Genomic DNA, 144,179 nt, shown 5'->3' on the forward strand with positions numbered 1-144,179 from the left:
CAATCACCACATCTGAAAACCACAACAGAAAGCCTGAGTTACCTTGATTTACAGAAGAAAGTAGGTCATTGAGCTCTGCTTTGAGGTTATTTTTTAAAAATTAAATAGAACACACATTATCTTGACTCAGTCTTTTTGTATTACTTAGGTTTGTCGGGATTCTGAGGTGAGGTGGCCAAAACCTATCAGAGTGAGGGTTTCTCGTACATCTGAGCAGATGTGACACCTTTATTCACAGTATGTCACACTACTTTATTGTGCTTGCATTACTTTCCCCCCACCGTGCCTTTGCTGTGAAATGTTTCCCTTTCAGTAAAAAAAACTTAAGGCAAATTTTCTTGTTATCTTTTGCTTAAGGGTGGAGGCACTCTTTTCAGGGAAAACAATTAAAAGTAATCTAAACTCTACAGTGTCAAAGTATGATGATCTTTTTATGCAAATACTACATTGCAGTTTTTAACCATCTGTTCTTAATTGAGCTTGCAGGAGATTATCCTCATCTTCTAAGAGATGTACTGTGAATGCTTAGGTACCTGTTGGAGAGCTCAAGAAAGGAGGGATATGCATCACATATGTCAAAAGAAATTAGTCAAAGGAAAATTTTTACTTGTGTTTGTGCATGAAAAATAGAACTGAACTGAAAAGGAGCTATTCCTAATTTCAGTGGTGGAAATAGTTAAAGGTAAACCAAGGTAACTCTGTTTAGGGACCTACATATATTCACATAGAAAGTCATAATTGGTTCCATGGCAATAAACTATTTTATTTATTTTTATTTATTATGAATTAGGTTTTGTTGTCCTCTAAGATATGCAGAGATTTTGAAGGGATATGGTACCAAAAAGGATAAAGTGTATCTTTTATATCATTTCTACCTGGGGAATTCAATACATTTTTGATGGAGAAGATTGGTTGTAGCTTGGTGATAAAGACACTGGGGCTTGCAACAGAAGAGACTCCTCGAAAATTCACAGAGTGAGTTTTGAATGTTGGTGGGTTGGCTAGGGTGAGACACCAAGGGAATTGTTAGTAACAGCATCCATGACGCACAGAACAAGTGCAGAACAGGAAGGAGTCTGTGGTACTAGCTCTTATCTTGGGACACTTATGTATAGGCTGACAGATTTATAGAATGACAGAAATATCAGTTGGATTGCTGACTGTAGAGAAGCAATAAATGGACCTCTGTTCAAGTGGAATTTTTTTCTGCTTTTTTTCCTCAGGAAAATCACATGAAAACTATAGAGCTAGAAATGGTGTGAAAATCCATATCTGTATTTCAAAAATCAAGAAATGATGCTCAGAGAGGTTAATTCGTTGGCCTACAGAACTCCGCTAGCGAGTGTTTATTCAAGATGGGAAACAAATATGTAGTATGATTCTCATCTTACTGTACTGTACAGAGTTTTATATCTTGTTGGTTGTGAAAATAGCAATTCATTTTACAGTGCATAACTAACTTTTTCAAAGTGCAATACTATGTTTTAAGGATTGTAGTGTTTTATCTGTTTTCCATCGGTTAGCCTTGACCGTTCTTTTTTACATGATAGAGAATTAGCGACAGGGTCATCTTTCTCTGTGTTTTGAAAAATGACTGGAAGTTATAAATGAACATATTGTAGGACCCATAGCTTGCTTTGTGCCAGGTAAAAGGAAGACATATGCTTGTGTATTTGCTGTTTGTTGGTAATGACCCAAGACTATGAGCTGAAACATCTGGAATATAGTCCCATTTCTGCATTAATTAGCTCCACTTGTGGGTCTTAATTTTCTCATTGGACCAAAGAAAGTTTCAGTTAAATAACCTCCACGGTCTCCACAAGATGAATTGTGATAATTTTCTGAATCAAAAAACAATTAAAGAAACTTAACCTACATTTGTTACCAGGCTGTATGTAATAGGCTAAAAAATTTAAAGCCTGAGTCTACCTCGTCCCAGTTCACTAAACAATTGTGTGATTCTTCATTTCACACTGGCTTTTAGGTTTTGTAAAATTTATTTAATTTGGACTTTCAGACAGTAAGAACTGAATACATCTAACTCGAATATAATCACATTGAACTCACTGAACTCTTGCCTCCTCTTACGACAGTGCTGGGACTCCCATCCATATCTGCTTTCCATGTGTCATCTTCCTTGACTCAGATCCCTTCTACCTGGTCTTAGCCTGTTAAACTCCTACTCATTCTTTAAAGTTCAACTCAAACATGTCCACTGCAAGCCATTCATAACTATCTCAGCTGTCAGTCAAACCATTTATTGATCACATAATCTTATTGTTTATATCTAAATGTTCCCCCAAGAGCCTCATGTGTTCATAAGCAGAGTTTAGGGAAGGGAATTTAATTACGGGGCACTACAGCTGACTTGCTGTTAGGAGGTAATGCCTAATTGGAGGTGGGTTGCTGGAGGTATGACCTGGAAGTGTATATCTCCTTCTTTAGCACATCCCTTTTCTTTCTGCTTCCCAGGCTCCATGACATGATCAGCTTTTCCTCTACCATGTGCCTCTGCCATGTTGTTTCTTCTTTGGAGCTGGCCAACAATGGACTGAAACATGAGACAAACTAGACCTCTCCTCCTTTAAGAGACAGGTGTTGGATATGATGTCCCAATGATAAGAGAGTGACTAAGACAGATTTTGGCACTGAGAGGTTAGGGATCAGAAGAGCAGAACACTGATACAGAGGCAAATGGTGAAGACTAGGCTTAGGAGGTTTTAGATGGGAAGAAGGAACCCATGGGGAGCTGGACTCCAGGCAAAATATGTTCTGCTCTGGAAGAAAGTTTGTGTACATTTTGTCCATGTCCTGAGACTTTGCCAGAAAATGAGATGAAGGTGAGTGGACTAATTAATCTGGATGAGGAAATTTCAAGACAGCCCAGTGTTCAGGTTATGGTATGAGTACTGCTTGTCACGTTTAGTAAGATTTACACTGAGAAACAGGAGCAAAAATCCCACTTAAAAAGTTTTCAGTTTTTCCCAGAAAAAACCCTATAAAATTAAAATAGAAGAGAGATGAGCAGCTGAAAATATTAGTAGTAAAAAGAAGCCAAGTACTTTGCATCAGATCATTCAAATCATTGTTGGAATTAGCAAGACACCACCCTGTGCAGGCTTATTCAGGGACAGTTAAGCAAAACTTTCCCAAGGTTTGACCATCCAGTCACTAAGAGGCCCTTGGAACCATTATTCAAGGGGGCCCAGCTACTGCTTAAGCTTGTGGTAGGCCATGGTGTGATCTATGTTGTCCTGGTTTTATGGACATGCAGAATGCAAGAGTTGTGGCACAAGGAGGTTTCCACCCAAATTTTACAAGTCCTGGAAGGCCAGGCAGTGTGCCCCTGAGAGGATAGTGTGTGAAGCTGAAAGTAGATTGGAGACCCCACAAAGTGGGAGAGCTACTAAGGAAAACCACAGGCAGTAAACACAGCAAACCTAAGAGAGAGGTCATGTGGGCTGCTGTGGGTAAGGCCATAAGGCAGGACTGCCCAAGCTCACCCCCACCTGACATGTGGTGCACCTGAAGCTACAAGGTTTAGTGTTTGACCTGCTGGCTTTCAGTCTTGCTTTGGTCCCATTGCTTTCTATCCCCCATTCCTGCCTTTTGGGACAGGAATGTTTACCCTGTGCCCTTGTATATTTGAACTATTTAACTTTCTTTTTGACTTCTACAAAGGCTCATAGCTAAAAGTTTGACTTCTACAAAGGCTCAGAGGAGACTTTGTTCTTGGAATTTTCATTTCTGTTGGAACTGTTAAGACTTCAGTAACTCTTAGAAATAGACTAAGTGAATTTTGCACAATAGGATGAACATAAACCTTTTGGAGCTCAGAGGCAAAGTGTCGTGGTGTAGACCTAAATTATCCTCCCAGAGTCTCATGTGCTCATAGGAAGAGTTTGTGAAGGAGATTGGAATATGGATGCTATATCTAATTCTCTGTTAGCAGGTGGGAACTGTTTAGAGACAAGTTATTTGGGGGGTGACCTGAAAGTTTATATCTCCATTTCTAGGTCCTCCCTTCACTCCTGGCTGCTGTGATATATGAGCAATTTTTTCTCTGCCATATTTTTTGGTTCATGGATTGAAATGTGATTCAAAATAAACCTCTCCTCTAGGCTGTGGGTGTTGAGTATTTTGTTCCAGAAATGAGAAAGTATCTAAGACACATCACAAGATATACAAAGCATCCTGTCAGTGGTTGAGGATGGTCACAATTCCAGCTCTCATAGCTGACTAAAGAAGGCTGATACTAACTAATTATAAAAATACAAAAATAATAAGAATGCAAAGTGTTATAAGGGAAAAACCCTGAGTGCTATTGGTCTAGTAGAGAGAATTGAGCTTAGTTAGATTTAGTGTTTCTCTTCTCTGGGTTTCCATAGCCTTTATTATTATTATTGCATGTCTTTACCAAAGAATTGATTATATTGCATTCTTTCTAGTATTAGTATTATTGGTCTAGATAGCTATCTCTTGCTTTAGACCTGTATGGTTCCATATGGTAGTTACTAGTCACATGGGATCGCTTAAATTTAAAATAATTAAAATAAAATGGTAATTCGATTCTTATTTCATACTACCCAAACTTCATGTGCTCAGTAGGCACATGTTGCTTGTGGCTACTATGTCAGATAGAACAAATAGATAACAATTCCATTACTGCAAAGAGTTTTCTTGAACAATGCTTTCTGTGAGTTTATCAATGTCATATTATTTTTCATTCATCTTGGTATCCCTAGGCCTTTGGACAATAATTTTATTATTTAATGTATTCTTATATACATGCCTATTAAATGCCAGATACAGTTCTAGATCCTGGGATATATTTTTAAAAGGAGGAAGAGAGGTTTATTTTGGCTCATGATGTCAGAAGTTTTAGTCCATGGTCACTTGGCTCCATTTATTTGGGCCCATGGTAAGACAAAACATGATGAGGAACATGTCGGGGAGCAAAGCTGCTCACTTCATTGTGGTTAAAAAGCAAGAAGGAGGAATACAGAAGGGAGGACTTGAGGGAGAGAAAATGGGTCAGAGTCCCAATGCACCCTTCCAGGACACATCCCCGGTGGCCTTCTCCCCACAGTAGGTCTAGTTTCCATGACTTCCCAGCAGTCCATTAGGCTACGAGTTCATCAGCAGGTTAATCCACTGATGAAGTGGGAGCACTCATAATACACAGTCCACTTACCTAGACCCTACATCTGGACACTGGTGTCCTGTGGTCAAGCCTTCAGCACATGAGTTTTTGGGAGACATTTCAGATATACAACAAGCATGAGGATAAAACAATGAACAAAGCATAGTTCTTGCTTTCATGGAACTTTACTTTATGGATATTGAAGGACAATAGATAGCAACAAGTCAACGAGTAGATATATACTATGTCAAATGGCTTTGAGAAAGATTAGGAGGCTAAGGAAGTAATAGGAAAGGATGAGGAGTGGATGGATTTTTCTCTTTTTTGCGGGTTGGTTAGGAAAAGCCTCACTGAAGGAATGAATCTTAAATCATCATCAGCAAGCCAAATCCCTCTGAAGCAGAAGATGTTTTCTTATTCCAGGAACAGTGAGGCTGGTGTTCCTGGAGCTGAGGGAGTTGAGTAGAGTCATGGAAAAGGGTAGTAAGACAGAGGGGGTGAGGACAGGGCCTTTACTCTGAATGAGACAGAAAAAGTTGGGAAATGTGGAGTAGAGGGGTGATGAGGTCATACTTATGTTTTAAATATGATCAGTGTGCTGCTGTGCTGAGAATGGGTTGAAGAGTGAAGCCAGAGACTAATTAGAGGCCCTTAGGTGAGCAAACACAGTGGCTTGAATGGGGAAGTGACAGTGAAGTGTTGAGAAGTGTATGCATTTTGAATAGAAAAGAGGCGGACTTGCTGATGGACTGGGTGTGAAGGGCGGAGGAAAGAGAAGAGGAGAGGGTAAACTCTAAGGACGTGGAGTTGAACAGCAACAGTGAACTTTGCCTCAACTGAAATAAAGTCTTTAGGCACTGCAGGTGGGGTAAGCAGATCAGAAGCGTAGTTTGGGCCATGTTACGTAGATGGGTCTGTGGAGCATATTAGTGACTGTACTATGTGTAGGTAGATATTTGTGTCTGTAACTCAGGGGAGAGTCCTGACTAGAAGTGTAAGTGCTTGCTGACTAAGGATGTGAACAGACACACTATTATCCTAAAAATAGCAGTTCTGAATTCAAAGCTGAGCGATTTAGTCCCAGGGTGGAACAGGTACACTGAAAAGAGGAAAATCAAAAAAGAGGCACAAAAATCTGACCAGGTCATTAAATTATTCTGAACAGGGGTTCTAGGACTTTAAGTCCAAACTTCCCTCCAATTTGGATGATAGGAGAGGGTGTATTAGTTTTCTATGGTTGCTCTAACAAATTACCAAAAGTTTTAATGGATTACAACACATATTTACTGTCTTGCTGCTCTGGAGATGAGAATCAGAAGTGAGTCTCAGAGGGTTAAAATCAAAGTTTTGGCAGGACTGTGTTCCTTCCTGGAGGCTTTGTGCAGAATCCATTTCTCCTGTATAGCATCACTGACTCTGAATCTTCTGCCTCTCTGTTTTGGTGATGAATTACATTGTGATTACACGGGGCCCAACTGGATAATCCAGGATAATCTCCACATCTCAAGGTAGTTGATTAGCAGCTTTAATTTCTGGGACCTCAATTCCTCTTTGCCATGTAATATAATATATTCACAAGTTCCAGGGATTAGGATGTGAATACCTTTGGGGGAAATGATGTCTTGAATTTGTTCACTATTTTTGTGCCACAGGATCAATATGTAATAATAAAAGTGATTGAAAGGATGTCCAGAGTATACACAAGCCCCAATTAGACATTCTCTCAATCACTTTTATTTTTGTATATTGATATTTTGGTTCTAAGAGCTAAAAAAGGATGAAAAATGCTAAGAAAGAGGAACTTCAAGAGAAGCTTACATTTATACAAAGTTGTATACACATTTTTTTTCATTTAATCTTAAAATATTTATGGTATATATAAAAACAAACTCAGGTTTAAGAATATTGTGCTAGAGGGTGAATGCATATGAGCACACATATGTGTGGCTGTGATTATTCCATATAAATATTTTACTGGTTATAAATCTTATATAAATCATACAAAATGAATATTGGAATTTGTTCTACATGACCCTCAGGATCTTTCATTTTACAAATATCTCGTATTTATAAGGATCATATTTTGTGAAATTATGATTTGTAGAATACAAATACCCTGTGGATCATAGGATAGATCATTAAAAGTTGAGATTATCCTGGAGCAACTGTTATGCTTAATTGGTCCAAGAACTGTTACACTGAAATGTCTTTTCCAGCTTTTCTCATGAACACTTTTCCAGGATGTGCCAGCACCTCTGTGGCAATTTCCTGATGGCCCTTACTAAGTAACCATAGGAGGCAGGAGAGTATAGTGGTTAAAACAATGGGCTCAGAATCAGATTACTAGAAATGAGCCTTATTTTGACCACTTACTAGATAGATGGCTATAGACAAGTTACTTTTGCTCTGCAAACCTCAGTTTACTGTAGGTGGAGGCTAGCCTGATCACATAGAGCTGATGAGAAGTTTCTGTTGAATTAAGGACTATATGAACTTGTCATGTTCAGGGAAGAGAAAGGTCAATGGCTGGAACATGATAAGTGAACAGTGTGGATAATGTCTGAAAGGCTGGCAAGAGCAAGGCCGTGTGGGGCTTGAAAGGCCTCGCTAAAGAGTCAGGACATTTTCTGAGAAAGCAAGATTTGAGGCAAGGTAAAACTAAAGGGACATGATTAAGGCTACGAATGTGAAAAAGTGGTGCTGTGCCTCAGGAAAATGCAAAGGTAATATCTATAAGACCTGGTAATTTTTTGGTTGCTATGGGGAAGGAAAGGAGAATGAGCAAAAAGAGAAGTTTAGGATAACTTTTATGTTTCTGCTCTGGGGGCGGGGGGATGTGTTATCTTCTTTGAGACATGGAATGTAGGAATAGAAGCAGGTTTAGGGGAATTTAAAGATCCCATGACATATTCAAGCATAGATGTACATATGAAAGTGGGTGTACATCATATAATGGGTTATTGACAGAGACAAGTGTACTGAGAATTTTGAGATAGAGGAAGGAAATCATGAAACTTAATGACAAAGCAGTAGATTAATCTGGCATTTTCACAGTCTTCAGCTCCTGTTCATAATTATTTCCCTGCTTAAAACATGTGGAAATGGCTGTAGGAAATTCACCTAAAGACTCAGAGAAGAAACTAGGATTCTATCCAAGGTTCTGGAAGGTATAAAAGAAAATTTCCGTGACAACTCAATTCACAAGCCTGTGTGACATACTGATTTTGTTACAAAAAACAGACCAGACATGGGAAGAAACATCATGGAGAAGGTTTAGGAGGCAATTTATCACACTGGTGGCCCTGACTGGGATCACTCCTGAAGAGTCAGAGCCCCACCTGGTGGGGTTTTGGGACTTTTATAGGGAAGACAAGCAGGGAGGTACAAAAGCAGATTTGGTGCATTGTGATTGGAGGATGGGTGACATCATGGGTTGGTAAGAGAGTTGAAACATCTCAAGTTACACTGCAAGGCCATCAGTTAAACAAGCATGTGTTACATGAAAGAAGAAATGTCCCATTACATTTGAAGTTACATTGCAATGCCATTAGTTAAACAAGTATGGGTTACACAAAGAAAGACATGTCTCATTATCAGTCTTTTCCAGACATGTCTGTCCAGTTTTGAGAGGCATTCTTGGCAGGCTATGCCTTTCAATTTGAGGTCCATGTTATTCTACTTATACTGTGTGGAAACCCTAAGCCAGTGAAGATTTAGAGATGACCAGAAGAACCCCTGAGAACTGGAAGACATAGGTATAAGAGTGCCCTAAATGGACACTTAACTCTAATGAAATGTTCATGAAAAACCAATTCTTCGTGCGAAGATGAATGAAAAAATAAAATGTTTCAAATAATAAGAGAAAGGCACCCATCACAAGAGAAAGTCAGTTGCTCCAATAACTTTATACTTCTTGGTTGTAAATCTATCCCTGTTGCCCTAATAAAAACTAGGCTTTGGAACTGGGCTATTTGCCAGCAGATACCATATTAGGTTTTGACAATAAAGGGTGCTGGAGGGGCTTTATAAGGTATAGTAGAGGAGGTGACTTCTTGAGTCTTTTTTCCCCTCAGATTCAGCTATCAGTGTCTTGTGGGAGATCGAGGAGAGCTCACCTCTAGTCAGTTTCTTTGGTGCGTCAGTGGGCATTTTTCCATGTGCCAGCTCTAACTAACCTGTTCCCTGATCAGCTTCAGCCCGCAGGACCTTAACAAATGGCGCTGGCACCACCATGGGCAGCTCCTATAGAACAGTTTCGACCAGTGGCATCTAGAAAACTACTATTCTGTGGGTTGTAATGACATGCTTTTTGAAGAGGTGTGGATCTCAGCCTTGGTGAGGGTGGGGCCACTGTCTCATACGTTTCTTACTTAGGTACATTTCCTCAGCCATAAATGTAATAGTTGTTCGCTATACTTGGTATTCTTAGGATCTTTAGAGGCCTTGTCTTTCACCTGTCTTTGTTCTTAACCATCTTTTATTAGTTCATAAGTCTTGGTATTAACGTGTTTCTATCCAAATTACTGACATGGTTTTTGTTTCTTAAGTGGGTCCCAACTAATATCAGCAGCAGCTGTAACAAGCAGAAGAATTAGCAACCCAAGAACATAAGTAATCTTAAAGTGATTATAAAATAAATATGCTTAAAATGAACAAAATATTGCTAGAAATAAAGATCTAAAGAAATAGAGTTCTATGAAAAATTCATTGGCAAGTTGAAAAAGTGTTTAGAAATTACAAAAAGCCATTACTCCAGAATTAAGTGGGGAAGTCAAGTATTAGATTAAGATTCTACTTAAGAGAAAATTTGTGGCCTCAACAGTAGCCTGAGGAATCTACCTAAGATGCAGCAGAAATAAGAAATGAAAAATTAAAAAGAACAGAAGTATAGGGTTACAGTGGTTGATTCATTGTGGCAACTTAAGAAGTTTACAAGTTTAACTAAGTAATGCAACAGGGGGCCAGGGTCCTCCCTTTGCAAACATCCTCATCCTGTGCAAGAGGGCACAGAGATGGTGTGAGTGCAACATCTCTCCCGGGGGAGTAGTCTGCTTACAGTATAAGGGAGGAAAAGAGGCTTGTTTTCCCCCATTTGCTCTTGTTGCTTTTGCTGTCTTCCACTGCCATGAACTGTTGCCCTTCTGAGATGCCACCCTGCCTGGGAGCCAGCTGATTATGGCCTGAAACCTCCACAGACTGTGAGCTAAACAAACATTTCCCTCTTTAATTTTGGGCACTGAGTATTTTGTCCCAGCAATGAGAGAAAAGTAACTAAGACAGAATTTGGTAGCAGAGAAGTGGGATTGTTGCTGTGACTATACCTGACCGTGTTGTTCAAGAGCCTTTGGGAATGACTTGTGGGAAGAGATTGGAAAGGCTTGGAGATGTTGCCTGAAAAAGTAGAGCTGGAACGCCTTAGGCTGTTCTGTATGGGAGATTCTGATAAGAGCCCAGAAAACCAAAAACCTGATAGAAATCCTCCTGGCAAAGACCAGGCTGAGGAGGTTTCTGGTGGGAAGGACTGCATTGGTAGTTGGACTCCAGGTGATGTATGCTATTGCTTGGCAGAAAATTTGTCTGCATTTTGCTCTTGTCCAGAGACTGCCTGAAAGTGAGATTAAGGGCGGTGGAATAATTAATCTGGCAGAAGAAATTTCAAGGCAGTCTAATATATATATATATTTTTTCTGGTACCGGGAATGGAACTCACGACCTCGTGCTTGCCAGGCAGGTGCTGTGCTGTTGAGCTAAATCCCTAGCCACAAGACAGTCTAATACTGAGGTGGTGGTATGGTTATTGTTGGGGGCTTTAGCCAAATTTGTGTTGAAAATCAAGAACAAGGATCCCAGCAGAGGGGGCTGGGGATTTAGCTCAGTGACACAGCACCTGCCTGGCAAGTGCAAGGTCATGAGTTCAATTCCTGGTACTGGAAAAAAAAAAAAAAAAAGGATCCCAGCAGAATGATTTAAAATGTTGTGCTTGGCCAGAAAGGAAATACCAGCAAAGCTGTGGACTGCAAAGATAGAGCTGAGGAGATTTCCATTGCTGAGAAGGAGCAGGAGAATATAAGAGATGGCCTGAGGGCATCACAAGTAGCAACAAGTCTCCATTCTTTGCAGCCTCAAAACTGCAAAAGTGAAAGACTTTGCTTTGAGGAGAAAGCTGGAGAGTACCATGCTTCAGAGTGGTGGTAGCCTCACCAAGTTCCAGAATGGTGGCAGCATGGAAAATTTGTTCTATAGAATTGGATTCAGAATACCGAGTGACCTAGACACATGACCTCTCCAGCCAACAGAGAGGAAAGTCTGACTACTACTCCAGTTGGTAGCAGATCTTGGCATCATCCACGTGGTGCTGGTTTTAAGTGCATGCAGAATGCAAGAGTTTGTGGTTAAGAAGGCTTCTTCCCCAATTTCAGAAGGCCTGGGAGTCCAGGTAGTGTGCCCCTGAGAGGGCACTGTGACAGGGAGGCAGTATGAGCTGTGAGGGTGAAGCCAAATGGAGTCCCCAGAAGTTTGGAAAAGCCAAAAAGTGGAGGTCTGAAGAAACTTATAAAGAGGAGCAAAACCAGCCCAAGAGAGAAGCTGTGGGAGCTACAACCACTGGAAGTGTGGGAGGGGTGGAGCCATCCAAGCCCTTTGGAGCTCAGAATGTGCCATAGATTGCCTTGGATGCTGCGCATGGAACTACGGGGCTTAATGTTTGTCCTGATGGATTTTAGACTTGCTTTGGTCCTGATTCTTTAAATCCCCCTGTTTGTAACTTTTGGAATGAAAATGGCTACCTTGTGCCATTGAATGTTGGAAGTGTTTAACTTTTTGCTTGTATAGGGGCTTGCAGCTAAGTTTGCCTTAAATCTCAGAGAAGACTTGGGACTTGGACTTTTAAGCAATGTTGAAGCTGTTAGGACTTTGGTAACTCTTGCAGATGGACTAAATGCCTTTTACATAGAGGAATGTGCATGTGTCTTTGTGGGGTCAAGTGCAGAATGTTATGGTTCTATTGTCATATAATGTTGATAGATTTAATACTGGTTCTTAAGGATTGTTAGGCCTGTGTTAAAATGCTCAAATTGTGAAATGATAAGAATAAGCATGTCTTTGTATCTGGAAACTAGTTTAAAGAAATGTGTTTGATTGCCAAGTTGACCAGAGGTGGATTGTAAGTGCTGATACATTGTGTCAACTTGAGAAGTTTAACTAAGTGACTCAGCAGGGGGCTAGGGTCCTCACTTTGTAAACAACCTCATCCTGTGCAAGAGGAGGGCATGGGGATGGTGTAAGTGCTACACCCACCTGAGGGAGTGTAGCCTGCATAAAATATAAGGGAGGAAAAAAGGCTGTTTTCCCACTTTTGCTCCTGTTGCTTTTGCTGTCTTCTGCCAGCTTGAGCTGTTGCCCCTCTGACATGCTACCCTACCTCAAGCCAGCTGATTATGGACTGAAACTTCCACAAACTTCTCCCTCTTCAATTTTGAGCATCAAGTATTTTGTCTCAATAATGAGGGAAAAGTAACCAACACAAGTGTAATGCATTAGGTAGGTGAAATAGACTGAGATTAAAACACAGCTTTTAGGAATTATCTTTGTTCTCTTATCTATATCTGTAGTTAGACATGTTAACATATATATTTATTTCCACAAAGAGAAAATAGGAAGGAGCAAAGGCCAATACTTGTACTTAAATACAGACCAGATGAGAATTTTTCAGAACTGAAGAAATGCCAGTTAATAGAGTTTATGGTAAGGATTATAGGGATGATTTAACTTTGTAGAATCTAATGTAACTTGCTATATTATTGTAAAGAGAAAAATAAATCCATTATAGTAGATATACTAGATCCAATAAACATTCATGTTAACAAGCTTAAAAAACTGAATAGGAAGAAAATTTCTTATTCAAAAGGGATGTCTATCTAAAGCATTGTAGACTTCACATATAATGATGACACATTATATACATATTCTTAAAGTCAGGAATAATTTGAAAATGTCTATTACCACTTCTATTTAGTATTTTTTTTTTTTTTTTGGTTTTTTTCCGGTAGCGAGAATCTAACTCACAACCTTGTGCTTGCCAGGCAGGCGCTGTGCCGCTGAGCTAAATCCCCAGCCCCTCTATTTAGTATTATTCTAGAGGTTGTAGGCAATTCAATAAGATATGGAAACTAGATAAGAAACAAGGGAATGGGAAAATAAAAAAAACATATTGTTACTATTACAGATGATGTGATTGCATATGAAATTCAAGAGAATCTACTTTAAACTAGTAGAAGTTACTGAAAGATTTAAGAACTATATACAAAAATTAATTGTACTTGCATACATTGGATAAAATTTGTTTTAAATATACTGAGGATTGAACCCACTACCTCCTGCATACTAGGACTATACTGCTGAGCTGTATTTCCAACCCTTTTTACTTTGAGACAGTGTCTTACTAAGTTGCTCTGATTAGACTCAAATTTGTGATCTTCCTGCCTCAGCTTCCTGAATAGTGAGGATTACAGGCATATACTACCATACCTGGCTTAAAAATACAAGTTAAAACATTTATCATAGCCACAAAACCACAATGTATCTGAGATTAAATTTAACATAGCGTAATGGTTGATTGATTGTGTCAACTTGAGAAATTTAGAAGCTTAACTAAGTCAGCTTTGAAATTCTATATCCTAGGGTATATGGGACTGACCCTAAGGCAGCTGTCTACATCCTAGGGTGTAGAAGACCCACCCTAGGGTGGCTTGTTGCCTGCACAGTATAAAAGAGAAATGAGGGATGACTGACTGCTTCTGTTCTTGAGAGGAGCTACAGTCTTTGCTGTCAGCTTGGATATCATCTGGCATCTAGCACAGACTCTTCAGCTTCTACCTTGGATCCTTCGGCTTTCTGGCATAGATCCTTCAGCCTTCCAGTGTAGATTCTTCAGCCTTCTGGCACAGACCCATTGGCTTCCTGATATGGGCTTGCATAGAACACTGAAGTGAGCTCTAGACCTTGGATTGAGCCCTTCAGTCCCCGGTGTGCAGACACCCTCTGTATGCTTCCTCGTCCAACTCTGTGGCTGACCATCATATGCCAATCTTGTAATTTCTTATAGATTTGAATATCTTGTGTTATATCTGTTTCTCAAGTATACCCTGACTGATACACATAGTATGTAGGTTTTGAGAAATATTAGTAAATTTCTGCTGAAGAACGCAGACAAAGACATAATAATGAAGAGTTATACTATATATTTGGATGGGGAGGCTCAGTATTTTCAAATTTTGATTCTCTCAAAATAATCTATAAAATCAAAGTCAGTTTAATACAAATCTTATATTTTCTCTGACTTGACAAGCTGTTTCTAAAATTAACATAAATGATTAAAAGCCAAGAACAGTCAAAGGAAAAAACTGAAGAAAGATGAGAGGGAATGAACTTACTCTATCATTTGTTAAGGCTTATTATAGGGTATAGTAATTAAAACATATTGTACTGGCAGGGGGATGTACATACATACCAATGTAACAGAGCAGGGAGCCCAGCAGTTGTGTGTATGCGAGAAATTAACCTATGAGAAAAATGGTTTTCATGTCATTGTAGCAAATAAAAGGTGGTGAGACAATTGACTACTTTTATGGGAAAAATAAAATTTTAAATCTACCTCACACCATGCACAAAAATGAATCCTAAAAGATTAAAATGTAAAGATAAATTGAAAAATGCAAGAATAAAATGGCTTTATGATCTTCACAGTGGGGAAATAATTCTTATGCAAGATTCAAGCTTGAAAAGAGTTGATAACTGCAATTATTTAAAATAGAAAAAATATGCTAAGAAGACTACCTGTTGCTGACTGGGAAGGGAAAGAGAGAAAGAGAAAGGGCTGGTATCTCACTGTCCTCTTCAAAGCATGTCCAGTGACCTAACTGCCTCCAAATAAGCTCTGAGTTTAAAGGCATAACCACCTTCCAATAGCAGCACAGGTTGATGATCAAGTCTTTCTTTAATACATGGACATTTGGGGGATACTTATCTCAATCACAACAAGAATCTAGGAGAAAAATAACATTGGAAGAGTAAGAGCCAATGTTGTGTTTCCCAAGCACATGGTTAGAGCTGTTTCAAAAGTGACCTGGAAATTCCTATATACAGTATTAGAATTGAAAGAGTCATAATTGCTGAAGATGTTTTAAAAAGGAAATTCTACTGTACTCAGATCTCATGTCAAGGTTTCTCATATTTATATACACACATACATATGTACATATATGTGTATTTATGCATATAAGTACATATATTTAAATATGCAAGAATGCATTTGTTTTAATAGATACTAAGATATGAAAATCATACTTGATAATATCAGTGATATCATTTTTTAGAACTATGATGGAAAATACATAATTATATCTCATTTATCTTTGATATCTAGGTAAATTCTGAAGGTGCAGGTAAAGCATAGTCTATGAAGGGTTGGTTGGGAAAGGATAAGACTTTGCTTTTCCCACTCAGAACCTGGTATCTTTACACTCTCATCATTCAAGTTAAAATCTGAAAGCTTAGTTGGACATTTATGCTTCATAGAGAAGTAGGCAGCTAACCATGGTTAATGGCACTGTTCAATGATTCACTCTTTTGAAGGTATTTACTTCGAATAACTTCTGATGCAAAAGGCAACATCTTTAAGGAAAATTGGGTGGAACTGTCTTTTAGAGTGTGTGAACCCTTCTAGTTTTCCTATTCTTATCTCTCCAAAGCAGCAATGAAAAGAAGGATGTCGGAAGGAAGAGAGATCTTTCCCTTCTCCAAGCCGGTGCTGTGGTGCTTTGTTATCTGTTGAGGCTAGTTTCAGGAGTGTCCCGGCAATTCTCCTATATTAGTACTGGAATTGTCATAGTTGTTGAGAATGTTCAGAAAAGGAAATTCCATTGTACTCAGATTTCATGAAAAGGGAACTCACGGTTGGGAAGGGAGAACTCTAAACATATCTGACTGCATTAAACCATAGAATTATAAAATCTTATACTATTAAAGTTGGAAAAAAACCTTAGAAGTTTCTAGTTTAACCTTTTCATTTTTCTTCTATGGCAGGGATATTTAAAGCTGTGTTTAAAGGCACAGCTGGCTCAGTGCTTTTCTAATTTATCTTGACAGTCATAACAGTCAAACCAATTGTGTGTAGAAAGAGACAGAGACAATTTCAAGTGGGATATTAACCTCTTGATACATTATTTTAAATATTAGTCATAAAAAGCCAAAGTGTAGAAGCCTAGCTTATGTCTTATGTCATCCTGCATATTTTAAATGCACTATAGATGAAATTTAAATGCCAAATTGTCTAGGTATCACATACTGCCAAATATGTCTTAAATAGACAAGAACTATGCTATTTATAACCTACAGAAAACCATGAAAAACCTCATTTTCCTAAGTCAAAGTGTGGAAGCTAGGATGAAAGAGGGTGTTTTTTTGATTTGTAAGCTTTAAAGTATTAAAAATAAGGCATCCCCAACCAATACCTGCCTCCCAACTTTTGATGAGTGTTTATCTAACTGCATGAACTATCTCATTATGGTTAGACTGCTTTTTCAAGGTACTCTGAAAAATTGTTGTCCAGGTAAATGCAAGTAGTTCACCAGGAGAGGAAATTTACTAAGATAAATTTTTAAAAGTCCACGCAGGTTTTCAGGAAAACAATGGAGAGAAGTCTCTGGAGGCTGCATACATGAGGCAGCATAAGGCTTGCAGGAAACAGAGAAATATTTCCAGGCGTCTAGGCCCCTTATACACTTTCTTGTGGCACAGAGCAGGATGGAATTGAATGTGCAAGGGTTTTATTAGAGGAAATGCCTGCACAAGGAAATGGAGAGGGAGACTGGTATGACTGGCAGAATAATCAGACCATGAGACAAGCCTGAGAGAGTCCGAGGGACAGCTTGTGTGATGGTCACTGCCGAGCAATCTAAGGCCTTTGAGGAATTGTGGAACCCAAGCTGGACAACACAGGTCTCCCAGGAACAGGAATCCATCTGCCTTAGTGCGCAGTTCACGGCAGGCAGCTGCCTGTGGGGAGTGGAGCTCAAAGGTGAAGGCGGAGGAAGATTTCGTAGAGCAGCAGCTGGAGTTGGGGATCAGTTTCACTCCCTGTAATAGGATGTTTGCAATGTGCGTCTTCTGGCTGCTATTCTAGCCATGGGCAAAGTTAGGAAATAGGCATCTCCGCATTCTCTCCACCTTTGACTCTCCACCACCTCTTTAGCTGGTTATTTTCCCCTACTCCTCTCAGGATTTTAGTCAGAGCATTTCAAATACCTTTCAGTCTTTTTGAGATTTTAAATTAGAAATTATTAGTTGTACATACAAATGCATACCACATTTATATGTACAATTAATAATTGTTAGTTAAAATTAGTGTAATGTTCAAATCAGGGTAGTTAGAATTTCCATCTCCTTAAAACTTAAAAATTTTCACGAACATGTCATTGTATATATTTATGAAGTAACAGGCTATTTCAATATATGAATACAATTTGTACTGATCAAATCTAGGTAAGTAATGTTTCTGTTTCTTTGAAATTGTTCATGCCTGGAAAAGATTTGATATTCAGAGTAGGAAGAAATTCATGTTTTGTTTTGTTTTTGTACTTCCTAAAAAAGTTTTAAAAAATAGTGCATACACTCAAAAACCTTTGTTTGGGGTAAGTTATTTTCAATATTTTGAGACTTATAAACCCAGCGAAACACCTTGTTTTATACCAGCTTCCACATTTGACATCTAGGAACATGAATTTTTTCAGGGTGTTCTTTAGGTTATAAATAGAATAGTTCTTGTCTATTTAAGACATATTTCACAGTGTGGTAATACCTAAACAATTTGGCATTTAAATTTCAGCTGCATCACATCTGAAACATTCAGGATAGCATATTTTTTGAAAAATGATGTACTAATTCACAAATAGATATCTACACATGCTCCCACATGGTCTGTGTGGGTCTTGGTAGCAAAGTTCTTTTCTAAAGTTCAATTGAGGAGTGAGCTTTTATAGTTCACTATATGGTACCAGAAATCCAAGGAGGCTGCATATTCTGGGGGAAGATCCAGATAGCAGGGATGCCGTGGATTAAGGTCCATGTCAGGGTTGAAGGGGCTCCCATTCATGGGGGCTCACCATGTTCTGTGGTCCCTCTTACCCCACATTTCTCATAAAGACCTACTGAGGATGGAGACATAGAGGGGACCTAAGGCTTAAATTACTGATTCTGGGAGCTGGTGAGGCAGGTGTTACCTAGCTGGCCACCCCTCAGTTGTCAGGATATATAGGGCACCATAAAAGTTTGCTGAATAGTAATCAATGCAGACTTTAAGCAGTTGCTCTCCCCCTCAGATAATACCCTCTTGCAACTATTTTTAAATATTTTTAAAATTTTATAAAAAAATAAAATAAAATCTCATATAAAATAAGAGAATAACAATAGTTAATGCACTAGCGTTGTCTTCGAAGTAGTTACTCAGCACATGACAGAGAAATGACTCTTAAAAAGAAGAAACAGATAATAGCATAAAACTTTCTTTTCAATGAACTATAAGTAGTATAGTACTATAAATGAAACAAATTAACATGTATATTAAAATATTTTTGAAACAATGGAATAGGTAATTTTGAGGAATTATTTGAATTTCTCTCTATTTTCTATTTATCTCTCTTCAAAAAACTAAAAATAGAAATCCCATTTCACCCACATATCCCTCTTCTAGGTGACTTCCTTAAAGTGTTAGTGTTATCATATTACAAGCGTATGCTTATACCCATGTTTACAGCAGCATAATTTGTAATAGTTAGGTCTTAGAAACAGTGTAGGTACTCATCAACAGATAAATGGATTAAGTGTTATATTTATACACAATGGATTACTACTCTGCCATGAAAAAGATAATCTTGCAATTCTTGAAATCTACTTCTGCCTTAAGAATTTTATTTTCTGCAAATTAACTGCATCTTATCAAACTTCATCTGATTCTTCACCCCAAAGAAAGACTATTATACTTTTCATAAGCTAATATTGTCTGTCCTCTACTGTGATCCAGGGAACAGTTATTTTTTCTAATATGCTTAACATATCCAAATCTCCTTAAAGTGAGAGTCCACATGCAACTTTGTAGCTAAATACTGATGGAGAAATACATTACTGACCATGATGGAAATTTGAACTTTGTGGCCAATTGTGGATTCAAAGCAGGGAGAAAACCCCCACAGAAAAACTGCACCCTCTCTTCAGATGCCCTTGTCCAAATTTTTATGCATATTTTTTCTTGCTGCTACCCCCAACAGAATACAATTCATTGATTTTTCTCTCATCCGTGGTTCAAGGATATCTTGGCATTTTCTCCTATTTTTGACTAATACAGCATATTGCTATTACTACGTTTATAGAGTAAGCTTTTGTTTGGGAAAATGATCTGATTTTTCAATAGAGTAGGGTGTAGTAGCACTAATATACTTTAAAATAACATCTTAAAATTGCTTTTTCCCTTTACTTAGACATTTAGTTGCTTTTCCAACATACAATTTTTATGGATGAGATTTCCATTTAACACCACAATTTAGATTAAATTACTTTCTTAAAATCAAATTGCTCCCATAGACTACTTAGTTTTCTAATTCCCATATGCTCCACTATGCAGAGAAACTTCATCTGTATAAGGTTTGAAGAGGCAGCCTTCATTCACAACACAGTACAATCTGTTAAAGTGGTAAATATTACCCATTTCTATTATTAGAGCTGAAATGGAATTTTCTCTTGCTGCATTTTCAAGATGTGACATAATTAGATAGCAAGCATGCAAAAGTCAGAAATAGTAGGAGCTAACGGTTGTCATCAGTACCAGGAAAGCCCAAATTCAGCCTGCCTTGCCTGGCTGCTGGCGTTTGCACAATGCCCCCAGGCCATCTCATTCTCTGTTTGAATTATAGGGTGCTATGTGAGCTTCGCAGGTACTTGGGTAAGGAAGCGTGAAGATAGGTTTCCAATGCTATATTGGTTTTCAGACTGAATGAAAACAGAGAAATTCTTGCTTGATGTTTCAATTCTCTTACCCTCCTGAAGACGCACCTTCTCAGGTCTCAGAACTAGCTGAGTAGTTAGTTGTTCACTCTACAGAGAGAGGTTCCTGACTTCTCCCTTTGACTACAAAACAAAAATGTGTGCGTGTTTGTGTGTGTGTGTATACAACTCCTATCACTGTAGAAGTGCTATTGGAATTAGAACAGTATACAATTCTTGGCAGTAACATGGGTATAATATATGTGTGCCTGTGGGTGCTCTTGTATGTACATGCGTGCGTATGTAGCTCTTACAAGAATGATTGAAGAAAGAACTGGGACTAACTAGAGAAAACCTCGAATAACACTTTTTACAAAAAATGTCCAAACATGCACGTAACATTTTGGTCATATCCTTTTCCTCTGTTACCCTCCTTTATAAATTTTTAAAACAGAAAATGCTACCTTAAGATTTTTATAGCTAAAAGTTAAATTCATTTTGACACTATCAAACAGTTAAAGTAAAACCCTCACTATTTACTAGGACTATTAAAATTGTAGTTTACTAGCTAATGCCTTTATTGAGGATATCAGCAGAATTCAGCTCGGATTTCCCTATATTCAAATTGTGCATTAATCACTGATGTTGGATGCTCATGTTCTGGCTTTTTTCATAGCTTAAATAGTTTCCTACTCTTTTTATGTTATTATTATATGAAATAAAATGAAGGTTCCAGACAAAGTTGGCCGGGAATCATGGCTTGGTTTGCTTTTAATAAACATGTAATAAAATTGCTGGTTTCACTAGAGGAGTTTGATTTGCAACTTCCAGGGGGAACCTTTCCTTCGAGTCATGAGTTTTTGAATTAGACGGGATGCAAAACTCTTGGCTTCCTTATAAGCCATATGAGGATGATGGAAAGAGGACTGGAGGGGAAGTACCAGGGGCCCTGTCTTTAATGCCTGCTCTGCAGGTAATGAGGCTTCTGATCTCAGATGAACTGCCCCATTTCTCTGGGGCCTATTTCCTCACATGTGAAATTATAGGGGATAGGCTATGCATTCATCCTTTATGAAATATTATTTATTTATTTACATCTTCTTGAGACAGGGTCTCACTATTCAGTTCAGGCTGACCATGAACTCACTGTATAGTCCAGGCTGGCCTCGGGTTCATGACAGCTCTCCTGCTCAGCCTCTCAAACCCTGGGATTACAGGCATGTGTTACCACATCCAGCTTCCTTTATGATTTATGCATGCTTGAAAATCTATAAGCTATGAATAAGAAATTTTAGTGGAATTCTTCATGTTTGAAATTACTCAGAGAACAAATAAGAGGAATTGCAAAGATTTTTTTTAATTTAAAAAAATTTAAATTTATTTTTTATTAGTCCATGTTTGCACTGCATGCAGTTTACAGCTGTTATGGTTTGTGTCTGGGTGTCCCCCAAAGCCTCATGCGGCCATGGGGTAGGCTTTTAGAGTTTGATTGATTATGGGTGTGAGAGTTGCACCCGCCCTGGGGTGGATAGTTTGCATATGTAAGGGAGAGCAAGAGGCGCTTGTGGCCATTTTCTGGTTTTTGTGCTTGTTGCTTTGCTGTGTTCTGTCACCATGACCTGTAGCTCTCTGCCATGTGCCACTCTGCCTTGTAATCTGCCAAGTATGGACTGAAACTCCACAAAGTGTAAGCGAAATAAACCTTTCCTTCCTTAATTTTGGGCATCAGGTATTTTGTCCCAGCAATGAGAGAAAAGTAACTGAGACAATAGTCATCTTGAGGAGTGGGTACCTGTACATCATACAGCTCCATTCTTTTTTTTTTCCTCTTTCCTCTTACCTCCCTCCTTCCTCTAAACCCACTTTCTCCATTTTTATTCTTGTTGATATTATTAGTCTTACCTTAATTTTATGAAATGTAATGTTTATACTCATTAGATTATAGTGCTCCTGTACATGCCATATCCTTATTCTACTTATTTCTCTTCTCCTTCCCCTCTCCTCTTACCCACATTCTCTTAAGAGCCTCCCCATTTGCAAGAGATCCATCCCCTTGTCTCTTTCTGTGTTGGATTTGGGCTTATTTTGCAACAATATAACACAGGACACATACTTTATAGGATTATTTATAATAGTCACCCAAAGAACGATATACAAAAGAGTGCAGGAAACCTGTCCACACACTAAGACCAAGGAATCCAGCTGAGGGCCTGGATCTCACAACAATGTCCTACATGAGTGCAGCTGAATACCTAGAACTCATAACAATGCCTCCCAGGAATCCAACAGTGAGGTCCCACGCTCCTCAGGATGGCCGAGTTCCCATCATGGAAGCCAACGCAGCAAGCTTTTCCAGGAGGCCGGCAGTGCACCATCTTCCTCTCCGGAATCAGGAAGTGAAGCCATACCAGCATTTGTTATTTTTCCATTTCTTGATGATTGCCATGATTGCCAGGTTTTTTGCGTACTAACTACGCTCTATGTCAGGTACCATGATTTATATATGCATTACCATTTATAAGCATTTTAAATTTTAATACTATTAACAATTTTATAAAGGAGATAATATTATTTTGCCCATTTTGCTGATAATGTAACTGAGGCCCAGAGGGATTGACTTCTCCAGCTTCAAGATAACTCGAGTGTTTGAACTGCAGTTTAAGTCCATGCCAGTCTTACGCAAAGCTTTGTTTTCACTAACATCACACACTTCTATCTGGCTGGATCATCTCTGTTTTCTTCCCAGGTACTGACTTCCTTACCTCAATCCTTAAACATTGCTCATCCCTATGGAATTATGGTGATGTCATGGGTGCAAAGATGCTTTTTTAAAAAATGGGAATACTTTGAAGGACACATGCTTCTGCTTTCTTAACTGAGTGTTCTGAAACTTTCTTTCCAGTGTAGAGCCACTGGAACATAGCCAGGAAATCACATACTCCTGTTTTCATGGAGAGATTGCTATTTCCTAAATTTAAGACTTCTCAACCTCTTTCTTCCCATTGAAAACAAAAGTGCCTCTCAGCCAACAAATGAGCAGAATATTTCCCCAATAGGTCCTTTAATTTGCAGATGCTTGAAAATGAGTGAAGATCAAAAGGTTTCTCATAGACCACTTTTCCCCTCTGGGAGAAATTTGAGCATGTTAAGAATAAGCATCATTAAAAAAATTAATAAAACAAGTTGAATATGTTAAAAATATGTTCGCACAAATTTTATGCCACTTTTCACTCTTCTTTGCCTTTTAGATACCCAGTGAAACATTTTTCCTACATTTAATTCATGTTGTTAGTACATATAGGCTTTTGCAGTACAGAACATCTTAATTTAACCAGAAAGATCATTACCATGAGACACATCTGTGTATTGCAGAAAGCTCAACAAAAAAGGTATCTGTGTCTTTGCAGATAAGGATGTTCCTGTTTAGATTAACTGAAAGAAAAACAAGTCTGACAATGGATGTTGTCTTTAAAAATAAATAATCTGATTTCCAAATAACCTCCCAAAGCCACTATGGGAATAGCTGTCATTCTGTCAAATAGAGTTGACCTAGTTTGTTCTGGACCATCTTACATGGCAAGGGCCAAATGTGTAGTTTTGATTCCTAGCTGAGTTGTGGCTTCTGGAGGCATGGGGACGGTTTGACCGTCTCTTTTTTTCCTAGGGTAGGGTTAGCATTATCTGTCGTATTTACTGGAGTTTGCTTAAACTCAGTTGGGACAACCCATAGACAAAGCTTTGATGAAGACGAGGCTTTTTAAAAGTATTCTCTTAACTTCTTCTGGGAACTGTATGTATACCCCACTTCTGATAAGGTCACTTAGTTTATTTCCTGTCACTCTGGCTGCTGACTCCAGGACACTGTTTAATCACACCACTCTCTCCACTCCCCACACATGGTCTGGACCATCCCTTTCACCTTGGTTTTATTAGTGCTTACCCAACCAAGTTCCATTTTTCCAGGGTGACTGAGGCTAATGTGATAAACTAATGACTGATATTGGGTGAGTAAAACATTAGCATTTAAATAGGGGCCTTCTGAAGGAGACACACTGAGCAGAGATGAGGTCTTTAGAGGGAGCAATTCCAGACAAGATGATGGGACCAGGTCAGAGATAATTTTGTCAGATGGACCTTGAGGTTGTGGACAGGGTCAGCCCCAGTTTCTGGCCTTTCTCTCAATCAGAATTTCAACTGTTTATGTCAGGATCCCAACAGCTTTCTGAGTTCTTCTGACGTAAGTACTTTGACCCAAGACCATTTCCTCCTGCTTCTTGACGGGGTCCACCTTTCCTCCTTCAGAGGAATATACTGTTCTTGAAATGACTGAGAATGGAACCCCCTAAGCGTCAGGAAGGAAACATGATTAAACATGTGGCAAATGGACATTTCCAAAAGGTCCTAAACCCAGGGACACTGCCTTGCTCATCCCCAGGGGGGTTATTCACATAAGAATCCCAATGAACACTGCCTCCTGGAAACTAGGCAGGAGAAGGCTCTGCAAAAGCCCGAATCTGCTCTGGATATCCGGAACAAAAGTGAATTCCATTCAGCCCACCAGACCAACATATAAGTGTTCCCTTTACTGTTTTGTTTAGGTAAAATGGAAGTATTCTGATGCAGGGCTTGAGGCTTAACTTGTCATCATCTTTTTACCTCCTGAAATATACAGAAAGCAAAGGTTGCTATGGGAAGCAAAGACTGCCGCTAGTGCTGCAGGGTCATTTATCCAGCCTGCCTAAATAATTCCTATATAAAAGCAGCCTTGACTTAAGCTTGGTGCTTTATTATCTTCATTAATAGATTCAATGCCCCCACCCTGGTGCTTGGGATAAAAATGATGGGAGAGACATCTATTCCAAAGCTGTTTCACTGAATGGCGATTTCAATGACTTAATGCCTTTTCAGAATTTGGTGCCACCACCATTCTTTGGTTTTGATTTTAAAGCAGCTGAATGGAATTGTTAAACCATCCATTATGCTGCCTCCTCCTCCTCCTCTTCCTCCTCCTCCTCCTCCTTCTTCTTCTTCTTTTAATTCAGAAGAAATAATTTAGAACACGTCAAGGACAAGTGCTCGAGTTAGAGGAACTTTAAAAAATTACTATTATTATCACACAGCAACCCCAAAGATCTTTTAATTTCTTTGATTGCTGAAAGTAGCTGTTTAGAAACATGATGTCTTAGATGTGGAGAGAGTTTATAATTAGCACAAAGTTTGAACGCTGGGACAATGCAGTCTGTGGCGGGGATTCCCAGGGACTCTGGAAAGTGAAAAGGGTCAAGAAAAGTTTATTGGAACTTGATAGTAGCCTCTGTACAAACACCCTGATGAAACTGCAGCCAGTTACTCTGTGTGGTTTATTGTGCCTGTTCCTCCCCTCCCCAGTCTCCAAATTCTGTGAAGATTTAAATCTTTTGTGCAGAACAAAGATTTGTAGCATAATGACCTGATTTAGCTACAAAGAAGAAATAAATCTGACAGCAGGGACCAGAAGATGTATTAATCTCCAAGGTTCACGTGAGCCGTTGTTTCCCCTGGCTTGTGTTTTTCTTTTTTTATGCTATAGGTGCAAAAAAAGGGAGCTCAGTAACACTGTTTGTGTTTTAACTCAAATTACATTGCTTGGGAGAAAAGGGACAGGAGAGGGGGAGTAGGTGTTAGACGGAGATGAAAGAAAGATTTCCCGTTTTTTAGAGAGAGCAGCTGGTAGGAAAGAAGGGGGATGGAGCTGAGCTTCCTTCTCTGGCCTGTCTGGCCTTAGGGAGGCATTCAGCACAAGGAGTGCTGGGGGTACTTGGAAATTGTTTCTGATCCCCCAGAGATAATTTAGGAGGACACTTCACGATGTGGTGGTGGCTATGGATTAGATAATTATTCCATTTTTCAGTTTTCGGTTTAACCTGTGGTACACGCTGACCCCAGGTGAAAACAAAGCTGACCCTGTAGTCCACCAAAGGATGGGCTCTGATCTAAGCCTCAGAAGCACCCCTGGCCTCTGGACATATGACCTTTTCAATTAGGTGTCTTTACGTTTCATATGGATGGAAAGCTTTGGGCTCATTTCCCCACTTCTGCCTCTGCTGGATGTGAAAGCACATTACAAAATACAGTCATATCATGGTCATTCTAACAGTTCTTCCTAACTGGCTGGCTGTTCTGCAGGAGAAAAATAATATAGTTCTAAAGAACCTTAACTTTTGAAAATGAAGTGAGAGCTACATGCTGCAAAGGAGAATATTGATTTAATGGTCACACATAATCCTGTAAAATTAGTCATGAAGCAGACACTAATTTTAAAGAATAGGGTTGCTATAAAAATATATCTCTGCTCAGCTATAGGACAAACAGATTTGATTCCCCTAGAGAGAAATTGAGAAGTCTATGTGATCTTTGCCAGTCTATGAACTTTCTATGTGCATTAGTGGCAGTTTGAGTACTTTGGACTAGAGGATTTGGATTCCTACGCAAATTCTCTGGGTTCCCAAAGAAATAAATGATCAAAATTTCTCTTCTGTGTTTTTAGTTAACTTCCTTTGTGTCTCATTGAGCCAAGAGTCAAATCCAGCATGAGTAAATCGGTTGAGCATTGTCAGAGAGCTATATTAATGGACAAAGGCCCACTTTAAAGGTCATAAAGTATTTCTCTCACATGGGTGATGAAAGGTAGGTTGGAATTTCCATGGCTCTGTTATACTTTGCTCTGAGGTGGTGGTAATGTTTGTCAGGCACAGCCTGCCTTGGCTCATTGGACTAAACGAGAGCCTAAGAATTGAATTCTCAGCCATGTCAGGGTTTTATGGATAAGTCATGAAATTTTCCCTAAAGAGGTTTACAAAGGATCTGCTTTCACCTTAGAAGCTAATATTTAGCATGAGCTAGGCTTGAACTCACTGTAACTGTCACAAATTTCATCAAGGACCTGATGACTAAAATAGAAAGGCATACCCACAGGGCTACTACATGTCCATAGAGAGTTGGGCAGAACTTTGCATGTGGAGGATTAAGATTTGAAATCACACTGATGAACTCTGGATGTCCTGTAGAATGGAGAAGAATGAAGTCTGGTAAAGGCAAGATTCTAGTACTACCCTAACCCAAAAAATAATTTAAACAAACATCAGATAGGTACTAATGGCCATTATGCATTTCCAGCAGAAAACATTGCATATTTGCCTAACTGTTTACTGTTTTGTCTTTCCATTATTCCATAATCCAACCATCTGGTAAGTCTTCCTGTGTAAGTAGAGCCAGAAGAGAACTCTGAACTTCAAGGAGTTTATTTCCCACATTAAAAGCAAAGATGGTTAAGAGATAAGTTGTGAGAATCCAAATGTTGGAGAATGACAGCTTGCAGTGAAAGGCAGAGGAGGCTGAGTCTGTAGAATCTCCTATTATGAAGCAGCCTGGGGCCGTTTAGTTTAGGGGTAAATGGTCTGCATAGCTCATACTCACGAGGTTACCATTCTATTGAAGCATAGCCCAAGGATACATTATTTTTACAATGCTCACATAGAGCATCATAAGAATATGAATGATGTTTGATAAAAATTTGGGCTCTTTAATAAGTAAGCATATGGAATTTCCTATTTGCTAATGAGATGATCAACTTATTGACATTGCAATCTGTTATTACTGTTATTTTTTTTCACACATAGCAGTCAACTTTAGTATAGCTCTTGCATAAATAACCATACAGTTTGAAGTAGTTAGGACTAAATTGGTAGGTTTTCAAGGATATAATTTTGAAAGCAAAAAGGATTTAGATGGCTTTACATATTTTATTTTATTTTTATTTTTATTTTTTTTTTGGTTTTTCTCCGGTACCGGGAACCGAACTCACGACCTTGCGCTTGCCAGGCAGGCTCTTTGCCGCTGAGCTAAATCCCCAGCCCCTAACTTTATTTATTTTAATTGTTTCTTGCCTACATGCACTTTCATCTTTACAAAGGTTTCTTATAAAAATGTAAAGCATGTACAGAAAAAGAGTGAAAAATATCTTCCTGTATATAATAGTGTGCCAGAGATGCTTACATACCGAATCCAAAACTAGGTGAGGATGATTCTTCCTAGCAGGTTCAATGATTTCCAGTTTGGGTCTTTTTTGGATAAAATATTTCACCGTGGCTTCTGAGGCTAAGATAATCATGGAAACTTGTTTTAAAACAAGTACAAGCAAAACAGAAAGAAATCAAAACGATAAAAAACTCCCAAATTTCACTCTAGAATTTAACTATTGTAAAGACTCTGGTGTATACGATTTGCTGTTGGAAAAAATTCCTCACTGCAGGGGGGAAAAGTATTAGTAATATCCATCCATGAATAAGCTGTAGAACTAGGTCACCACACCGAATATTGCAAATGTCAGGGGCTATTCATGGTTGTTGGACCAAATAGTTCCCAGGAACTACTGGTGCTGTCTATGCAAACACAGCTTTTTACATTAGTACAAAATGTGTCAGTGAAGGAGTGGAAGAAAATGGAGCGTACATTCCAACACACGGAGGCTCCTTTATGCCACTGCAGAGAGGTTTTTGTTTCTTCTCCCCCACTGCAAGCACTTTTCTTGGATTCATCATAAGCTTATCTTTGACAAAACTAAAAGCACATTGAATCTCAACTAAGTCAAAGGGGAAGAAAGAAACAATCACAACTGCCCCCATATTTTGGCTGTTTTCTTTGTCTCTCTCCATGGTGCAGACTCTAGTTAATAGAATGAAAGCCCTCACTTTTTTTTTTCTGAACCAAGAGATTCTTGGAATTGTGTCCTGAGGCAAAAAGGTAAGCCAATTCTATCTCTTCTTTCCTCTGGTCAGAACACTGCTGATGAGTATTCTGTACATATTGAGTGGTCTTTTTCTAGGCTACTACAGAATACATTTTTGAAGTGGTAGGTTGTGAAATACTGTTAACGGGATCCTTATAAAATAAATGCTGAATGAACAGAGCCAGTTGTTTTTGCTTTATGTTCTCTTCAGGAGCAGGTTTTTTTCTGCGTCTTCACTAAATATTAAATAAGTAGGGCTATAGTTGTGAAAGCACAGCCAAAGGCTAAGTGGTGTTTTCAAGGTTGTAAAACATGTTAGCAAGGAAACCTGGGATTGAAATTAAGAGTTCAGAGCCTCTTCCTGGGGTTGAATCACTATGGCCCTCTATTTCCTTAATCACATAAAGCCAGTGGGGTCCTTACTAACTCTTAATACAGTGCTCAGTTAGGCAAAATTTGGAAACCTCCAGGCAATGACCTGCTTTTCGATGGGAGAACCTATTTACTTCCAGCTGGAACACATCAAGACAAGCCATTTCTCTTATAGCTCCATTCTTGCTAAAGGCCTGGAAAATAACTTATTAGCGAGTCTAACATCTCAAGAGCCACAGCAACAGCTGCACTGAGTATAGAGCACGCAGAATGACTGGACACTGTGAAACTGGATTGATGGATGCAATGTTAATTTCAGGCCTTACTTTAATCTTTCCAACAGAGGGAAAGTCAGAGGGGAGCTTGAACGCTGTCTACGAAATCAGATAGCCTTCGCCCCTCTGTAAACTGTCCTTTCGGCCTTTTGTATATGCTATTTCAGATCATATTTAAATTAATAATAAGGGCTTGTGGCTGACTCTTATTTTTAGAATCTCTCTATAGTTCACATTTCAAGATTCTTAATTGGGCCTTTTAGCCTACTGGGGAGCTAAACTCAGTTAAAAAATATGTATGTATATTTATGAAATTAAAAGTCTCTATAGGCTCAAAGGAATCTAGGCTCAAATGATGCATTATCTGTAATATGCACTCCATCATACTACTGCATATTTTGTAACTTAGTGAACTGGGAACTTGGAAATTACACCATTCACCAAACATGTGAATTGAACTGGTACATTTTCCATACACTGTTTGTCCTTTAGATGGTTAACAGCAGCATTTATAGAAAAGTCTCCTTTATATTAATCATGTTTAAAAAATGAGGAGGGAAAAATTCCAATTCTTTTTTTCCCTCAACCTTACAGGTAAGGTAAATCACAAGATAGTATATTGGGATAATTTTGTTCTATTTTTTTTTTTAACCATCAAAAGGCCTTATATGGCCAGAGAGTGACGAAATGGGGATGACAAAAATCCATTTTAGACCTTCTGTTCTATTTCTTTAAAAATTTTACTCTTGCCAATTTGGTACAAAGATTTAAAGGTTGAAAGTAAATGTTACCACCCAAGCAGGTGAGATACTGGATTGTTTAAACTTTGATATTTATTTATTCATTTTTTTGGTAAATTCTTATTTTTTTTTAATTTTAAAGATAAAAGAATGAAAACATATTAACAAACACATATACATCTAGAAAATAATGCAAAAACAATACAAGCAATACAGAATTTCACAGTGATAGGAAATTAACAGTGGTTGTTGTGTTACATATTAATATCTTCAAATTGGATACTCAGATAATGATTAACTTTTATTTAGCATTTGAATGAAATGCTAAGTTGGTTCAAGTATGACCATCAGTATGCTTTTTCTCAGGAGTGATGAGATTGCTAAATAGCTATGATTTCTTTCTTTTTTCTTTTATTTTTTGGACAGGGTCTCATTATGTAGTTTAAGCTGGCTTTGAACTCTCAGTGATCTTCCTGCCTCAGCTTCCTGAGTGCTGTGATTACAGGCATGGGCCACCATGCCAGGCCTTAAATAGCAATGTTTTAAGTGATACTGATCAGAGATTTAAAAATGTTCATTGGAATATAATGATTTACATTTGTGTAGTATGTTAGAGCCAATTGGAGATGTTTAACTAATGATGATAAGAAATTAAAATTCCTAAATGACTTTTGGTTGCCTAGTAATATAAGTAGATTTTTATTTTATTATTGCAAGCCTTTTTTTTTCTTTGTGGTACTGGGAATTGAACTCACAACCTCATGCTTGCCAGACAGGCACTGTGCTGCTGACTATATCCCTGGCGCCCTTATTTTATTATTGAAAGCCAAATACAGTAACTAAAGTAGTAATAATATTGCAAAATAAATACCATTACTTAGTTGATGTCACACATTGTCTCCTTGAGCATCACAGTATCCCGGTAGAGCAGAGACTACTGTGATCATTTTAGAGATGAAGAAACCAAGTTCTCAAGAGAGTGAGCTTACATGTAGAGAAATGGGATTGGCCAGACTTTGAACACAGGTCAGCATGACGCTATTATCCTCAAAAGTACATGGGTACTGGGAGCACTTACTTGGTTACTTTGTTTTTATAAACCATGCAGTGTGAAATCCTAGCATGATTTTTTTTTTTTTTTTGCTGAAGAAAATAACTTACTGTTGCACATATATATCTTTCAGGAATTGTTTGCAGTTTAAAAAACATTTCCAAAAATATTATGATTTTTAAGATTGACAGTAAATGACTAAATTGATTTTGGTCAACACTGAGAGGAGCTTGCAGAGAAATGCACAATCATGCCTCGGCAACTACAGAAAGTAAGTTTTCTCTACCAGTGAACAATAGAGCATGACCTGGAAATTGAAGCTTTCTTTTTTTAAGGCCGTATATTGATGTAAAAATGCCTATGAAATTCTTTGTAGATAGAAGAATATAAAAACAGCTAGTGGGTTTTAATTTCATTACCTGTTCCAGTTCACTGCTAGTTGCAATGTGCGATAGTATTGTGTTGGAGAGGATTCTAAGGCTCTCTGAGCTCAGGAAGGAGGGAGTGATATGTTCATTGAACAGCAGGCGGAAACACCAAATGACACCCCAGGATTTGGAGGCAGGTTTATTTAGGTTGAAGGACACTGATTGGCATCATTCCCAGAAGATCAGGCCCTGATCTCTGGTAGTCGAGGGTTACTGTGGGATAAGCAAGCAGGAAAGTACAGAAGCAGAATAGCTTGCCAATTGGGGATTGGTTCTTACAATGTGCATCATAGTGACCAGCCATACATCACAGTGAGCAGCCATTTCTAAGAGACAGAAGCAACCGGAACTGGGACAGGACCTATTACCTGGGTGACTTAGAAATTGAAATACACTGGCTGGAGGGACCATTTTCTGTTATGCTGACAGCATTTACCATAGGTGAGGTCCCCTATATATCATGCATTCTATGGTCTTATGAGTGCCCCCCTCCTAATTTTTCATTTTCCACACTGCTTTAGGTGTGAAATCACTGAAAAAAGATTAAATGACTACTTCATTTTGTAGAGTGAACAACTGTCCTGGTTTGCTAAGGTTTCTAAGGATGTGGGAATTTCAGTGTTAAAACCTGTAGAATCCTGGACAGTTGCTCATCCTGTTTTTAAAACCTTTTAATTTTCACATAATTATAGACTCAAAGGAAGTTGCAATAAAATAAATACTACTGACTCCTTTGTATCCTTCCCCCCACTTCCCCCACGGGTTACATCTTATACAGGTATAGAGCAACACCCTATTTTTGTATTCTCTATCAGTGTCAGACAGCTACAAAAACACTCAGCAGAGAATGTGCCATAAAGCAACAATGGTTAAGTATTCTCAAAGCTTGAAAACTGTGCAAAGTTCACACGAGAAACACTTCATCGAAACAAAGGAGAAATGAGGAAAGCATAAGATCTTTTTAAAGTTGGACTGTGCACAAAGCAAGTTGGGATTATAAAATGAACACAACAATTGTGATCTTTAAAATGAGGATCTTGCAGTAGAATCAATTTGAACAATGGCTCAAATCTCAGTTCAAAAGTTCAAAAATAGGACTTTTTACAATTTTTCAGCAGTTGAAAAGATAAATTCTAGTAGATTTGAAAGTACATTTGGTGTGCCTTAGATTACTGTTTAATATAAAACATATAAACAGAAGGAAGCTGGCAGCTGTGAGTGAGATGGTGGGTCCCCAAGATTCAATGAGAGATGGACAAGCAGAGGGGAATTTCCTTATCTTGGTAAGAGACAACTAGGCTGGCAGTGATCTGGAATGCTTCTTTTTTAGAGTACAAGCATATTTGTTTTAGTCTTTAGAAAATGATCAGTTTGGAAATTATCCATGTAACAGCAGTGTGAGTCAATGAATCAAACTGATAGGATGATCAGTTTTATTTTTCCTAAACTACTACCACCCCCTATTACACACACACACACACACACACACACACACACACACACACAAGTGTACATGAAATTCACTAGACAGGAACACCAGAAACACTTAAAAGTTAGAGCATCTAAGGGAGTGAACTCTTGATCATTTTTTTTTTCTGTTAGTATTTAATTTCCAAGTACATCCTAGTTCAAATTCAAATTACATTTACCACAGAGCTTGAGGCATATTCAGTATTGGTTTTGACCTTATATTTACCCTTTATCTCCAGTACTGTTCAGCAGCACCTTTCCTTTGTCCCTTAATTAGTTTTCCTCATTTTTCTCTTTGCTCTTCGCCTCCCCTAGCTATGCTATGGAGGAGCTCCACTGGGTCATTTTATTATTATAAGGCTTTCTCGTCACTGTGTGATTAAACATTTCTTTGAGGCCTGTGAGCTTGGAGACTACATGACCAGTAAGAAGGTAAAGCCTACTCCATTTTGTTATATTGTTGTCTAAAAGATACTCTTTAAATTAATAAGGGGTAATTTTGCCTCCTGTTAATAGACCAAACTCAAAGCTGTCTGTGTGTTCCTGGCAAATGAATTATGAGCTAGTCTTTCTCCCTATACTCCTATTTATGGTGTATCTTCCCATATCTTCCCATATCACATTCTTGGGTAAGCGCAGGGAATAGAGGAAAATGAATCAAACATGCCACTGGGCTTACCTGTTAGGCATCTTGTTTCAGTGAAAAAGGAAATCACAGCACCTCACTCCAGCTGGGAGAACTTTGCAGCGAGGAGGTAGACCTGCACCTAAGGGAAACTGTACATGCTCACACTGTGTCTACACGCATAGCAGGTGATGGAAGTTAATTAAAAGCAAAGCTAAATAGAATAAGACACATGCTTTGAGGCGAAACGACTGTTTTTGGATCATGTTTTTACCTCTGTGATTCCATTCGCTGTTCTGCTCAGCTTTTCTTCAGAATTTCAGGCAGCTGTGATTTCAGCCCAGTGTTTCCCCACCTCCCAGGACCCTGCTGCCATAACTGTCCTTAGTGATTGATAGGACTCCACGCCCTGCACCTGGGGGTGCGCCCGCCGGCCTCAGGAAGGTTCCCGGATCAGGGGCACACACAAGCGGCTTGTCTCCCTTCACGTTCCTAGGAGGGTTGGGGCTCCCAACTTCCTTTGTGGAGTGAAAGTATAGAGCTGATTTACAGGGTAAATAAAATATCAGAGGAAGTGGAGGTTAGCTGTTACCTCTGGCTAAAAGAGATTTATGAGATTACATAGTAACTGAACCTATACTTTAAGCTGTAGTCATTATGGGCTACATAGTTCTAAGAAACTACCTCATTAGAGGAAAAAAATGTGGAGAATAGAGAACACTAAGTCCTTCTTCTGTTAAGAAAAATGTTTCTGGTCTTGATGCAGATGTGATCCATAATCAAAAGAACACTCTACATTTTTTTTTTTTTTTTTTTGTTTTTTTTCCGGTACCAGGAACCGAACTCACGACCTTGCGCTTGCCAGGCAGGCGCTTTTGCCGCTGAGCTAAATCCCCAGCCCCAACTCTACATTTTTTTATAGCATCTTTCCATAGCAGGTTTCACTGGAGATGGTAAATCATACTCTAACAGGTTCAATGTAAAATCTATTTTATGTTCGGAGAAACTGAGGCTCCGAGGTGTTCTGCACTTTTAAGGTGCACACAAAAAGCAAGTGGCCGAGGCAAGAGCACTTGGAAAGTTTGTTTCTAGTTTGTTTTTAACCTTTCAAAATCTTCAGTGAATAACAACAGAGAAAAAGAGACATAGACAGAGAGAGACAGAGAGAGGGAGAGAGAGACAAAGACAGAGACAGAGAGACAGAGACAGAGAGAGACAGAGAGATCCTTACTGGCTTCACTCATGCTACACAGCACCCCAAATTCAATCCATTTCAAAAACTTTTTCTCCCTAAAGCAGTGATGGATTCCCCAAGTCTTGGAGCAAGTTACTGGACTGAAGGGTGCTTCGGTACAGGGTGCTATTTTGGGTGTGCCCTTTGAAAACTGAAATTATTAGAACAAAATTTGTAAAGGCTCACACATATCCTTGTTAAAAGAGTGAAAGGATTCATGAAAATCCAGAGGTAAATGGCTCCAGAAGTGGACCAAGTAGGAGTCTTGTCTGCCTGCCAACACCATCTAGGTTGCTTAAGCTCAGTCCTTCAAGCGGGCCCAAGGCCAGCAGCAGCGGCAGCAGGGAGAGCACCTACGCGCTTGTTCACAGATGTGGAGTCCAGGCACCATCTCAGATATACAGAAGCAGAAGATGTCTTTGACCAAGATCATGCGTTTGTACACACTTTAAAATTTGATGATACAGCACCTGCCTGGCAAGCTCAAGGTCCTGAGTTCGATTCCTGGTACAAAAAAAAAATGACAATCATTGTTCTAACCAGAGGAAAAGGTCTGAGTGTGGTTAAGATCCTGGAGAGGAGGATTTCTAAGGCCTCCTCATGGAATGACGCATGGAACAGGTAGCTCAGGCCCTTCTCAAGGTGGTCTCGCTTGTATGAAGTGGGAATTTTTCTCAAGGCAGATAAATGTTTGCTTTAGCGTCTACATGATGTCTTTCTCTCTCTCTCTCTCTTTCTTTCTTTCTTTCTTTCTTTCTTTCCTTCTTCTTGCTTTCTTGCTTTCTTTCTTGCTTTCTTCCTTTCTTTTCTTCCTTTCTTCCTTTCTCCCCTCCTCCCCTCCTCCCGTATTCCTCTTCTGCTTCTCTTTTTCTTCCCCTGTTCCCCCTCCTCTATGCTTTTCCCATTCCTCTTCCCTTCCTTCTTCTTTTTCCTCCTCTTTCTCATTCTATTTTCTGTAGTGCTGGGGATCAAATTCAGAGATTGCCCAGTTAGGCAAGTGCTCTACTACTGAGCTATATACTAGGTCAGCATTTTTTTTCTTTTGTTTTAGTTACATTACCTTTGTCTCCATTCCACCTGACATAGACAGGAAGATAATTGTAATTTTCTTGGGCATACTACTATGGGGTCTGATGGAAATGAATGTTTTAAATGATCTTTGGGAACTACATGAATAAAGAGAAATTTTTAATAAAATACAGTAGTACAGGCCAAAATATAGTCTGGCTCCCAACACTGTGCCTAATAAAACTATAAATGTTAATGTATAAAGAAAATTTTGTTTCAGAAGCAATTAAAAATTTTGGTTCTTAGCATACTTCCACCTCCTCACTTCCCAAACAGAATTATTCAAATTTAAAATTAGTAAGTAAAAATTGAATCCTAAGGTTACATCTGGCACTTCATATGATTGCATACAGAGAGAGGAATCTATGTGGTCTCATTTTGCACAGTATTTTGTAAGCTTTCTTTATCTGAAAATAAAAGACCAATTTAGTCCTTAGGCAATGGTAATTATAAACCAGACTAAGGCACTATGCCTGTCTTTGTAGAAAGAGGAAATACATGAGATTTCTTTGCAGGTTGGATTCTTTTAATGAGATAAGTACAGGGCAATGTTTCTACTTATAAATAAGTTGTTTGAGGAGAAATAAAGGCTTTTAATTCTGCAGATGAGCCTCAGGCTAAAAAGCACAGAAACATGGAATGGTACTCTGTGTTCTCTGGGCCCCAAAGAGCAGTCTTTTTTGATGAGGAAGGTCTCAAGTTTTTATAAGAATGACTGTGAACGATATGTATAACAAAAGCCCAGGAAGGATTTTGGCAGTGCCAAATTTCATTTGCTAAATGGAACCGCAGGTGATGGACTAGGCAGGCATCCATAGATGTACCTGTGGCTAGGGTCTGATGGATCCTCTGCAGGTTCTTGGAGCACACACTGGAATAATTGTTGGCAAATACAAGTACTAATGAAGCATCATACCTTCTAAAATGAAAATAATAGAGATATTTGAGAGGGGGGATGTTAGGCGTAAAGAAGGAGCAGAAAGTTCCTACTATGATAAAGCCCTTAATCGTTCTTAATGATCCTCTCTGATATACCATGGATTTCTGATATTAAGAGTTACTTACGATCCTAAGCTTTTTGAGTGGTAGAGTTAGTATGTCTGTACATACAGGGTTGGTCATGAATAGATATCTTATAAACATCTAATTATTTTAGCTATTATATCACTTTCTATTTTCATTCCTATAAAGATGTAGAATATTTGCTAAAGATACAGGGAAAATAAATGAAACTCAATACAGAAAATTATTGACCACGATAAGATTCTTGCTTGGTCACGGTGAGTCATTCTTTCCCTTTGTTCTGTTGGAAAAGGTGACAATGTCGGAAGATATGTATTCACTGTGTAACAACTGCTACTATGAATTGTTACACTGGGTATTAGACTAAGTAATTCACAGGCACCCCATGACATTGGTCTCATAGGACTGGTATATACTCATTTTAGAGAAGAGAAAACTGGTGTTAAAGACATATAACTATTCCAAGGTTAAACAACTTGTAAGTGGTGGTGCCAGAACTCAAATCCAAGTTTGCCTGGGACGTATGACTACGTTCCAGATGTCTGTGCTAGTCTGTACTGTAAAACAAAGACTGTGAGCTTTTCAGCTGGGAGACGCTATATAAACAGTGATTACACCTTCTAAAGGAGTCAAGTTGTTTCTCACTGCACCTCATCTACAAGTTAAAGTGCTCTTCATCATGCACTGATTTTCCCAGAACTAGAGTTCTACTTACGTTCCCTCGCGGTCTCTCAATTTTTTCCTCCATATATTCTAGTAAAGGAAACCTCTCCTGGGACCTTTAAGTTTTTGTTCGTTTCTTCTTTCTACTCTGGCTTCTCTTCATTTTTCCCACATCAAACTAGACACTAAATGAGATGATAGATGTGTAAGTATTTTGAAAAGTTAGAAGCAAGTCAAACGTAAAATATTATGATTATGTCTGAAACAGCTTTCCACATCTGCTTAGTGAAACAACCCCTTTCCAATCATGGCACTCAGCAAAATTCTTTGGGAAATTCCAGAAGGCAGAAAAGCTATGAATCAGGCACATGAGCTGCCTAGTCAGTCAAAAGGGTCGAGCCAGTGAAGGTTAGATACCTAAGTACACCTTAAACCCCCTGAAAGGAGGCTGCTAGGTTCAGAGTCATGAGGAAATTTTGGAGGAAGTGTGTATTGTATTGTATTGTATCCTCTGAAAGCAGTTCCATGATCACGAGGTTAAATAGCATTCTTTTGCCAAGAAAAATGAATTGACTGATTATAACAGCATACAGATTGGCTAAAACGAGGTGAACAGGAAAGTAAAAAAGTGACACAAAAAAGAGAAAAAAAGGTCAAGATCTCTTTCAACAGGGAGCTATACAGTTTCCTTTTTTAATTTTTAGAAAAATTAGTTGTGAAAACTAAGACTTTTTTTTAGTGTGTATATAACCAATACCATAAGTAGTTTAGAAATCATATGGGCTTTATAAATGACTGAAGATTAACTAAATGCTCTCTGTGAGTGGCTGTGAAATCTCAAATTGGACACAATTTCTGATTCATCTTTTTAAAATTTTATGCCACATGGGTGTTTTTTGTATCAGGCCAAGTGAATCGTCTATGTGTTCTCCAGTTTCTACCATGAGCCCTAGTCATAGTCCCGTTATTATTTATGGGGCTTGAAGTTTGGTTCTGTTCACACAATGATTTATGGTCTGCACAGCAACACAAGAATTTGATGATCGTTCCTAGCACTTGTGCCTCCAAGGGGTTCTCCCAACTTGCTGCGGAAATGCCCAGAGCTCTGTTTCCTGACCTTCAGTTTAGGTGATGGAGCCCAAAAAGGTCTCCACCAAATGACAACCAGGACACAGCAGAAAAATTCATTTTTTATAAATCGCTATTAAATTTCTACTGAGCTTGTTTTTAAAGAGTAGTTTATAAAAACATTTCAAAAAAAATCTAGTTGTTGAGACTAAAGAAATGAAATTTAGAGTTTTGTAAATGTGGGTGTTGTCTCCAGTAAAAGTTAATGTTTTAGTATATGTGCTGCTGAAGCAAGCAGTAAAGGTTAAAATATTATGATTTCTCTTATTCACCTCTCTGATTTTCTGCATCTCTTCCCTCTTCCCGATGCCTCAGGTTTCTGGGGCCTCATGTTGGATATAGAAGTGTATCCAGGCACATACGCTTCCTTTGCCTTGATTTTTCTCTGCCTTTGTAGAGATTAAATCAACCACAACTAACCAATCTGATAATTTAATTTACATAAACTAAGCTGTATAATGTGATGTTTTACCTCATTAAGAGTATTTAAATTAAGAGAAAGCTGACAACAATAATGCTGGTACATATAACTGAACCTGAAAAAGTGTGGAATAGAAGTGTTTTTTTAAATGAATACTGAATAAAATTATCAGGCCAAAAAAGTTTTTTTGAGACAAGGTCTCACTGTGTAGTTCAGCCTGTCCTTGAACTCACTGTCTAATCCTGGCTGGCCCAATCCTCCCCTCAGCCTCCCAAGTGCTAGGATTACAGGCGTGGGCCACCACACGTGGCTTCACTCCAAAATTTAACTTTGGGTTGAAAGTATTTACAAAGAGTTTGAAGCAATGATGTTGAACAATAATTGTGTCTTAGATATGCTAATGTTCTGGGACCATATTATTGTCATCATTATTATTTTAAAAGATGACAATCCAGAGGTAACTGACTGAACAGAACTTATGGGTAGTGTAAGTATTCTTAGCTCAGGATTCTTAGAAAAGAGTATCTGAGGCAAAATTGCCAGTGCTTTGTGGGGAAGCGTACAATGGTAGGAAGCAAGAGTGGGAGGGAAGGAGTTAGAACTAAGGAAGGGAGGGAGGAAGTGCATTACTGAGCTTCAGGAGCAACACAGCTTGATCAAAGCTGTGGGGCTTTAGGAACTGGGGTGTTTGGGACAGTCTTGGTGGAAAGAAAGGTGAGGCCTTCATGTCTTGGTCCTTTCTCCTGTCTTCTGTTCTCTCTGGTTCAGGTTCATTCTATAGGGATTTAGGCCCTTCAATTTGTTGTCTGTGGTAGCTGGGAGGCTGAGATAGGTGACTAGACACTTCTTTCAGCAAGAGACTGAGGCCCTGGGGAAGGGAGAGAGAGGGAGGGAGGTGAGGTGTAGCTCAAACTGTCCTGTTGGTGATGTCAGATATTTGCTGTTGATACTGATGCCTCAGAGAGAAAGGGTGTTGAGGAAGAAACAATCCCAAACCATATGAAAATGACCATTGGGATACAGCTGATGGTAAATAAAAGTTTGGTAGCTATGGAAAGCATTTTGGGGGCAGTTAGACTGTGCTATGGACACCCAGAAGACAGGTGAGGGGAGACTCAGGAACACAGAGGTGACGCTTCTTTGTCATTCAGGTAGTGGCAATGCCATGAACTGTGACTGGATTATTCAGAACAAACTTGGTCCTTCCCAGTTTTGGAACTCTGTACATAGTACACCCCTACAAGCTGTAGGTACTGTTCAGTAAACATTTATTGAATTAGAGATTAAATTCTGTAATTTGAACCAATTTTATTTCGTTGTTTACAAATACATTTTTCCTGGGTACCTGACATTAAGGTCTTTGTGTGTGAGTACCAGGGCTTCATAGAGAATGTAACCTTCTTTAAGCCAGAGGGACTCCTGTATTCCTTTCAGGATTGTACAGCATAAGAGTTAGAATCAGACAAGAGCAGGGATAGAGCTCAGTGGCACAGCACCTGCCTGGCAAGCTTGAGGTCGTGAGTTTGATTCCCAGTACTAAAAAAAAAGAGAGAGAGAATCAGACAAATTTAGGGTCATGGCTCTCTGTCTCTGACTTGCAATGTGATCTTAGAAGTCACTTTTTCTCTTTTGCAAAATGCATATAGCGATAATAGTTTTCTGTGGGATTATGGTGCTATGATATATATACATATATATGTAGCAATATATATAGCAATTCTATAGCTATATATATATATATATATATATATATATAATTATTTATTTTTGATATTATTACTATTGTAATTATATGCCCTCATCCTATGGGTACTCACAAAGGGATGATTAAAATTGCTGCAAAAGAATTCCTTTTAAAGCTATCTTACATCAATATTTATTCACTTCTTTATAGGAAAGTGAACTAGTGAAAAGTACTTGGTTGGTAAATCTTATACAATTACTTTTAAGGCTGTTTCAAGTTTCAGCACTATGTGAATTAAAAAATTCTAGTGGGTTAAGTAGTTTCTTTTGGGGAGATAACTATAATGCTTATATGGCTTATTTAAGTTAAAGTGCGAAAAGACAAATGTCTTAGTGTCTCATTCTATGGATGTGAACATAATTTGAATAGGAACTTCCTACTTCCTACTTCCCCTCTTATTACTGTCTTCCCTTAACAAATAGAAACATACTACTCATAAATAATTACTATTTTAATCTTGTTCTTTGTAGATTTTGTAGCCTTTTATTCAATACACAGATGGTAAAAGTTACTTTCATATTAAGAATAGTTTTGGTACAATTTAACAAGGAAAAATATCATGCCATAACCATTCCAAACTAAAGTGAGTGTGCCAACTTCCCCACTCCTTAGAATACTGAAAAGCTCTGGCTCAACTAAGATCCATGTGAATGAGAAAAGTGACCAAATTATTAGTTTGCTTTATTCCACAGTCACTCTTAAAGCAAGTTACTATTTTTCATTTAATTAAGATTTGTGCCCTTATCAGAGATGTAACCACAAAGAAATATGTCCTAGTTTGGCTTCTTACTACAAAAATGAAATCTCATGAAAGCAAAACTTTGAGAGAAAGAAAAGAAAACATAAGAACCTAAATTTATTAGGGGATTTATAATCTGGACATTAGCTTTTACTTAAATCAACAACCTCTTAGTTCTAGAAATAAAATTGTAAATAGAGTCATAGTTCACAAATGTGTTTCATGAAGTTCTGTAGTTTAGTGGATTTAAACTGACTCCAGCACTTACAAGCTGTGGGAACCAGGGCAAGTTAACAGGCTTCTATAAACAAAATAGTAATAAAAAATGGAAAGACTAATAATCACCTTATATGTTGTTGTGGGATTTTGAATTAATACATAAAAAGTAGAGAGTGAGTTATGTGCCAGACAATAAGAATTTAATAAATACAAGCTACATATTGTGCTTGTACTTAGGGTGAATATTGTTATCATCTAAACCACATCATCTAAGAGAAAATCCTGCCCTTCTTGTGTTTATTTACTGAGACAGACTATATATTTTATCGGGCATGGAGTTCATTATTAATTGCATTTTGATTGAAGGACCATGGAAAGGTCTAGATAATCCCTTATCCTGACACTCTCATTTATTATCCTAAATGTTGCCTGGGGACTTGCATCTGATGTAAATTTCTAGGAAAAATGTAACATTAATGAAATCTTATTCAGACTATTGAACACAGGGCATAGCTGGAGAAATTAAGGTGAAAAGATTATGCAACTGGGATTTTCTTTTCAGTTGATTAGTAATTTGTGACTTGTGGTGAGCTAAAGGAAAAGCGATCCAGTTTAAGGCCTCCACTCTGGGGATTTAGTAGTAGAGAAAAATTCTCAGCTTTGTTATGTTACTGACCTTCTGAAATTAGGAAATAAAGGAGTTATAGGATTTGAAATACCTAGTTGAGATTGTATTATAATAGTCTGATAAATAACTATGAAAAGTTTATTAGACCACTTATTAAAAAATGACTTCTCTCCACCATGTGTATTATACTGGTGATAAAAATGGACAAAATCAGCATTTAATTTTACTCCCTTGAATAAATTGTCTCTCACCTTGGATGAAAAGGTGAGTGGTTATTTTTACTGCTGTCTTAGTAGTCATTTTATGTTTCCAAGCTCTTGAAATTCTAATTGCTAAAAACTTTATATAGCTACAACTTTGAAATTAAGAGAAAAACAAAACTATTTGCCATTGCCTCTTTACTTGAAAATGGGTTCATTTAGTTCCAGGGAACATGTATTTCATATTTGTCAGCCTTTAAATTGTGTACATAAATTTTATTGAAAATGAAATCATCTAGTCACTGATTTGTTCAAGAAGGAAAAATAGCAGCCATTAAGGTTTATTAATTGTTGCAGAGAAAAAACCTTCCTGCCTAACCCTATCTGGTCTTTGAAAACTCTCTCTTGGGTTTTTTTCAAACTTACTTCAGTACTTCAGGCACTCTCATATAACTGTCTCTATCCTGCTGATGGTGGTGAAGGTAATTCTCTACCCTCTGAAATAAGGCTCTGACAAATGAGGTGAACATATCATCTCTTTACTTTGTTTTAGAATAGAAAGTTTTTGCAACTCTGGTCACAATGAAATTAAATAAAACCACTCAATGTTTGCTTGCCAGATACCTAGACAGACTTTGTAAAAAATACAAATAAGCACACTAGCATTCTCAACCCAACAAAAACAAAAATATTTTTTTAAATCAGTATACTATTTCCTTGAAAACTTAAAGTAAGGGTTTGGGATCAAATTATCTCAGGTCTTTTTATATGAAGCTTGCTGATATTTCTAAGGTAAATTTTTAAGATACAATTAAGTCCCAGCAAGGTTTTTTTTGGTTTTTGTTTTTTCTTTTTAAACTGTATTGTCTTTATATTTCCCTAAAGAACACTTCTCTCATAGGATAGATTGGGGAACAAAGAAAAGTTTGAATTGGTTTTGTGACTACATTAATTCTGAATTCTTGCTTTATAATGCAGCAGGTTCTGAGGGGTCTTGTAATCACAACATCCATAAGTGAAACTATTGTTTACATCCTTAATTTAATCTTTCAGGGCATCCTCACCACTGAAAATATGGAAATTGGAAAGGGGATGTTTGAATCACTATCATCAAGTTGGTGATAAGTAGCCAAAATTGTTAGCAAAGTTCTGTGGAAATTTGAACAATTCTAAATATATTTGTATGTCTTTTTGATCTAGCCTTATCTTTGTCTTACAAATGAATATGTTGGGGGTATTACTACAACATGCAGTAATCTTTTTGTCTTGGTTACTTTTTTCTCTTTGCTGGGACAAAATACCTGACACCCAAAATTAAGGAAGGAAAAGTTTACTTTGCTCAGTTTGTGGAGGTTTCAGTCCGTACTTAGTTGGTTCCAAGGCAGAGTGGCACATGGCAGAGGGCAACAGTTCTTGGCGGCAGAAAACAGCAAAAGCAACAAAAGCAGAAAAGGAAGGAGCCACAGCAAGCAGCCTCTTTCCCTCCCTTACACTGTGTGTAAACTACCTGCCCCAGGGCAGGTGTAGTACTCACACCCATAATCTCGACATTGGACAGGAATCAATCATAGACTCTAGAAGCCCACCCTATGACTACCTGAGGCTTTGGAGGGACATCTAGACACAGACCATAACTCTTTTTAAAGTAGAACAAATGATTGAAAAAAGGAAGCTGCTTTACATTTTGATGCAGATTGCTTTCGGCAGCTCAGGGACAACTTTAAAAACCAAAACACTAGAAAGTAACTCTTGCATGTCCATGCGTGATTCAGCCAGAGGCCAGATTTTGAAAATCTAGGCTCTGTGATTAGAGGTCCCTGATCTTTGTCTTAGGTCAAAACTTGGTTTTCCAAGGCCTCCAGTGGCCCAGTGAAATGACAGATAGAGAAGAGAGAAAATAACCTGGGCTCAAATACAGGACATTTGATGTTATTCCTATGGATTTTGTGGTTGCTTAGTCACAGTGACTGCTTGTTTACTTATCCCATTGCACCTGTTCACCCATGCACCTTCATATTTGGAACTAGGTCTCAGAAAGTACTGGAAAATATAAATATTGATTTTCTGATATAAAAATATTCTTGCATAACATTTGAAAACCAACATACATGCTGAATATGCAATAGATACAATGGTAATACCTGTCTTTAAGAGCTTTATTTGTGTAGCTTATTTAATCTTTACAAAGTAAGGACTGATTTTTTTAAAACTATGTTAAATCTGAAAAAGCCACAATTTCAGATTATACAGCTGCCTCTTATAGGCAGATTGAGTCTACCTGGCTTCAGAAATTATACTCTTCTCCTCTGTAGAAGACTGCCTATGATATTGTTGAAGAGAGATGTATCAAGATGTGTGAAAAGTTAAATGAACTGAGATTCAGATAGTCATTGGAAATACCAGACATGAAAAGACTCATTAATTGTCACATGAATTGTATAGGCCCCACATAATATTATGATATGAAAACAGCAAGAATCAGTTCAGTTGGGAATAGATTTTCAGGCTATGCCTCCTTGAAAGCTATTGAAGAGGTTTTAGCTTAGAATAATGCAAGGGCCATGTCTGCGACATAAGAAAACATAGTGTCTTTGGAATAAAATTGACGTTGTGTGTTATTCATCACTGGGAAACTGCATCCTGGACCTAAACTGAGACTTGTACACTACAGTAAAAGTAATGAGGAAACTGGCTTCAGGTGTGGGTCCTGATATATTTTGTTTAATCTGATAAGTCTTTTTAAGGGGGATAAATAATGGGCAAAGAGCTGAATTGGAAGAAATACAGTAAAAAAGCAAGGTGCATCAGTGATAGATGAGTTACAACCATGTGTACATCAAGGAGGGACTTGTAACATAACCCTAAATCCTTGGAGAAGGGGGATGGGGATGAGATGGTCAAGGCTGGTGAATGCCTTAGTTGACAGAAATTTGGAACAGGAAACAAAAGCTCATTTATAAGAACCAAAGCATAAATTTTGTAAATGAGTTTAGAAATGAGATGGAGGCCCAGTTGTTAAACTCTGGGTGGGCATTGCTTTTTCTGGAGAAGCATGAAGGGGGTCTTAAGGTGAACTTGAGAGTATGGGAAAAGGAGGTTGATTGAAATCGTTTCTGCCTTTGATTAAAGGCAGACTAAAGAACGGGGAGTGTAAGTGAATGTGCAAGTGGGAACCAATTGTGCAGTAGAACTGTTGGAGAAGTAGTAGAATATTTTTGAGAGAAAGGAAGCAGTAGAATATTACAGGTTGCAGGGACAGCATGAACAGAATTATGAAGACATATATTGAAATATTAGGAACCTACTATGATTGGGGTGAATCTGTGCATGCTAATAGCAGGAAATGGGTTAAAAAATAGTATAGACATCAGATTATCAAGAAACTTGATTTGCAGGCTAAAGTGATTACCTTTTATCTTGTGGGCAATTGAAAAACTTGGAATACTTTTAAGCAGAATGGTTGATATCATTAAAGCAATTGTGTAAAAGTATAATTTAATAGAAGTTCATAGGGTAGACTGGCATGGGATAGGTCAGGGGTTCAGTTAGAATAATTTTAGAATAGCTTAGTGTAAAGCAAAAATGGCCTTGAAATAGGTTGGTGGCAATGGGCCTTGCAATTTAGAGAAAAGATGCAAAAGAGATGGCAAAATCAGATTTGATAGGATGGGAAACTAACGGGATGAATGACTGAAGTATAAGGATGACTGAAAAATTAAGCCCCAGCCTCTATGGGTCAAATTTTCAAGAGGAATGTCTCAGTTACTTTTCTCTCATTGCTGGGACAAAATACCTGATGCCCAAAATGAAGGAAGGAAACGTTTATTTAGCTCACAGTCTGTGGAGGTTTCAGTCCATACTTGGCTGGCTGCAAGGCAGAGTGGCACATGGCAGAGGGCAACAGTTCATGGCAGCGGAAGACAGCAAAGCAACAAGAGCTAAAGGGGAGGAGTGGAGGCAAGCAGCCTCTTTCTCTTCCTTACATATGCAAACTATCCACCCCAGGGCAGGTGTAGCACTCACACTCAATCAATCAAAACTCTAAAAGCCCACCCCATGACTGCATGAGGATTTGGTGGGGAGGGGGGCATGCAGACACAAACCATAACAGGAATCATACAAGTCAAAAGTGAGCTACAAAAACAAAACAAAATAAGTGAGAATGGTCTCAGAGAAACCAGGAATCTGATTTTTATCAATATTTGATCTAAAACAACAGGGAGCTATTCCAGAAAATATATTTGATCAGACCCCTGGAAACTAGACAGTATACTTGTGGGAGCACTGAGGGGTAGTACTGCAGACCCCCGAATTGGGCTCCAATCTCCTGCCAGGTGTTATAGCACAGAGCAAGAGGAAAGAGCAAGAGATAAAATAGCACTGCAGCAAGGATTTGGGTTGACCAGTTGTTCAAGGGACCAATAGGGCAGCCAGAAGCTTGGTATTTATTGATCATACTTGCATTGGAGGAAATGGAGGCTGGATGCAGTAGACAAGTGACTAGACAGGCAAGACTTGTAACACAAGGAACAAAGCATTCTTGCCAAAGGGATGGAGCAGACAGATTTAGGTTATTCTTAAGGACTAACTTGCTTTGTAGCTAATTCTGGGAAGGGTTCCCCCCAACCCTCAGGTGTCATCAAACCTTAGTGGAAACGTTCTCTCACATTTTCTATCATGAAGATGTTTACACAGCCTTGGCCAGACTCACTAGTTAAACTGAAAACCAGCTTAGGGCAGTCACCTCCATACAGCCTTTACTGCTTGCAAGTAAGCACAGTCACACTTGGATCTAGGGAAGGGCAACATGGTGGTCCACCACCAGCTAGTGCTATATATTTGTGATACTTCTTCCTTTGAAATACTATTTCAGATCATGAAAGTTAATGACCCAGCAATTCCTTTTTTGGGCATGTATCCAGAGGAAATGAAACCACAACTTAAAGAGCTATACTCTTTTGTTCATTGAAGCATTATTCAGAGTAGCCAAGAGATGGAATCAACCCAAGTGCTTTTTGATGAAATGGATTATTATTCCACCCTAAATAAGAGTGAGATTTTTGACATTTTTTACAATGTGGAAGAGCCTGGAGGACATTATGCTAAGTGAAATAAGGCAGGCATGGAAATAAAAATGATCTCACTTATATATGGAATATATTTTAAAAATCAAATATGCAGAGATAGAGAACAAAGTAGAGGTTACCTGGGTGACAGGTGGGGGAGGAAATGAAGAGATGTAAGGCACATGATACAATGTATGAGATATTTAGGATGAAAACATTTAGAGATTTACAGTGCCATATGAGGACTACAGATAATAAAATTGTATTGTGTCTGGGATTCATGCTAAATAAGTAAAGTTTTTTTTATCATAAAGAGAATTAAAAAAAATAATAAAATATCAACAACATAGACAAAAACATTCTTGCTGCAAAAATAACAAAGATGGTTAACTATGTGAAATAGTGGACCTGCTAATTTGCTTTACTATAATAACCTTTTTTACTGTCTATATGTATCCCACAACTGTATGTTACTTACATATATATAGTAAAATGTATTTTTTAGAAAATAGAGTTGATGACATATCTCAGGGGGATACATATAATATGAAAAAAAGAGAAGAGCATTTTACATGAGCAATGAGTAAGTAATCAGAATCTTCAAGTATCACAGAGAAGTCAAGGAGACTATAAATTAAAAGAAAGATCATGGGAGATTCTAACATGACTGATTAGAGGACTTATATTAGACATAGAGAGAAGTCGCTGAAAAATACAGGTGCTCTGAAACACAGTCACACCCAGAAAACCAGAAACAGAAAATTAATCTGAAAGACGTTCTGTCTGGATCAATCTAAATATGTTGATCTTAGAAAAGCACAGGTGGCACCCCTGCCAGGCCACATCCTTCCCTGCACCCTTTACCTATAGGGTGCCATTTGGGAGTGGACTTCACAGCCTGAGTGAAGGATCCAGTGCTGCAGAAGCCAGACTCCTGCAATAGGTTCCTCACACACCTTTTCTCCTGTCGGGAAAAGGAAACCCAGCCATGAGGGTAAACTGTGGTTGGTGCCTCAGGGAACCCACCAGTGGCAACAAGAAAGGGAAAACAAGCTGTTCCACTCTATGACCATCATCCTCCCAAACACCAGGGAACACTGCCTTACCAACTGCTCACTGCCAGGAAGGGAAGCCTGCCCCTGCTTCAGGCAGAAAGAGGCTAAACACCTTGAACTGAGTGTGTCTCTGAGCCTGCCAGCAGGGACCCCTGGATCACATCTTTGAATGTAAGACAGTACGCACACTATGGAAACCAATATAAAGATGCCTTAAAACACTAAACATAGAAATCCATTCAACCCAGATTATTCCTCTACTAGGTGTCCTCCTGAGTTTGACATCTTATTGTGGTAATTCATGAATATCCATATTATAGCAGCACAATTCATAATAGCTAAATCTTAGAAGCAGTCTATATGTCCAGCAACAGATGAAATGATAAAAATAACATGACCTTTATACACAGTGGCATATTATTCTACTATAAAGAATGATAAATATGAATCTTTTGTAGGAAAATGGATGCACCTTGGCTTCATAATGTTAAGTGAAATAAATCAGACACATTAGTTTAAACACCATATGGTCTTTCATATGAGAAACCCAAAGTATAAATAAAAGCAAAATAGAAGATAAAGAAAACAGAGATATCTTTTGCAAATGCAAGGGCAGCAATAGATTGAGGTGGGGGAGGAGAAGGGAACATGAAAAGAATTAAGATTGTCTATTACATGTACAGATACCCACAATGAAAGTAGTCATTATATATTGGATGCATGTACTAATAAAAATGAGCATTGATTGATTATAGGTTTTTTCCACAAATAAACACAAATTAATAAAAGAAAAATATCCAAAACATGGTTAAATTTCACTAGAAACAAACATCAAAAGTGAATACAACGTTCTAAATAAGAACATATGCAAAATAAGTCAATATGAAACAAACAGACCTATGAGTGAATCTCTTGCAAACAAGAATCAGCAGGTTGAAATGACATCTGCTTGAGCAATGCTGGGGCACAGTCAGTATATAAACAAATATACTGCCTAAGTGACTAGTTAAACTGTTAAGTAGTTCAGTTGTGAGCATTTGACACTGTCCCCAGCAATAAATTAGTACTGGGAAAAAATTAGTACTGGGAAAGTGGGGTCATTGCCATGATTACATCCAACTATGTGGTTTAGAAGCCTTTAAAAGTGTTTTGTAGGAGGATTTTCAAGATGTTTGGATATGTGGCCCAGAGAAACTTGGAATGCTATAAGAGGAGCCTGGTGAGTGATTCTGGTTGGAGCCTAGCAGATCAGAATGCAGATAGGAACACAAGCAGTAAAGTCCAGGCTGTAGCATGGGTACAGCTAGCTGCTTTAAACCAGACTTTTAGTTAGAACCGGGGTGACAAAGGATAGTAGATTAATTTCAAAACTTAAATTTTTGCCAAAAATGAACCACTGGTCAAGATGGGGCCTAAGCAAGTGTGGTTGCTGAAGAGACTAGTACGTTAAAAAGAAACCAGCGGCTTTGTACAGAGACAAGAAGAAAGATGTCTTGAGGGAATTTCAGAGATTAGCAAGACCCCACAATTGAAGGCTCAAGGGTACAAAATATGAAGTTTTTGTTTGAGAAGAGAATCCCTAGGATTCTTGCTTAAGAAAGGCCACCTAGGAATTTGGTTCCCTGGGGTTCATTTCCCTGAGCTCATATATCCAAGGACTCAGAGGCCACTGCAGCTAGTGTGCAAGGGGGCTGGCTATTGATCTTATTGACAGCAGACCTTGGCATCATCCATGTGATGCTGGTTTTATAAGCCTACAGAACGCAAGAGTTGTGGAGTCTGAGAGGCTTCCACCCAGATTTTAAAGGAAAGTATGGGAGCTCATAAATGAGCCCCCAAGAAGACAGTATGTGAATCTGTGAGAGCAAAACCAAAGATGCAGTGGAGATCTCAGGAAGATGGAGATACCAGAGTGTGGAATGTCTCCTAAGGAAAGGTGTAGGCTATGAGTGGTATCAGCCCATGAAAGAGGCTATGTGGGCAGCAAGTGGTCAGGACATAAAGTGACATAGATGTAGGTAAGACTTTCTGAACAAAACCCTGGTTGTACAAGAAGTAACATCAAGAATCAACAAATGGGACCACATCAGACTAAAAAGCTTCTGGGCAGCAAAAAAAAAAAAACACTAACAGAATGAAGAGACACCCTGTAGAATGGAAAAAAATAGTTTCCAGCTTTCCTCAAAGGACATGTATCAGTATTGAGATACTTAAAAAACTAAAAATAGAAATTCCATTTGATTCAGCTATTACTCTTTTAGATATCTTCCTGAAAGTGTAAAATATATTATATTACAGTGATATATGCATACCTGTGTTTACAGCAGCACAATTCATAGTACCCAGACCTTGGAAGCACCCTACATATTCATCAACAGATGAGTCAATAAAGAAAATGTGATATTTATACAGAGTGAGGAACTTCTCTGCCATAAGGAAGGATAACTTGGGTTTTGTGTGGGGAAAATGGTGCACCATAAGACCATAATGTTAAGTGAAGTAAATTAGATACACAAGCTTAAATATTTCTTGGCTTTTCTTATATGAGAAACTATCTATAAGAGAAACTATCTATAATCTATCTATCTATCCATCATCTATCTATCTATCTATCTATCTATCATCTATCTATCTATCTATCATTTATCTATCTAAAGAAAAGAAAGATAGTAAAAAAAGAGAAAAAATTATTGTGATCTAGCACTGCCAATATATCTAAAAGTGTTACTTGTTTTAGTATACTTTCCTTATATATTTTATACATTTTGACCTGTTATTCTGCTGTTAATCTGCATTTAAATTAACTAACTTAATAAAGATTTGTAAAATAAATAAATCTGATGCTGGCAAAAAATGGATGAGCGAGAAGAGAATAAAAGGACTGAGACACATATTATACATATACCAATTCTTTACAGTAAATGTAATCATTATGTACTGCAAACACTAACAAGAGTGAAAAATTCTGGCACAAGTCTACAATCCCAGCACTTGGGAGGCTGAGATAGGAGGATCATCTTGAGTTCAAGGCCAACCTGACTACGTAGTGAGTTCAAAACTAGCCTGAGCTACATTGTGAGATCTCATCTCAAAAAAAAAAAACCAGAAAAAAGAAAAATTTAAAAATATCTAATATAAGTCTAGTCTTTTTAATTAAACAGCTCAAAAATATGTACTTTTTTTTTCCAGTGGATGTGAATGTGGGAAGATGTAAGCTTGGAACTGTTGTCTCCCATTTTGATATACCCACATTCACCTGTGCTTTTAAGCTGCTCTAGTCTCCACTTTTTAGTTATTCAAGCTATTCAAAAGCTTTTTGTTGTTTGCTTATGAGATATATTCTCACTTGCATTAGAAAATTCATTTACTGATCCTAAAATGAGTTCTATGATGAAAGTAAAATGGACAGTTCAATTGAAGAGTTGTGTATAGGAGAATGAAGACTTCCATCACACTTTAAAAAAATCACATTTAAAAATATTATCTTAGGCTCTGAAATGGAAAGCTTTAGTGACACAGAAGATGAAAGAGCCACTTTTGGTATCTTGGTGCCCAGGCCACATGCTTATTGAGTTTGGTTTATTAACTTAGGAGCTTGGTAGTAAAATGGAAAGATACTGGATTTTATGGAATGTGGTTCGAACCCCCCATAATCTCTTACCAGAAAGAGGCATCTTAGGTAGAAACTGCCTGAAAGCAGAGGGAGAAAAACAGTTTGCTAAGATGTCATCTTCTGCTGGGAGCCCGGAATACGAAGCGGTTTTAGGAATGTGGTTTTACAGATTTGGAAAATCATAATTCTCTGCCTCCAGTGAAGGATATCCCCACAAAGTTAAGATGGTGTGTTCAGGTGGGAGGTGTGAAACAAACCAGGACATTAAGTTTGGGGCCGGGGAAAGTCAGTTTCTGCAGGCCCCTTTAGGCAACTTCTGTTATCCTCCCCGCCAGAAAAAGAGGTCAATTTGCCCTTAATAGCTAGGAGACAGCTTAGGGCACAGGGCAATTAGTGCTTGGGTGACTAATTACTTCCTGACAGAAACAAAAGTGAATGTCATTGATTGAGCCCAGAGAGGTTGTGTTGAACACCTAGATATGTAACAAAAATACCAGGCTATGTTCTAGATTTAAAAACTATCACTTAGTTCTACAGGAATTGAATAGTAAATCATTATATTGACTGGGAATTAAAAGACTAAAATTCAACCAAGTATGTAAGCGACTTATAATGCCAGAGAAAGGCCAGTTTTATTAAACTGGGCTCAGTGTCAGTTATCTCAGCCCTGAAATCTCTACCAAAAAGTATATTTAGGAGAAGTATTCTGAATCTATATTTATGTAGGAACTAGTTACTAAATGTCATGGATCAGACACTGTGATTCAAGTGGTCATAAATTTTAATGAAACAGATGTTCCCTCCTCATACAGAACTGAAACCCCAGCGAAAGGATTCAGGCATATAAGTAAACAAGTGAGCAGCTGAAGTGAGACTGTATCAATGATATATATAAAAAAAGGAAGCAATAAGGAGATTCACTGAGAAAGAGGTAGTAGTATGATTTGGAAACTCTCTTTTCTCCTATAGAGATTAACAAGATATTTTGGCCCATCTACTAAAAAGCACTGAAGTAGCAAATTAGCTTTGGCTTTGACACAGTACTTATCTTTTTGAGGGGTCCAGACCTTTAACAGTCGTCAATTACATTTCCAGTACATGGGTAGGCAGTAGCGGATGGGCTTAATCATTGGGATATTTGAGCAGATTCGTTGAAGGCCATCTTCCCTATGCAGAGACAGTAACTTGAAATGCAGATTGGATGGCATATTACCAACCACCTAATGAATTTACTCCTCCCAATTGGGATCTCCAGCGCATTTACTCATCTCCAACCAGTGTAATTAAAGATGAAAAGTATAACACTGATGTATCTTTCTCTGGGGAGGGAGTTGTTTTAATTGTAGACCCATCAGTGGAAAATGAACTATGCTGGAGAAGGATCAAGCTTAATTACACACCTGTTGGTGGTATCGAGTGAAGCTGTTGCATTCTGCTGTAACAGGGAGACTGTCTAGAAAAACCCAAATTTGGCAAAACACAAAATATTACCTCTTTAGAGCTTATAATTTCTGCCTTTTTCAATCACTGAATCATCGAATTTTAGGAGAAAAGACCTTGAGGTTGTTTAGTCTAATTCACATAATTTACAGATGAGAAAACTAAAGTCATCAGCACTTAACTGACTTATCCAAATTCTTACAAGCAATTTGAACTGTATTTACTAGCCTTTTGCCCATTGCCCTTGTCTTGTTGACCGTTACCTGCTTGGAACTGAAAGTAGACAGAAGAGGCCAGAACCATCTTTCAGGGGTCTTCAGAAAAAGCTTAGAAATACCACCCCCAATATAATTTTTAGGCAGCTTTTCTCAAAATGTGAGGTACAGATTATTAGCCAGAGACAAATGGCAGTGACCCTAGATTCTCTAGGTACCCACTCACCTACTGGAGCTATGATCCTTTGTAAACAAGTGTGTGTGTGTGTGTGTGTGTGTGTGTGTGTGTGTATCAGAGGGAGGGAGGGGGAAAGAGAGAGATGGGGAGAGGGAGATCTATGTAGCTATATTGAGAGACAAAGAGAAACAGAGACAGATTCAATTATTAATTCAACAACATTTTATTGAGAGCCTATTGTATACCAGGTTCTCCGGTGCATTCCAGGAAAAAAAGGACATAAATCAAACAGACAATCTAAAGCAACTGGAAGAGCTAGCATATGCTTCTGACAGTGTTGACATTTTAGGGTACATAGCTGTTTGTTGTGGGACTCAGTAGAATATTTAGTAGAATTTCTAGCTTCTACTCACTAGATGCCAGCAGCACACCCCCAATTGTGACAATCAAAAATGTCTGCAGATGTTGCTAAATGTCCTCAGGAGAGCAAAATTTTCCCCAGCGGAGAGCCACTGAGCTAGACAATAAGCAAATGATCACACATAATTAAATAATTGTAGCAGTATCTAATTTCTTTTTGTTATATTTTCTGGTTGGTTAATTTAGAAAATAGTACAGAATAGAAAGACTATTTTTTGGTGATAACTTTGTTACTAAAATATAATATGCATATGAAAGTGCATGAATCATAAATGCACAGCTTGAAGAGTTTTTTCCTTTTTTTAAAACAAAGAGAAAATATTTTTGTAATTGGCACTTAGTACCCAGATACAGAAATAAAATATAGCCAATTCTCTAGGAGCCTGTTTCATACCCTCCCCGGGCACCACTCTAATTTCTGATACCACATTCTTCATACTTTGTGGTGGGCTGCTTCTCCTCATGTGTTTTGAGAGTCAACTTTGTTATACATGAAGCAGTTTACCTTTCCTCATTGCAGTCTATTATCTCATTTATTCTACTTCTGGTGGACACTAGAGTTGATTGCAATTTGGGAACATTATGTACCATTGTATGAACCCTTTTATTCTATTTTATTTTATTTTATTTTATTTTAAAGAGAGAAAAGAACAATAAAAATGAAACAGAATTTCAAAACAAGATGATGGGAAATTAATAATGGTTATTATATTACATATTGTTATTTTCAAAGTAGTTGCTCAGATTACCAGATACAGGCATGCTAAATTGATCAAACAATATAAGCACTAACTGTTCCTTTTAATGAACTAATAGAAATTAGTAGTACAACTATCTTAGCTATCTTGTGTATATATATATATATATTTTTTTCTCTTCTTTCTTTCTCTTTTCCCTCAGCCCAGTTGTTCTTTCCTTTTGAGCAGTTTCTTTCCCTTTCATTATATCTATTATACCTCTTGGATCTTATTTACTCTTTCAGCTTCTTACACTAGGGAGACAATACTATGTTTACACATGCCAGTCTAGTTTATTTCATTTAGTAGTATGGTCTCTAGTTGCATCCATTTACCTATAAAATCCCCAAGTTTATCTTTCTTTATAACTGAGTAGTACTCCATTGTATAAAAAGATCACATCTTTTTAATCCCTTCCTTGATTCATAGGCATTTGTGTTGTTTCCAAGATTTAGCTATTACAAATTGTGCTGTTATAAACATGGATGCACATATATCACTGTGATATGATATTTTTAATTCTGGGAAGATACTGAGAAGGAGAATGGCTGGGTTAAATGGGACAGTAATCCCAGTTTTTTGAGAAACCTCCACACTGATTTCCACTGTGGTTTCACCAGTCTACGCTCCCACCAGCAGTGGAGAAGAGTTCCTTTTTCCCTGCAACCCCTCCAGCATTTGTTGTTGGTTGATTTCTTAATAGTAACCATTCTTTCTGGGGTGAGATGGAATCTCAGTATTATTTTAATTTGCATCTCTCAAATGACCAGTGATGTTGAACATTTTCCCATATATTTATTTGTTGTTTGTATTTCCTTGTGAAAAGTGTGTATTCATCTCAGATACCCATTCTTGGATTGGGTCTTTAAAATTGGGAGGTCTGATATTTTTGAGTAAAAACAAAAGCTATGAATTAAGGAAAAAATTTTTAACTAGCTGTCCTTCACTAAATTTATTAGTGAAACCAATTAACTTTGGATATTTTTCTTGATAAAATTTAACATTCAGTATGTTTATTTGTTATTGGTCTAATGTCACAATGAATCAACAACTGGGAACTCATCTTATTAAAAAGCTTTTGCACAACAAAAGAAACCAACAGCGTGAAGAGACAACCCACAATGTGAGAAAAAATGTTAGCCAGCTGTTCCTCAGACAATGGATTACTGTGAAGAACATATAAAGAATTACAAAAAAATCAGGGCCCCAAAATTTAAAGACCCAATCCAAAAATGGGCATCTGAGATGAACACATACTTGTTAGATGAAGAAATGCAATTGGCAAATAAATATATGAAAAAATGTCCAACATTATTGATCATTCTAGAAATGCAAATTAAAACACGGAGATTCAATCCCACCCCAGAAAGAATGGTTACCATCAAAAAATTAAGCAATAAGAAATGCTAGCAGGGCTGCAGGGAAAAAGGAACACTTCTCCACTGTTGGTGGGAGTGTAGAATGGTGAAACAACCATGGAAATCAGTGTGGAGATTCCTCAAAAACTAGGATTACTGCTGCCATTTGACCCAGATATTCCCCTTCTCAGTATCTTCCCAGAAGAATAAAAATAACATACACAGCAATATATGTGCACCCATGTTTGTAACAGCATAATTTGTAATAGCTAATTCTTGGAAACAACCCAAATGCCCATCAACCGAGTAATGGATAAGAAAGATGTGGTCTTTTTATACAATGGAGTACAACTGAGCTATATGTACCCTTTTAAATGGTATAATTCCAAGTTTTTTAAAAATTATATTCAGAAAGTTGTACAACCATCACTACTACCTAAATTTCAGAATATTTTCATCCCATCAAATGGAATCTTTATGCATTAGCAATTCCTTCTGCTCCTCTTCTCCCTTGTCTTCAGCCCCTGCCAACCATAATTTCCATGAATTTAATTGTGCTTTGTACTGTAATTATATAATAGTCCTTTCAGACATCTGTGTTAACATAGTTTAAGTCTCTTCCATATCATAGTATACACCAATATTTTATTGCTTTTGTTAAGGTAAAATAATATCCCATTTTCTGTTTATATCACATTTTATCCATCTATTTATTTGAGACCAAAGTAATACCACAACCCAACAGGTCTAACATTAAATTCTGTAACTCTATGTCCAACATCTGGGCAGATTGTGCCAAAATGTGAGCTCCAAAGGGACTGAGGAATCCCACACCTATGGTGTTGTTGGTTGCAGCTCCTATGACATCTTTCTTGGGAAGGTCTGCTTATTGCCTGCTGGTTTCTTCAGTAGAAGTTACATGTTACAATAAAAACTCTTTTTCCTTTTTTGGTGTATTGTATTAATTGATTTTTGGATATTCAACTAAAATTGTTCTTTGAGATAAGTTGTACTTTTTCTTGATGTATAATTTTAAAAAGTATGATACTATATTCAGATTTTTGTTACTTATGTTGTTCATGATTTTATGGCTATATTCAGAATGGATATTGGTTTGTAGTTTTCTTATGATCTTTTTGCTTCTGGTATCAGAGTATACTGGCTTCATAACATTGAAAAATATTACATCTTCTAATTTATGGAAGAAATTTAGAAATTTTAGAAGGGCTATTAAATTTTATTTAACATTTTGTAGAATTTATTAGTGAAACCATTTAAACTTTGGATATTTTTCTTGATAAAATTTAACATTCAGTATGTTTATTTGTTATTGGTCTATTTGTATTTTCTATTTATTATTGAAACAGTTTTGGTAGCTTGTATCTCCCCAAGATTTTTTTCCCACTTAATAGAATTTATCTAATTTTTTTGGCATAAAGTAGTTTACAGTACTCCATTATAATATGTTTTATTTCTATAAGATTGATGATGTTCCCACTTTCAGCCCAGATTTTTTAATTTGAGCCTTTTTCTTCTCTTGGTCAGTGTTCTATGCTAAATTTTATACCCCATCAAATTTATATGTTGAAACCCTAACTTCAGTGAAGTAGTATTTGGAGACAGGTCCTTTAAGGAAGTAAATAAGGTTGAACAAAAGCATAAGGGTGAGGTCCTTATGCACATGCAGGTAAAGGAAAGTCTATGTAAGGACAGCAAAAGAGTAGTCCTTTTCAGTTCAAGGAGGGAGAACTCACCAAAACGAATCTGATTGACACTTTGCTCTTGAATTTCTGACCTCCAGAACTGTAAGAAAGTAGAAATTTTATAATTTAAGCCTTCCAGTCTGTAGTACTCTGTTATGGCATCCAGAGCAGAATAATATGGTCAATCTAGGTAAACATTTGTTAATTTCTGCATTGTATTCAATATTTCTGTGTTGTCTTATATTTTGTGTTTCTGTTAAATTCTGTAATTTTCCATTCTCTATTTCTCCTATTTCCACTCTACTTTTTATCATTTTCTTCTTTTGGCTTGCTTTGTGTATAGTTTGCTCTTCTTTCTGTAGCTGCTGAAGGTAGAAGATAATGTTATTGGTTTGGAGCTCTTTTCTTTTTAAAAATACAAGCTCTAACTTTCCTCTAAGGTCTTTTTTCATTGCATCTCATAAGTTTTACTGTGTTGTGTTTTTATTTTCACTCATGCCAAAGTATTTTCTAATTTTTTATGTGATTTCTCCTTTGACCTACTCATTATGAATTTAAATTTCTACACCTTTATACATGTTAAGAATTCCTTCTTTTATTAATTTCTGATTGAGTTTTATTGTTTCAAAGTACATTATAAAATTTAAATTTTTAAAAAAGTGTTTGAAGGCTTGTTTTTGGGTTAACATGTGTTACATCTTGAAAAAGATATACTTGAGAAGAATGAATATTCTGCTGTTGTTGAGTGAAAGATTTTATAGATTTTTGTTTGGGGTTCTCATTCAAATATTTGATTTCCTTATTGATCTTTACCTACTTGTATTATTAGTGACTGAAAGTAGGGCTTTCAAATTTCCAACTATTGTTTTTAAACTGCATATTTCTTCATTTCTGTGAACTAATGCTTCATAAATTTTGGGGCTTGGTTGTCAGTATATAGTTTTATAATTGTTATATTTTCCTAATGGGTTACTCTTTTTTAATTGTTATCATATGTGTTGCATTTTTGGTAGGAAATATTTTTCCCTAAAACGTATTTTGTTGGGTATTAGTATCTCCACTTAAATGATTATTTTTCTTATTCTTTTATAGTACATGCTTTCCATTCTTTTCAGATCTGTATGTGCTTTAATACTAAAATATGTTGATTGTACATGGCAGTTACTTAGATCATGCTTTTTTCTTTGCTTTTTCATCCATTCTGGCAATCTCTGCCCTTTAGAGTGCTTAAACCATTTACATTTAATGCAATTACTGGAGAGATCATATTTATATTTGTCATCATTCTATTTTTGTGTATGCTTGAAATATTTTTGTTTTCTATTGTATTATCACCTATTTTGTTAAATTGATATTTTTCAATGTATTATTTAATTCCATTCTTTGCTTCTTTCCCTATTTTTTTGCATTATATTGTTACTGTTTGCACTGGAGATTATAATTAACATTTTAATTTAAAAACTGAATATAAATATTAGCTAATATCAAGAAAATTTTAATACAAAATGCTATTATAATATAGCTTCATTCCTTCCCCCTCCTTTGTGAATTATTATGCTATAAATTACTGATCAAGAGATCTATTATAGCTGGCTGGACCCAGCAGTTCTTGCAGGGTGTGGGGAAGATGCACACTGTGAACTGTAGGTTCTCAGCAATGGAGGGTGAATAATGTTGCAAATGCAGGAAGGCAACTTGAAGGAAAAGACTTTAAGATTAATTACACTATCAAGGGAATTTAGAAAAAGAAGCAGGGCTTCCTCTTCATCTCAGCACTGCCTATACCCCAAGTCTAGCAAACTCATTGTCCTGGGAAATGATCAACCCCGCTGAGGGAAGAAGCTGAGCCACCACTTGGTCCAATCCAGTGCCCGCACCCCCCATCCTACCTCCTCACTGGGAGAGGAAGCAAGTGACTGAGACATTTGCAGATCAGAGCAATAGAGAAACTTAGAGCCACTGAATTGTTCACAGGGGTTTGACTGAGTTAGGACCAGTAAGTCTTTGGGAAAGAAAGGAATAAGGACATGGTTCTGGGCCAGGAACCATATACTGAGAGATCTGTGGCTCAGTGTTGGGCAACATTGTGATCAGTGTGATCCAGGGGAGAACAGACCCTGAAGCAGTGCCAGTATATGTTCTTCCTCACTGCTCCCCCCAAAACACCAGTGATCTCTGTGCACATGTAATATCTAGCCTGCAGCCTGCCCTCCAGACACTAGAGAGCTTGACGGCTACTTCAGAATCCTCCCACCACCAGCCAGAACCTGCTGAGCTCTGCAAGCCCTAGGCACCCCTGGGTTTGTGGGATGGGTGTAGACAGAGCTTGGTGTGGGTGAAGAGTTGGAGAAGAGTGGTGTAATTAGAGGAGGTTGTAAAGAGTGTGCACATGGAGTGGTACATACCAGTAAAAAGAACAGGTTAAAGCAGCTGCAGAATGTATTGTGGAAAGGAGGGGATGGAGATCAAAAAGGTCCCTTAGAAATCAGTGGAAGACGGGGTACTTAAGCAGTCACACCTGACCCAACTGAACATATCCCATCAGAAGACAGAGCCAGAAAAAACTTTGGCTAGCCATGCCTAGAGCAGTGCAGCTGAAACCAAGCACAACAATGTCTGCAGAGGGAGTAAGAAGTAGGCTCAGGGGTCCATCTGGACCTCCAACATCCTTTATTCACTTGAAAACAAGAGAACAAGTTATAGGAGGGGGGAAGTAGTTCAAGCCCCAGAAGCCAAGTCCAACCTCCTAGACCCAACCATAGAGAACTGGGTTCAGCTCTCTCCATCAACATTTCTCCACTTGTGAATGTAGGGGGAAGAGCACACTGGTTGAATTCTGAATGAAGCACAAATAGGACTGAGGGGACTGTTTACTACTGTGCTTTTTTATGTGTGTGTGTTTTTCTCTCATTTCTTTTCATCTGCATAACTTTCCTTTCAACTGTAAAACTTGTATAAACATTTTAATACTAAATTTATTGAGACATCCTGGGATTAATACTCATTACCTTTCACCTCAAGAATTAGAAGAGGTGCTCAAAGTGGTGGTTATTCACTTCCAGTCATTCATTAGTACAGTGAACTTCTGCTTGGGTAACCTTGGTCATTGAGATTGCTGCATATGCATTTTCAATTTTTTCTCTAAGAGCTGTCTAGTGGGTTTTCTGTGATATACACCATCTTCTAGGGTCTCCCATACAAGGTTAACACCTTTTTTTGAAAAAACAGCATGATATTTTTATTTTCCTCAAGTGTGTATACATTTTTGGCTCTCTGTCTCTCTGTCTTTCTGTCTCTGTCTCTCTATTTATCTCTCTCTCTCTCTCTCTCTCTCTCTCTCTTTCTCTCTCTCTCTCTTTCTCTCTCTCTCTTTCTCTCTCTCTCTTTCTATATATATATATATAATATATATATATATATGTATATATGAAGTGGAGAATAAGAATGAATTGAATTTAGTAGTATCTTTCATGGGCATGTGAGGTAAAGCATCACCAAAAATTGTATATAGAAGGTTGAAACACAAGCTTTCTATTAGCCTATTATTTCTAGCTTACATACACCTTCTCTCAGTCTCCAGTTATACTTCCCTCCCTCTTTTCTTCTTGTCTTGCAAATTACCTTTCAAACTCTGCGTTCACCAGCACTCCATTCCAGATATAAAAACAATGTCAACACAGTCGTACCTTTTGTTATGGTTTGCGTCTGTGTGTCCCCCCAAAATCTTCATGCAGTCATGGAGGTGGGCTTGTAGAGTTTTGATTGATCCAGAGTCCAATGCTGGGATTATGGGTGTGAGTGCTATACCCACCATGGGGTGGATAGTTTGCATATGTAAGGGAGAGAAGGAGGCTGCTTGCTGCCACTCCTCCCTTTTTGCTCTTGCTGCTTTTGAGATCTTCCGCCAGCCATCAGTGATTGCCCTCTGCCATGTGCCACTCTGCCTCAGAGCCAGCCGAGTGTGGACTGAAACCTCCATAGACTGTGAGCTAAATAAATCTTTCCTTCCTTAATTCTGGGTGTCGGCTATTTTGTCTCAGCAATGGGAGAAAAGTAACCAAGACATCTCTTTTCTCTCATTTGCCATTATCTTTTTTCTCTTCTTTTCTTTCTTCTGAACTTTCTGCTTCTTCTTGTTCTTCCTTTTTCCTTTTCTCAGCCTCTCTGTGCAAGGCTGCTTGTCATCAGTAGTATATCACAGCTTTTTTTGGGTTATTAAAAAGGATAAAATAGTTAAAAGAAGTTTTAAATGATGTGATTATTATTTGCTTGGTTCTATAGATGCTGATATAACTGGTAACAGTTCTCTCCTTGCAAAGCAGTGAATAGAACTGATTGTATTATGTTGAGTAGGTGAAAGAGGTGTACAAATAGCAAAATATAAAACAAAGCCAAGATCACATCTCAGGAAAACATGCAGCTGACTATAGAGATCTCTATAATAGTGAACAAAGCTTTTCTACCCCAACCGATCCGTGATCTTCAGCATTAAAATAATAGAAACATGAGAAAAAAGATGGCTACAAAACTCTAAACTACCCCCAAACTGATCTTCCTGGCACTGAAATGGAGGAAGTCACAGGAAAAGAACTTAAAACCAAGTGGTTAAAATGTTTGAAGAGATCAAAGAAGAAACAAACAAACCTACAATGTGTTTATTGAGCTCAAACAGGATGTAAATAAAAAGAGAAAGGATATATATGAACCAGTTTCCTATGATGAATATACTTACTAAGTGTTGCAAACACAGTCTAATAAAATAAAAATAAAAGCTGATGATTTATGATTTTATAACAGAATGTAAATCTCACAAACCTTGGCAGAATAAAAGAAATCTGAGTAACAAAGAGTAAGAATATGGATAAAGAATTTGAATAAAGTATAAGAAACTTCATCTTTTCTTTTATAGAAGAGTGTCTATTGATAATGTTTACTATTAAAATAGGTAGATTTAAAAAATGAATAATTGAGCACTAGTTATTAACTCCACACAGTGTGTACATAAGGAAAATGAGAAAAATATATCTACATTAAGGACAAATATTTATAACAGCATTACACTTAATGATAAAAAGTGGGAATAACTGAAATGAATGAACACAAACAAATGAATAGCTCAAAAATGATATACATATATTAGAATATTATTAACAATAAAGAGGAATGAAGTACTGATACGTGTAACAACATGGATAAACTTTAAAAATATTAGGTTAAATAAATGAAGACAGCCACAAAGGCCAATATATTTGTATTATTCTATTTATATGAAATATCCAGGATAGGTAAACATAGAGAAAAATTAAGGAGATTAGGGATTGTTTAGGGATGGGAAAAGACAAATAGCCTGGGGAGAATGATAGCTTAGAGTACAGTGTTTTTCATAATATGTTTTTCTGAAACTTAGAGGAATGTTAATGATTGCTATATTTTGCAACACAAAGAACATTTCTCTGAAGATTAGAAAATTTCCATTGTGTTTCAATGTTTTATTTTGTCAATTTCATGTAAAATTAAACAGAATGATTTTTATTACATTTTGATCTAGTATTATAAAATGATTTTTCAGTTTATTCAGCCAGTCATTTATAGTATACAGGCAATATATGAAATAGTTTTCTGATCATGTGAAAATGTTGGAGCAGAAATTTGGTGATTTGTTGCTTTTTGTCTTGTTTCCTATCCTTTTCAAGTTTTTATGTACTTATGTTTAAAATTTTGGTTTTTGGTACACATTTGCAGTACACAATGTCTACATCTTTGTATGGAGCTAGTACACATACATAACGTATCATAATTACTTTCTAAATACACTTTCCCTCCCCATCTCCTCCCTCCATGTCTTGATCCAATTTGAGAATGATCTTTGTCTCTCTACCTTTTTTTCTATGTGTTCTATCCTATTATTTTATCCTTGCATCAGTTTGAGTGTTTCTTTAACATTTTCCAGTTTATTAATTTTCTTTTAAATGAAATTATTGAATTCTTATTTTCTTTATTCTTCAGCTGTAATTTTCTTTTAAATGAAATTATTGAATTCTTATTTTCTTTATTCTATTTTTTTTATTCTAAGGGTGTCCATTGACAATTTTTTCAATTTTTCAATTTGGTAATTTGGTATTTTGGAAAAATGTTTCCATTTATCATCAGATTCCTTGGATATATCTGTTAGAATTTCTTTCAAGTTTAGTTTAAAGTTCATAGTTACTGTATAGTGTCAATATCTAGATATCTTTCCATTGCCTGTTTTTCCCATTGGCTATTTGGCATGTGGTTTTGTTCATTTATATGGGTAGTGTCTTAGTTACTTTTTTGTTGGTGCTGGGACAAAATACCTCACACCCAACATTAAGGAAGGAAAAGTTTATTTAGCTCACAGTTTGTGAAGGTTTCAGTTCATATTTGGCTAGCTCCAAGGCAGAGTGGCACATGGCAGAGGGCAACAGTTCATGACAGTGGAAAACAGCAAAAGCAACAAGAGCAAAAGGGAGGAGCAAGAAAGAAGACTCTTTCTGTCCCTTATATGTAGATGACTAGCCCCATGGTGGGTGTAGCACTCATATCCATAATCCCAGCATTGGACCACGAATCAATCACAAACTCTACAAGCCCATCCCATGACTTCATGAGACTTTGGGAAGACATACAGATGCAAACCATAACATTTCACTTCTAGCCCCCCAAGACTCATGTACATCCCTTTATGCAAAAGACATTTTAGTCTATCTCTAAGAGTTGCCAAAATCCTAAAATTTCTTTTTTTTCTTTTTTCCCCCCTCCAGTACCGGGAACTGAACTCACGACCTTGCGCATGCCAGGCAGGCACTTTTGCCGCTGAGCTAAATCCCCAGCCCCTCTAAAATTTCATAACTGCTGAGAAGTCCAAGTCCCAAGTCTCCTCCAAGATATAAGGCAAACTCTTAGCTGTGATCCACTCTACAAATGAAAACAAAGTTAAACACTTCCAAAGTTCAGTGCCACAAGGTAGACATTACCATTTTAAAAGGTACAAACAGGGATACAAAGCATTGGGACCAAAGCAAGTCCAAAATCCAGCAGGGCAAATTATATCCTGTAATTCCATGTGGAACATCTGAAGCAATCTGTAATAAATTGTGAGCTCAAGAGGCCTTGTGTGGCTCCACCCCTATAGCACTTCTGGTGGTTGTAGCTCCCAGGCTTCTCTCTTGGGTCTGCTTTGCTCCTTCCTTGCAGCTTTCTTCAGACAATCCACATTCCTGACTTTTCCAAACTTCTGGGGTCTCCACTGCACCTTTCACTTCACACTCAGAGCTTCACACACTGCCCTCTCAGCGGCACATTGCCTGGCCTCCCAGGCTTTCTGAAATCGAAGTGGAAGCCTTTTAAACCTCAGAACTCTTACATTCTGCATGCATGTAAAGCCAGCACCATATGGATGATGCCAAGGTCTGCTGCCAGCTGGAGCAGTAGTTAGGCTTTTTTCTCTCTTGGCTGTAGGGGTGAGTGCTTGGATGGCTGAGCATTTTGAACCTGATTCTGAGGTACAAATTCTCTATGCTGCTGCCCCCACATAGTGTGGCCATTGCTATTCTGGAGCATGGCACTCTGTGGCTTTCTCCTTAAAGCAAAGTCTTTCACTTCTGCAGGTTCAAGGCTGCAAAGGGTGGAGGCTTGCTGCTTCTAATGATGCCCTCAAGGCATCTTTTAATTCTCTTGTTCCTCCTTAGCTATGGAGATCAGCTTTATCTTTGCAGTCCACAGCTTTACTGGATCTTCCTTTCTGGCCAAACACAACATTTTAAATCATCCTGCTGGGCTCTTTGCCCTTGATGTTCAACATAAATCTGGCTAAAAGCCCTCACCAATAGCCATTCCACTGCCTCAACATTCAATTGCCTTGAAATTTCTTTTGCCAGATTAATCATTCTGCCACCCTTAATCTCAGTCTCAGGTAAAGTCTCTGGACATGAACAAAATGGAGACAAACTTTCTGTCCAGCCATAGCATACATCCTCTGGACTCCAACAACCACTGCAGTCCTTCTTCCCAGTAGAAACTTCCGAAACCTGATCTTTACCGGCAGGATTTCTATCAGCATTCTGGTCTTTTGCGCTCTGACCAGAATCTCCCTTACAGAACAGCCAAAGGTGTTCTAGTGCTTCTCTTTCAGGGGAAAACTCCAAACCTTTCCAAACACTTCCCACAGGCTTCCAAAGGCTCTTGAACCAGATGGTCAGGTATAGTCGCAGCAAGGATCCCACTTCTCTGGTACCAAATTCTGTCTTAGTTACTTTTTCTCATTGCTGGGACAAAATACCTGACACCCAACATTAAGGAAGGAAAAGTTTATTTAGTTTACAGTAGGTGGAGGTTCAGTCTGTAGTCAGCTGGCTCCAAGGCAGAGTGGTATATGGCAGAGGGCAATAGTTCATGGCAGTGGAAAACAGCAAAAGCAACAAGAGCAAAAGGGAGGAGTAGCAAGCAAGCCTCTTTCCCTCCCTTATATTGTATGCAGGCCACTGCCTGAGGGCGGGTATAGCACTCGTACCCATAATCCCAGTATTGGACCATGGATTAAGCAAAAACTCTGGAAACCCGCCCCACGACTTCAGGAGGCTTTGGGGAGGGCACATCCAGACACAAACCATAACAGGTAGCTATTTTTCATTGTTGCCAGAAATATGAAATATGGTGTGACACTCTGTACAGTGTTATCTTTTTCTAGAGACTGTTTACTTTTGTATCTGCTTTAAGATGAAGAAGATGGTAATGTTTTTATTATGTACTTACATTTAAATTACATTCTGACTAGATATAAAACTCTAGAACATAGACATCTTCCTCAATTCGTTAAAAATATTGCTGTTTTGTTTTCTTACTTTAATTCTTGTCCATTCACTTCTGTGCAAGTCATCTGTTCTTTGTTATCTTGTATCCTAAGATTTTACTGTAATCTTCCCAAGTGAGATTTTTTTTATCATGTTGATTGATAAACTTGATGGCAATTTTTAATATATCATTATTAGGCTGGAAATATATCATTATTAGGTTGACATGATTCTCATTCTTCCATTAGAGAAGCAGGTGAATAAAATAATGTAGTTTAGACTTAGAAAGCTTGAGATTTGAATCCTACACCACTTTTAACTTATTAACTGTGAGAATTACTCAATCCCTCTGTGCCTTCAGTTTCTCATTTGTAGAATAGAAATAATAAAGTTACCTCTCCTTGTTAATCTTAAAAACAATTCACTTAATATAATATTTCAATGATGAGAGTGTAATAAAAATTTAAATATATTATCTGAAGTGATAAAGTTCTCTCTGTCAAAAGGTTAGAAAACCTGGAATGGGTATACTGTCTCAGACTTTTCAAAATAATGGGGTAGATGAAAGAGTGGTTAAGAATTTTCTCAGTCCATCTAGGCTGCTATAATAAAATATCATAGAATGGATGGTTTATAAACAAGAGAAGTTCATTTTCATAGTCCTGGAGGCTGAGTAGTTCAAGACCAGGCATCAACAGATTCTGTGTGGTGAGGACCTGTTTTTACTTCATAGATTGATGGAGGCCACTATGAAGCAGCCCTGAACAGGACTTAAATTAATCAATTGGCTTTTCATGTTTACTTGTGAATCTGTCCAAGGCCTAAACTACTTGTCTGGAAATGGATGGTGGACTCATAGTAAGTGAACCTCTGTGAGTCATTAATCTCTACTAAAGCCTGTAATGGTGGATGAAGCTGGAAAGCCTCAAAGAATATGACAAGATCATAGCCAAGGACACCTTGATCCTATCTCAACTATATAAAGACTATAGCTTCAGGCTTTTCCCTCCTGGGTGGGTTAACTTCATCCTTATTAAGGACTAATTTAATACCTTACTTAGAGAAGTCCTTGAGTAATTCCGTCCTTTTGGAGTACTCTCCTCCCTTCCTCTGATAACCAAATAAATATGGGCCACCCAGAGAAGGTCTTGGTTTTAGACCTAAGAGAATCTCAGATTCTTTGAGAGGGCTTTGATCCTCCTGGAGCCCTGAAATAATTCCATTTGCCTCTTTCTATTTAGCCTTTACTGTACACTTTTTGGGAGATTGTGACCTGATCAGCCTGGGATAACTAAGGGATATTATTAACCTGATAATAGATAGCAACTTTTTGCTCTGTCCTCACATGATGGAAGGAAAAAGACAGATATCTGGGGCCTCTTGTGTCAGAGCGCTAATTCCATTCATGAATGCTCCACTCTCATGACCTTATCAACTACCAAAGGCCCCCACTTACTATTACTATACCTAGAATTTCAATCTACAATTTTTTTGAAAAATATTCAGACTATAGCACAGACATTGATGGAATGAAACTGGCCATGAATTCATAATTATTTAAGCAATATGATGGTTTATGGAGATTCATTATACTATTCTATTTAATATATATTCTAATATTCTATAATAAAATGATTTAAAAATGTATAGGTCTAAGAAAAAAGTCAGAAAATGTAATTTAGGAAACAGGATAATTTTAGGTCATAGATACTAGAACTGGGTCATACATACTGGTCAAGGCTCCTCCTGTAACTGTGAAAAGTCTCTAGTTGATTATTATTTTTGAAATTAGCATAAAACTGAACCATATAATATTTAATATTTATTAAAAATATTAAGCAAGCCAGAGATGAAGGCACATGCCTGTAATCCCAGCAGTCCAGAAGCTGAGGCAGGAGGATCACTGTGAGTTTGAAGGCAACATAGAGTACATAGTGAGTTCAAAGACAGCCTGGGCTACACAGTGAGACCCTGTTTTAAAAGACAAAAAGAACTCAAAAGAACTCACTCAAAAGAACTCACTCAAAAGAACTCAAAAGAACTCACAAAAAGACCAAAAGAACTCAAAATAAATAAAGAAATATCAAGCAATCTTTACTCATTAAGACTAAGAAACTCTAGTTTCTTATAAGATACTTTCTCAAGATTTAAACGTAATGTGTTTTTCTAAAACATTTTAAATTTCTGTAAGCAAGTAATTTCAGATAATTGTAAGATGAAAGATGCTTGTCAATAGCTAAGATAATTGTACTACTAATTTCTATTGGGTTATTGAAAGGAACAGTTAATGTTTAATTGGTTGGTTAATCTCACCTATATCTGGTAATCTGAGCAACTACTTTGAAGATAACAACATTGAAATACAACAACCATTGTTGATCTCCTATCATCTTGTTTAGAAATTCTGTATCATTTTTATAGTTTTTGTGTCGTTTTGTTTTTGTCTTTGTTTTTGTTCTTCTCTATTTAAAATTAAAAGAAAAAGATGCTTGTCTTCCCAAATCCATCCTGAAAAACAACTGGTTGGGTGATTGCAGTGGGACAGACCTATAATTTCAGCTACTTGGGAAGCTGAGGCAGGATCAGAAATTTGAGGAGAATCTGGACAAATTAGTGAGACATTGTCTCCAAAAAATAAAATTTAAAAAAAGAGAGAAAAAGGGTTGTAACTCAGTGGTAGGACAACACTGTGTTTGTCCCATGGTATTGAAAACAACAACAACCTACTATTCCTGCGTAAAACTGTAATGGTGTTAATTGCATTTTTTCCTAGTAGTGGAAATGTAGGTGATTTGGATTTCCCTCATAAATCTTTTGGTATTATTTTAATATTCTACTTTCATAAAAATGTAATATCCGTATAGGTAGAAAACCCTATGTGCTATGGTAAGACAGATTCTGAACAGACAATGCTGACAGAAAGGGAAACGGCAATAACAGTGAACCTACATAAAATTATTTTCATAACTGGAATTAGGTTTATAATTTTGTCCAGTTTCAAAAGCAACATATGGTTATTATAAAATATTTTAAAGCATATATAACAATGAATAAGGAATGAATAAAAATCACTGTCATTCAAAATGTTTTTATACAGACCCATGCATTTCTTTTTTAACACAATTAAAACACAGATTTAATGACTATGGCATTTCCCAAGCTCTATGCAACAAGCATACCTCTGTTTCTTTTACAACTTTCTATTTCATATCCTTATTATTCCTAAGGGTTCCTAGTTTAAACTTGCAGAGTGACTTCTAGATAGAGTCAGGGTTTTAAAATGATTTCTATCGATTCATTCTGGTCCTTTCCCTTTGGTGTAACATAGTTTCAGGTGGTGTCACTCAGCGTTTAGACAATAGTGTAAAGGGACGTACGTCCACAGGGCACTCTTTGCATCTGCTGATTCATAACTCATCACTGCATCTTTAATTATGGGTCTCTGCTTGCCTCTGCAGCTATGTCAGAGTCTGCTCTGGACGTGTGTTATGTCCAGGAAGATCACTTTATGTTTTCCTAGTCCTAATTGAAAGGCTCCACCTGCCCTATTTTGTACCCCTTTGGGGGATACAAGGAAAATTTAGGTTCTTTCAGGTACAGTTAGGCTTTTCATCTACAATCTTTATCATCTATTATCAGTTGCATAAATTTAAACTCAGCTTGCTTCAATGGGTTCCAAAATGTACAGTGGGGGAAATCAATAGGCATGGCTTTCCAACCCTTTCCTCTGCTGGGAGCGTCCACAGCCTATTTTAAAATTCACAGTTTTTCCTCTTTTTTCCCCCTCTTTTGTGTCCTCCAGTCAATGAATGACCTCTGAGACACTGAATGATATTGAAGTGATGGGGCTGGTGAGGGACACAAAGCAAATCCAGGAAGAAAAACTCACAGGGAAAATAATTCTAAATTCAAGAGTTTACCTGACTTTTTTTCTCTCTGAAAGAGAAGGTTTGTACTTTTCTTCTTTAATGTGGAGATTACACATAATCATTGTGAAGATTCAGTTTTTCCAATCAAACAAGTTTCTCTATATCCACTTCCCTGACCACTGATGTTCTATTGATTTGCTCTGTCTGTCTCTCTGGTGACCATTTATGGAATGGCCTTACTTTATGTTGCTATGATTTAGTATTTTTTTGATAGTATATAACTTGTTTTCTTTTTCAAAAAAAGTTTATACAAAAATGTAAATTTTATTAAATATGAAGCACATAGAAAATGTTCATAGTTAATGTCATGGGTCCCTTTCCAATCTCCTTCCCTTACCCCACCCAGAGGATTTATTCTGACTGGTTTCTTTATCTTGCTTTTCACTATGGCTTTCCATAAAAGATTATCCCTAACCAGTGAGTTAGTCAGTAAATAGTCAACAGATTTAGTCCTTCCTTAAAAAATAGTATTTTCAAATGGAGTGATACTTGACACAATTTCTTGTAACTTGGTTTACCCACCTCACATTTTAATTCTAGATTCCTTTATTGTTATGGTTTGTATCTAGATGTCTTGTGTGCTCATAAACAGGTGGTGGTGGTGAGGTGTTTGAAATGGGGTTGTGTCATGGGGCACTATAGCGGCATGTCACCGGTGGCATGAACTTGAAGGCTATAGCTTCCTCCAGTCCCCTTCCTTCTCTCTCCGCTTCCCAGCCACCACTTTCCTCTGCCCAGGACCTGCTGCTCTGCTGTTTCGTGTATAAGCCTGAAGAACATGAATTGAAACTTCCAAAATGTGAGCCATTTTGCTGGTGTTCGTTCCAGCTAGGACTAAGACATTTCTGTTGTGTAGAGTGTAACTGATTCATTTCTATTGATGTGTAGCATTTCTTTGTGAAATATGCCTCAACTTATTTATCAGTTTTGGTTTTGACAGACATTTCAGCTATTTCTAGTATTTTGCTCTTACAAGAACTGTGCTGCTATGAACCTTTGTTCCTATTTTCTTGTGTAATTCCAAATTTTCCAGGATATATATACCCTAAACAGAAAAATTGTTGGGTGCATTAGTTACGGTCAGTCAAGACTTGGTTGTCTTTTTAAAAAAATTTTGTCAATTAGGTGAATGTAAATGACAACACTTTTGATATTAGTTTGCATTTTTTCTTGAAAAATAATAAACTTTAGTATCTTTAAATGTCTATTGAACATTTATATGATTTTTTCTTTGAAATGGAAAACTTCATGCCTATTGAAATATTTTTATGCTGGTTTGTCTTTTTCTTATTAGTTTAGAAGATTTAAAAAATTTCCTTTTGATATGAGTTCTTTATTGGTAGTTGTTTTGGTTATAGACATCTTATCCAATTTATATTTGCATATCTAATAAGATATATTTGGGCAAAGAGAGTATTTTCAGTATTTTGCTACTATAGTATACTATTGAATATTTTGTAGTATTCTGCAGAATTGAAGAACCTCTTATAGTGTAGGCTAAAATATCAAAAGTACGATTATTGGGTCAAAAGGTATAAATGTCTTCTTCATGTATTCTAAATAAATACTACTGGATTTTTCCCCCCAAAAGATTGTACCAATCTAGAATTCTATAAATAGTCAAAGTTGTAACATTTTCATTCTAATCAACCCTAGGCTCTGTCATTAAATATTTTTGGCTAGTCTACTGTATAAACTGGTTCTCAGCATAGCTTTAATTTGCATTTCTTGATTACTAGCATGGATGAACATTTTTCACAGTGTTTGTTTACCAATAGTATTTTCATTTATGTAAACTGTGGATTTTTACTTTCAGGGTCTTTATTTTATATTATGCTAAGGATGATAAACACTATCCTCACAAACCAAAAGTAGAAAATGATTTTCTGCTTTCAAAATGGTAACAGATTTCAGTTTGACTACCTTACATACAACTTCTTATAGTGATTGTAACAAATATATTTTAAAAATTATCTTTGTGTTTGGCATGACAACTATGAAGGCAGAAGTGTTGGTCCTTGCTTTCAGATTAAAACTGAGAAGGATGGCAGAGAGGTTTCATGGGGAGGGGGAGAGTCCAAGAAGGGCTGGCTAAGCCAGGTAAAGGTTCTGAAAGGCTTTCTAGAATGGAGACCTTCAAGTTAGATCAGGGAGAAGGAGTGAGTGTAAGCTGCTGGATGTGTGCTGCAGACCCAGCAGAGTGTCTGTGCAGGGCATAGGTGTGGAATGGTGTGGCCCCTCCCTCTGCTTGAAGCTGGTGTTGCAGAAGTAGGCTCGACATCCTTATGTCCATGCCAGGGAGTGGGAAGTGTAGTCGGAAAGTGCTGGAGGGCCTTCAAAGCCTTTTAAGAAAAAACAGGGAAACTTTCCTTAATGACAGAATAGGATGGAGGATACTTGGGTGATAAGGAGAATAGTACAGGGACACTTAGAAGTGAACTCGGGAGAAGAAATAGGATGATATTGGTGGGGCTAAAGAAGTGATGACTTTGAAAGTATAGCAGTAGGTGTAAGAAAACCCATAATTTGAGTCAGATGTGCATAGCATGAGCAGAAAACAGGAAATTTCACTGTACTGCAATGGACAGGGTGATACTTTTCAGACTGGCAGAGACAAGGGCACAGGTCCTTGGAGTAGAGTCAGTGAGGTGCAAAGGGAGGATTGACCCTGTCTTGTTCCATTCCTAACTGTAAAGATCCTCTCCTGCAAATGTGTGGAAACCCTACACAATTGTGTTCTAGTCTATCCCAAACAAATAGCTGCCTCTGAGGTCCAAGGGTATGCCCGTGGCTTCACTTGCCCATGGGAGGACAGTGCCTTGGGAAGCGGCTCATAAAGGCACTAAAGCTGGTTAATGGGGCAGGGAGCTGTAGGATCCTGGGTACACAGTGCACTTCAGAGATGGGGAGATTGGCCTACAAATACTTCAGGGCCTCAGAGACTCCTTGCTTTATAGGCAGGGCCTGATCAGAGGAGGGCAAGGAAAGAGGCCCCTTTGTCCTGACTGAGGATTATAGGTATGGAAGGTCCTGCCTCTCTAGGAAGGCATGTGGCTTTGTGGCCAGAGGCCAAGTGTGTGCTATGTGGATTCTGTGGGCGGTTTTGGTGGGTGCTGAGCACCCACTGAGTTCAAAGTGACTTCCACAAATTCATAGCAGTAGAGAGGCTAAGAAACCCTTCTAACTTAGGGATGGCTGTGTTATTTTGGAGATGCTCACAAGGAATAATATTTATCTACTTTAATCTGACTCTAGCTTCAGGTTGAGTTGCCTATAGAAATAATTGTGATAGAAAATTCATATTTATGTCAATAAATGTTTCCTTTAATAAATATTTTCAAAGTATTTATACTATTTTTGGTTTTGTAAGGTCATGATTTTCTTCTCTGTATTTGCTTTTTTTCTCAGCAAAAATATCTATTTACAAATAAGCAAATGTACAATATCCAACCATTCTTATTTAATATATATTGAGGAACTACTATGCATGTGCCTTGGGAAACAGTAGTGGACAAGATAGACAAAATTAGCCTTTCCGAGGCTTAGATTCTAGGATGGGGAAGAAAATTAACATGTTAACAAGGGATAAGTGTAAGAGAACTTGAAAAAGCGAGGGTAACTAGAGAGTGACAATGGATGGGAGATCTTTCTAAGATGTGAAATTTTACCATGAGTATCATTTACCTGTGAGTATTTCAAATCTATCATTGGAGATTTTGAAAATGTCTATTGTAGCTATAATGGCTCTGCTAGCCTTCCACCACTGTGACAAAATGCATGACATAGATCAAGGTTAAGGAAGAAATATTTATTTGGGCACACTGTTTCAGAGGTATCAGCCCACGGTCAGCTGGCTCTGTTGCTTTGGGCCTGTGGTGAGGCATAAACATCATGGTAAAAGGGTGTGATGCAGGAAGGCTGGTCATCTCATGCTATCTAAGAAGGAGAGCAAGGTGTAAATTCAAAGGTATGCCACCCCCATGACCTATTTCTTTCAGCCATGGACACACAAGTGGATTAATCCATTACTGTTGCCCTCATGATTCTTTCACCTTTCTGGACCTCACTTCTCAACACTGATGCATTGAGGATTGAATCCTCAATATCGGAGTTTTGGGGTTCATTTTGTATTTAAGCCAGCCATGTACACCCTGAATCCATCTCTGAACTTTCTGACCTCATTCAATCCTTTTCTGGGCCCTGAAAGCTCCATATTTTATTCTTGTTCATCTTTGTATTTTTTTTAGTGGTGAATAAATGAGTTGTAGTTTGTGAATACCTAATAAGTCCAAAACTCTGCATTTTTCTGATGTTTCAAGTCAGAATATGATTAGCAAAGTGGACACATGATAAATGTCTCATTGTCTAAAAGTGAATTTTTGTGGGCCTTAATATGCTGATCTGGATAAATGGCAGGTGGCCCTATTTGTTCTCACAAACTGAATCATTCTTACCCAGAAACTAGTGAAAAGGCAGATAAAAAAGGAGGGAAATCCTTACTGAAATGGAGACTTTCTGAGCTGATGGAATAATCTCAGATGAGGAGAAGAAAGAAGGGAAAATAGTAGGTGGGAAGTCTGAATTTTAATCAGAATTTAGACAGAAGGAGTATTACAATGCCATCAGGACTTAGATTTGTGCATTATTTTGATGTTTTGGTTGAAACTAGATAAAAGGAGGAAAATGATTTCAGAGTAAGCAGTTTGAGAAAAAGTGTAAATTTTATATCCACCATTGTTAAGTTATTGTTAAAAAATCAAAGACTAACTTATGAGTCTTTTTCTTTTGGGACTACTATGCTAAATATTTCTTTATCTTTTTTTGTTTTTTGTTTTTTGTTTTTTGTTTTTCTCCGGTACCAGGAACCGAACTCACGACCTTGTGCTTGCCAGGCAGGCGCTTTGCCGCTGAGCTAAATCCCCAGCCGCTTTATCTTTTTTGGTACTGGGAACTGAACTCAGGACCTTGCGCTTGACAGGTATGCTAAATATTTCTAACTAAACATGATTTGGTAAATAAATATTCATGCTAAATATTACATTGCCACTAATGGAAAACAACATACTTGATACCCATATTATATTACAGACATTTATAGGGCTCCATACTATGTAAATCCTTATGTCATTTTCAAATTACTCTGCTGCTGAGCAGCATCAAATAAGATTATATTTATACAGTCACTTATCTGGAACAGTTCTTGTCTTACGGTTCCAGCTTGGTGAATATTTTAGGCTTTAATTCTGTCATCTAAACTCTTTATTCTTCTTCACAATATTATGTAATATAAAAGCTGTTAAGCATGGGTCTTACTTCCATCCAAGTCAATAGAAAATCTTCATGAAGAAAGGATTGAGTCAAAGTTTGTAGATACATTAGAAGGAACTTCCTTACAGGTTGATACCAGTCTGCTAGTTAGTATGCTCCTTGGCATGGCTGTTCTATCATACATTTACCTTATCATGGTGTCATCAGGCACAGTGACATTCACCTTTACTGAATGTAAATTCAGTTAGAATTAATTGAAGAACTTTTAAAAATCCTATTACACAGTGGCTGGCCTAGACCAATTAAGTCAGAATGTCTTCAGTAGGACCTAGGCATTAGTACTTTAAAATCTCTGCAGGTAATTTTAATGTGGTATTAAGATTGAGAATAACTGATGGAGTCCAGTATTCTCCAAACTTCTTTGATGACAGAATTATCTGGAAGGTACATCGTATAAGTACAAATTCCTAGTGCCATTTTCTGCTGTCTTGATTGGAATCTCCAGGGTGTTGCAGAAACTTGGAAATACAAGTAGCTCATACTTAAGACATTTTTCTTCCAAAATGATATGGCCAGAGAAGTAGGTGAATCCCTATTGAGGTCCATATTTACTATTGCAGCTACATTTCACTGTTCAAGAGGGAGAAGGGTCAGTATGATTTATACATATACTATAAATTATATTTTTGTGGTAAAACATTGACATGTGTGATAGTCCTTCAGATTAAGTCATGCACACACGTTTATTCATTCCACTGAATTATCTGGAAGTTACATCTCATAAGTACAAATTTCTAGTTGCCATCTTCTGCTGTTTTGATCAGAGTCTCCAGGGTATTCCAGAAACTTGGAAATATGTGTGGCTCATACTTAAGATATTTTTCTTCCAAAACAATATGGCCAGAGAAGTAGGTGAATCCCTACTGAGATCTGTATTTACTATTTCAGCTACATTTCACTGTTACACAGAGTGTGATGAGTATTTCCTGGCCATCCCTGATGCCAGACAGGAAGATAATACCATGACATAGGCATGACCCTTGTCTTTAATTGTTCACAGTCTCTGATGGGGTGGAGGAGGAGACATAAGCATAAAACAAGTGCTCTAAATAAGTACATGTTGTGCCAGTGGGATACAGGAAATGGGATGCTGAGATAGGGAATGATGGAGATAGTGATTATAAGGAGGTTGATTTGAGGGTTGGCTTCTCCAAGGAGTGATATTTTAATTGATATCTAAAACCTGAAAAGACAGAAAGAGGAGTGCAGAAAGAATATTTCCAGACAGAAAAGCAGTGTATGAAAGGCACTGGGAAAAGCATGATACCCATGTGCTAAGAGGTATAGGAAGATAACCAGTGAATGGTTAGAGAATGAAATGTGAAAAAATGCATGGACATATTTTGCTTTATGGCAACGGGTTGGAAGCTTATTCTAAGTGAACTGGGAAAGCATCGCGTGTTTTCATTTGATGTATGAGTGGTATGTTTGTGTGGGGAAATGATCGAATGGGGGCTGAGGGAAGATGAAAGGAGCCCAGTTGGGACTTTTAAATTTTTGTTTCAGTAGCCCAGGTAAGAGATGATAATCCCTGGGCTGGGGTTATGGATGTGGAGAGGATCAAAGCAGACAGATTTTGGAGATAAATGAAAGGCACATGAACATGGGATGTAATAGAAAGGGAAGAATCAAGAATAAGTGTTTATTTTAAATTATTGTCAGTCTGATAAATCTTCTCTACATGATATATATATATCATATATATACATATATATATATTGAATTTTTATTTGGATGGGAAATGTTTGGGATAAATAAGTAAATCTAAATCAAAGAATCAGTGAAATCCCTATTGTGTACAAATCCTGGGAAGGCTGCAATATGATGTACTCATCTGATTCACATGAATTTGGGTTCCAAGGAGTCAGGGTAATTGGATTTCAAGCTCAGCTGGGTTATATTATTTCGTTGCCAGTTTTTGAGTGGTAACATATTTAATGGAGAACTGATAAATAATTTAGGTAACCTTTTTAAGTAGTAAAAAACAATAAGTTCAAATGAATACGATAGATATAATCTGTCCCTCCACTGTGTGACTATGGGTCTACCTTTCTTTTCTATGATATAAAGGCTTAGACCCAGAATATCTCTACTGACAGCTGGTTATGATATTCTATATTTTTGTTAGCAATCTATAGAGATGACACACTCTTGTCATGTGTAATTGGAGCATCCTAAAATAGGCACCAAATGAGTGGGTCACATAAGATGTTTTTGAAAATTTTTCATAAAGGAAAGGTAAGCACAGTGTGAGTTGGTCAGGATAGAATTTGCTAGTGGCAAAGAGAGTGTATCAGTTCTGTAGAACTAGAAGGTATAGTTAATTAGGAAACAGTGACCAAGAAGCTTGAGAAAATGTATGTTCAGATGGGATTGTGAAGTCTTATATGCCTGAGGAGCTGTTTCATTTTATCCTATGATGAGTTTCAAACAATAAAAATTTTTGCTTCCTCATTTCTTATCTATTTCACAGGTACTCAATGTAGAGAGATTGGGAATAAGATGCGGCCACGCCAAGATCAGTGTTACCCATGGGAAATGCTAATCTCAGAGCCTTTGGACTCCCAGAAGCAGTTGTTGGGATGTGATTTGATGACTGTAGACACAGCTATGCCTGTTTTGCCACCTTCTAGTTTAGAAACTTTGTGTAGACTCTTAACTGCTCTATTTGTTAGTTTTATGACTTTCCAAGTGGGGCCAATGGCATTTCATTTATGGGGTTATTGTGAAGATTAAATGACTTCTGAAGTCATATGAACACGAAGTTTGCATGTACCCCCAATAAGTGCACATGGATAGCTCACACTTCACTGGTGAAATCTGCAGTTACCAGAGGCACTCTTTCATCCTCCCATGCAATTAAGCCTTTCAGACTTACAATGCAAACCTGATTAGTGAGGGTATTCCATTGCAAAGCTTTACCGCAGCAAGGCTACACGGATGATCACAGGCCGAGGGTAATAGGAACAAATGAGATGTAAGGCAACTTGGGACTTTTGGTATGCTCCTTAAGTTTGTATCCTGCCACCTCCCCTGGATAAAAGTTGCTGGTGATGTGATTCCATTCTTTCTGTTATCGAGTTGCTTTGCTTTTGTGGGCTGGGGAAACCACATAGTTGAAAGCCACTGCTGTCCAGAGTAAATACTGGTGTCCTAGGAACTTCCCCAGCAAGATTCAGATGGTAACCTAAGACCCGTGGCTTCATGGTGGTTTTCTACTATTTTGGAAACAGTGAGCTCATGGCTAAGAGTCACTGTGGATTAAGAAATGCTTGGATGGCCAAGGTTACAACTACTAAAAGTCAAATAGGTTGTTTCAGTTGAAGCTCTGGGACAAGTCTTGGCCCTGCCTTTGAATTCTTTCATCTACTGTTTCAGTCTAACTCTTTGAGCTTCTGTGTGCAGGTCTTAGCCTCTGGTTTTTCATCGTGATTTTGGTTAGATACAATGACAGTTTGTAGCGATTGCAGATTTATTTTTAAAAGAAAACCTACTGACCTTTATTATGAATAGCAGCTTTAAAAAGACTAGAAAAAGTCTCTAAGCTGAGCATATATGCTTGGCATTAGGTTTAAATTTGGAAATGATACAATGAGTAAAGCTAATTCCAGTCTCCATGTGTTTTTCGTTATTGTGCTGTTTAGTACAGTGTAATTTATATAAGCCTAATCAAATTTATTATCTTTGACAAAAAGGCAAGTGCTTGGAATAGTAAGTTGTTTTTTTAAAAGACAAGGACATAATTAATTTTCCTAAACTTGACTAAAAATGCTTAGTGGTCAGTTCTGCCATTTAGATTTATTTAAACATATGTAAATTTGGCATTTTGAGCAGCAATTAATAAAGTTGCTGTAATTTTAATCTTATATTTTCTCTTCCTTGTGGCTTTTTGAAAAGGCAGTCAGCTAATCATTTAAATTATAATTCCAACTTTCAAAGATTTTGGTTAGAGCTTTCTGGGACAATAAAATAGGCTGCCTGAAAACAACTTCATTATAGACTTTTAAAGATACATGGTTTCACTTAAAATAACATTTACTTGCACTTCTTTGAAAGTGTGAATGTGTTAGTCTAACCAATATGGCAATTAATTTTTCTAACTGGGAATAAAATTTTGATTTTAATTAGTCTGTCCTCAAATATTCCTCATCTTAGTGCTCCTTAAACTTCTACATTCCCTTTATTTTGCATCTGTTTCTCTGTAGCATTCATTTATAGCAAATAAGTTCTACTCTTCCAGTAAACAACGAACAACTAATAGTGAGTGATCTTAGACAAATCGTTGTGAACCTTTTCAGGTCTTATTTTCCTTGTCTTAAAAATTAAGACACTGGAACCCAAATTAACCCCAAAGTGTTCAGCTTTAAAATTGCTATTTTAAGATCTCTCTCCTTTGAGCACACATGGGAATTTTCTTAACCCTTATGGAATATGTATCTACTGGGCATCCTCTTTGATTTATTTATGTAGATATTTTATCTGATCTGTTTTCTAAGCTCTGTGGAAGTAAATACTTGGTTTATTTATCTTGAATTGCTCTTAATATTTAGAAGCAAGTTCTACCTAAACAGAAACATGATAAATATTTGTGAAATTGATACACAAGTGCTACAGTTTTGATCTGGAAAGTTCCCCAAAAGGTCCATGTTTTAAAGAGTTGGTTTCCAGCCTGGAGCTATTGGGAGGTGGTGGAAAACTGGGAAGAAGGGCCTAACAGAATTTTAAATCACACGGGGCACAAGAGAACAGAGGATTATGGGATTGCAGTCTCTTCTTCTCTCTCTTTTTGCTTCTTGGCCAACAGATGATCAGGTTTGCTCCATCCCACCCCACCTCACCTCTGCCATGATGTATTGCTTTGCCATAGGCCCAATAGCAGTGGAGCCATGACCATTCCTGAATACTTTAAAATTGTGATCTGAAATAAATGATTTATCTTTTTAACTTGATTTTCTCAGGTTTTTGGATACAGTAACAGAAAGCTGACTAACCTAAGTTCTCCTCCAGAGCAGTTCATTTCAATTCAAAAGTTTATAAAATTGCCTTGTGTTTTTATGCTCTTGTTTGTACAGTAAATTTCTAAAATGAAGGTATATGATTTATTAGCTTTTTTAAACCTGTGCTTACTATAAAATTGTTTACTTCAAAAAAAGCTATGAAAACAAAAATGTGTGGGGAGCACTGTTTTGTGCTAAGACTGTCGCTTTCCTCTACTGCAAGCAGAAGCCACGCTGAGGTAGTGTCATTCTTCATCTTCTTTCCCAACCATGGTGAACCTGAAACCTCAGTTGAGATTACAAAGTCATAAAATGGTGTCATCACAAATCCTTGGATGATACAAATGTCAGTTCCCTCTCTTACCTGCTACTCGACAAGGACCCATGTAGATTTAGTCAGATTGTAGTGTAAGACAGCAACAACATTTTTAAAAAAGCCATTGATTTTTTAAATACCATACTATAATGTTAGCTTATTCTATTCAAGTTATAAATTTAATGAGAATAATTTCATACTTCATTAAAGTCATAATGAAAATATTTTGTAAATTGGAGTGTTTCATATTTTGTTACAGGTCTCCAATATACTTGGTGGAAAGCTTAACCCAAACATATGAGTAAAATTTAGTTCAACTTTCACACTGTTTTCATAGAGTAAAAAGTAATACTGCTTTTGATGCAGCTGCAAAGTAAATTATTAAAGAACATTTTTAGGATTGTGTTACAACAGAGATAATGGAAAAACCACTGATGGTGTGCATGTTTGTTGGATATGTTTTGATCCAGCTCACTTTTCCTAGGTAAGAACCAGGCCTAATCACTTCCAAAATTCCTTACCATATTTGCCACCAGTGATTTCCAAGTCAATAAATTTTTAAAATGTTAAATAAGTTCTAGCATGTTAAAAACAGACCACAGTTTTAATTGGAGAGTTTCAACATTTTCAACCTTAAAAATACATTATAGAGACTTGAAAAATTGAGAGAAAATGTCTGAAAGCTTTCTGCATGCCCCTTGCTGCCTAGTGTTGAAACACAGACTCCAGGCTGGATGTCTTGATCCAGATCCCAGCTTCACCAGTATCAAGCCTACTGACCCTGAGCTGGTTTCTTACTCTCTTTTGCCTTAGTATTGTTATCTGATAAATGGGAATGTTAATTCTAAAATTTAGGGCTTGTGTATTAATCCACACAAAATGCTTAGAACAGCATCTACTACGTAGGTGGCAGTAACTACTACCCATAACAAGTGGACACCCAAAGAGATATCCCTTTGTGTGTAAAATCCTGCTATTAGAAGAATTCTGCTACTATTAAGGAAGCATGTCAGCAATCTTTCATTTATTTTACTCTATCCTATTTGGCTGCTTTTTCAGTATTGTGTTTGTTGTACCCTGTTTTTCTTCTCACGCTTTCCTTTGTCATGCTGGTACTGGCTCATGTACATGCTGTAAATTATATTTTCAATTTTTTGAGGCCTGTGAGGTTAGGTACCTTGAGACTACTATTCTTATGACTAATTCTCTTAATAATACTACAAATGTATAACATTGAAAAGTATTTCTAAAATCAGAAAATTTATTTCTAATCCAAAACATGTGGTATAGATTAAACACTGGTCAAGATAAAAAGCTAAGGTGAACATACATTTATTAATGTGCACAACATTGGAGGGTGAAATTGAGAATAAAATAGATATAAAGTCAGGGCTCCTGCACACCAGGAATCTACAATATGGTTTGAGAATTATAAATTATAAATACCAAGCAGAGAGCTATACAGATAGGTCAGAAAACAATAATAGTCCTTATAAAAGTGATAGTGAAATTTGGGGAGCGAAGCATTAGTGCAGTCTAGAGACGTCTCAAAACAGCTTTAAGAACCAGCTGTAATATTGACATTCCAGGAAATCTGCTTAAACTTAGCTTAATTCATATACAGTTTCTATAGTATGAAAAAATTGTAGAAATGTAAGTTGAAAATGAGGTGGCAGAGCAAAGCACAGGTCAATAAATCTTTAAGACTCTTCAGTGTTTTTATATATGAACTGGTAGGAATGGGTGGAGGGAAAGGGGTTGGTGTTCGGAATGGAAAAAGACTGAAGGCGTGGACTGCAGGCCAGAGGAAATCCCGGAGCCAGGTTTTGGGAGAGCTCACAAGATACAGCGTGTCGGGAGGCTGTGGAGATAATCACTGACTTCAGGTTTGGGATGGAAAAACCTGTCATTCGGACTGGCCTCTCAGATGAGCCTGCTTGGGGACTTCAGTTTCAGAAACCAGCAGCTTTCCAGAATATCCTCTGTGGCTCATGCACTACAAAGGGAGAATTAGCCATTATAAATCATATTGATATGATTATTTTGAATACTTAATTGTGCTTTAAAGACCTAAGATGGCAATGTAACATGGGAATATGAAGGACCTTTTACATATGCTTTGACTTTTCTATGTTTATTTTTAAAATAGGTATTGATACTTGACAAATAAATTACCACAGTCTTCTGTTCAAACTGGCTCATACTGGCTCCTTGTGGGTTGTTGGCTACAATGGGCAATAGGAAGACATAAAGATTTGTGTTTTGAAAACATTAATCAGACAATATGTTCCGGAAAGATTGTAAATGGGACGAAGAAGAGTCAAGGAGAAGAGGTGTCCGGGCAGATGGTGATGAAGGGGTGAGCAGGGGGTGGCTGTGGGCACAGAGAAGGTCTGGCAGGAAAGACTCGGCGTGGTGCATGGCATAGCTATTTTTTCAGATGTTCCTATCCATCTGCTTATTTTAGAGGAAAAAAACCCTCCACTTTCCTCCTGAAGATAAGATTTGAAAAGGAGAGTGATAACTGCATAAGGCATATAACTGGTTTACCTGGGGAAGGAGGGAGACAGAAAACAAAGAGAGAACAGTCAAAGAAAAGGAACTGAACCTCCCTGTTCTCCTGACAAGAGGGAGTCGGCCTGAGCAGGAAGCTGCTTAACAGCCAGCCCCTGGTTGACACAAAGCACATTCTCTGCCTCTCCCACACCTTCATGGTGCAGAAACAAATGGGACTTTTCGAAGCAGGATCCTCGTAACATTTCTTCTCTGGCTAAAGGTCAAGAGAGAAGAGAGGGTTTTGAAAGCCTTTTACAAAATTATTTGAGCAAAAGTCAAAGTATCTTTATAGGTTAGTAAGACACTTATAGGATAGTTTCAAAAGTTCTTGTTGCCACCTAAAAGGAGTAACTCATGTAATCTGATGGTCAGGATGATCTTCGTACATCTATTTATCTGGTCAGATATAGTGAAGAAAGTCACCAGTTGACAGCATCCCAAGATCTTTATTTCCCACTAACCTCCCAGTGGTAGCTGTGATACATAGGAAAAGGTGCTCTCTTTCCCAGTTTGCTACACACACTGGCCTCTGTCATGCAGGCAAATGACCAATTTCAAGGCTGAATTAGCGCCATCAGCATGGATTCTGAATTTTACCACGCTCTACCTGAGAAAATATTACTGGGGGTTGAGAGGAAGCTGGGTGATTTGTAACTTTTAAAACAGGCCCATTAGGTATAATATCAACTCAAGTCTGCGTACTTTGTTTCCATGTGCCATGACTGCTAATTATCCCCTGCTGACTGGATCAGTTATAGGAGAAATATAGCAAGTCACAAATTGGGAAATTCTTAGACATATCTGCAGATGAATATCAATACTTACTTGTCACAGCCCATGGTTGACTTTTTTGTTAGCCAGTTCTAAGCCAGGTCTGTCCCTTGACCAAAAGGGCATCTGTAGATGAGTGTCCTCAGGTGACAGGGCATTGCACTCCAGGAAATAAGGTCAGTGCTACACAACTACACAGTTACAGTTGGGTAGAAATGAAGATGGGTCCCAAGATAACAACATGTACTGTGTGGTTCAGTACTCTAGTTCACTTTTCCCTTCAGCACTGTTTACTCAGAAATGATTCCATTTTATTTTCTAAGACAAGTTCTTTTCATGGTCCCTTCCATAGGACTACCATGGCGTGAATTTAAGCCACAGGAAAGCATCTTTGTCTGTGTAGAAATGGGAGATTTTTATGGTGAGTTTATTCATCCAGTACTCCTTGACACTTCCCTGATTAGCTGCTCTGAATAAATGAACGAATGTGGAAACTCAGATTTGAGCTGATTTAGTGTGAACAATGATAAGCCTGTCATTAGTTATCCTGTAACTTATACCAGATCCCGTGGTAGAAATTTCTGTGAATTCTCTTTTAATCTTCATGATGGCCCTTTTGCAATAGGTATTATTGTGATTTTTCTCAATCTTCAGATGAGACCAATGTCCATCATAGTGGTCTCATAGGTATTAATTGATGGTGGCAAGTTTTGCACCTTTGTCCCACTGAAGCCAAACCTCTGCTCCTCATGAACAATGACGTGTGTCTAACACAAGAACTCTTTCAACAGGTAGACCATCAAGGAAGTGGTTTCTCCAGGGTTTAAAATGAGCCCTTTCAATCAGCTGTAGCCTAGCCTCTGAGAAGTGTAGAATCTAGACATAGCAGGAAAAAAGCAATTATAGGTTAACCCCAGAGGATAGGTGACATCTTCAACCCCTTCTATGCTTAGAGGACAGGTATGTATGACACGAGTTTGCCTTGCATATGTGGAGCAAGCATAAATAAAAATGCTTTTGTTTTATAAAGTCTGGGCTTAGTCAAACAAGAGTTAGATTAATGGGGAGGTGACTCCTAGGGTAGAAGAAGCTGAATAGCGGCCTACCCTTGGAACTAGTTGGAGTGTGCATTCTTTGTGCATGTACGGCAAGTGGGGAAAGAGGGGAGGAGGGTAGGCGAAACTTCTGCTCTGATTGCCTGCAGACCCCTGGAAGCAGCAGGTCTGTGAGTTTCCCAGTGGCTATGATGGTGGAAAATCAGGGTTTCTCCTGCAATTTTTAAGAATTCTACTGCTCCTGATGCAAGTATGGCCCAAAGTGACTGGGATTGGATTCTACTTAATGTTTCCAGTTTGATTGCTGTATTAGTCATCTTTCCTGTCTGTGGAGCTTAAACTAGGTGTGAACAACTTAAAGGGAAGGTGAGTTCTGAGGATCTCTAAATCTATGGTCCAATGCCTTGAAGGCAGAAATACTCTGGTGAAGGGTCATAGCAGAGCAAAGACCCTGGAGCCAGCGCAGAGGTCCAGTGCCAGGGACAAAGAGGTAAGGGGCCAGATGTAGACAGCAAGGCCACACCTCTGTGATCCACCCAGATACAACAAGTGTGATGCTCCAATAGCCTGGATGGATCCGAAAGCCAGTCAAGTTGGGCACTCCATCCTAACTGCCACTGTTGTTAATCTAGATTTAATTTTAAAAAAATTAATGAAACAACTATATCTAGTGTTTTGGAAGACTATACTTATAAGTCCAAAGGTTACATTGGGTGGGATAATCCCTCACAGAGGGATGCTAACTAGTTCGGGGGGGGGGAGTGGAAAAGTTCTACTATTTCTATGTATAAAACAGAGATAGGCGTATAGTACATAAATAACTATGCCATATATCTGTACTATAATATGGGGAAAGAATGTAAAAAATAATATGTCAAAGCCCCTTAGAGATGTAGTGATGAGAAGAAGCTGAGAAACATTGTTCTAAAGTTTCAGGTGCTTGCAGAAATATTCAAAGTTACAAGGGTCAGAGAGGAAGCTATGACGTTCCATTTAGGAAGAAAGATACAATTGCTTTGCTTGCAGGAACAAAAGAAAATGAGGAAAAGGCAAGCACATCGTAAAAAAGAATTCTCTTTCTTTGCTGTTCAGACAGACAGAAATTCACATAAATAAAACAGTAAATTAGTTAAGTTCACTGCCTTAACCTAGAAGATATTGTTATGAGCTCTTTAAAAGGTCTCTGCAAATGTCAGGAAACAAAAGTTCCGCAATTATAGAGGTTCAGTGCATCCTCTCTCACATGCAGGTATTGCTTATTGTTGGGTAAGAAATCTTCTAAGCACCCTAGGCAATGTGCCGCTAAGTGTCCCCCTCTTCCCCACAGTAGTATTTAATATAATCCTACATTTTGCTCATATAATAAGTTGCTGTCAGAATCTCTAGAAAGTAAAATTGCATTTATATTTCTCTCCAGATTGTAAGAGGACTAGAAAAGGATGAAATCCTATAGCTTTTGTTTCTGTTTTTTTTTTTTTTAGCTCAAGCATGACGTAAATTTTCTAGATTAACATTTCCCAAACTTTACTTGCATCAGAATCACCTGGAAGCCTTGTGGTAGCTCAGGTTGCTTGGTGGGTCCTATCTCAGAGTTCCTGGAGCGGGACTCACAAACATCCATTTATAATGTTAATGCTCCTGGTCAGAATCAGCATTTTGAGAAGCACATTCTTCTCTCCATAGGTCTCTGTTTGGTGGGTCATTAGAATTACTGAGCATTTTAAGAAAGTATGTACTTTTGGACCAATCTCTTCAGAATTTGGGTCAATAGGTCCATAGAAGTTCTCAGATTTAATACATCTTCATTGTCTTCCAGATAATTCTTATAACCATTTTTGTGTAGGAATCCCTATTCCCTGAGGCTCTCATTAGAACTAACCTCTGGATCTGGGGACAAACTGCCCTTTGGTTTTTCATTTATAAAATAACTTTCCTTGGTAGTGTATGGTTCCCAGTGGGTGATGCAGTTTTGTACTTTCATTTATTAACATTCTTATCAAGTGGATGTTGATTACATTCTCCAGATTTCAAGGAAAAGAGCAAATCTCTCTCTTTGGGGGTTGGCTTATGAAATTGTACTGCCCAGAGACAGAATATTAATTAAAGTGTTTATGAGGAAAAATATGAAAGGCAAAACCCTGGCTTCTGTGTTCAACTATTCAGATCAAACAACAGACCTCAGAGAGATGTGTAATATTTTACTTCTCATTTTGTGCTTGTTTTCATGAATATCTTGTCTTTAAGTTGGGACAGGAGGATTCAATGCACTGGTAAAGTTCTAGTTCTTGGCAAGTTGGTTGGGATGCTTGCAATGGCAGTATTGGTAATCATGCTTGAAGAAAACATAATTTTTGAGCCTACTTGAATTTTCTTGAATTTATTTTGAAAACAATTTCCAGGGTGAGATTAGGTGACTACAGCTGGTATATTTTTATTGTGTAGGACTAAGAACCACAAAAGCGAATTTAGTCAATCAATGAATCCCTTTAATCTTCATTTCATCTCACCAAAAAGTGTCAGTAGGTTCTATGTAGACTAAAAAAATATTTCCAGAGGAGTTTATGATCTGTATGATGAGAATATTTTAGAAAATCTAATATGGGGAGAAACATAGTGATTTACCTGTGTAAGCACAGGTAGTTAAGAGAGATCATGGTAGTTTAGGACGATGATAAAGGTCAGGTAAGGCTTTTTCCCTTGAAGATTAGAGAGTTCTTATAACTCAAGGACCACACACGATTGACTCTAGAATTAACTACAGATCCTCAAGGTACTAACCCAGCAACCCGAAAGGGTATTTATTGGAGAATCATGGCTCTTCACTCACTTAATTATTACATTTTAAAATGTGCTGTCATTTACCCATGAAGCGTAATTTCTGGAGTCTAAAGACTCTCTGACACCCTTCAGATTAATGAACAAGCAATTCCATTGCAAGGTTTGAGGCTTGGGAATCTCTGTGAATAATCTTTTGCATCCTGGCAATTTTTAAATTATTATTGTAATTTTATTACATTTCATTGCTGGTAGGTTTTTCCTTACATCACTTTGTCTTCTTAGCCTTCCCAATAACTGTGAAGTAGAATGGCTAGTTCTTGCATATTTATTTGCATAGCCAAGCCATCAGACATAGCCCCTTTAACCTCCACTAAAGTGACACTTTGGAAGAAATGATGCATGACAGTTTGCTCACATGTATGAGATATGTATTTCTCTCATGTCATTGAGAGATATTATTTCCTGGTCAAAAGTAGTGACTCATAAAATATGAACTGGACTTCTACTCATTCTTTAGATTCCAAGATGCCTGATGGTCACCCTGGTAAGCTATGACAGGTCTATCTGTCCCCTCCTCCAAGGTTCTGAGTGAGAGGGTGGTCTCCTTCCCTTTAATCCCTATGGAAGGTGGCAAAGGTTGTGGAGATAAGTGGGGAATGAATGGAAATTTACTGGCTGGGAAGAAAAGCTGATTTGCAAGTGGTAAGTTGGAGATAGCTGAGATTAGTAGAGAAGCATATATAAAAAAAATTATACTGAAAATATTGAAATAAAAGGTTTTCTTTCCACTTTAGATGGGTACAACCATTTGCAGAGCTGGGAAAAATTCTGATGTTGCACAGATTCGACAGGGAAACATCAAGAGAGAATAGTTTATCAATTAGTCTGAATAAAATCTCATGTTAAATGAAAGAATTTTTTTTTAGGGAGTGCAAACCAGATGAACAGTACCCTAGGTAAGTTTGGGCTTGAGCGGAAATCACTATTAGCTTAGCCAGATCTTTCCATATCTGTCAATATTAATGCTGTCCTTCTTAAAACGGAGACTGCCAGAGAACGCAGACAAGTATCATTTGATTACACAGTTATTCCAACGCTTTGTTACCACTGAGCATTCCGTAAACACTCCTGGGTGATTTTTCATCATAAATGATTGTTTCAAAAGGAGATGTGATAGAAACAGTCATTGGTTTCAGACAGAGAGCCATTTTGCAGTAATTATATTTTCTTATTAAATATGTGATAGGCATCGCAGACACAAATTTCCTGTGCTTAATAACTACAAAGGATCTTTGATAATAAGCCCCAGTCTTCACTTTCAAAAGTTCCTATGTTAGTGGGAAAAGAGAACACAGACAAATCGCTATCCTGAGAGACTTGACAAATGGCTGACTTGACTCATTGTTTAAATGGGACAGGATCTTAGATCTCTTATCTTTTGGTGGCAGACAGGGGATGGGGGATTGAAGAGAAGCATGGAAAATGAGCACTTAATTTTCTTGATGAGGTTATACCCATAACAACAGTAGACTTCGTAATGGAAGTCAGAAATGTTGACCTAAGTGGACAGAGTGAAGGCCAATGTTTTTTTTCATGCATACCCTTGGGCTTCCCAGTGTTATTTCTTCCACACTCTTGCATATCTTTCATTTCCACAAAGCTCCCTTTGGAGTTAATGAAACCTCATTTAACGACCATAAGTTATATATGTTTCCCAAACATGAGAAGGCGTGATTGAACAGATAGCGAGATAGCTAAGCATAGTAAGGGGATAGCATGGAATTGAATTGCAATTGTAAATATTGTTTGGTACGATCAAAACTCTCACAAAACAGCAATTAATTTTAGATAATTACTACTTGGCAACTACATAATTGGGTGTTTCCCTCTAGAGTCACCTTGCCTTTGTGCAGAGTATTTAATCTGTCACGCCGTTAACCTGAAAGGGAAGGGCACTTACGGTAAAATTAAGAACTGTAGCATATGCCGCTCTAAAGGGCAGAATGGGAGGCCATTGAGATATTTAATCAAGTTAGTTATTGTATCTTTGGAATTAAATCCAATAGAGAGAAAAAAATTTAGTTTTAGGATTAGTTACACATGAATCTCTCCTCTCAGGATATAAAAGAGTTGTGTATGTGCACATCTGAGGGTCATTCTTGGAGGTGAAATAGTTTTCTACCTACTCGTAAACGTGAAGAGACAAACCGGGGGGATTTGCATATGAACCTGGCCCAACAGGAATGCCCAGTGTTCTCCAAAACACAGAGGCTAAGACAGATCCTTTGGGTTTGATATTGTTCTTCCACTTATTTGCTAAACAAACTACACGCCCTTTGAACTTTAGTTTCATTTCCCATAAAGTGAGAATAATAAAGTACATACTTGGGAAGGCTCTAGTGACTTATGCAAACTAATGTATGTAAAATGCTTAGCAGGGAAGCTAATATTTGGTGAATAGTCAAATATTTACTTTTTATTATATTTAATTTAGATGGTAATATTTTCCCTAAAACATGTAGTATGACATAAACAGACTCTAAAATTTGCATCACTTGTGATTGCTCATTCTCCATGCAAAAAGATTTAGTTTCCCTTAGCCAAATACACATTATAAGAACCTTTATTTAGAATGACATATATTTTAAAGGTATTTCTATTTTTGTAATTTTGGATGATTTTCAAATACTACCGGTGTTTTTATTATGTCCACCATAAAAGTATATACACTTTTAAAAGCTTCATTTAAAAAGTCCCCCATAGATTCTTTTAAATCAGAATTATTCATTGTGTTTCTAAAGACTCTTTCCTTGTCATTTTTATGTGAAAGATCTCATTTGGGTCATTCAGATTTAAATTTCTTTCATCTTTTAAAAAGCAGAATTCTACATGCTTTCAAGTATGTATTTTATTGAACAGTCACCCTAAATTTAATGACATTTTCTTTAAATAAGTTTTTGGTTCTTTGTGTCTATATTTTATTTGTGGAACAAATGGGTTTTAAGATACTTCTTGATGAGGCACTATTATATTCTTTATTGTATTATGAGAAAGTTTCCAGTAGTCATAGGATTTTTGAGCCAGTCCTTGAGTTTGTAGCTTACACAAAGTTAAATGTCATGACCTTGATCTGAATATGTAGTTATCAATGCCTACAGTAACCTTTTGTCTTAGCATAATATTAAGAATCCATGGTGCACCTTAAATCAATGCAATTTTATTTAATTTTAACTCAATAAAACTGGAAAAAAAATCCATGTAGGGTTTTTACAAATTAGAGAAAAAAATTACAGGAAAATAAAGCAAAGCTGTATTCTGTTCCCTCTTTGTTGAAGTTGATTATAAATTATCAGAATTTTGAATAGCATAGAAATTTTTCATTATACAATTATTATAAATTATTAGAACTTTGTTTTTTTTTTTTTTTTGTTTTTCTCTGGTACCGGGAACCGAACTCACGACCTTGCGCTTGCCAGGCAGGCGCTTTTGCCGCTGAGCTAAATCCCCAGCCCCTAGAACTTTGAATGGTATAGAAATCTGTCATTACACAATATTTCATTACAAAGGACATTTCCCCCTTTTTTCTGCTATGATTTAATTTCCATGCACTAGGAGAGGCCTCAAGATATGATTGGTGTTGTTAACCCACTGTTTCTAAAGGAATGAAAATTATATTTCCTGGAAACTATGACACAATCAATTGGTAAATTTATCAAAGACTTAACAACAAGCTTTCAAAATAAGTATTATACTCAAAGTTCCAAATAAAGAGAATTTCTCATGTTAAAATGTTAACATGAGAAATTCTGCAAGTGTATTTTACAGCTGACAATGAGAAAGTGGGACTGGAAGTGTCCTTAAAGCGTCCCAGGAATACCGCTGGATTGGTCCATGTCAAGATGCCACATCAGCCCTGAAACTCACCTGCATGGATACTTGTCTATTGAAATGGTCACCAAGGATAAAATCTCTTGAAGGCATGGTGCGAGCACAAACACTGTATTAACTGTTTAATTTCCATATGGGGTTGGAGGATAGCCTATGTTTTCCCAGAAACCAGAGGGGAGGGATGCCAATGCTGAGCAGTAATATAAATGATAAAAATCTTACAGTTAAGTTTGAGAAAAATCACATTAACAAGCATAAAGAGTCAATTAAGCTAGAGTACAGTTTGAAAAAAATGTTTATTATTTATGAGTTTCAAGTAGGGAAGATCAGCAGAGAAGAATGTGGCAGAAATAGTAAGTGATCCCTTATTTTGTAGGCAAATAAAATACTTAGAAAGACATTTAAAAGTTTGGAAGGTGTTGGGTAATATATATAAGAAAGAAAATCTGTACTGAAGGGGAGCGTTCCCATCGGTGATATAATAATGGAAGAAATGACACGAAAACGAAGGAAATACTACTTAAGAGTAAAAAGGGGCAGCCACATTAGCTCTAAGGAATTAACAATGGCTGTTATTTACATATTGTTATCTTCAAAGAAGTTGCTCAAATTACCAGATGTAAGAGTGTAAGATGGATCAAACAATTAAAGAGAATAAAAAGTAATAAAAAACCATTAGAAATGATACAGAGCTTCACTAGACAAGATGGTAGGAATTCAACAGTGGTTGTTATATTACATATTGTTGTCTTCAGATCAGTTGTTCAGATTACCAGATAGAAGCATGCAAAATTGATTAAGAAAAAATTTTAAACATTAACTTTTCCTTTCAATACACCAATAGACATCAGCAGTACAACTATCCCAGGTATCCTTGTATATATATATATTATTTTTTTCCTTCTTTCTTTCTTTCCTCATTTCCCTCATCTCAGTTGTTCCTTCCCTTTGAGCAATTTCTTTCCTTTTCACCATATCCATTGTACCTTTTGGGTTGTATTTACTCTTCAGGTTCTCACACTAGGGAAACAATACAATTTTTGCATATATGGGTCTGATTTATTTCACTTATGAGTGTGGTCTCCAGTTGCATCCATTTACCTATAAAAGCCTCAAGTTTATCTTTCTTTACAGCTGAGTAATACTCCATATTAAAAAAATACCACGTTTTTATCCATTCTTCCTCTGATGGGCATTTGGATTGTTTCAAGATTTAGCTATGACAAATTGCTCTGCTATGATCACGGGTATACATATATCACTGTGGTATGATGTTTTCAGTTTTTCTGGAAAAAAAACCAGACAGGAAATAGCTGACTTAAGTGGGATCTCTAATCCTAGTTTTGTGAGGAATCTCTACACTGATTTCCTCAGTGGTTGTACCAGTCTACACTCCCACCAACAGTGGAGAAGATTTTTTGATGATAGCCATTCTTTCTGGGGTGAGATAGAATCTCAGTGTTGTTTTAATTTGCACTTCTTGAATGACCAACGATGTTGAACATTTTTTTCATATATTTACTTGACAATTTTATTTCTTCATCTGAGAAGTATGTATTCATCTGACAGTTCACCTAGGACAGAGAGTGAGGACCTGGAACAGGGTCACCATATTTTGGAGACCATATAGGTTATTTTTCCCAAAGCCTTCTGTTCATTGTTTGCCTTTTAAAGATTTGTGTCTGGTCTCTGCTTGATGAATATTCTTGCTGTGAGAAGCCATTGAAACTCACTGAATGGTCAAAGTATATGCAATTTTGATCAGAAGACGAGTAAGTTTCAGGGATTTAAAGTACTGTATGGTGCCTGTAGTTAGTCATACTGTATTTTAAACATGAAATTTGCCAAGAGAATCTAGTTAGCCCTTTGTATACACAGATATCATGAGCACAGTCAACCAACCAGACACTGAAAATATTTGAAAAAGAAATTGCATCTGCACTGAACATATACAGATACTTTTTGTGATTTATCTCTAAATAATATAGTGTAATAACTATTGACATAGCATTTGTATTGCAGTAGGTATTATAAGTAACCCAGAGCAGATCTGAAATATGCAGGAGGATGTATGTAGGTTAAATGCAAATACTATACAGTTTTAATTAAGGAACTTGAGAATTTGCATATTTTTGGTATTCTTAGCAAGGGGTCCCTGAACTTATCTCTTGCAGATACCCGCAGACATCTGTAGACCTTCTGTTCTTCCCACTGATTTAAGAAATATGATCATTGTGCCACGTGATTCAAGTGTTAATTATCTTGATTGTGGTAATCATTTCACAGTATATCATATACAAGTAATCATGTGGTACATCTTAAATATATATAATTTTTGTCAGTGATTCCTCAATAAGCTTGGAAAAAAGGGATTGCTGAGCCCCTCAAAAAGATTCAGAAAAGGGTAGGAGAGTAGTCAGACCTACCTCAGTTCCCATCCAGAGCTGCCATTTTTACCCTCAGATTTTATAGAATTATTTTCACTAAGTTATGATTGACATTCTGTCCACAGTTTTACATATGTGGGATGACATACAAAATTTTAAAAAACCCTTATGAACTTTTAAATATGTTTATAGTGGGTTTGCTAATAACAATATTGTCTTCTATGCCCTCTATTGTTCCTTCATCCAAGGCCTGTTAAAAATTCTTTAAACTTCTTTGAATTCTTTTTTGTTCATGACTAAAATGTCATGTATCTGATTTTTTCACTCTGTTCATTAAAAGCTTAGAAAGAAAATTTTTTTTTTAAATTTTTTTTTTTTTTGGTTTTTCTCCGGTACCGGGAGCCGAACTCATGCCCTTGCACTTGCCAGGCAGGCACTTTTGCCGCTGAGCTAAATCCCCAGCCCCAGAAAGAAAATTTTACTCAGTTTTAGAAATGTCATAGATGGTAAACAGAAGTCTCACTTTCTTTCAGTTGTGATAGTCTATTTCAACTGATACTTTTCCAGGTCTTGAGTTTTCTTCTATATTTTGCTCTCAGTAATATTATGAGCTATTTCAAATAATTTTAGTAACAAGCGTTATAAAAATATGTACACCAAAGCAACATTTTAAAGAAGGTTAAGTATATTTTGCTCTTGTCCCTTCTTCTATCCCTCTATCACTGCTTCCCTCCTTCTCCTCTTCCCTCCCTTTGTTTTTTTTTTAGAGTGACATCATTTGGTGAATTTTCAATGTGTTAGTTATTGAGTTGAAAAAAACTTTTTCCAACTGTAGTCTTACAACGTAGAACACTTCTCTGGTCAAATGTATGGGTTTCCCCCTACATAACAAGCAATACATCAGCTGATATGCCCTCTAATTCTATTCATTCTGAGATACTTTGTCTTTATTTGAGAGCTTATTCCTGAAAGGTTGGCTTCCACTTTAGACCTCAGTCACAAATCTGAGTTTCCTCTCCTTCAGTTCAACTAATTTCCTAGAGTGGCTGGCAGAACTCAAGAAACACTTAAATTTACCAGCTTATTGTACAGAGCACAAATAAATATCCACATGAGGAGACACAAAGGGCAAGGTCTCGAAGAGTTCCCAACACAGAACCTTCACTCCATTTGGAATTGAGGTGTACCAGCCTCCCAACATGGGGGCATGTCTTGTTTACCTTCATGGAAGTCCTCTAAAACCTAGTATTTAGCTTTTTTTAAAAAATAAAAGCTTCAATATACAATTGATTAAGTTATTGGCCACTGGCCAACAACTTAATGTTCACTCCCTCCTTACACCCCAGAGGAAGATGTGGAGATGAAAGTCCCAGCCCTCTAATTATGGCTTGGTCTTTCAGATGACAAGTGTAACACTAAAGGTACCTAGAGGCTCATGGCCACCGGTCATTATAAGCAAAAGACACTCTCATCACTCCAGAGATTCTGAGGATTTTAGGAATCTATGTCAGGAACGCAGTTGAAGACCAAGCATGTATTTCAGAATATCACGGTTGTAAAAAGTGGTTGGTCCTTGGAAAAGTGGAGAGTAGAATTTGTTAGAAAGACAGAAGCACTAGTGAGAAATGTCTGGTTGATAGGTGAGTACAGTTGTAGTAATGGTGGGCAAATTCAGTTATTTATGAGATTACATAGTCTGTAACTTTAGTTACTTGTTCTTCTTCAACTTTTACAATGCTTTTCCTGGCTTTGCAGAATGTTATTCCTCATATATAATCACCTCCATGAACTAATCTCTGTTTCTTATGGGAAAGGAAACTTCTAGCTAAGATCTCCAAGGAAAACCTTGATGGAACATGAGGGAAAGATGAATCACGAAGCAGGGGACCTGTGCGTTTTTGACCAGTCCCAAGAAAGGTAACATTGCAATAAATATGAAGGTCCTGTATAAGAAAAACAATAGTCATAAATATACATTACATAAAAAGTTCTCAGGAAAGTGCTTTACAGGATCTTTAGGGATTCAGCGGACCTTTTAGAGCCCTGTGCTCTGTTTAAAGATCTGCCAAGTGGCTCACTGAACATCCCCGAATTCCCCGGTGGCAGGAACGGGAGCACACTCAGATTCCCTGTGGCCCAGTATCCCATCCTTGCTCTTTTCACCCGTGGAGTAAAACTTGGGAGAACCTGCATGTAGCACCTTGGGAGGGGTAATCATTCTTTTCATGTGTGATTGTGTAAATATTCTTAGGGGCCTGGAACTTATTGAATCAAATTCAAATTCAATTCTGTATCTACTTAGATAAGATCAATTTGAATTCTGCATCTACTGAGATAATTTTAGCTTTCTTTCTTTCTTTCTTTTTTATTTGTGGTGGTACTAGGGATTGAACTCAGGGCCTTGTGCTGGTTAGGCAAATGTTCTGCTGTTGAACTACATTCCCAGCCCCTGGCTCATTTTTGTGATATACTTCTTTTTTGTGTGTTTTGTTTTTATTTTTTCTTAGGACATGTTTGCAATACGTAATGATTACATCCCTTGTGGGGAGTTTGTTCATGTACATCTTAATTTTTTTCATTCTTTTTACCTCCTCCCCTTCCCCCTCCCTCCAATCTTAGATATAAATAAAGAGCAAAATAAAAGATAGTCAGAAGTAGATAGATAACTCTTTTTTATAATACGCTTCTTTTTTTTTTGTTTTTTTCCTGGTACTGGGAATTGAACTCACAACCTCACACTTTCCAGGCAGGTGCTGTGCCGCTGAGCTATATCCCCAAGCCCTTGTGATATGCTTCTTAAAAGAATGTACAGTAAAACTTTGGATTGCGGGTATCTTGTTCTGAGAATGTTCTGCAAGATGAGCAAGCATTTCTAATATGTTTTAACTGGATAAATGCTTGGTCTTCAGCTGCATTCCTGACATAGATTCCTAAAATCCTCAGAATCTCTGGAGTGATGAGAGTGTCTTTTGCTTATAATGACTGGTGGCCATGAGCCTCTAGGTACCTTTAATGTTACACTTGTCATCTGAAAGACCAAGCCATAATTACAGGGCTGAGACTTTCATCTCCACATCTTCCTCTGGGGTATAAGGAGGCACGTGATACCAAACATCCTACAACCACAATTGAGGCAATGGTTCTTCTCTTTCTCTGTCACTGTGGGATTGTAGATGATCATCTCCCAACAGCGAGAGGTTATGGAGGAGAAATGTCTGTAGAGGATGACAGGAACAAATCCTTCACTTCAAATGACATTATGGAGGTATGTGAAATGTGGGAAGCAGTGCAAAATTTTGTAGAAAACCACCACAGAAATAAGGCTGTAGCAGCGGGAGTGATGAATCTGTTTAATGACAATACAGTGTCATATTCCCATAAATCCCCAAAAGGAGCAAAAGCAAGTGTCATTGGATAAGTTCCTTGTGAAAACTGCACGAAAGAAAAAAAGATTCCACTGAGCCAGTAGATAGCACTGATTGCATTGGTGATAGTAAAAGTTGTCCTACGCTATAACACTCCTCTCTCTTGTCTCCCTCACACTAGCCACAGAGGTTTTCAAAGACACATGCATGTTAATTCGTGTCTTTTTCTTTTGCATTTTATTTATTATTTTGGCTATGTTACAGTATTAGATCATTTTTATGTGAATATTTTGTGTTGGGGAATGAATCATCTGGGTTTTCATTACTTTATATAGGAAAATTTGCTTTGATGTACAAGTGCTTTGGATTGCAAGCATGTTTCCAGGCGAATTATGCTCACAAACCAAGGTTTTACTGTGTATCTATGTAAGATATGACTGCCAACATATTCTGTGATTTTGAAGTCAGTAAACATCATCTTTAGTCATTGGCAAAGCATTGAGGATATAGACTTTGAAGCTAGACTGATTAAATTTGAACTATGGTTTCTCAACTTAGCTGTGTGACCATGGTCAAGTTCCTTATCCTCTCTGTATGTCAGTTGTCCCTTGTGTGTAATAGAGATTGTACTAGGAACTAACCCATTTTTGTGAGGGTGAGGTGAGTTAATGCATAAACACTTTGAATAGTGCCTTGCACAGCATACAGAGATAATAAATGTTAATGCTTATTTCTCTAGTTTGTTTCCCTAGTTTTGAGGTTACTATATGGAGTATTGTCTTGCGTTTTGCTATATTTGAATAACAAAACAAAATGTAGAAAAGACTAGAAGTGAGCCGAAAACCATAATCACTGTTAATTTGAGACACTGTTCAATTCATAAAGTTCTACTGTTACATCCTACCAAAAAGTCATTCTGAATGTGCTCAGGTTATAAAAGATGAGGAATTCATCCTTTCTTAAGGTAGTACAGTCCATATAAAGTTTTATTAAAACTTATCCATATATGGAATTGAAATATTTCTCTAATCTCCACGGGTTCTAATTCTTTTGAAAAGACACAAAATAAATTTAACTCTCAATTGACGGTGTGTGAATATTTAAAGATAACTTTTACATGGTATCTACTCTTTTCGTTTTCTTCTTTAAAGGCAGACAAATATTGAGGCATATGATTTCAAGCCTTTCTTCCCTGCTCCCTCTGCTTCTAGTAAATTTTTCATTAGCCTGTAACAGTTCTAACCAAACCATCAATTGCTATATTCACTTTCTGGTCTATTGAATTTCAGAATCTACATTTCCTTGCATAGTTTAATAGAGTAATTGATGAAAATATAAATTAAACTGGTAGGAAGTCTTCCTTTATACTGAAAATCTCTTCAGGATGCACAGACCCTTTTTTAACACAATGACACATAGTCTAAAACATTTGATGCTTCTTAGACATTAAAAACATAGTCAACTTTTGGCCTCAATGTCAAAAAAAAAACTATTATTTAATCCATACTCTCTTTATTCCATTTATTGTGAACTTGAGAACTTCAACCTTCCTAGAGTTCTTTATAATCTGAATTATTATTTTGATTTCTGTTACCAGCATTAGAACATAGGTCAGAGTCTTAAGTTCTAAATGACATGCATCTCCTACCTGATGGAGGTGGAAGACCATGGTATCGGCAGGTGTGGTGCATATTTTCAGCATAAATGTGGGTGTTAATATCTAACTCATGTGTATTTTAGTGTACAGATTGTTTTAAACAAAGTATGTGAACTGCCTGACACAAAGCTATGGCTTAGTTACTAAGAACAATAGAATGGGTAACTTTCTGGTTTAAAAGAAAACTTCATTGTGTACCATATTTTATAATGTAGCAGACATTGCATATGTCCCAGATCTGTTCCTGAGTATGAAATATCATCAAAGAATCCACAAATATAAAATTTCTCTATCATGTCCCATCTTTCTCTGCATAGAATTTTACTCTGCAGAATAATTGTCGTTGATGGGCTGGGATGTATTCTGCCCTTCCACAGACACTGTGCTTTGCTTTCATAAACACATCTGTGTGTACAAAATGTATAGTTGGCACCATTTGACTAGATGTACATTTAAAGGACCTGATATATGTGCAATCTTCATGTCTAATTGGAATTATGTTAGGTTCTACAGTCCACTGTATTCACTTAGTATATGGATGTATTTTCATGGAGCAAAGAAAAGGATATACGTCATCTTCTAAAAAGCCTCATAGTGCTCTATTGTATGGGTGTGCTAAGCTTTATTTATTAATCTTTTGATGACAGACATTTAGAATATATCCATGTACTTGTTAATGTAGGCAGTGCAAACATAGACATGCTTGGGCAGAGATTTTTGCACTGTTATGTAAACCTTATGAGTATATTCTTAAAAGTGGAATTGCTGGGTCAAAGGGTAAGCATATTCAAATCTCAATTGCTATTGTCTGCTTGCTTCTCAGAAGTTTCCATCAAAGTGTACGTCTACCCAGGGGGCATTAATTCATTCTTTCATTCACTTATAAAATTTCTGTTATTCTTACACTCTGATCAGCAGTGTGTATTGTAATTTTTTAAACTTCTGCCAATTCATTTGGTGAGAAGTGATAGCTTATTGCTGTTTCACTTTGCATTCTAAAACTATGAGTCACACAGAGCATTTTAAAACACATTTATTTTCTATTTATATTTCTTTGTCTTTGAACTTGCCAGTTGAAGTCATTGTCCATTGTTCTACTGGATTTCCAGTCTTTCTTATTGATTTTAGAATCAATAATGTGTTTAGATCTCTTGCAAAATTTGTTTCCTAGTTTGTTGTTCAGAGGGAAACCAGCCATTTAATGATTATTTGAGACAACATGCTACTGTAGAAAGAGTGCTAGACTATAGAGTGAGACTATATGAAGTCTAGTTCTGCTTTTCTCTATTGTTGTACAATTTTGTTTCCTCATCTGTAAAATGGGAGTATGAGCAGGTGACTGAAAGTGCTGCAAGCACTAAATGTGATGATATCTATTAAAGCATTTAACAATTTATCTAAGCTTTACACATACAATATGTTATTTTGTGGCATCCATAAAATTATCTAAGAAAAGGAACATTTGCATGTCTTCAACCCTTATACTCTGGTAACTTGCTACATAGTTTCAAAATCAACCTCTTTCTACACAGAAAACTTAAAAGCATTGACTTCAGATTAAAGAAAAGTCGCATTAAATTCTTTCTATTCTATACCGGTCAGATCTAATCTGAAATACTGAGCTAATTTCTTGGGCTTGAGCTTTAATTTTATTATTCTGAAGAGCAGTGAGAAAGAAGTGCCAGGAAGGAAATCATATTATGAAGATTAGGAAAGCTTATCTCAGGAAAAAAGACAAGTTACAAGAAATTAATGGTTTTTTTCAATATTTTTAAAGGTTACTTTCTGGAACACAAATGTAATTTGCATCTACTTATGTGTTCTTCCTCTACCTCATGCCCTGAGCTGATGTTTGCTTTTATTTCTCTCTTGGCTTTGAAAAATATTTTGTATATATATATATAATAAAAATGTACCTGGAAAATATATATTTGTTTTCCTTGTTGAAGGGTTTTATAAAATGTTCATGCTGTATGAAGTCTTCTGGTTTTGCCCCATTAACTCCATGTTACTGAAATTCATTTACGTTGTTGAGTATAGCTATAGTTTGTCTATTTCTCATTGCTGTTTAGTATTTCATTATGTGAATATACTGCAATTTATCTTTCATCCTCCTTTCAAGAACATTTAATTTTGTTGTCAACATTTTACTGTTATGAATAAACATTGTTGTGTACACCTGCTGATACTCATATAAGGAGTTTCTCTAGGATCTGTATAAGTGGAAATACTGAGATATCAAGTGTGTGAATGTTTAATTTGGCAGGGCAATGACAAACTGTTTTAAAAAGTGTTTGTAGCAGGAGGGGCGGCACCCACCTGTAATCCCAGCATTTGGTAGCCTGAGGCAGGAGGATCACTGAGAGTTCGAGATCAACCTGGGCTTCCTAGTTACAGAGATAAACCCTGTCCCCCAAAAAAATTTTTAAAAAAGAATTTAAGAAGTGTTGGTATCTGTGACTATATTCAAGGCAGCTTCTTATTATAGCTTACTTTTCCAGAGTATATTTTTAAAAATTACATTATCCACATGGTCAAGAACTCATAATAGCTTTCTGATCAAGTGATTCTTACTAATGCATTCAGGGTTCTCCAAAGGCTGGTAACACAGTCCTTCAAAGTTACCTCTTACTCTAGCATTCTCTGTCTCCCTTACCCATCTCGGTCTCCTTAGAGCAGAGGACTAAGAGGATAGACTCTGTAGTTGGGCTGCTGGAACTTAAACAGCACCACGAACTGAGAGACTTCTTTCATGTTTGTGTCTCAGCTTCCACATTTGATAAGTGCAGAGAGTACAGTCCTTCCCACAAGGTTTGTTGTGAGGATTAAATGAATGAATATATGTAAAATTCTTAGAACAGTGAGCAGTACCTAAGTCTTTTATTATTTTATTACTTTAGCGAGGCTCTTTTCTTGTTCTAAAAGTCATTTTGTGATTAAAGTAATTTTATATTGTGTTGCATTTCATAAATAATGCATCATTAATTTTTGCCTGAGGACAGAAACCATATTAGTACAACCTTCTTTCCAAGGTTTTGGTTTAAGTAGGGTTTATGGAGAAATAAAATGAAATAAAATAGTGTGGGGGAGTCAGTTCCAGAGTTTCATAGCCATGATACTGGCTATGGAAGAGCAGTTAGGTCTTATATAACACTCCACCTGGTTACAAATTTCACTACCATGACAATAATTTATGATACAGACTTTATTACTGAGGCTAAATAATTCACCTTGGAGCCTATGTCTGGAAGATATAATTTGGGACATAGAGTAAGAAGGAGACTCCAAGAAATTAACAGAAAAGCAACATGCAGAAGTCCGGAATTCCTAACCCTTTTCATAACCTGGCACAAGGGCCTCCAGACTAGATTGGATTACGGTGAGGCACATCTTCTTAGGAAATGATTCTGGTGAAAAGGTAAAACAACACAGAGTCCTGGATTGGACTTGAACAGAGCACCGAACGGCAGCACTGCAAGGCTGGTGTGCACTCTCTAGCTCTGCCCGCCCACCAGCCCTGGGCCGCATTCTCCTGACTGGGTGTGTTCCCATTCTCACCAACATGTCTGCATTTATTGACCAACAGTAGCTGTCATGGCTACAAGACACTGGATAGCCCCGTTAATCTTTAAAGATATGTCTTCTTTGATTGGGTGCTATCACATTATTCTTGTAAGTGCCATTTTCTAAAGGACTTCTGGAGCAATGGAAAAGGCCATAAATTACTTTCCATTTCTAGGAAAAGTAACATGTCTGTTTAAGTATACAAGCATCTTCAGAGAGCTATTTGTGATTGCAGCATTTTCAGACTCAATAGAGCCACATAATAAAGCAAACTCTCGCTAAGCTTTTGAGTGTCCTCTCTCCGCAGTTTGAAGCACACAGATGAAGATAAAGATACACTGGAGAGGAAAATATATTTCTCCCAGAGAAGCAGAAAAGGTCATGTGAAGTGTTGAAGGGCCCAGAAAAGGGATAATGATTAGCATTTCAGATATTACTGTACTATTGGATCAATTCAAAATGCATGAATGTTTCAATTTTTAGAGAAAACTAGAAATGAAAAAAATTACCCTTGCACATTTACACTTAAATATTGCTGACTTGGAGTTTCAACCATGCAATTCACATTGCCATCAATTGGAGATGGCAAAATCTGCATTATCTCTGAATCTACCTATCTATTGAGTTCTTAAATTCAGTTTTCTTGGTCCGCAGATGTTAAAGTACTGAGAAAATTATTACAGTTCTAATATTCAGATATAGCATAAGAAATGAAAGTTATTATATTGTATATGGTTTGAGAAGTTAAGAAAGAGAACACTTGGAGAACACAGGCAATATGTATAAATAAGTATTTTAAAAGTGTCAGTAGCATGCTTTTCCATAATTAGATAATGGGATAGGATACCACAAACTTGAAAAGAGAAAATTGTTTCTCTATGAGAAATATTAGTTGGAGTTTCTGTTTTTGATAGCAAGGGAAAGACTGAAACTTAATAAATGTGATATCATCTTTTTTTTTTTTTTTTGCTAAACCTTTGGCCCACTGAAGAAATAAAATATTGCTTAGCCCTTTCAAATTCAATAGAAGATTTTAAAATATCATGCTTAGAATGAAGAGATCATGTTGGCAATTGTTTAATCTGAGTAAGTAATTTTTGGGCTTAGGAGAAACCCAGGTTCTTGACCATCTTCACTTTAGAACAGGACATAATTAAATTACGAGAGGAAAAAAGAACTAGGAATCTGCTGTGTCTTATAATCATTGAACAGATTTCAATGATTACTAAGCCAGGGTAATGCAAAACTCAACTCTTTGTCTTTGATATGCATAAGAATTCTTTGGACATTTTGCCTAAATCGCTTTTCAACACTCAAGTGTTGGGTAGTAGGCTGTAAACACCTATTTCTATAAATGAAGTAGTGGTACTCATTCTTTGAAAGGTACATATGCTATAGTCCAAAAGCTCTTCCATTTCATTATACAAAAATGACAGCATCTCTATTTAAGTGTATAATGATTCAAGCCAGCCATCCATAGCAGTGAAAATTTAATAGCAACCTTATCTGGAATGCTGAGGAGAAACATTTCCCATGAAACCATTACAGCCTCTTCAGTTTACAAACAATTGGCTTTAATCTTTAATACTGTTAAGCAGTAGGGGGCAGATAGGCGCATTAGCATAGCTTTACATTTTATAAATAGCATTTAATACACCATATTCAGATAGTGGGGCTAAGCATCTTGTGTCAAAGTGTTTTAGACTTGAGCAAATAGTACTCGCATTTTTTTCTTGAAATGCAAGATTGGTTGCATTTTTATGATGGGTAGATAGGAGGGTTTGTATATCAGTGAGGTTTGAAGGCAAAAGCCTTGAACAAGTTTCCTTAGGGAAACATAGGACTTCTTGACATAAATTCAAGTTACAATAAGAAGAAAACCATTAAAAAGAAATTTTTTCAGTTCAGGAAACATTAGCTTCATTAAGTTCATGTTCTCTGCTCGGAGCATAAAGTAATGCTGTAGCCTCACAGATATAGCTCTTCATCTGCTCTATTGTTTTTCATAGTTTAAAATTTTCTTTTATTGTTGCGTGAGAAGAACCCAGATGTGAATGTCAGATGTTTTCCTTCTCAAGGAAGCAAATATATATATTTTTATTGTTGTAGTACATTTTTGGATAACATGGAAGAAAGGACTTAATAGGATTCCTAAAATTGAAGAGCTGAGCTCCAGTAAGTTTTAAATGACTTACTGGGATCCTCAGCCTGAGCGCATGCTAGAATGTTCTGCAATGTACAGTACATACACAGCGCACACTTTCCTGGCCCAGTAGCTTTCCTTGATGATAAGAACTATAATTATTATTTTATATTAAAATAGGCAAAGATATCTTATGAATATACCCCAAAATTTACTTTTGAGAGACTTCACATTTAAGCTCCACTGCTTTGGAGTTATTCCTCAGGCCCCCAGGTGCCTTTCAATTAAGAGTATTTTGTAAGCAAGGTTTGAGTTCTAACTTGAACAACAGGAAACAGTTTCTACAGTGTGTAGAAAATATGTGGTCAATTATAATTTAAGATTACAAATCCAAATATCCTTTTGCCTCAAAATACTTTCTGATGAAATTTTCTGCAATTTCAAATGGCATTGGAAAAATAACCCACAGGGTTTGAATTCTTGGCCTTATATTTCAAATGTAATAAAGCTATTTTGGATTTATTTTAGGTGTTATTTAGTTGAAGAGAGTCCATTTATCAACTCCTCCATACATTTTACTTCTGACCATTCTTGATTTGCCTCTTGGGTTTTGGAGTAGTATATCTTTTTGATAAGCATTGTTAACTACTATATCAGTTGTAAAGACTCTTCTGTTGTTTTGACACAGTAGATGATTTGACTATTGTGACTGAATTGCTGCTTAAACAAATGATGTATACAAATATCAACTTAACAGAAATAGGGTATAACAGTATTATATCTTTTGACTTTGAATATGAACATCTGTGTCAATGAATATATTTTCTACAGGAAAACCTCAATTGTACTGGTAGTCTTTTCCATTGTAATAATTCCAAAACACAGAATATTAAAATATATCGGTACATGCTATGGGAGATACAGGGGAAGTAACAGGCCCAGATTCTGACTGATATTCAAGGGAAGAAAACAGCTTTTAGAAAAAGTAAGTATTGGACTGGAAGGTCAGAAAAGAAATTGCTGAATAAGCCTCGGAGCCTTTCCTTATAGCTTATTGGAAAAGATTTAGCAAAGAGTATGTGTTCTAGTGTTCAAGAAGATGCTAGTCACAAATATAGTAACTCACACTTTTAATGCCAGTTCTGCTTTCTGAATAGTTTTCAGCTGATCCTGCCAACAACCCTGTGAGACAGGCAAATCTTGTGTCTCTATTTCACAGGGGAAAAAAAAGTAAGATCCATATAGGTTAAATAATTTGTCAAAATCATTAACCTAAAAAGTGATATAGTACTACTATTCCACTGATTCCAAGATCATATATATTTTTCTAAATATTCTGCTGTGGGATTTCAAAACAACTAAGGCCATTATAAATATGACCTTGGGTTTATAGTTACGACTTTTACATTCACATTAAAAGGATTAGACTGTGAAATTCAATCTTACTATAGCTGAGTGTTAGAAATACAAAACAACTATTTCTTAAAATGAATTTTATGACACTCAGAAAAGAGAAAAAAATGAAAATTTAAATCTGGAGAATATCAAATACAATACCCTTCTCTGGGCAATTCATAGTAAACACAGCATACTAGTAATCCTGAAAAGAACTGCAAAAGTATATCTACTTGTTTACTGGTTTCTCAATTTTAATTGGACTTAGAACTTCCTTTTCCTCCCACAATTCTTGTGACTATTTATCCTAATTATCAATTTCATTGGTTTAAAATGTCTAGCACATTTCTATAGCATGCTTCTTGGTGTGTCTGGGTGGATCATAGAGGTGTGGGCTTGGGTACTACATATTGTCTCTCACCCTTTTCTCCTTGAAATTATTCTCCTGCTTTGTGTTCCAGCTGCCATGAACTGAGAAGCTTTGCTCAACTGTGCCATTATGCCATGAACTGCCTGCACTGGAGCTTACTGACCATGAACTGAATCTCCTGAAACTGAAATATGAGCTAAACCTTTTATCCTTTAAATTGTGGTTGTTGGGTACTGTGAGGGAAAAACTGATTAATACAGAAATTTGATACTAAAGAAGTGGGGTTGTTGTACCTGATCATATGATTTAGAAGCCTTAGGAACAGGTTTGCTGGAGGAATTTGGAAAGTTCTGGAGATATGGGCTGGAAAGCCTTACAATGGTCTAAGGAGAACCCAATGGGTGATTCTAGTCAGGGATCTGAAGACCAAACACTGATAGGAATGTGGACAGTAAAAGCTAGGCTTAGGTTTCAGTTAGGAATGAGGATTCCACTGGCATTTAGGATAGAGGCCATGTGTGTTACACTTTTGTAAAAAATTTGTCTAGACTTGGCTCAAGTCCTGAGACTTTGCAGAGGACTAGGATTAAGCATGGTGAACTAATTAATCTGGTTGAGGATATTTCAAGATAGTCCAGCACAGAGGCTGTTGCATGAGTACTGATGGCTTCTTTATAATGAGAATTGGGAACAAAAGCAGACCAGAAAATTTGGAAACTTACATTTTGACCCAGAATGAATCTTGTGTAAAGTTCGGACCAAAGGAGGTATAGCTGCTAAAGAGATTAGTATCATTAAAAGAAAGTTGCTATAGGAATAAGAACGATGGTGACTTGAGGGCATCTCAGGAATTAGCAAGATACTATCCATCCCAGGCTCAAAGGTACAAAAATGTAAAGCTTTCATTTGAGAAGAGAGTCCCTGGTATCTTTGCTTGAGAATGGTCTCCTAGGGAATTGGTTCCATGGGATACATTTCACTGTGTTCTGACATCTAGGGGCTCAGAGACCAATACAGTCATGATCTAGGGAGTCCTGGCTACTGTTTTCACTGCATTGATAGAAACCTTGGTTTTGTCCATATGTTGCTGGTTTTACTGCCCTGCAAAATGGAAAAGTTGTGGGGTTAGGGAGGCGTTCACTCTGACTTCAGAACAAGTGTGGCCCTGAAAGGGTAGTTCATGAAGCTGTGGGAATTAAGCCAAAGGTGCAGTAGACACCCTGGGAAGATGGAAATGCAATATACATGGACTTTCTGCCAAGGAAGGCTGAAGGCTTTGAGTTGATTCACCCTGAGAGAGGACATGTGGCTTGCAGCTGGTAAGTCCATAGGGATGGTGCTGCTCCAACCTTTTGACACTCCCATTTATGCCCTAGATACCACATATGGAGCTCTAGAACTTCATGTTTTTCCTGCTGAGTTTTGATTTTTCTTTGGTTTGATTATTTTTACACTTTTTTTTTTTTTTTTTTCCGGTACTGGGAATCGAACTCATGACTTTGTGCTTGCCAGGCAGGCGCTGTGCCACTGAGCTAAATCCCCAGCCCGGTTTGATTATTTTTTATTTCCCTGTTTTTCTCTTTTGGGAAAAGAATATTTACTCTGTGCCATTCTACCTTGGAAGTATGTAACTTGATTTTCATTTTTACAGAGGCTTGCAATTATGAGTATGTCTTGGATCTCAAAAGAGACTCGTAGTTGAATTTTTGGTAAGTGCTGAAAATTTTGAGGCTGTGGGGAAAGGGATGCAATTTCTAGCCATGTTGTGAAACAGTTGTACTATGTTATGTGGAATTAGGAGCTTGCTATCATATTTATTTGGGATTAAGTATGGTTTAAGGAGATGTATTTGAGTGTGAAGTTGACAAGGGGTGAATTGTGATGACTAATCCTCATTATCAACTTCATTGGATTATAAAATGCCTAACAGATTAGGAGAGCTCCCTTCTGGGTATTCTGGGTAGATCATGGAGGTGTAGCCTCAGTCCCTTGCCCTTTTATCCTTGGTACTATTCACCTCCTTTGCTTCCTAGCCGCCAGGAAATCAGTAGCTTTGTTCCACTATATTCTTTTACAATGATTTTCCTGCCCCAAAGCCTGCCAACTATGACCTGAATCTCCTGAAACATGAGCATAATTATACTTTTCCTCCTTAAATTGTAAATGTCAGGAATTGTGTTCAGTGACAGGAAAGCTGACTAATACAGTTTCTAAACTGATATTGAATTAGAGACACTTAAAAAAATCCCTCTTTTAGTTAAGAGGAAGATTAAAATATAAACTTAGTATGAAATTCCCAGTACCAAATGAGGTGATAAATGCCTAGAATACAAATCTTATTCTCTGTTAACTTTGAAGCTTCCTGAAAAGAAAGAAGAGGATCTTTCAGTTTCATTTTTCCTTCTGCTTCCATCCTTTGGCTGTTCCCGGGCTGTTAACCACCATGCTGAGATAGTTTGAAATAAACCAGCCTTGCTATGAAAAATTTTGATAGATTCAACATCTCTTTATTTTCCTCCCTGTAGCGATCATTGTGCCACAAAATGATTTTTGAGGTTATGGGAGAAGAAAAAAGTTCTGTGAAAGCGGGTCTTATTGATTCTGTTGCAGGAGGTCTTATCACTGAGGATGGAAGATGCGTTTGGTGAGCTGCTTTTTACCAGCCTACGGAAGAGTCGATGCATTAAGTTGAAAAGAACGGGTTCAGATCTTAAATCTGTCCTTTGGGAGAAATTACAGATTCATGCTTTTTGAAGATATTTATTCCTTCAAAGTTCTTAATTTGTTTTTATTTATTTCCCCTAGTTGATTTCAGGCACAAAGAAGAGAAATTTAATTCTTTATTGTGGCCGTGCTTGGTCAGTGATTAATATAAGAATGCTTTCTAAGGGTTCCAAGGTTGCTTTTAAAAGTAAGCCTATTTTGCTGCTTTTATTGAAACCTTTGGGTGTCTGATACTAGTTTAAATCTAGTTACTTCATGAATATTATTTTTAAATAAAATGTTGAAGAAAAAAGGCTGTAAGGAAATGCATCAAAATATTAACAATAGTGGCTTTCTTGGAAAGTGAAATGGTGGATGATTATATTAATTTTTCTTATACCTTGTGCATTTTTCACATTTGATTGAGTATTACTATGATACCATGTATTACTGAAATAGAAAGTACTAAATATGTGTAAAATTTAAAATTAGGGTCTTTTTTCCCCCCAAACTTCAAATGTGGGTTTCCCTTCATCACTAACTTTAAAAGGTGGGAAACAGAGGGCTAGGTAAATGTACAATATTTCTAATAATGATGCTTTGCTAAAATCGAATGATCACATAATTATGATTAAATATCTAGGTCTGCCTCCAGTAAAGAAATGAGGAATAGTCTAATTACTATAGTTTGCCAGAAAAAACCTATCAATTTATCATTTCACCAAACATTATGAGCAGCACTTTAAAAAAGAACATTCTTCAGTCTCTAATTTCCCTCCATTATAGACAGAGGCTTCTGTTGAGCAGGCATGAGGGTTTAGTTCACATTCATCTAGGAGAGCTCTCTAGCCTTCCCACAGAGTCTCTAGGGAGCCTAACACAGATTTGCATGCTGCAAGTCTCAGGAGTTAGTGCTCTGAATAATCTGAGAGCAGACATCTACCTGTCTTTCCCCTCTTGCATTACTTACATGGATTTCTTTCCACACAATTTGCTTTCTATGGGTTTTGACATGGGTATGACCAAAAGATGTGGCAGGAAGCATTTGGGTCAAGCCAGTCAAGATCATTGTCCATCTCCCCAAGAGAAACTAGAAATAACTTTATATTAAGATATGAGATTTCTCTTTGAAAATGCGGAAGAAAATGTTGCTGCATTTAATATACCCGTAGGATCACTCCCTAAGCCCCATATGTAGGTGCTAAATTTAGCCACTCTACTTTGGATATAATTTAGTGGAGTTTCTGTACCTCCTCTGTGTCTGACTATTCATAAGGTTAATTAATATAGGTGACAAGAAAAGTGTCTCAATAAAGTCAATATTGAATTATTTTAAATTTAATGATCCACTATATAGACTTTATAGACCCCTAGTTTCTTTTGTATTTTTTATGTATTACCATAGGAAACTTGGGCAATTATATAATCCATATCACTCATCAAGTTGATATAAAGAATAGGCTATTTCTTTCCATGTGTATTTTAAAGGAAAAGAGAAGATATAAGGAAGAAGACACAATACTAGTGACATGGCAGTAATTACTTCTTTAAATAATCTAGTTGTCATACTTCAATCCATTTTCTCGGGCTTTCTCTGTAGTTTGATTCCCAAAGTTACTCACAGGTATAGGGATTCAGTTGCTTTTTGATCAGACGTATGTATTAGTTACAGTTCTTCAGAGAAACAGAACCAAGAGCATGGAATTTAAGTCTAAAGCAGGCAGAGTGAGTCGCAGGCTGGAGACCTAAGGATGAGCTTGCCTGCAGAGCATGTCTAAAGGTTGACTGCTTCAGAACTCTCTCTTGTCGAGGGAGGTCAATCTTTTTTTCTATGTAGGCCTTCAACTGCTTGTATAAGGCTCACCCATCATGTGGAGGGCTATTAGTTTTAGTTGGAGTCCAGCAATTAAAATGTAGTCTCACTTAAAAATACTTTCAGTAACATCCAGGATACAAGTGTCTCTTTCATCTGTGGTTCACTTTTCATGGTTTCAGTTATACACTGGTCACTGTAGCTCTAAAATGTTACACAGAAAATTCCAGAAATAAACAACTAGTAAGTTTTACATTGCATGCTATTCTGAGTAGCATGATAAAATTGTGCTGTTTAACCCATGAAATGAATCATCCCCTGGTCCAGCATGTCCACACTGTATATCTTACCTATTGGTTAGTTGCTTCATAGTCAGCCATCTTGTCTATCAGATGGACCATTGTGTTATTACAGTGTTTGTGTTCAAATAACCTTTGGATTATAGCCTAACACTATGTCACAATGCCAATATTATCCCCTCAGTTCAGCTCATCACAGAGGAATCATATCATCTCTTTTCATCAAAGGGGCAAATATACTAAAAGAAGATTTTGGTGGGGGAGAGAAGAGGGGGAGAAAACATGTACATAGCTTTTATTATAGTGTATTGTTATAATTGTTCTATTTTTTTTTGTACCAGGAATTAAACTCGTGACTTGGTGCTTGCCAGGCAGGAGCTGTACCACTAAGCTATATCCCTAGCCCCAATTGTTCTACCTTATTATTAGTTCTTAGAATTCCTAATTTATAAGTCAAACATCATAGGTATGTATGTGTAGGAAAGAACATAACACAGTACTGTGTATGTATAGGATTCAGTGCTATTTGTGATTTTTGGCCTCCACCGGGGGTCTTAGAATGCATCTCCTACAAATGGGGGCACCTGTAATGTTTAGCCAAGTATGTGGGTACAGTGCTCACCCAAGTTGGCATACAGTTGATCACCACAGGGGATATGTCTTGGTAATTTTTTCCAGGTCACTTTGATAACACTTTGCCTCCCTGAAGCAAAACAAAAATAAAAAACCCTGTTTCCCTTTCTAGATGAAAACATTTGCTTTAGCTATGCAAATTACTTTTAATACTCTTCAGCCCTGGCCTCCTTGTGAGTCTATTTCTGACCCTTCCCTGGCTGTTTCCTCATTTATAATGTTCTTCCCACCACTTCTTCGCTAAACTTCCTTCTGTACTCTACTCCTCTTTCAGAATTCCACAGCCATGTTTTGAAGATCTTACCTCCTTCTGTGCTCCCACTGTACGCTGAAGTGCCTTTATTTCAGCACATGAGATATGTTGTGTGGGTTATTTATCTTTCATTAGGATGTTAGTGTCTCAGGGTCAGACAGTGACTTATTCATCTTTGTATCCCATCACTTAACAAAGTCTAAGAAGTTCTAGCTTCATAATAAATATTGGATGAATGATTATTTGCTGAATGAATCGAGGATCAGAAAGCTATATATCAAAATTCTGGCAGAGAATATAGTTGCAGAGAAAAGAGCTTTAAGAGAACGATGGAAGCCGAGCGTGGTGGTGCATGGCTGTAATCTCAGCTCTCCAGAGACTGAGGTAGGATGACCATGAGCTTGAGGCCAACCTGGACTACATAGGAGACTCGGTCTCAATAAAAAAAAATCATGGATGTGGGATATTTGCTGTAATGGAAGGTCTGGTTAATATGGGGGACCTTGAACAGCCGGGGAAGCTTATTGAAATGAGGTGGGGAACAGAGAGAAAGAGTGAGCTATCAGACAAGAAATGCTAACTTTTGAACTTTTCTTAGGGTCAGTCTTATGTCCTTTTCTTATGCACTCACTCGACAATAAGTCAGTATAAAAAGAGGTCACTGTTTTAAGATCAGGCTTTATATTGCTTAGTGTCATCTTACATACAGTGAAGAAATCCAGTGTTTTCCTGAGTCTTTCCAATCCGTATTTATACATCAAATGCTTTTGAGCAACACAAATAATTTAATGGAGACCCCTCCACCTCATCGTTGCTGAATTGCTGGCCTTCATGTACCTTTATGTTTATGGGCTCTCTGAGAAGAAAATGAGCTTGGATGTTGAGTTAGATCCATAGATTACACATTAAATGAAACAAAACACTCTAATTCAAGAAAATAATATGCATCGTGTTAGGATAATGGGAAGTGTGCGCAGAGGTGAGGTGGATTATGATTGCAGTCATGCTTAAATATTTTGGATTTAAAGTTGACAGGAACCAAGTTATTACACCAAGTTTCCTCAAAAAAATTTTATATGCATAATTGAGTGCTCAGCTGGATCCTTTTCTCTACAGTCCTGATTTCCTTCCTAATTGCACAAGTGGCTGAGTCCTTACAATGCCATATTTCTCTTCATTTGCATTTATACAATATACTTCACCATGTACTTCAAGTGCACCATTTGAATGCTGAGTTCTGTCTCTGGCTTTAGGATTCTTATAATGGCCAGGTCTACGAATAGAGCAGGTCTGGGAGACCTACTATAATCTCAATATGAGACTGTCTTCTTACAATTGGCCAATATTCAGCTGGCTTCTGAGGTGATGCTGAGCAGTCATTCAAATGGAAGAACACAACAATAAGTAGAGGGAAAGAACACCCAAGGGGATCATTTAGAAATCGTTTTCATGTCAGAATAAAAGAGCATAGGATTTGTTTTATTTTATTCAAAACACCATATAATCAAAAGGGTCTCAGGCTCCCTAGGCATTCACTACATGGGGTTGCTTTATACTACCGTTGAACAAAGTTGGAAAGAATTCTTGCCTTGCATTCCCTTCCTCACGCACATACTTGTTTTCAAATAAAGTGAGTGGGTCTTTCCAGTCTAATAATACAATTTCACCAAATTCTGCAACTTTGGTTTCTATAGAAAATCAGCTGATCATATAGAACTCACACTTGAGGTAACAACAAATATTGATGATGTGATCTGTCAGATTTCCTTCATTACGAATATTAAACATATTCCATGAGAATAACTAAATAAGCAGGAATTCCTATATTATCCAATGACAGAGTCATTGGAATTAAAAATGACAGAGTCCTGATGGGTTAATTCTGCACTGGCCTGTGCTAAATACTCCTCTGTGTCAGGCTTCTAGAACTTCTACACTACTGACACTTTGGCCAGATACTTCTTTGTTGTGCGTGGCTGCTCAGTGCACTTGAAGATGTTTAGCAGAATCTCTGGCCTGTCCTCACTATTTGCCAGTGGTAGTCCTCCACCTAGGACAATGGGAAATATCTTCAGTTATTGGCAGATGTCCCCTGAGGGCAAAATTGGCCTGACTGAGAACCACTGCTCTAAGGTTATAATTTTAATGACTCTGACCAACCTACATGAGCAATATTTTTACTCAAAAAGTATAAAATCTAAAGTGATATAATTGACAAAGTATCCAGATTTGTGTGGTTCTATGGAGAATGACAATCATTTAACACTTCCAGTTACATCCAAAATGACCAGGAATTAGTGTAGTAGCTTTCTTCCATGTGGTACCAAATTTGTTACTCAGATTTTCTTCAGAGAAATACAAACAATAGGATAAAAGATGATAGATAGATAGATAAATAAGATTTATTATGGGAATTCTCATTTGTGTACTTACAGAGATTGAGCATACCAGGATATGCACCTGCAAACTAGATATCTAAGAAAACTGGTGGTATAATTCAATGGAGAGCTTGCAGACCCGCAAACTAGCAGGTAATATGGAATGGGTTGTAGTGGCGGAGTATTGTTGGAAGCCTTAGAGTTTGAAGCCCTGAGATTGTGGGGCTCTGATGTTCAAGGGAAGGATATTCTCTCAGCAGGTCACAGCCCAGGGGGAGAGAGAGATCATTCCTCTTCCATCTATTTGTGCTATTTGGAACTTCAGTGGATGGGAAGATGTCTGCCCACACCGATGAAAGCAATGTTTACTCAGTCTATTGTTTCAAATGCTAGTCTTTTCCATAAACATCCTCATAGAAAGACCCAGAAATAATGTCTTACCAGTTATGAGAGTGTCCCTTAGCTTGGTCAAGTTGACATAAAGTTAACTATCATACCTGGTCTATGGTCTCAGACTTCCTCAGCTCTCTCATTGCAGGCCGTGTAGAAATATTGACCATCTACCTCATAGGTTTTCAAATGGAGACCTTTTGGTTCCACAAATAAAACCCTTCAAATCCAAATAGATTATTACTATTACACTGAAACATTTAGCTTATCAACTGGATATCACCCATGATGCTGCTGTGTAGTATTTCAAATTAGAATAAAAATGTACTTTTTTGATGATTTACAAGTTGGCTTTATAAATCAGTACTCACTTGAAGTTATAAACCTAGAACTTAATTTATGGATCCTGACTGCAAATCTTAGCAGCCTGCTTTTGATTTATAAGTCTCTCTTCTTTTTAAATGTAGCCAAACATTTTTTAGTGTTTTATAAGTCCAAAAATTAATTTCCATATCCTTAAATGGGTTTACAAATCCTAATATAGATTTACAAGTCTTGAAGCAGATTTTAAAATTATTCCAATAAATCCTAAGTAAAAAGCCTTGATTTACAAACCTGGATTTTGTGCCTGATTTTCCAGGAAGTGATTTATAAATCAAGAGTTGAGTGTACCCCTGGCAGAGTGAGCCTGCACACTTCCTCTGGGAAGTCCTGCTCTCACGTTGAATTGCACAGGCCTGATTTACAAGGCCAGCCCCGAGGTGGCCCAGCTCCTCTAGCCCTGACATGCCTACGCAGGTGAGGGGAAAGGGCCACATCCTACAGGTGACTAAAGTGGCCACTAATCAGCCTGAAGACAGCAAGCCATCCATCTTCTCTGGCAGAAATGGGAAGTGGCATCCAGAGAATGGAAACTCCAGTTCTACCTGTGGAAAGCAATCAAGATACATGCGAGGTACCAGGCCCGATTCTGGTCAACATTAATGTATACATTATGCCATTCAGAGCCACAGTCAAGATGAAGAGCATGTATCATTTCCTATGTGGAACAAGGAAGGCATTTGCGTGTTATCTGTGTGCCTTCACCGGGCTGCTGTAGATGTCTGGCTTAATGAAGGAAATAGAGGAAAATGGTGACAGTGGTTATTCTGGGGAGACAAGAGGATGAGATGAGAAAAGAGAAATTTCATTTCCATTTTATTCACTCAGGCTATTTGCATGATTTTCTGTGACAGCATCATAAAGAAATTTTTCTTAGGAATACGAGGGAAACAAAGGGTTTTGTTCTTATTTGCTCTTTATTGTTAACTATAGTGCTTTGCCATCACATAAGGGTCATTTGTTCACTGGGATTTTGCCACACTCTCATAAACATCTCCTGTTAGGGCTTGTGTTTAGATGTTCCCCAAAGTCTCATGCAGTCATACACAAGACTTTTTCAGAGGTAGCTGGATCTAGAGTGTGTGATTAATTCATGGTGCAATGCTCAGATTAAGGGGGCGTGATTACTAAATCAGTCCACTGATTGGTTTGGCACTCCCCTAATCCCAGCCTAGATGGGGCATAAAAGGGGCAGAAAGAGGCTGTTACAGCCCCTTGTTGCTTCGCTACCTTCTGCCTGCTATGAACGTTTCTCCTCTGCAAGGCCTGTCTGCCATGCCACCCGGCCTTGGAGCCAGCCGATTATGGACTGAAAGCTCTGCAAACTGTGAGCTAAATGAACCTTTCCCCCATTAACTTTGGGTGTTGGGTATTTTGTCTCAGCAATGAGAAAAATAACTAAGAAAAGTAACACTTCCTATGTTTATAAAGCAGTTCACAACTCCAGAATCCTCCCCAGGAACACTTTCTTGTGTGCTCACCCAGTTTCCTAAGAATCAGTCAAGGAAGCTGTTGTGCTCTGGGTATGGACACTAAAACTTCAGAGGACACATGTCTTTCTTTTTCCAAAAGAGTATGTCAATGGCGCAGAGAATATTTGGACCAGATTTAGACTTCTGGTTGGAAACGTAGGGCTCTTTCTCTGCATCTGTGTATACCACCATGCACGGACCGCAGCACTGCAAAACTCCAACTGAAGTCCTGCTTTCTATGTGCTAATGGTCCTAGCTGCCATGTACTACTGTGTTGATGTCTCCATTTGTCTCTCCACTGATGTGCCACAAATAATGGTCCTTTGAAAGACACTTTGCTATTAAATTTTTCTTTTATTCACTCTCTCTGACTCCTGCTTTGCTATGTATCATTCCTATGAGCCAAGTTGTGCCCTTGAACAATTCTGCCAGAGCCCTGAGGGACATGTGAGCTTTTTCCCTAAAACCTTCTTGAACACTGTACCTCAGAATGCTACTTCAAATGATCATAGCAGTTATTGTCCATTCATCCACCAGACGTAATTACGTACCTTCCTTTCTTATTGTCTTTGACTTTTGGTGAAAAAGGACTCCAGATTTAAAATCAGGAACTCTGGGTTTTTGTCCTTGTCCTATTCCTCACTGAAGCAAAGCCTGATGCACCTCAATTTATTCAAATAATATATTTTAACTTCTTGCACACTGAACACAGCGACGATGATGTTTAAAAGAGATAAATAGGAGAAACCATTTTGGAAACTTTCAGTTGCAAATGGCTGTGAACTGACATAGTAACAGTTAAGAGTCTGAATTATTTCAAAGTGGCTGGAGAAATGATGTTTAATGTAACTGCAATAATGATTTAGATGGCAAATGCAACACAATTGCATAACATATGAACTTGAATTATGTAAATTTTAAGTAGTGCAAGATAAAATACTAATAATATCCTCTGTGCAAATTTTCAGATGAAAGGAATCTTCCAAATTAAAAAAATTACTAAAATAATGCCATTTCAAAGCTATTGGGCTGAGTAAATGATAAACTGTATACCTGATATTATTATCAGCACTTCGCCTGTAGCTAGCTAGAAAATATGAACCATGTTAGAAAAATATGAATCAGCCCTTGCTCCATGTGTTGAAATGTGCTCTTTTAAATTCACTTCATTATAATGAAACAATATAAAGAGCCAATAGAAATGTCACTCAAACTTTCATCAAGCAGTGGTGTTAGCATTAAGGTTATGACTCTCTGTTCTTGCCTTCCAAAATAGTAACCTTGCAACCTAGTTTAGATGTGATAAAAATACCATTTTTATCATGAAACTATTGGGCAAAAAGAACTCTGGAAAACATATAGACAATGTTAAGTAAATAAAGAAGAAATAGAAAAATAGGTTTCCTTCCAAATTCTTTAAAATCATCTTTTATCAAGTCAAGGGTAATGAGGAAAAATTGATAAGGTTGTGAGGCCATCACTGTATGATAAACCTCCTCTAATGTGCATCTGGACTCTAATGAGTACAGTGACTATTCTGAGAATGACAGCCCCTGTTTAAATTCATCCCTAGGAGGAAAGAAGTTTTGAAAGAGCTTTTTAGGTAAATCTCCCTTGCAACTGATTTCCCCCAAACCAGTGTGGTGGAGATAGGACCCCCCAAAACTGGATGCTGAAATACAAAGTAAGGTAAAACTGTCACCTTTCAATTATTGTTTCTATGTTTCAAGATCTGTCTCTTTTTGCACCTAAATAGTTGGCTTCTTGTAATCAAGAGGAATTCATTTTATATTCTTCTGACATTCCTCAATAGCTAGTAAAAAACAGACACTCTATAGATTATTTTGGCACAATTGATTAAAAATATATGCGTGTATTATTTACAAATTCTACGTAGAACCTAATAAGAATTTCATCCCAAGAATGATTTTTGAAAGATTCTTTCAATATATGTGGTCTTTGTTCACATAAGTCCACTGATCTCTACCAGGGCTTAAAGTTAAGATGAGATTTGGGGGGGCCTGCTGATTGCAAAGTGATGGCTTAGATCTTTACTTGTCAGAAGCCCTTTATGGAACACTACAGCATGCTAAATAAAAGCTCTTTATTCTAAACAAATAAATCAGATAATCCTAACATTGTATTAGAATCTACAGACTTCATAAAAACCTTAGCAGAGAAGATATGTAAAAAAATTCCTACAGATCATTTCATTTAATGAACAGCAAAAAGGTGCCACAGTCTTATAGTCTGCATCTATAGGCAATGTCCTTACTCCCTAATCATGATGCCTGAATTAGCAGCAAGAAACATATAGCATGTATATGTTCAGCCTGGGTATAAAATTTCTATGTGGAGGATTTAAAATAATTAAGAGAAATAATTAAAAGGGCAAATATGAGAATAAAGTCAAAAGGGTTATAAAGATGAATGGGAAAAAAAACTTACATCTGTAATTTCACTAACATGCTAAAATTTCACTTTTATATCTATGATGAATGTAGGCAAAGAAACTCTACTGTAGTAGTGAATGGTGATTGTAACCCTGACACAAGATAGTTGCATATCAGATTGCTGTTGATGCAACTATCTTGAAATACTATCCTTACTTTTAAAATTACAGCCATTAGTAGATGAATATATTAGATTTTGTCACTTACTGCATTAATTACGAAGCACATAGATCACTACACATCAGGCTTTTAAAAAAACTCTTCATGACATGAATCCTTATGATATAATTTGGTTTCCTTTATAATTCTGTTAATTGTATCTTATAATTTAAGAACACTTCTGGAAATAAATGCTGGAGCTTCACAGCATTCTCCAAATAGTTGATGTTCCAGAAAAGGCTAAGAAATCTTGCTTTAGTGGCACCAGAACAATAGATTGTCTTTGTTTGGGAATTCCACAAACTTTCAAGATCAGAAGTCTAATTCACAGTTAGCAAAAAAGTCCCCATGGTGACCAAGTCAATTATGATTATAAATAAGGACCAAAAGGAAAAACTTTGATACTGCTATGTGCCAAAAATATCTGCATGAGAAAAGAATATCTAATCCTTTCTTCTTTGTTTTCTCCATATATTGGTTGAAAAGGTACTTCTGATATATCTCTTTGGAGTTTATCAGAAATAGATAAGTGACTTGTTTTTTACAAGGCCAAATAAAACAGACCTCATGATCTCAGTACCTTGTCCTGTATGTACAGATATGAAATTTGTTATGTAGTAATATTACACACAGCGATTATGATCTGCAGGAGTTATGGCAGCAACAATAATTTCCAAAGTGGCTTTTGTTCAATGAAATGAGTGATATTTGTTGCATTAAGTAATATTTCCTAATTATATATGGCTATTTCCTTGCCAAATGCTGACTAGGCCTGGCCTTTCTTTTCCAACCTGACAGAAGGTTTCAGGTTGAAAGGGGTTTGGACTTGAAAATGAATTTCTAATCTGACCAGTTCCCCAAATGGGGCTCCTGTTCTTGGCAAAAATGCTCCCTCATATTTCCAGAAAATCATCAATTATTCAGGGGGACCTTTCACATGCCAACAGCTTAAATAAGAAAATGTGCTGTGGTAGAGGAAACTAGAACAGGGAGTCACAGGCTGCGTAGATTCTGCTAAAAGTGCATTTCCCTTGTCAAGACTTTATTTCCTAGGATAGTTTTCCATTTGGTGACTTCCTAGACCATCTAAGTCAAGAGGAATGCTGAGCACTGAGATTTTCCCCTTTGTACCCGGAGTTGTGTGCCTGGCAGAAAGGATTCTTCTTGCTTCACACTGCATTCTCTGAGAGGAGCTAAGGAGTCACAGGGATGCTTTATCGAAGAGTCCAGTGGCATGCTTTGTGCTTCCATATTGATGTGCTTCTCCCAAACTTAGTTTTGGGAAACAAAACTGGACATAAAATGTTTACTTCTTCCCACCTAATTTCAGTGTATATTGAGTGCTCACTATGTACCTGGTGTTATGATAACTATTATAGGAGATACAGCCTTTACCCTAAGAAAATCGGGTGGATTGGACAAGGACACAATGTTACTGGGGCTTGAATTATGAGGCTCATGCCTTAAGAGATGTATAGTAAATTATTGTCTAAAAAGCTTATAATCCCTGTATCCCCCAAAATCACTACGATCAGTATCTTTACCTTTGTAAAAGGACATATACGGGAAGTGCCTAAGAGTATAGTGCTATTACATGGTGTTATTACAGTGTTATTGCATTCATGTAATATAGTGTTATTATGTAAACCAGATTATGTATCAAAAGAGGTCAATACTTTGTAGATATTTAGAGGACTGGATAATTCCAAAATGGAGCAACTCATTCTTACTCAATAACCTTGTTGGGTGTGATTTAAATGATAATGTGGACAATATCATAAACCTCTGGGGTCATGCCAGGGTGAATCTTTAATGTTAAATTAATGGCATAATTAAACTACTGTGGGCATCAGGAAAAAGTTAATGTAAGGGTATCTTCAAGGAAAAAGAAGATTTTCCCACAGATCTTGAAATGTTGCTAGATTTTTAAAAGGCAGAGAAGGGACAGATGATTGGGAACGGTTTCAGGCAGAGGGTCTAGCAACCAGTTGGGGGAGTATGACACATTTGTAAGAAGCTGTGAGTAGTTTAGTCTGTGTGGCGCATGATGTTTGCATTACAAGTAGTGAGGAGATGGCTCCGGGAGAGTTAACTCAGCAATGTTGTAGGTATTCATTTAATTGGCAGTCAGAGAAAAAAAGAATGTGTTTTAACTGTGTCAGATCTGTGCTTAAGAAAATTCATCTGGTAGCATGTAGAATGAATCAGAGGACTGAAGTATTTGTGGAAAGAGATATTGCAGTGTCCCACTAAGCAACTATTATAAGAATTCAATGACAAGTTCAGGATTTTGCTGTGTATATTCAATGATGTTATGACAATATGAACTTGAACTGCCACTGAAAGAGGCTTTGCAGAAGCACATCTAAAACAGCTTAGTACCAGCTTTATAGGAGTTGGGATAGAGTAAAGTTGATTTGGAGGTTTGAAGTACAGGGCAGGAAAGGAAAAATAACAGAAACAAATAAGTCCAGAGAGCTTGGTCTTTGAAGTGAGCAAGATGGAGTAATTACTGACACCAATTTGGGGTATGTTACATTTAACCTGTGTGGGAGACTTCTGAGTGGAGGTGACCAGAAGACTTTTAGGAATTCGAGCATGGAATGAAAAGAGAGATAATAATTTAAGTATACATTTAGGCATTATCTCAGATGAGGTAATATTCAAAGCCTGAAATTAACAGGATTCTTAAAAAGGTAAAGGGAATCGGAAAGCTTAAGTTAGAACATGTACAGGATGTGGTTGCAGGCATTATAGGAAAAAGGATCTGGAGAAATATATAGTCATTAGGAAGGTAACTTATAGTGGGAGGTGAACATGAGGTCAGAGCACACTCACCCATTGGGTATGAGTAACTATGAGGGAGATTAGGGATATTAGGGAAGGTGGGCCTGCACTCGGATACCACTGGGAGACAGTCTTAATGAGTGGGCTTAGTGTTGCCAGGTCTTTTGAGTTTTCAAGAAAAGTCATAAATCTAGATTATAATGGGAGTCAAGGGATCGTAAACCATTAAGTCAAACTTATAAAAACATCGGGCCAAACAAATAGAACATACATGTGGTCCTGACCTACACCAAAGCCATGGATCTCTCTTTCTGTGACAGAAGTGGAACAGTCAGAAAGGCAGGCTTTGGGGTGGAGTTTCTATAAAGCAACTGATGGCAGGGGATGGGAGGTTTTCAAGTTAAGTGGGGTATATGCCTCAGGATGTTAAGGAGGACAATGTGTGGGAACACGCTTTGAGTCTGATGAGTAGGAGGTAGTTGGAGCCTTTCCAGACAGAAGTTTTATCAGTAAGGCAAAGTCAGCAGTCAGAGTAAGGAGAGCTATATCCAAAGAAGGGAGAATTCTAAGAACTTTTGCCAGGTTGATAATCTTCCATTGCTATTGCTGTGATGGCAGATGGGAAATCTTTAGTAGCTGGGACCACTGATTAAGAGCATTTCATGAGGAAAATATAAAAGACTTTCCCAATTACTACATTATTATGAGTGAATTAGGAGAGCAATTTGATCACTTGGAAAGTGCTCCTCTTTCAATAAATGTAAAATATGGATTCTTGCTGAGACTTCTAAGCTGCTTCATCTAAATTATATGCTAAAGTAGAGAAACAGATGTTAAATATGATTAAAACCAATTACAAATTCCACAGTACAGTTCTGTGTTTTACTTACATTAGTCTCCCTGCTAGCTTAGGTGCCATCCGTTTTGCCTTTATTTCCTGTTCATAACTCCAGGGTAAGCAACATGGGGGATTTAAGCCATTCAGGCAGGAGCCTGGCGGGGATATACAGATTCAAATAGAATTGCCTCAGCAAATTGAAGCAACTAACATAAGACTTGCTGGGGAAGGAGGTAGGGGGCTCCTAATTTTGCACATAAAGCAGATTATCAAGTTAGCCAGCCTGACATATCAGTGCTTATATCAAAATTGAATTTGGACTCAATACTGGGATGAAATTTTCTGGATTTTGTTTTTATTCTTTTCCATAGATTGTTGCTATCTGAAGCACATAACTCTCTGAAGCATGCAGGTTATTATTTAGGGACTCAGAATAGAAATTGACTTAAATGCCCTAAGAAAAAAGTGATTGGTTCATTATTAAAAGTTTGGCAGCCTGAGATGGGAAGTGAGCGGGGATGGGGCAGTGGCAGGGACTTCCTACTCTGGTCACTTCTAGGTTTTTTCCACTGGTCCTCTGGGTCAGGGTGCATGGTGCTCTTTTCCCTCCAGATGGACTGCTCTGTTGCCTCCCAGAACAGGATACTCAGAACGTGGCAATTCTAGGATCCATTCTGCTTCTTGTTCTCATTCCATGTACCTCACATTTCAAGTCTCACTGTTGACTACTTCATTCCCCTAGGGTTCTCTCCTTAAATATCCTGCTGGGAAAAATCTCTTGACTTGTGCTTATCTGTTTGGGCCACGCGGCTGCTATCCAATCCCTGGATTGGTTGGCTTTGTGTCAGGTGACCACCCATGGCCAATCCCCTTTGTTGGGGTTTGGGTGCTATCTAAGAACACAATATGTTTGTTCTGTGTGCAGTGGGATCGTAAACAATGCACTTCCACTGAGATTTCTTGCTATTCTCACTGCCTAACAATATGAAAACTTCTACAGATGTATATTAAGTGACTGACTGACTGAATGAATGGAATATCTTTGCCTCATGATTGGATGTACGTTTGTACAAGTAAGAAAACAATGTTTCCACATTTGAGACTAAAGCAAACCCACTTATGCTTTTTTAATTATTGTAACTGGCAAACAAAATGAGGTAAAGCTCTTGTGCTGAAGCAGCATCTGATAGGAGAATAATATAATTCTTACAGCTTTAATGATAAAATATATCTTACATTCTTCTTAGTCTCTAATTAGTCACGGGTTGCATGCCTCAATGTCCTACAGTCTTCCTGCTTTCTTTGTGTAAAATAGAACCAACAGAGAACTCTAGGTTGATTTAAATATATATCTTTCTCACAAAATGAGTCAATTAATAGTTTAAAACTCTTGCTTTCTCGAGACTCAAGTCTCATAAGAAACTGATTACCATAACTCATTTTCAAAGTCAACTCAATTCTAATTAGAATTAGAAGTTTCTGAGGAATTCTGAGTACTGGTAATTCATACATAACACGAGCTATTCTTGAGTTATTCATTGGCTTGTCTTTGAGTAGCTTTAAAAAATGACCTCTTCTCAATTTATGAATGGTTGGAGACCTCACCCTCCTGTAGTCTTACCTCCCTTCACTTTCATTCCGTTCCCCTGATTATCTAAATGAATGGTGTGGTCACAGTGATAGTGTTCTGGTGTCTCTTATTTTTTCAAAGCTCTAAAATGGTAGCATATTACATTATAAAGTATTTACTGTTTTGCCCATTTATTGGATGGAGTGGATTTTACAATAGTCCAAAAATAATGCTGTTACTTTCCTTGATACCATTAGTCCATTTCCCTTCAATGGCAGTTTATATAGATGGAGAACCCAAAAGCAAAAAAGATGCCATCATACATCCTGAAACTATTTTAATGGGATTCAATGATTCCTATTTATAGCTTCAATCTCTAGTGATGTTACGTGTGCTGCAAATTGCATGCTGATGTTTAATGTCAAAGCAGCTATTATGATATCAAACACTGTAATACTCAGTTTGAGAACACATGTAGAAGGGAAGCTGCCGGAAGCCAGGAGAGGGCAGCAGAGTTGGGAGAGTAAAAGGCCTTGGGCAGGAACTACTGACTTCAGGGGCACAGATATTGAACAGAATAATTTAGTAAATTGATGTCAAAGTGATAAATCATTTAAAGTATCAAAATAAGTGGTTCTAAGAAGGCATGGGCCAGAACAGCCAGTTGACAGTGATTATGTTCACTCCAACAGGGTGTAACATTGTTAAGCTAAGACATAGCAGAGTGAGGAACAGGTCTGCATGAAAAACTAGAAGCTAAAGTAGTGTGGCTGATTGCACAGGAGCAAAGAGATGAACGAGTCAGTCAAATGTCTCATGGCATGCTGCCCTCATGATAGTCACTCCATCTTTAGAAGCTGGGGCCCAGTTCTATATCTGGAGATGTTATGGTGTCCTATTCTTGATCTCAGACATTCTCAGTGGAGAGTGAATTTCACTTTCCAGGAGATGTTTGTTAACATTTGAAGGCATATTTTTTTTTTTCACAACTTGTGGTAATTATTGGTATCTACAGAGGAGAAGCCCAGAATGCTTCTAAGCATTTTATAATACATAGGTAACCCCCATATTCTCCAACAGACAATCATCTGAGCCAATATATCAGTAATCTCAAGGTTGGGAAACTGCTGGAAAAAGTTTTTCCTCAACACACATCTCCTGCACTTTGACCTCACATTATGTGCTGATTTAGGCTGGACTTCCTCCTCTTAGCCTTCCCTAAACAACACATCATCTTATCTTCCTCCCCACTCACACTTTGGCTGCCTTTTGGAAACTGTACCTGAAATGAATCAGTGTGGAGTTTCTGAATGTTTTCATAATGCTCTTCTCAGTCACTTAGTTCAGCACACGTTTTCATTCATAAGTATTTTGCTGTATTCCCTGCATAAGACAGTATAGTGGTGAGTAAGTCTGGGTCCCTGTCCCAAAAAAGATCATAATTTAGTGTGAGAATCAAATATATACATAATTAATTATAGTAAAGAGAGACTAGAATAGAATGTATAATTGAAAGGTAACCTAGTTGTCAGTTTGATGTAGGTAGCGGTACCTCCTATATCTAATTCTATATGTGAGCTGTCTAAACTATTTGCAAAATCATAGACTTACCTCTTTATGATCTAGCACCTACACTGAAGCTTCCTTTCTCTCCTTTTTTCTAGAACACAAAAATTCAGTCCATATTGGTTTCTGAGTATAAATACATCCACTTTAAGATTCTAATAATGCATCAATAATTCTAGATTATTTATGGGCTAGATCTCATTGAGTATTGCTTATTCTGCCCTGACCTTCCCCATCCCTTTCTCTCTGATGCTCACCTTACTACCCTCTGCAGAACCACATACTTCTACCATTGTGTCATGCCTAGCAGTGTTCCCCACACCTGGACCATTTGTGATCTCACATTCTACCCTACAGTTTTGGGATATTTTCCCCAAAGAAATGCCTTTTTAAAGAAAATTTCTGGTGTTAGAAATAACATGTTCTCTACATCTTTCCAAAAAAACCCATAATAACATTACTTAGGTAGAAAAAATAAACTAGGGTATAGGTCAGGGAAAAGCTATGTAGGAAGTGGAGCCTGGAGATATCAGAAGGAATCAGTAGACAGAAAAAAAGAGTACTCAGACTTCCCAGGCAAAGCAAAGCATACCATCAATAGCATAGAGCAGAAATACTTGTGTGTGGAAAACCAGTATGGCAAAGGTATAAGAATTTTTCATGATCAAGAATTTAGACTTTGGTCTATACTCAGTGACAAATCATTTAAAAGTGTATGCATGTGGCAGGAGAGACAGAGCAGAGGCAATGGCACTGTCATATCAGATTCATGTTTTAGAAAAATCGTTATGGATACAGTATGCCAGATGGATCCAAATTAGGTGGGATGTTCACCTGTCAGGAAATAACCACAGTTGTCCAAGGAAGAAATTACATAAGTATGGGAAAGAGGAGTAGATACTATTTTGTTTGAAAATGTTTGCTAATATTTCTTTTCATTTCATGTTCATGCCCTCCCTCTTATATGATACAGTCAAGAGGAAAAAAAAGAATATAATTAGCACCAGGAGATCTAAGTTTGAGTCCTGGATTTGTGAGTTCTTTAGTGCTACTGTTTCAGCTGTCTCAAATGGCCATCTGAGGGATCATCATTAGCTAAATGATTATTAACAAGCCATAAAGTAGAGAGACATCTTGGTAGGTTAGACAAACACTGTAGAAATCTCCTGCAATAGTTGCCTTGAGTGGATTTCCCCCTCACTTCTTGCTTTGGTTTAGGTGTGGTTTGTACCCCAAGATTCATGTGTTGGGACTTTGGTCCTCAGTGTATTGATGCTGGGAGATGGAGCATTTAAAAGGTGGGGCATCCTATGGGCTTCATAAGTCTTGGAGTAGGTTTCCTTGGATTGGACTAAAAGTTTTTGTGGTACTGCTAAGCTTTCATGAGAATGAGGTAAGAGCAAATTTAATTGCAGATTGGCCATCTATCTTCCTATTTGGTGATGTGATCTCTCCCTCTAACATGTGTTCCTGTTGTCTGCCAGGAGTTCCTCACCATAACTGAGCTGATGCTGGTACCATGCCCTTGAACCCCCATTGTGAGTTTGTGAGCCTGTTTTTTATGACATTATACTGCTTCAAGTATTTCATTATAGTAAAGAAAAATGGACTAATACATTATTTTTCTTTCCTTCTGGTTCATATGTTATCTTTGCTTTCTTGAGTTTTCTAGGGTTAACCCACTTTGGTCTTTCCTTCAAGACTTGGCAAAGCAAAAACTCTGGGTGTTATAGCTTTCAATTGTATCTTCAGAGAGGTGCTGCAACTTTTTCCTTTTAAAAAGTGTGAACTTTTGGAGACCTGAAAATATATTTGCTTAATCATCTTAACATTCTTTTTTGAAAATCTTTGAAGTCTTCCCCTTAATGATGTTCCTGACATGTTGAACTTCTAAACATCTGCTCCTTTCCCTCCTCCACACAGTAATTATACAAACTTTACTCCTGCATTCTTTTTCTAGTAGTTGTCATTCCAGGCTTCTGGTGACTTAGTGCTCCTGTACCCTCTCCAGAGTACTTTTAAAGCATTTCCTGGAAAATTCAGACATTCTTACTTCCCCTGGGTACCTGTTTCATCATTCTGGTTATGACTGAGTATTTATTCCCCAGGAAGAAAAAAATCCAGGGGACAGTCAGTTCAAATCTTGATTGGATCAGAATAACCTCAAAGAAACAACAAGGGGGGCTGGGGATTTAGCTCAGCGGCAAAGCGCCTGCCTGGCAAGCGCAAGGTCGTGAGTTCGATTTCCGGTACCGGAGAAAAACCAAAAAAAAAAAAAAAAAAAAAAAAAGAAACAACAAGGAAAATATGTAAAATAAAACACTGCTTAGAGTCAGTGATCATTTGCTATTTACTAGTTATGCAGACTTGGGAAAGTTGAACTGACTATCTAAACCTTAAATCTCTGCCTTTTAAGCTAGTATAACACATTGCAGAGGTGTTATGAGAGTTGAATGAGATTATGCAGGTGAAAGTACTATTATGATTGTGTCTAGACATCTCCTCCAGCCTCATGAGGTCATAGGTGGGGCTTTTTCAGAGGTGGCTGGATCTAGAGTGTGTGACGCTGGGATTGATTCATGATGCAACGCTATGATCAAGGGCACTAGGATTAAGGGAGTGAGTGCTACCACCCTAAGTAGCTTGGGTAAAATATAAGGGATATAAATGGTGGCCCCTTGCTTCCTTTGCTACTTTCTGCCTGCCATGAACTGTTTCTCCTTTTTTATGCCTGTCTTCCTGCCCTATAGCCAGCCAATTATGGACTGATACTTCTACAAACTGTGAGCTAAATAATCTTTTCCTCCCTTAACTTTGGGTGTTGAGTATTTTGTCCCAAAAATGAGGAAAATAGCCAAGGCAAATCCTTTCTTTTATTTATTTATTTTTCTGCACAGCAAAGGAGAATACTTTCTAAACTTAAAATGGAGAATAGCTTTCCATATCATAGTTACTCTACATCATGTTTGAATGCTGTACATAAATCATTAATAGTGGACAGATTAGAAAGTCTAGTAAATGATGTGACTGTAAATATCAATCTAGTAGCCCTCATTGATGAGATGAATGGGAGAAAGCAAAAGGAATACAAGAAAGAAAGTACCAAGTTGTTGGGGATGTGATTATTTTCTACGTGACATCAGGGAAGGAAAGTATCCTTATATTTTGCTTGTGAGCCTGCAACTTAAATTTATGTCACTAATCTGAGCTTTTAATTCAGTTTAGCATGTAGCAAAAAAGTATGGTAAAATTGCAGGTAGGCCCTGTCTTGTAGAATTATAGTTTAAAAGCCCAGAAAATTTGGACCAAATATCACAAGAAACTACTCCTTAGAGATTTTCATTATAAGGACTCATGAGATAAGCATCTCAATGTTTAGAAGATTAAGTGTATCGTGAAATCTTCCTGTTCCAAGTTGCCCACTTTAATTAAACTTGCCCGTCTAGTCTTTCATTTGGAACAGTGAACCCACATACAGTGACACTTCATTTGCAGTGATTTCCCTTATAATTAAAATTTGGAAACACAGGTACTATCTTGTGTATTTTGCATGATTCACAATCATGTGGAGTGGTAGCTTCCTTCATAGTCCAAAGCTTTCTCCAAAAATGCTCTGTTTGGTGTCGTGCCCTTTAGCTGCTTTCATTTTTTCTCCCTGGAAGTTTTTCACGTTTGTGTTAGGTACAATATCTAGATTATACTTGGAAATAGAGGTTTAGGTAACTTTGCCTTTGAGGAATCATCAAAAGCTAAAATTGAGAATCATTCTTTGACTGCCATCACTCTATTTCTAGATAGAGGAGGTTGGCTGAGATGCCAGGGTCAAGTAATGGGAAGAAAAGATGAGAATAAAACCCCAAGAATGTAGAAGTTGGAATGTGTGGGTTTAGATTGGGGTATTTGCCTTCTAGTCAACTGGGTTTACAATTTGGCAGGAATCGGAAAAGAGGTATATAGAAAGAATTATTAATTGCTACAAGATAATTTAAGGAGCTTGAAAAACTCTGGTAGACAAAGATTAAACTAACTAAATGAATCAGTAAACTTTTATTGAAATCTTTGGATGATTTCTCCAAATGTTTAGAGGCTTTGTTTTTTAGACACGTAGGGATAGCACATCTTCAGTTGTTTTATTGATCGTGAAGAGCTCACTTCTACCAAGGTGACTTATAAAAGCATCTTAATGCCTTTGGCTTCTACTCCTTCCTCCTGAGAAACTAATTTCGTCAAATGAGTTGAAAAGATGAATTCTGTATGAAACTTATTTCAGGTTTGCCTTGCTGCAAATTATGTTCCTTCGTGTTATGAATGTCTGAAGATAAAAATACTATTCCATTGCCATCTGTTAAGTATATTCTATATATTTCGAGAATATATTAGAACAATACCTTGCCTATTGGATTTATCTTCCAGAAATAGGGTGGCCTCAGCAGTGTCTGGTGTCACAACACAGCCAGGAAGCCTGTGAATAATGAACACACCCTTATCTTGTGCAGATGAATTCAATTTCCTCTCTATTGTAATGTTATATTTGATTCACTTCTTATTTTTATTTTTAAAGGTTGCTTACTGCTCCAAACCTTTTTTTCTGTCACCACTAATATGAAAAATTTCTCAGAATTACCTGATGCTGGGTCTATTTGCCTTGCCAAGATTCATGAATACTCAAACTTCTAAGTGGGTCCGCAGACTCAGAATATTTTCAGTCTGTGAATGTCAGACAACTAAAAGATGACATCTGAAGTTCCACTGGTAAATTTCTCATCACAGAAATTATCCATTTAATCTGATTTTTGTTTTTATTCTACATATGCTCAAGCAGCACATTTGATCCTCCAGTAATTGATAGACTCCTAAAACTGAATGTTAATGAGGAATAGGTCACCACAGCCCAGAATTGAACCCAGCTGTAGTAGCAAGATTTTGTGAGACTAAATCTCCTGTCTTTGCTGGTTTCATCTTAGAGAAACAAGACAATATTTCCACTTCATATTTACCTAATGGATGAGACTCAGTCTATTCGATGAGATATAAAATAAATTAAATTCTCTGGCAGGTGAACACCCTGCGGGGCACTGCGGTTTGTAACACTATGTTAATATTCTCCAAGACCACTGCATGAGCTTAGCAGAGCTATCTTTAAAATTAGCTTTACAGGCCACCTGCAGACTTCTCTTTTGCTTTCCTAATCAAAACTGCAATCCTGGGTAATTCAGCAAAATATTAAGTAAATAATTGCTTCAGAATATTTTAGGTTTAGGAACATAAATCCTATTCTTTTTACATGCCTGCTGATACTAAGAAGCAGGGAGTTTCAACCTTGCAATTTTAGTTTTGGGTGAGCTTTATTACTTTCCATTCTGAAAAATTAAATTCCTTTTGCAGACAGATGTAACGGAATCCTTAGCTAAATTACAGTGGGAAGAGGATCTGACTTCAGGGGTCTGGACAGTGCATAAACAGAATCAAGATGAGAAAGGTGTAACAGGCTCTAGGGTTTTGGAGTGTATCCATGTGTATTTATGCATGTGAGCTCTGTTTTGTGGGGATGGTTTTTGTTATCTCTTCCAAACCATGATCTTCTGAAACTGAGCACCAATGGGGGAGCTCCGGACAAGGTGGGTGAGCCACACCACTGCAGTTGTGGATGAAGGAGCTTCGTAACTGGACCCTGGCAGTTTAAATTTGGAAATGGTGTGATAATACCAAAGACAGCATACAACAGGTTGTGCTGTGTGTGTATAGAGAAACACTTGCATTTTGACATATACAATCTGCTTTTGGATGTAACCATTCCAATCATGTCGAGGTTTGGTTTAAATTCCGCTTTTGTTCTGTGCATCACTTCCTTTATCCTTCTTTTACCTCCTGTACTTTGCCCAGAATGACGGGAGATTTTCATCATTTCCTCCTATTTTCCCCCCATTGTCCCTTCTTCCTTAGAAGGTTATGCATTCCCTTTTAAAATTCTTAATGATTACTCTTATTTTAAATTCACATTTTAAAAACTTAGTAATATCAAATGCGAGTCAATGCCCACCTCTTTCCAAATGAATGTAAAGACCTTCAACCTCGGTAGCTGTCATCACCTCTGAAATAACTTGCATGTTGTTGTCATCTGATATTGCATTTTCACATAATTTTTAAAATCTCATATTAGTCACTGTGATTATGTTATAAAGCCAATGTATTTAAATCGACCCCGCGCGGCCAACCCCTTCCTCCCCATTCTTCCTCACACGTCCCTTTGTCCTTCACACTATTTCCCCCATGCCAAGTGTACTTTCATTCTCTTGAAATGCATCTCTTAGCAAATCTCTCCGTGGGGATCCATTAATGATAATTATGCTCAGTTTTACAGTCTGAAAATGTGTATTTTATCTTCACTCTTCCATAATTGTTTGGCTGGGGATATAATACTCAGTTGACAGCTATTTTCTTTCAGCACTTTGTATACTTTTTTTTTTTCTGGCTTCCTTTACTATGTTTAGGAAGTCCTTAGAGGAGTGTCTTTGTTTTCTGGATTATTTTTGTATTTTAAATACATTTTCTTTGTTTTTACTGTACTTCATTTTCACTACTATGTGCCTGGGTAGAAACCATTCTTGTTTATACTGTTTAGGACTCCTGAGAGTGTAAACCAGGATAAGAGTTGCCTGATCTTTTAACAATTCTTCTGTTGCCTTTTCCAAGTTCCGTCATTCATTAGTTGTATTTATGTTGTTTACTCTCTCTGTTTATTAGGTGGATTGTCATTTATTGCCTATCTTTCAACTGACCTTTGAAACTTAAACAATTATAAAAGGCTTCATATCTGTCGCATGTAAATACCTTATACACCAGTGGTGCCACACAGCCTATGAAATGAGGAATACTACTTCGTATGCCATTATTGATCCCTCCTCAGACTTACTTGATTTACTGATTAGCTGGGGTGGTTTCAGGAAACTTCTGCACTTGGTGAGGGAATTATCTGGGTATCTTGCTCATCATGAAGGAAAGGATAGTGCTCTATGCCCCTGGCCATGCTGACCAATGAAAGTGGCCAGAAGTGGTGAAACACGGGAGTCGCTTCATTTCAGAGGCTTTTGTCCATCTCCACACAATGTGTGTACCACCCAAAAAGGCTCAGATGGTCTGGAAAGTAAAAAGGCACTCTGATGTCAGAAAAAACCAGAATGTGTCCTGTTAGAGAATGGTTTAGAGGGTCTTTCAGGGTAAAAAAGAGGAAGTTTAAGAGACTTACATAGGTTGTCAAGAGTTATGAATAGAGGAAAAATTTACTTCTACAGCTCATTATAAATTTACTTCTACATATCACCTTACAACAAACCATTATTCTAGGAAAGGACTTAGTTTGTACAAACCCCAGGAAATTCCTTCTCAGCAAATATCTTTCTTCTGAATGTCAACAAGTTAATTGTGTAGTCTCCACTACACAAGATGGAGTTATTACGGTCCACTTTCTTTCACAAATGTTTTATCCAAGATAGATGCATAAATTTATAGGTAGGTACTATGTGAGCTCACTGCTCTTCTACCAGAACACACTTTTTTTTTTAGATTTGTACTGCATAGCAGTTTAACAAAAGCAATAAACTGTTATACCAGCTTACCTTTGCTCAAGTGAGCCAAGCGTGGAAAAATTTTAGGGGTAGATGTGAAATGCTTTACCTGATCAGAATATTCACACAACATGCTAATTGAGGAAGATAATTTCTCAGTCAAATTCCCACTCCAATTGGAATATTATCACTGAAACACTGAAGAGACTATGAAATGCTAATAGCTTTAAATTGGTTCATATTCAAATTTCGAGGAGTTTGGGGAAACTAAACACCCTGTACAGTAAAATTGGCCTCTTCTGCAAAGGTGGCCTAGATACCAATTGATTTGAATAGCCAGTTTTATATCCAGGAGGGATGTGTTCCAGGTCTAGTTACCTCAGTCTTTCTGGAGTAGGTGACTATATGCCATCTCATTGGGGGACCTTCCCTTGTGTGGTATCCATGGGCTTAGCTGGTTTTAACTTGCTCTTTTGTGGAAAGTTTTATTTAAAAACAATTATGAAAAGAGCTAATCATGCTCAAGAATGTAAAATTTGGTTCGAGATGAAATGCATACAAAGGTACCAGTCAACCATGGATACTTAAAGAGAAACTTGAAAGAAGGTATAAAATCAAACACATTTGACTCTACTACAATGAACCAGGCTTGGTTTCAGGTAAAATTATACACTTGTACATTCATGTACGGGATTAAAGAATAACAGACGGACACAGAACAGTTTCTACCTGACTTCGTGGAATGCCCGCAAACACAGTGGTGATGCAAGTAGAAACAAATTCATACAAAAGAAAAATCTTTGAGAAACATCAGTCTGTCCTCTCAAACAAGGAAAATAGGAAGGAGAGAAAAATAAATTTAAAAATAAGATAGAAAAGCTAATACCCTAAAGCAAGGCTTTGATGTTTCATGTTGAGAAACAGAGAACACAGTTAAGGATCTCTTGCCTTCCTCATTTCTGGAGGCTTCTTTCTTGTCTGGGATTATAGAGATGAATGATAATAAGCTACCTCTACCTCAGTAGATAATTTAGCCATGTGCCTTTGGGTTTTGAGATGTTGCCTTGTGTTATGATGGGGCAGACATGTATGGAATAGGCAGGCCACAAAGTTCTGGATGGAACAGCCCTAGGTGTTCATAGGCATCCCAGTGACCACAGCTGTGAGCTACACACTCATGAGTAAACTTTGCGTAGGCTGCTCAACTACTCTGTTGGAAAGTTGGGTAGGTAGAGGAGGGAGTGTGCATTAGTTTGCTAGGACTGCCAAAACAAGGTACCACAAACAGGGTGGATTAAGTAACCAAAATGTATTTCCTCATAGTTTAGAAGCCATAAATTCAAAATTAAGGTTTTGAAAGGATTAATTTCATCTTGAGCCCTCTCTCCTTAGCTTGTAAATGGCTGTCATTTCCTTCTTCTTCACATGGTCTTTCCTCTATGTTTGTGTCTTTGTCCCTTTTATAAGGACACAAATCAGATCAGTTCAGGGCCTACCTTAATGACTCCAGTATACCATAATTACCTCTATAAAGCACTTATCACTAAATACAATCAGACACTGTGGCACTGGGCATTAAGACTTTAAGAAGCAAATATGGGAGAGGAGTATTTAAATTCAACCCATAACAGGTGATTTGGACAAATACCCATGAATGTCTTAGTAGGACTAAGTAGTACCAGCTAGAATTTTTTACCACCAATAAATACTATTCAAGCCAAACATGTTGTGTTTTTCTAAACTTAATAATTGAATACTAATATTTTTAGAATTATTTAGAGGAAGAATATTGTCAGATTTTAAAACTCTTTTGTATTCTTAACATTGTCAAAACAGAATTCAGTAATCCTGGTTGAATAGTAAGTACTGATGAGTCGTATTCAATAATGATGGTATTAGTTAAAACAATTCTGAATAAAAATCTTTCCCATGATGTGGGATTCTTTGTGATCAGAAAGAAATTCTACTTTTCTATGTTTACAAACTAAAAAATTCTATTGAAATTGTCTAAGGCAGCTTTGAGGAAGTTGAGTATTCTTTGTGTGAATATGACTGACTAAAGACATATTTTCCCACTGTTCTCTGCACCATTAAGCCATGTACCAGATGCATTGTTCTTAGTTGGCCAATTATGGATGATAAATAATTGATAAAGAGTAACAGACTGAAGTCCAGAAACCTAAGAAACATTGAAAGATAAATTTTAAGTGCGAGATTGAAAATGACATTAATATCTGCATTGAAAATGTTACCTCTTCTTGATTTTCTTGAAATTTTGGCAAATTTTGGCTTCAAATTTCATAGCAGGGTTGTATGTAGTTGCCTGTGACACAGCCTATTGAAGACTGTAACCTAGCTATAAGTACTTTTGAGCTTCTTTATACAAAGTGATAAGATAGAGGCTTATTTTAAGCCTAGAGATTTAAGGAGGAAAATACATATTGTTTATTTGACTATGACTATACAAACTCCAAAAGACTAAGGGAGACTAGACTTTTCAGGACTAAGAAAAGTTTGAGTTAGCAGAGAAGGAAACTAAGGATGAGATATTATTCTCATTTTACTTTCGTAAGAAAATGAAAAGCAAAACCAAAACAAAATGCATAGTTAATATTGGAGGCAAGGTTTTATTATCCTCAAGGAAATGTATTATTCTCAAGTTGCATCCCAATAAAGTTGCTGACATTAAAAACCATAAAACAAGGGGTTTTTTGAACTCTTTGAATACACATATGTGTAATTCTTAATTTCACAATAAAGTGTTCTGGTCCCTTCCTCCTAAAGAGAAATTGACTTCATTTTGTTTCATAGTCTGCAAATAGATACATTTAAAAACGTCTCCCAAGGGGTAGTAACTATACTTTGGCAAGTCAGCTGTGATAGTGCTTGGCATCAAATACAAACTTTAAAGTAATATGCATACCTCCCTCAAATCCCTTATTTCTCCTTTTTTTTTAGCATTATGGAAGGATACATCTATGGTGAAGGTGTTCACTAATAACAATGCTATTATTTCTAATTTTCAGGTATAGCTTTCCATCTAGTGATCTCAAACTGCATTCCAAATGTACACTTATTTATGTGCACAATGCTAGCTGTTTCCTACAATCTTGCTTTACAGGTAGAGAAAGGGAAGCATGATTTTAAACAAACGTCCCCAGTATCTGGATACACTGGCAAGCACAGGAGATGCTCCCTGGACCCCTGAGTTGATATTCCAATATCCATGCCAGGCTTTTTCTTATGAGAGAAAATGTAGCATCTCACACAACATGTTTACAGTACAATATATAAGGTAAAATGGCAAAACACAGTTATGTCAATAGCATTTATGAAGAACAAATTAAAAAAAAATCTCCTTCATAAAATCAATAGAAAGAGAGCAAAAATCAAGATGAATGAGTAAGGGAGAGTGCGTAACCAGGATAACAAATGAGTGGAATTTTCACACAGGCCTGCTTCGGTGAGCAAAGGTAAACAATTACTTGCTGAATGTGTGTTTTCACCGGATAAGTTGGGTCAACAGAGCCTGATAAGAGCAGGAGAAGATAAATTGTTGAGGCATATAATAAAAATGTTTATCTGAGCTTTTATCACCCTTTGATCTAATGTGGAATTCGTAGATGGAGCCAGTGCATGGCAGGGTCGGCTCTTGGTTTTACATAGCCTCGGAATTGTTCAGCAAACCATAAAACGTGCTTTCTCACTTTTCTGCTTGAGTGATTTCAGAGCTGCTCTCTCGGGACCAATTTCTCTAATGGCGAGATCTAATTCAATTGTTTGCTCGCTCAGTTCCGAGGGAAGGCCTTGGAAGGGATAGCAGGGCACACACCCAGGACTGGGAGGCAGGAAGCCTGTGGCCTCTTGCGGAACGGGCTGGCTGTCCACCTTTCCTCATCTTTCATAGTCATCTAACTCAGGCGAAACCCCGCTGTGCGAGGATTGCCTCCATCTCACCTGATTTCAAAATGCTGGTAACAGTTTGCCTGTTCCCTGAATTCTACTTTTGATTCTTGTTATGTAGCACTTCAGGGAGTGGACTGCGTCAATGCACTAAATTTTTCATCTTACTACAATTAGTTACTGTACAATTAAATGACTGGATGGTTTTTACCCTCTTTAATTTATTTCTTTTTCTTTTTTTTGGTTTTTCTCCGGTACCGGGAACCGAACTCACGACGTTGCGCTTGCCAGGCAGGCGCTTTGCCGCTGAGCTAAATCCCCAGCCCCTACCCTCTTTAAAATTACTGTTCAGGCCCCCGAATGCCATATTATTCTCAGTTTGTGTTGTTTACATTTAGTTGAGTGCTTATAGTTTGAGAAGTTATAAATGCTTTCTGGTGATAATGAATTTTTACTAATGCCATAATTGTCAACAGTTATGTAGGGCCTGAGCTGTGCATTATCCGTGTGTAGTGATGACAGATGTGATTTTCACTCTAATGTCCTCGTCGAGTCATTTCCCCCTGAAATGATGGTTTCATTTGCATACTGGACATGAGGACAAGGTGAACAGATTATCTCGCATATTAATCAGTTAAGCTTTCTTTCATACTTCTGCTTCATAGGCACATATTTAAAAGACTAGGGCTCCAGTGACTTAATTTTCTTCTGGGCTTCTGGTTTCCAGTGAGAACAATAGAAACACAGAATTTTTGAAACTGAGGTAAGCTAAGAGCTAACAGCCTAACTTTACAGATGGAAGAAGTGAGGCTCAAGGGGTTAAGTCACAAAACTGGTGAACAAGGGCAGGACTTGAACTTGACTTGGCTTTTCGTGTGTTTATAATGCAGGCCTTCTCTGTGATAGGCGCTGTGCTGTTTATGGTGCGGGGAGATGAGAGACCCTGAGGTATGAAATTTGCTGAAGGCTGTCTCCTTCCCACTGGCCCTGTGGACGGGATCAGTTGGATGCTGATTTCCTGGTGCACAGCCATGATTTAAAGCAGTGTTTAAAGACTATAAATTCCTAGTAACTGTTTGAACCCCTTTCTGTTCATCCACTTTTACCTCCACGGTTTTTAAGGAAAGTTATCTTAAACTGGCTTCATGAATGTACCCTTCTTCTTTTAGTCTGATTCAAGTTCTTTTTTTTTTTTATTTTAAAAATAAAAGGAGGAAAACATTAACAGACAGACAATCTTTTACAAAATAGCAAAAGAACAGTACAGACAATACAGAGTTACAAACAAAGTGGTAGGAAATTAACAATGCTTGTTGTATTACCTATTGATATCTTCAAAGTGGTTTCTCATGAAAACAGATAGAGACATGCAATATTGATCATTCAAGGACTCACTGACAGTTTCTTTCAGCATAGAAATAGAAGACAGTAGAACAGCCATGTTAACTATCCTGCATATACATATATACAAAATTTCTCCTTCTTTCCCTTCTCTTTTCCCACATCCCAGTTGCCCTTTACCTTTGAGTGTTTTCCTATCATTTCACAATGTCTATCATATCTCCTAGTTTAAATTAACTCTTTCAAGTTTTACACTAGTGAAACAATGTGGTGCTTGCACATGTATGTCTGATTTATTTCACTTATGAGTATGGTCTCTAGTTGTGACCATTTACCTATAAAAGCCTCGAGTTTATCTTTCTTTACAGCTGAGTAATATTCCATTATATAAAAGTAACACAATCTTCTTATCCAATCTCTGTGGATGGACATTTGGGTTGCAGTTCTTTGAGATTAGAACTTCCTTTTCTAGTAACTGGTATCTTTTTTTCCTGTTGCTTTCCACTTTTCTCTGGTACTGTTGGTCCAAGAAGGAAACCACCAAATATGACAGAGAAGGAAGATCCTTCTACAGTATTCCCCAGACAGCTCATTTAATGATGACTCCCAGGCCCTTTTCTCCTCACAGCCAGTCTCAGAGATTTCTCAGAACTTATTTATTCTCTCCTCTACAGAGAGAGAATATAGGGGCCAGTACTTTCTTCCTATTTTGGCCAATGCAAGAACAAAACCTAGGTCTTATGGTTACCAGTGTGAAGTCATGTGATTGGGTTTTCTGATTATCAGGAAATCATTTCTCACTGTCTTAATTTTATCTCTTTGTCTCTAATAATAACTTATCTCTATATGAAATTTTATAGTTTACACAATGCTTTCATATACATGTCTTCCTAAGCCTCAAAACAAATGTATAAGGTAGGTACAATTTTCCTTATCAACTCCACTTTACAGTGGGGAACTAGAAGCTCAGAGGGATGGCAATTCATAAGATCACACTATTGGTATTCATTAGATGAAGGAGGGCACTTTGCTGGGAAGTCATCAGCTAATTCCACTAAGCAACACCACCACTGTGCTGACCTTTAAAACCATTTCTCTTAATTATTTATAAACTGTATTGAAGCATTCCTAAGGAACAGTACTTTGGCAGACCATAGAACGTGAGGCAAAAACTTATTTGTGTAGAACACAGTGAATTTAAACATCAGTATAAAGCTGCAAACCCTTAACAATGTATGCCTTTATGTATGAATCATTAAATAATAGGAAAAGGTGATGGCATTTGGTCCACTACATATAGTCTTTCCTGGGGAAGGCAGCTTGTGTTCCAGCATGGATGTTATGAAAGCAGACTGTAGAACTAGACTGTCTGGTTTCTGCCACTTCTTAGTTGTGTAGCCTTAGGCAGTTTACAGCTTAGTTCCTCAGTTTCTTGATCTATAAAATGGGCATAATGATAGTTTATAGGTGATAGCCTTGTTATGAAGATTGAGAAACATGAATAGATACCTGCATGAGCACACACACACACACACACACACACACACACACACACACACACACTATAGAGCAGCAGGGCTTGGCATACTGTAAGCCCAACTGAGTGTGTTCTCTCCAAGATAGTGTGTCAAAAAGCAACCTGGATTGTAGTGCTATAAGAGGGACTCTAGTGTCTGCAGGGCAGATCCCAACAGAAAGGCAGGAGTGTGTGTAATGAAGGTGGTATCGGTGGGCACACTGGTGTTAGCAGAGCTCTGGTGTCCTTGTGCATGTGGTCCCCACTGTGCTTGGTTCAGGGGAGCAAATCTAGCATCTGAGTTGGAGACCTGGAGGAAGTGAAACTGCCCTTCCTTTATTACCAGACCAGTAACAGTAGAAGAAAGTTTGGAACAGGCACATGAAAACTCCCAATCATTAAATGGGGTCACGTGGTAGCCAACTCAGTCTTCCAAACTCTGGAATGTATGCTGTCGGGTAATGATAAAATCCTCATGGTGAGGAGCAGACTTTTCTCACTAGCACTTGTCATTGGAAGTCATTACGTTCTGGCTACAGAGGAGTCGTCCTGGGAAATCACTGAGCTCTGTGCTCTGGGTGGGGTAGTCAAGGGACAGTGGCTTGCTCCTAAGTGTCCGCTCTTAAAGAAAGAGAGCTGTGGGGGTCTGGTATCGTGTCTCAGTGATGAGAAAGTGACAAAGATGGGGGCTATTGTCATTTGCTAGAAAGGGAAACCGAGGCAAAGAAAAACATTTTAAGCCTCTACAGTAGTAGAAGGCAGAATAGAGGGCAGGAACTAATCTGTCTTATTGTGCTCTGTTTTGTCTTTCAGTTTAAAAATTATAAAATTGAAATGGTACACGATACCAAATTAACTGAAGGGAAGAGACCTAAAATGCGTTAGAACATGGCAACTGCAATCTCCTTAGGCTGAAGAAGGCACACCAGGGTTTTCTTTGAGTGGAGCATAGGAACAGAATAGCTGTGAGAAGCCATCTTCTGGAAGCTTCAGTTTGTAGTCTACTCCTTGTGAAAGCTAGTTTTGGTCTCATTGGGTACCAAATCCTCAAGCAGGCAGCCCTAGGTGGGTTTTTATTGTTGTTTTGTTTTTGAAATGAGGCAAACTTTAATTCAAACAGAATCAATCTGTGACTGAAAGACCAGCTTCAAATTGTCTTCCTGGAACAATTGGTCTTCCTGTAACTGCTCCTTTTTCTCTGCTTTCGTCCAAGCCATTTGAGTTACTCTCCACCTGAAGTCTGGAAATGTTTTCTGAAGAGCTTGGAGAACCACACAACCTCGGTGACGAAAGGGCTCTCCCTGGCCTTGTGCTGACACACATATTTTCCTCCTTTCACTCATGCTGGTCCAGACCTGGTGGAGTGGTTCTGTGCAGGGGTTTCATTCACTAGCATTGTCCAAACTCCTAACATAATAAATCTTTGCTATCAGTGGAGAATTTTTAACGTCACCTTTCATGCTAGTTTTAGAATATCAAAGGGAATATCAAAACTGTAAAGGTAATATTCAAATTCCAATTTAGCGCTAAGAAAAATATTCGAGCAAAGCTGCCACAAACCTTAGGCTGTCTGGGGTGGTAGCAGCAGAGGGTAGGAAGGCAGGAAGGCTGTATTTCATTTTTAAAAAATCAGCAAAGAGAAACTTCTTTTCTTGTTTCTCTTGTTTTTAAAGGCTAGGATCTGGATATATTTTGTTAACTTATTTCTAGCACTGTGCATATAAGTATATTATTTTGTAGCACCTTAGACTTTTTTTTTTCCACCACTGGGTTTGAACCCAGTGTCTTGCACAAGGCAAAAACTCTACCACTGAGCTATTTCCTCACAATCTTTTAAGACAGGGTTTCACTAAATTCCCCAGGTTGGCCTGGAACTTGTGATCATCGTGCCTCAGCCTCCTGAGTTGTTGGAATTACAGGCATGCATCGTCATGCCTAGCTTCTCTCCTTCCTTTTTTTCTCCCTGTTCATGCTTTTTCTTTTTTCTATCAGTCTCTGAGCTTCTTAAAGCTATTTTTTTTGTCTCTGGCCCCATCAATTAGGACAGTGTCTGGCATCAAATAGATCCTTAATAAATGTTTTGAATTGCAAAAA

The sequence above is a fragment of the Chinchilla lanigera genome, unplaced genomic scaffold (assembly GCF_000276665.1).
Source record: "Chinchilla lanigera isolate Chin_1 unplaced genomic scaffold, ChiLan1.0 scaffold00010, whole genome shotgun sequence".
NCBI classification, from domain to species: domain Eukaryota; kingdom Metazoa; phylum Chordata; class Mammalia; order Rodentia; family Chinchillidae; genus Chinchilla; species Chinchilla lanigera.